Source organism: Pholcus phalangioides, unplaced genomic scaffold, assembly GCF_987345545.1.
Source record: "Pholcus phalangioides strain wild (caught in Gottingen) unplaced genomic scaffold, Ppha-v1.0 ptg000010l_1, whole genome shotgun sequence".
Classification (NCBI taxonomy): domain Eukaryota; kingdom Metazoa; phylum Arthropoda; class Arachnida; order Araneae; family Pholcidae; genus Pholcus; species Pholcus phalangioides.
In genome coordinates, this window is record NW_028301603.1 from 38,879,353 (window position 1) to 39,023,531 (window position 144,179).

General features: G+C 34.7%; 3 protein-coding genes and 1 non-coding gene across 6 annotated transcripts in view; all 4 read right to left on the reverse strand.

Moving 5' to 3' along the window:
• Positions 1–14,428: 14,428 nt before the first annotated feature.
• Positions 14,429–14,501, reverse strand: TRNAT-CGU (transfer RNA threonine (anticodon CGU)). Its single transcript has one exon. It is a non-coding gene; the product is annotated as a tRNA-Thr (tRNA).
• Positions 14,502–24,560: 10,059 nt separating this feature from the next.
• Positions 24,561–41,876, reverse strand: TrpRS (Tryptophanyl-tRNA synthetase). The gene is made up of 8 exons (XM_089238362.1): positions 41,410–41,876; positions 38,689–38,797; positions 35,359–35,478; positions 32,959–33,141; positions 31,135–31,348; positions 30,728–30,901; positions 28,977–29,117; positions 24,561–25,116 (listed from the first exon to the last, which is right to left on the reverse strand). Exons 1-8 carry the CDS (start codon positions 41,528–41,530, stop codon positions 24,958–24,960), a joined length of 1,221 nt encoding a protein of 406 aa, XP_089094488.1. The 5' UTR covers positions 41,531–41,876; the 3' UTR covers positions 24,561–24,957.
• An 8,726-nt stretch (positions 41,877–50,602) lies between these two features.
• On the reverse strand, positions 50,603–68,950 carry Vha26 (V-type proton ATPase subunit Vha26). Its single transcript, XM_089238363.1, has 8 exons — positions 68,575–68,950; positions 66,640–66,705; positions 64,956–65,065; positions 61,538–61,604; positions 56,237–56,326; positions 54,264–54,427; positions 53,394–53,481; positions 50,603–50,982 (listed from the first exon to the last, which is right to left on the reverse strand). Exons 1-8 carry the CDS (start codon positions 68,605–68,607, stop codon positions 50,920–50,922), a joined length of 681 nt encoding a protein of 226 aa, XP_089094489.1. The 5' UTR covers positions 68,608–68,950; the 3' UTR covers positions 50,603–50,919.
• Positions 68,951–74,644: 5,694 nt separating this feature from the next.
• Positions 74,645–144,179, reverse strand: part of hrg (poly(A) polymerase hiiragi) — a 71,699-nt gene continuing 2,164 nt past the window's right edge. For 2 of the 3 annotated variants that reach the window (XM_089238364.1, XM_089238365.1), the window contains exons 2-25: positions 136,775–136,997; positions 134,338–134,404; positions 130,788–130,869; positions 129,628–129,737; positions 129,210–129,263; positions 126,741–126,852; positions 126,562–126,651; positions 123,679–123,817; positions 121,264–121,336; positions 118,273–118,393; positions 118,017–118,101; positions 117,505–117,558; positions 110,541–110,654; positions 107,973–108,073; positions 107,787–107,856; positions 103,089–103,161; positions 97,407–97,511; positions 88,625–88,822; positions 85,329–85,475; positions 84,969–85,130; positions 83,228–83,401; positions 82,948–83,121; positions 81,841–81,974; positions 74,645–75,786 (exon numbers count right to left, since the gene is read on the reverse strand). In XM_089238364.1, coding sequence (XP_089094490.1) covers positions 81,885–81,974; positions 82,948–83,121; positions 83,228–83,401; positions 84,969–85,130; positions 85,329–85,475; positions 88,625–88,822; positions 97,407–97,511; positions 103,089–103,161; positions 107,787–107,856; positions 107,973–108,073; positions 110,541–110,654; positions 117,505–117,558; positions 118,017–118,101; positions 118,273–118,393; positions 121,264–121,336; positions 123,679–123,817; positions 126,562–126,651; positions 126,741–126,852; positions 129,210–129,263; positions 129,628–129,737; positions 130,788–130,869; positions 134,338–134,404; positions 136,775–136,962 — 2,583 coding nt within the window. In that variant the 5' untranslated portion in view covers positions 136,963–136,997 and the 3' untranslated portion in view covers positions 74,645–75,786; positions 81,841–81,884. The remainder of the gene's footprint in view (positions 75,787–81,840; positions 81,975–82,947; positions 83,122–83,227; positions 83,402–84,968; positions 85,131–85,328; positions 85,476–88,624; positions 88,823–97,406; positions 97,512–103,088; positions 103,162–107,786; positions 107,857–107,972; positions 108,074–110,540; positions 110,655–117,504; positions 117,559–118,016; positions 118,102–118,272; positions 118,394–121,263; positions 121,337–123,678; positions 123,818–126,561; positions 126,652–126,740; positions 126,853–129,209; positions 129,264–129,627; positions 129,738–130,787; positions 130,870–134,337; positions 134,405–136,774; positions 136,998–144,179) is intronic. The other variant, XM_089238366.1, reaches the window with a different exon arrangement.

Below are 144,179 nucleotides of genomic sequence, written 5' to 3' on the forward strand. Positions count from 1 at the left end.
CAAATGAAACTACTGTAGAATCTCTACACATGACGAACCAGTTTGAAACGTGTTTTACACAAAACAAAATTTCTATCCAAACGTTTAACTTCAATTTAGAACATCAAAGATTATTCCTATAACGCACGGGTTCTCAAACTGTGCGCCTCCAACCTTTGTCATGGTGTGAGGTTTTCGAAAATATTCTTTGTTAAACAGCTCTGGAGAGCCGGTGGAGCTCGCGGATAAGCGTTGAATAGGGGGAAAGGGCGAAGTGAATATAACAGTCTTTTTAAAAAATTATCCCCCCCCCCCATACATACAAAATGTTATAAAATTTTATGTGTTTAATTGCATTCCAGTTCTGTTATAAAAAAAATTTCATACTTGAGGGGAAATTAAATCACATTTCAAATCATTTAAAGAAATAAAATTTGGCACAACATTACCATTGGGACACGACATTGAGTACAAAATTGCAACAAAATCTTCTCGACTTGCAAAAATTTCCTCCTCTTGGACTTTTTTTTTTTGGCAGTAGATGATTTTCAATCAGGAGCTTGCTCTTTGGTTGTTTCTCTACTTTATAATCGTTTCAAAAAGTTGAAACGAAAATATTCAACTGGTTTGCAACTTTTTCCGGGGGGGGGCCCCAGAGCAGAATATGCCGAAGTCTGCGACGTACGTCGCAGAACAATCGGGAAGAATTTTAAGAAAAATGTAGAAAACACTATTATGGGAACTGCAGAACATTTCCAGTCAGTCGAGGGTTCATTGCAGAACAATGCAAAACATTCTGCTTTGGGGCAGGGGGGGGGGGCAAAATTCTTCCAGGGGGGAAAACACGTGTACTCAATGTATGTATATATATATTTGTATATATATACCATTTTTAGTGTATTTTCAAAAGCCAGGGGGGGGGGCCCTAAATGACGGACCTGTTTGCAAGATGAACTTTCGTTATCAATTTAAAATTCTTGTTGAATTCTTCCAAAATTTCCAGTTTTTTTAGAGAGAGCGTTTTTTGTTTTTCCGACATTACGAACGACGAATTTGACACAGTCAGCAAGCAGTGCCGTCTGAACGCATGGACCCACCCGAGCACGGCCCGGGCCTCAAGAGAAGAGGGGGGGGGGGCTAACAAAAATGGGAAGTAATTGAAATTTTCGAGAATTCTCTAGGTTGGGCCTCAGAAAAATCAATTGGCCCGGAGGCCCATGATGCTCTTAAGACGGCCCTGTCAGCAAGCAAAGTACCACATCGAAAGAAAGTTCTACAGGAAATGATCGAAAGAACTTGCTGCGCATGTGTACCTATTTTCGGCAGACCTGTACCCCCCAAATGCTTACAGTAGACTTTCTCACCCTCTCGGGATAACGTTGAAAACATAGGGAGAGAAAAAATTCTAAAAGGTCATATGGCCGTCAAAGCAATTGAAACCCATTTCTTCGGGTCTCTCCACATCTGCGTATTCTCAGAAAGAGGCAATAAACAAATCACCTAAGTCCACTCTAAATGGTCATCAGCCATCTCACTGGCAATTTTCGTATACGTCAGCAATCACCCTAAAATTTACGTCTTTTGCGGTGACAATATGCTAGAACTGTTGCAGGAACGCTTTTTCACTGCATACAAAAATTTTGTGCGCATTTGATGGATATAAATTACGTTTTTATTTTTTCAAAAGTTTCCGAGTTTTAGTCGAAGTGAAAACGTCGAATAATTGAGGTTTTTCGTTAAATAAATGAATGAAATATTTTGACATTAAAATGTATTTGTTGTATAAAATGTATTGTTACCACAATTGCTACCCAAGTTAAACGTCGTATAAACATGAAAGTTGTATAACTGAGTGACGTATGAACGAGGTTACTCTGTAATTTGTAGATATGCCCTATTAAAAATAATCGTTTTTAAACTTTATGAAACACAATTCAACAAACATCGCAACTGGCCTCGATGCAGCGCCAAACTCTTCGGACATAGATTCATTATAGTTAACTCTTAATGCTCAAAATAAAAATTTAACAAAAATTCAAATTTTTAGCTTTGCTTACCGTTCTTTTGGGCTAGAACCGTAGGATTCATCCACGTGGGAAAAAAAATTAATCCTTTATGTACGCAAACTCGTTCAACTATTTTACTAAAAGATTTCGAACAACTGTATTTTTGCAGACGCGAACCGTAAATATTTTTCTGTTCAACAATATGGTCTGTGAATAGAAGTTTTGAGGGGAGATGTGTCCTCACTCAAGACAGTACAGCGAATATAAAAGGCCGATGCGGAATGTAGCCTTTTTTTCAGAAGCAAGGAAAAAACCCCTTGATTTGTACGGACCGTGAGCGAAATCACGTGATTCAGTACACAGGTCATTACAGCCATTCCGTACAATACTTTTTGCGGGAAAACGCTTTAAACGAGAAATCTCGATGAGTATAAGTAATAAGAGTTGGCACCAGAGTCGCAGGACCCAAGGAGGAAAAAGTAATGCGGGATCCACTGTGTACAAAAGCTTGCAGCAAAGCTGTCTCAGTATCGTAACCCGCCCACGAGAGTGGGGCTGGGTGAGCTTCAGGCCTGGAGCCTGGACCATTCTTGTCATTTTTTGTCTTTTTTCCACACTATTAGTTCACTATAGAGGGGGTCCGCTGAAGAGCGCAGCCTACGGGCCCCTGTTCCAGGATGTTGGGGGAGGGGTTCGTGTGCTTTATCGGCACCCAGAGGCAATTTCACTGTGGAATACGACGTCTGTTTACTCCAATTTTCATTCTATCGAGGCATTATGGCCTTATACGAACTGAAACAGCAGGGGTCGCGCGGTAGTCCTGTAGGTCCCTACACACCAGTGATGGTAACTCGTGGGAAATTTCCCATATTCGTGGGGAAAATTGGCCAAAATTGGTCTATATGGGAAATTTCTTGGCGTTTGTGGGAAATTTTGAAATTTGGTCAAACAAAAGAATTTTTGTTGAAAAAAATATATAAATGCCAAACAATGCTTTTCCAGTGTAAAATAATTGACTACACATTTCCACCGATAGATGGCAGCAAAAATTTCGGAATGTGTGGGAAAAATTTTGTCAAAAGGGAAATTTTTGAGGGAAATTTTGCTTGACGAGGTTACCATCACTGCTACACACGCTCGACGACTGGATAAGGATTATTCTAGTGGCCTCCCTTATTCTAGTGGCTATAGCCCTGAGGACGCACAAAATGCTAGTGTTCTTGACGTCTCCGTAGCCATGACCATCACAATGTCTTTTCTTCCTTCCTAGGAGAACGACTGCCATGAGAGCCGGGGGGGTGGTTCGTTTACTTGTACATGTGTATAGTTAAAAAAAATTTCAATGAGATCTAAGGTACATAGTTCAAGATATCCGTCCATACGAATACAAATTGATATGATTGATATTAAAGAGTCCTGTCTATTTTCCTATGGGACATATCTGAAAGAAAAAAAAATCAAAAAGATCTTTCCACGGGCCCCCCCTGACTCCCGGGCCCCAGGGCTGGAGTCCTGTCAGCCGCCCCCCATGTGGGGGCCATGGATACTTGTATTCAATAAGGCGTAAGACGCACAGGGTTTTTATACGGTACATCAATAAATTGAAAAAAGTTTGAGCTAGTACTCTTTTAAGAAATCAAAGTAAAAGAGGAATATTTCTTCTATTTTAGTTTCATTTTGGGTGAAAAGCCACATGAAATCACTCACATCCTGGTCTTGGGATTAACCTTAATTCAGATTTTTGAATTGTTTTCGTTGAATCAAAGCGATAGGGAGTTGCTCCAGACCAACTTAAACAGGATTGCAGCATGGGCAAATGGAGCATGACGTTTAGCGTTGATAAGTGCATGGTCGCTCATTTTGGTTCGAACAACCCACGGTTCTCTTACGAGTTGAATGGTGTCACTATCCCGGATGCAACTAGGGTCACCGATTTGGGAATTCTCATTGACGAGCGTTTTCTGAACATTGTTCAGCGGTGGTCAAAAAAATCGAATAGAATGCTTGGTCTCATTTTCAAAAAGGTCTCTTCGCGTTCTCCTAAAGTCATTCTTCCGCTTTTTCGAGGCTTAGTTCGTCCGGGACTGGAGTATGCTGTAAGGTTTTGGAGACCATACCTACAGAGGGACATAGACTTGGTTGAAGGGGTGCAGAGAATACAAATACAACGCCACAACAGGCAAAATGCCCAACGAGGTAGCTGATAAAAAGATGCCCATAAAAATATGGATTTCATATATTTCAAAAATACAGCAACCCAATTAAAAATGTAATTAATAAAAATTATAAACAATATATACACATGATAAAATATTGTACAACGCCCATAAAGAATACTTATGGTTGTCTTATTCTAAGAATGGACAGCTTCTCGTGTCCTACGAAGAAGAGCTACGCGTGTCCTTATTGGCACACAGGGCTTGCATTATGAAGAGAGACTTCATTTTTTGAATATGTTTACATTGGATGAACGCAGGTGTCGAGGAGATATGATCGAAGTGTTCAAAATTTTCAATGGGATGGATAGGATGGACCATGAACTTTTAGTACACCGCCAATCGACTGCTTTTACAAGGGGACACCAGTATCGATTGGTGAGGGACAATGCAAGGTTATGGTGTCGCAGGGAATTTTTCTCTAATAGGGTTGTTAATAAATGGAACAGCTTACCCCCGGAGGTAGTAAATTGTAACACAATTGACACGTTTAAAAAGAAATAGGATAAACATGTTGGAGTAAATCGAGAAGCTATCCATACTTAGAATAAGACAACCATAAATACATTATGGGCATTGTATAGTACCATGTATATATATTGTTTATAATTTTAGTTTTTAATTAGATTGCTGTATTTTTGAAATATATGACATCCATATTTGTTATGGGCATCTTTTTCTCAGCCATCTCGTTGGGCATTTTGCCTGTTGTGGCGTTGTATTTGTCCTACGCAACCACTGAATCTTGGAATGGCCGATATCACATTAGAGTTTTGGTGAACCATAATTATTGGACACCTGTTGTTTTCAGCTGCATTTTCGAGTTGCAATCTGTTACCATTTCTTTTACCTCTACGGTAGATCGAACTAAAGCGTCTTCATCCCTATATTATAGGATTTCTAGATCGAACCACAAAAGGCTTTCTCTAGGCTGTGCAGAAGCAAAAAAAAAGTAATGTTTTTATGCAAAATTTCAAACTATGAGCGTACTGGACTGAATGATTCGCGGAGAAACCCGCGATTTTTTTTCTAACATGATCCCCATGCATTCCCAAGAGATCCGTAAGGTATGTCCAGGAAATTTGTTAACGTTAGTAGACATCGAAGAACAGGAATTCGAACACAGATTTGCACAATCAGAGGCAAGCTCCCTAACCACTGACTGCCAGGTGACACTTTCCGACGCATTTCATCTGTCTGGGAGCGAACAGCGAGTTTTCGGTGATTTTTACTAGTGCGACTTATACACCAGAGAGGAACTGAAACTGTCTCGCACGGGTAATAATAATTAACTAAAAGATAAAACCCCTGAAACCATGCAGTCGATTCACTAATGACTCGAAGATTTGAGCATTTTTAAGTTCACGTCCTTATTCTGTAGAGCTTGACTTACTCTTAAATTTGTCATTTTTGTATTGCTTTAGTATTTGCCACGTTGGTTGGGAATGACAATGATATGTTTTATTAATGCGTGGATCTCAGTCGGACACAACCCGAGTGCCACGTCACCCACTTTAATCTACTTTTCCCAAAAAAAAAAAAAAAACCCACAAAACTTGTCGCATTGTCACGGCGGAAGATGGACAACAAAAACAATTAATTTCTTCTCAGCTTATTTTCTGTCTTCTTCAACTTTTAAAATTACTATCGGAAGGTTGTGACGTATTTTATCTGCAATCGCGTTACCAGACCAGTCGTTAAAGTTAACTGACCCTACTCGGACATGACAAAATCTTCTCTTACACATGCACTCATTTACACCAACTCTTGCCTTTCCCTTCACACGTAGCTCCCGAGGCTACAACTGTAAGCCCGCAAATGGCCCGGGAAAATAAATTTCATTCTGGTCTGGTCTGGAACGTGATCTCTATAGTAATAGTAATGTTCTTTTTCCTGTGATACTTTTATATTGAAAGCTACATAATAAAAAATATAATAATAGTATAGATCAGCGGTTCTCTTCTCAACCTTTCTTGACCCACGGAGCCCTTCCCGGTACATAATTTCTATAGCTTAGCCCCGTAGGTCTATTTATCAAAGTTCCTGATTTATTTTTAGTATTCAAAAATATGAATATTTTTTTTTTTTTCAAATTTACCTGGGAGTTCACACGGAGCCCTCGGTGGAATTGATTATGTAAAAATTCTTTGAAGAGTTAATTTAGTATTTAAAAGGTTAGAATAATACATATTTTACAGATTTTCCCCTGTTATACCGAAATCGGTTTTTGCGAAAATTTTTCACATGATATTCGAAAATGAGCTACGTTTAAAATCACTGACCAAAAATGCATTACGAAACTTGGCATGTTCATCAGTTTTCAGACAATTTTCCAAAATTTCAATTCCACAGGTCTGAATAATCAAATTTATAAATAATGTTGAATTATAAGTATAAACTCTTCTATTTGAGTGCTGAATTCCTCACTAATTCGACCTCTTTTTCTATAACATCAAGGAAAAATATAATATCGGCGTTATAGTGTGTGGGACTGCTGAAAAACTTTCTTACAGGGGAGATAGGTTTCGAGGGCGAATCTCAAAATGACGTCAAGAATGTCGGGAGGATGCTTTCTGCTTTAGAAGGTGTTGGGTACAAACACCCCCCCCCCCCATAGACAGTCCTCCAAAGAAGATACTCCCCTTCTTTAGGAGATGTCAGCTAAACTCTTGTCTTTTTTCCACCTTATCGGTGTTGTAACCTAAAATGAGTGCTGCTGCTTTGCTTCACTGGACGCCTACTCATCCTCCCACCTCTACTTGCGACAATACTATTTGGGAAGGTGGCGTATAACACTGTAAATAGGAAGGTTAGACAATTATATTTTTTTTACTTGAACGACAGTCTGTGTGGTGAAAAAACAAAAAATGAACAATATGGTTTATTATTTACAATAGAAATGACACATAGCATTTCCACACGTTTATGAAACGTAAATTTTAAAAAACGTTATTCTCTCCTCTCTTTCTATGCTCCAAAATTCGCCGCCCCTCCGAATTTGCCGCCCTGGGCTATAGCCCGCTCAGCCCCCTGTAAATACACTACTGGTTGTTGTGTACATCTGTTGTGCTAAGCATCCATTGCCATTTGCTCGACCGTAAATCAGATGCATATCAGCGTATTCCTCTTTCGTGCAGTCAGCCATCACGATATTCATTGAAACAGGCAACTAACTGCTACACGTGATTACTACCGCAATAGTGCTAATTACGTCCGCTGCGCGCAATCCTACCCCAGCGCATGCGTTTCGCGACGCTGCTTAAGTCAGATATGGTGAGCGAACGCATTCAGCGATCAACTAACATCCACCTTTCGTCTCCTCTGCACTCAGAGCCTGCGTGCGTTTTTCGCTATTTTTATCCTCTCAACGTGGTTTGCAACACCATGTTCCATTGCAATATTTGTTCCTCTTGATGCCTACTGACAACCCTTTGAGTTTGTCGGTCCATTAACAGAACACCCTGTATAGTGTAATGAAAATACCAATAGCTTTATCTCAATATACACGAAAATAGACAGTGTCTTTCACATATACACAGTATTTTAATTGCAATGTTATATCATTCCCCCACCCCTTTTTTCATGGAGCAAGCATCGCGTTGCTTACGTTTTGAGAAACGTGATTTTAAAGACTGGTGATGGTACGCATGTTCATTTTCGTTTCAAAAAACACAATTTCTAAGATATTGGCCTACTGCATTACGTGATATTCAACTGTCAATTAACCGAGTAACATTTTTAAAATGGGCAATCATTTGACAATCATTACTGAGCATTTAGCAAGCATTGCCGAAATTAAAAATGAGCATTAAATAAATTTTATATCAGAAATATATGGCGGATGCGAACCTTATCTAAAGTTCATAAACAAAATGTCATATTTTGATGGTTCTTTTTTGTCCGATGCAGCGACGCATACGTTCATGTGGTGCTTATTCCAAGAAATACGGTACTGGGTTAAACTACATGCACCGCAATTAAAGAAAACATACGCAATAAAATATAGAAACAAAAGACCACAATGAAATATATATTAGTTATTGCTCATTTGGTTTTTAATTCTAATAAAAGAAATTAATTAACACTCAATAAATCCCATATTAATTCGTATTTAGAATCAATTTAATATAATAAATTTGATTATTCGTAGAATTGAAATTGTGGAAAATTTTCTCTGAGAACTGATGAGCGTATCAAGTTTTGGAAACCATGAAGTTTCGTGTAGCATTTTTGTCACTTATTTTAAACGTGGCTCATTTTTGACTATCATGTAAAGATTTTAGAAACGTGGAAATGTCTTTTTTGGCATCAGAAAAAAGACAGGACAACAATTTTCTAATTCGGTTTTTGGGCACGGAGTGTCCATATAAAAAGTTTTTTTTTATTTTAATAACTATACAATCCCTTGAAACACTAATGAAATTTCTGACTTCGCACATTTACATTCCTCAAGAATGACTTTAATATCTGTCACCGTTTTCTTGTTATTCCCATTTTAAAAGCCGTCAGACGATTATGGGACACTCTGTATATTCAAGTAATGCAAGCACATTCAAATCACACGAGTGCACAAACCACTGGCGGGCCCCGTCGAGAATTTTAATCGGTCCATAAAACAATTTTGAAAAAGTATTTCACACACACACACATTATTTCAAAATACACTTTAGAACGTGCGGTTAAAGATAATATTGTTACGCCGTATGAACAATATATACAGGGTGGTAACTATCGACCACCCAATAATTACGCACGTGATTCCTTGTGAAAAACTAGTATAGAAAAGTGTTTTCCGTTTTTCGATCGGACGAATATTAAGTGAGTTATAAACTTTTAAAATTTTGTGACGTGTCATTTTTCTAACGGTCAGTTAGTTATATGCCAAACACCGAACCAAAGTGCATTTCGCCGCCAGCAGCGGGTTGTCACTTCTTAAAAATGAACTGAAATATTCAATCCCATTAGAAGCCAAGTTCGGTTTTTTTCTTTCACGATTGGCTCTTTTACTCTCAATGCAGTGTGATAGTATAATCTTGTTGTTACGTGTAATTACGTATTAGTTTCATCCACTAAATTGGCAAATTTATTACCAGATTTTTAAAGTGTTAGCCAAATGAGATCTACTTGAAATTTTTTTAACCAAATCAATACTTTTTTGCCAAAATGTGGTAATTTGTTCTCTTTCACTATCAAGTCAACATTTTTTGGGGAAGGTGCATACAGTGCGTTCTGTTTACTACGCGATCGTTTTTATACGCTGTCGTTTTAATCAGATTACATATTGATCAATGAAACAGGACAATATTTTTTTAGTTATTTTAAAATCTCATCGAAACACAGTCATGTGTAACAAACTTCAAAGAAGATTGCAAAAATGGTAGCTTGACGAAGGTGACTTGTGTGAACACACTAAAATAATAACAACGCTTCGATCAGAAACTTTCAACCAAACTAGTCATTTTATGAATTGGCATATTCAAAATAATTAGTGGTTTCTCTCTCGGATATTTTCTATTGATTATTTATCGAGTCACATTTTTTCATACCGATTTCTGCATGTAGCAATGACGATTTTTCATTTCCTTTTGACTGCACTTGATTTTTTTTATCGCGATGAAATATTAATAAATTTTTACTTCATCTTTTCACAAGAAAGATTTGGACTACTTTGAAATTTTTATTCCAGCCTTCATGATTCGCGCCGAACTTGGTCATTTTTTTTTTAAATGAATGGTTATTCAAGGGGCGTATTTATCCGATTGGACTTTGATTATTGTAGCACAAGGACCAATTAGGTCAAACTACGCCAAAACAAATGACCAATTGAAAATAATTGTGCTTGTCATGTCAGGAAAGAAGGCAATTGCGCTGGGACCTCTCGTAACAGAGACGGACTTCAAGATTTTGCCACCCCGTTGCTCTTATATGTTAGATTTTTTCCGAAAAATCATGCTTACCCCCCCCCCTGGTTTTCAATTTTCGAAATTTGAGAATTTTTTATCACCATGCCTTTACTGTCAGTTGCTCCAAATATGGTTTTGAGTAGAGCCTACTGTTTCATACGTACATTCATATCATAAATGTGATGCCGTAAAAATTTTAAACTGTAATTGTTAAACTGTGATCGTGACAATTTGCAACTGTGATCGATTTCATGCATTGTGTTTGTTGTGTTACTCAGTTTTAATTGTGTTGCAGAATTTCGATCAAAAGCTGTGATATCCAACATGTAAATCTTCCAGAACTTCTGAATTGGAACTGGAAAAAAAAACTCATCTTAAAATTGTTGGAGATGATTTATTCATTTAAGGGGTGTCATGACCCGTGAAGTCGAATTTTCAAACATGACTTTAAAAAATATTTCATTAAATCGTGAAAATCAGATGCAAAAAATTTCTTGTCAATCGGGTTAATTTTTTTTTTCAAAATAAAATTAAAAATTAATGAACTATAGTGTAAAAATGTGAACAAGAAAAACACTTTTCACAAATTTCAGTTTTTGAGCTCATCCGTTTAAGATTTGAAAGAAACCTATATATAGTACACCAAAAATTTTGAAATTTTGCAGAAATATTTATATGGCATTTTTTAGTGAGATGAATCTCGAACATCGATGTTTGATCATCCGTTAGAATTTTACGATTTTTAAAGTTTGAAAAAAAAATGTATAAATTTTTAAAAATACGAGAAAATATTTAATATTTGTTTCAAAAAAATACTAGGGTTGACTTCGAAATCCGAGATTCATTTTACTAAACATGGCGAGTAACACATTTCAGCAAAATTTCAGAATTTTCGGGGTGGCAGTAGCTTTTTTTTTTAATGTTATGGATGAACTCAAAAACATCCGCAACCTTATAAAAAATTGTAATAATTAACACCCACTTAAAAATATGAAAAGTGTGCACACAACAGCAAATGATGGAAAAGAAACTGGTTTACTTTCTCGATTGCATAGGGTTATATCATTGTGCAGTTTAAAAAAACGCCAAGTTATACATTTGGGGAATTTGGCCGGATTTTTAAATGACGTCATCAATTTTTAAAGCGTTATAACTCATTAATTATGGGTCAGATCAAAAAATTGAAAACACTTTTCCATATTAGTTTTTCACAAGGAATCACGTGTGTAGTTATTGGGCGGTCGATAGTTACCATCCTGTAGATATGATTTATTTCTGATAGTTTTCTAACCAAGCGTAAGATTTAAAAAAAAAAACAAAAAAAAACAATAAGTGAACCATTATGTGCACGGGAAGATTCTTGAGAAAAAATAAAATAGTATACTGCAGGGGTCTTCAACTTTCATACACGGCGGAAAAAATTGAAACTTCCCGTGAAGCCCGTGGGCCACCAACTTATGTAATTTTGTGCCATCTTAATAGAAGGGGTCAATGGGGCCCCGAGTTAAACAGGGAGAAAAATAATTGAAGATTGTTTGATTTATTCATTTATTCTGAAATCATTATCTTTCAATTTTGATAAGTTATGAAATATTTTTTTCACTGATCCTGAAAAAGTTTTTGATTAATTACTGATTAAATTAATTAATTCTGAGATTAATTTGACTCAGAAATCACTTAAAACGATCTTGTCGTTATTTATTTCGGTAGTTCTGAAATTATTTTCCTTCTTACTGCATTATACGTATCTTGAAATAATTTCTTTCAATAATTATGCTATATTGTAAAATAATTTCTATTAGAAAATATTTTCTCATTGATTTGTAAGTTCTTTTTTTGCACTAATTCGGAAATTATTAACGTCAAAAATTCAAAAATTATTACTTTTAATAATTCTGAATTCTCATCAACTCTGGAATTATTCCTTAAATAAATTATAGAAATATTTCTTTTATTTTTATTTATTCTAGAATTATTTCATTCGTAAATTCTGAAATTACATGTAACTACTGAAATTACATGATATAATATGAATATGAATGATATGCATGATGTAATAATCTCCATGTAATTGAATTACATGTGGTTACATGTTATGAAAGAAATGCTGCAGTATTTATTTCTTCCTTCATAAATTCGGGAATTACTTTTTTCATTGAGAGAGAGAGATCATGAAATAATTTCTTTAATTTTCTGTAATAAAACATTTTTCAATATTTTCAACTATTTTCTGAAAATGATCGATGGGTTACGACAAAAATCAAATCTCCAAGGGCCAAATGTGGCCCACGTTGAAGATTCCTGGTATAACCGAAAAGCTAATACAAGGCCGTAACGAGGGGGGATAGACTTGGGGTCTGCCCCCCCCCCCGAAATTGGAGAAAATTTCTAAAAATTGGGGAAAAGATGACCAAATCTATTGTTCGACCGTTTACCCCCCCCCCCCACTCCCGAACGAAATTTCTGGTTACGGGCCTTAGCATGACCCCCCCCCCCCCCCTTGTCAGCAAAATTTCGTCATCAGCTCTGCCCATCTGAGTACTAACGCATATTGGTGGGATCAGAGACGTACGCAGTACGCAGTGGGGAGGAGGGCATGGGGGGATCGTGCCAACACCTTCTAGAGCAAGCTCTGCTTTAGAAGGTATTGATCGTGCCCCCCTCCCACGATCAAAAATTTATTTTTTCAATGCAAAAAAAATTTTTTTTTAAATTGAAATTTCGGAAGAAAATGCCTTCATATGTTATTGTAATAAATTTCTCTTAATTTCAATGTTATTTGAAGGCTATGAACTCAAAATTTATGTATAATAAATTCATTGCGACCCACCCTCTATAAGCCATATAATGATGAATCGCATAAAGGCCCATGGCTCGCAGACCAAATATGACCTTGGGGGTTATCTGATGCGGCCTGCCCTCTTCAAACCTAATTTTGTAAAGATGAACTAAGCGGCACATTTACAGATCGTTTAAGTGTCCCCGTGGTACAACTCCAGAACATTTAAGCGGCCCGTGGCACATTCAAAGATCACTTAAATGACTCGGGACACAGTTCCAGAACACTTAAGCGATCCGTTACACGTTTAGAGATCCCTTCAGTGACGTGTGACGTAGTTTTGGAGTACTTAAGTGGCCTCCAGTGCGGTTCGACATCACTCAAGTTACTCGCGGCACATTCTCAGATTATTCAAGTGATGCATGGAACAGTTCCAGAGCACTTAAGAAGGGGATTTTGCACATTTGCAGAGCACTTGGATCTGCGAAACATTTACAGATCCCTATAATGGCTCTGTAGGGCACTTATGAATGGGGGGGGGGGGGAATGTTACTTCAAGTGTCCACAAACTGTCGAAAGGTTTATTCGTTTTTGGCGCACCAAGTAAGATGCCATTAAAAAAATTTCATATTTTCATAAAGGGCGGTTGCTGACGTAAGCATTATCCAAAATTAATGAAAGAAAAATTCTAGAATTAATTAAAGAGATAATTCCAAGTTAATGAAGGAAAAAATTATAGAATTGATGGAAGAGATAATTCCCAAATCAGTGAAAGAGGTAATTTCAGCATCAATGAAGTGGCAATTCCAAAATAATTGAAAGCGGTAACTCCAGAATTAATGAAAGATCATTCGAGAACAAATGAATAATTCCAGAATTAAGGAAAAAGAGATAATTCCAAAATTGATGAAAGCTATTATTCCAGAAATAATGAAAAAAATAATAATAATTAATAAAGGAAATCCGAATTAATGAAAGAAAGTAAGAATCGATGAAAGAAAGTTCAAGAATTAATGAAGGAAAATTCAAGAATTGATGAAAGAAATTTTTCAGCATTAACGAAAAAAATTAGTCCAGTATTAATGAAATAAATAATTTAATCTTCTTTCATCTTTAGATGAGCTCTCTATCCTTTCTTTTAATCTTTAAAACGCAATATTTAGAGACGGAACTGTGCATTTCTATGAGCGAACTTTGTTTCCACCGAGTCACGTGGTTTCCTTGCATTTGATGTCACTGCCGTCGTGGCTCACAGTGGTGCGTTTTGCGAAAAACGTGGTCAAAACTCTTTACTCGCCTTGAAATTTGTTGCATACTCTTGAAAACTGTTTGGAACAATAAATATTATGCTTTTTTTAACGGCAGGGCGCAGATTATATGATTAAAGGGATTTTAAGGATATGAAATGGATAAAATATGATATGTTTGCATTATGGCTATTGATAGAATTGCGGTAAAAAACATAGTAATGAACAGTAAGAATATTAAGGAAACAGTTATTTTCCGGATATTATGCTGAGGTGAGCTCGGAAAGAAAAGTCATCACGTCTCCGCCGGGACTCGAACCCAGGCCTCTTGCATACGGGGCAAGCATGCTACCATCTACACCACTGGAGACACATGAATCCGCCTTCCTAATTTCACGCACTGTGTCGTGAGGCGCTGAAGTAGAGGCATTGGTAGCCTCTCTTAACTTCAGGAAATGGCCCACGGGTGGGACGGTTTAGAGAGATATAGATGGCTTCTTTCTCAGCCAGAGATATCAAGGAAACAGTTATTTTCCGGATATTATGCTGAGCGCTCAGATTACGCTGAGATGCATTAAAAAACATATAATAACATAAAAATGCTGCATAAAATAATTGATTAAGAATTCAAAAACAAGTAAAAACAGGGAATTAAAATAAGCATAAAACGTAATTTAAGCACAGAAATTTATGATAAAAGTTAAAGTTTGTAATGGATGGAAAAATGTTTCTGGTCGTGGTCTGGGTGTTAAATTTTATGGTCACTACTATATATTAATTATGTATCATAGTAATATTATAATCATAATTATGATTTATTAACTATCTATAATAGCCGGCGTTGCCTAGGTTTTGATCAACATACTGCGAGCATTGAAGAATTGACAAACCATTGTAAAGGAATAAACATGTCTGAAGCGCATTGTTAGGGAACCACGGTGAATAAAGTAAACATTCCGAAAGTCATTGTTGAGACCCAAGAACCATTTTTGCCTGACAATTTCGGCCATTTGACCTGTTTTGTCGAACTTTTACAGTGACCTATCGTTCAAGTCGGGTCCTGTATCGTTTACGAGTATACGTAAAATTTGGTAACGGTAGATCCAAAATTGTGGATTTGTAGAGAGAACATATATACACACACACAGACAGACATACAGAAAATCAATTTAACATACATAGATGTGCTCAAATAGTCAAAACTAGTTTTGGGTTATTGAAGACGTTTTGGGGCAATCTTAAATTTTTTTTTTCGTGGTTTCCCCCATGCTAGATATGAATGCATGAGAAAAAGTTATTAATTCGTGCATCACATCTTGAAAATTTTTGCAAGAAACTTTTTCGAATTTATTCAAGTTTTTGATGTATCTGCTGTTTCCTTAATGAATATCAGTTATTGTCCTTTTTGTTCTCTTATTAGTCTCAGCAAATTCTGATATGTGTTCACCACCGATTCTTTTTGTGAAAATGAGAACGTTTGTTAAGATCAGTCAAGATTTGTAATTCCTTTTTTTACGTTTTCTATACACCCTTCAAACTTTACTTAATTTAAGCATTTAAAACGTCATTCTGTGTTCATTTCTTTACGCGATTTTCTAAATCGGTGCATTGCTGCCTAAAATTTGAGCTATGATCCTTTATGATTATAAGTATTTCGTTAAAAATCTAAATTTTTTTCAGAGTGGAGCACCCTGAGTTTGAAACTAAAAAAGGGGGGGGGGGGAATCTGAGGCATGTTGCATGTTTTGCAGCTTTCAATGTTAAAGCTCAAATAATCTCTGCAGTTATCAGAGCAATAATCTGCCATTTTTAAAGAAATTTCTCAAATTCAAATCTATTCCGCCTTTGTATGGGCAAGCCTCAGCTATGGCATGGTGAAAAAAAGGCGATGGGACAAAAAAGGTTGGGAACCTATGGTTTAGATTGATGTGCGGTATGCTGCTACTTGAATCACCATATTGGAGCTCCTTCTGGGCGAAAACTAAGAGGTGATGAAAGAAAAAAAACGTACGTCGAGAAGCCGGGGGTTATTCACTCTTCATCTGTGAAAAATCAGGGTCGAACAGCAAAACTTTTTTTTGGGGTTTTGGCCACGATTTTCGCAATACGCACCACTGTGCGGCGGCTGGATGCTCCCTCCAGTAATATAAGCTCGATGGTTCACACCACAGTGATAAAAGTTCGTCTTCGACCGTTGAGTTCGGCATGCACCATCGACGCTGTCGCATTTGTCGTTCTTTGTAAATATGTTTAATAAATAGTAATATTCATTTCCGTACCGCTCTCGCCCCAACAGTCTTTCTCTGCATTTCCAAATCGGAAAAAAGTCGTTATGAAAGTTTTTTTTCAGCCACATCAAGGTCAACCCCATTCGTGTGAACTATCAGGGACTTCGAACCAATAACCGTAAGTAGGTCCCAACAGTAGACACTACTGCCAGGAATTTCCATATCCCTCACTTTAACGAATATTTTCAAGATGTGGCGTTCATTTGCGAGAGATGTGAGAGTCCACTTAGCGAATGTCTAGGAAACAACAGTCATGGAGCTTGGACGTAGTGCGTCAAACATTATAAGCAGATGACGTTGCTTACCAGCCTGGCTCATGCTATATCTCCCCGATTTCCTAATTCCCTCGATCCCCCCGACTAAAGTGGAAGATTATAGTCCTCACCCGTCGGCACGCTGGATTATCCTAGGAAAGTTTCCGGCTAGAAGGAGATCTGACTCACTATAACCGACCGGTACGAGTTTACCAACCAGTCAAATGAGGGTTGTCCCTCATTCGTCTCGCCGCCTTCAGTATATAGCGTATTTTTCATTGTTGAGAAAAAATATTTTGATTCGACATTGTTATCGCTTTGTTACTTTGTTGCTACGGATTCTATTGTTGCATTGTTATTAACATTCTACTGAGGAAAAAAAGCGATGTGCTTGTGTTAATTTTATTTATTTATTTTCATTTACAATCCAACAACAGAAATGCATTGAATTACAGTTGAAGAAAAATGAAGACAAAATACAAGAAACTCTTCAAGCAAGTGCGATTAAAAATGAATGTATGGACAGCATAGGCGGAGATAGACTTGGAAGTCTGTGGGGGGGGGGGGGGGCACGGTCATTATTGCTGGAGGGGGGCAAGATGATGATGATGACAATTCATATATATACATTAGATCAGTCGACTCCATCTTTGACGCCCCCCCCCCGTATCTCCGCCCATGATGGACAGTATATAGAAAAGGTCCCAAATTACAGATGCGTACTCCGGCTTCGATCGCACCAATGAATGAATATACAACACAATATGAATATTACACAATACAAGAAATATTAAAAAAAAACTAGGTTTTCTTTTGGGGGAAGAACCAAAAACAAAACACGGAACAAACAAAACAACCAGGAACAAAACACGGTACATATAATCTAATATTATGAGTGAAAGAACTGAAATGAGAGAGATGTATAAATTACTTCTAGGTCTGTTTTCTCGATAAAAGGGAATGGTTTTTGGCAACCGGAAATTTCGCCTCTGTCAATCTCTCGCACCTGATATAAAGGGGATGAGTGACCATGAGTGACCATGTGAGTGACCAAGTGATTCTGAAATCGACTTTAGGAGTGACCGTACAAATGACCAAGTCAGTGACAGAATGACTGATCACGTGAGCGATAGTATCGCGATAGTAGCGTGGAATTGGCTATGAGTGAGTGACCTTATGTGTGTTCAAGTAAGTGATTGACCGTATCAGTGACCGAGTAATTGACCCATGAATGATTGTATGAGTGACCAGGTGAGTGGCGGTATGATTGTCAGAGCGAGTGATTGAGTGGTTGACCGTATTAGTGTCCAAGCAAGTTACTGAGCGATTGACAGTATGAGTAACCAAGTGAGTGACCGACTTAATGCTTGTATGAGTTTCCAAGTGAGGGACTGATTGACTGATCGTATGAGTGACCAAGAGAGTGACTAAGTGTTTGATCGTATGAGTGACCAAGTGATTTACTGTATGAGTGACCAACTGAATGCTTGCATGAGTGACCGACTGAATGCTTGTATGAGTTTCCAAGTGAGTGACTGATTGATTGAGCGTATGAGTGACCAAGAGAGTGACTAAGTGTTTGATCGTATGAATGACCGAGTGATTCACTGTAGGAGCGACCAAGTGAGTAACCGAGCGATTGACCGTGTAAGTGTCCAAGTGACTGACCATATGAATGATTATATTACCGTCAGGCGAGTGACGGTATGAATGTTCAAGGGAGTTGCTGAGTGATTGACCACAAGGTTGACCGAATGTGTGACCGAGTGAGTGCTTATTTGAGTGTCCAAGTGAGTGACTGATTGTGGGTGACAGTATGTATTTAAGCCACCAAAAAGAAAAAAAGTATACTCAGCGCCTTCTTAAGGCATGGGCCCACCCGGGCACCGCCCGGGAAACCTCAAGAGAAAAGGGACCTCACAAAAATGAGATTTGGTTGAAATTTTCAAGAATTTGTCTGGTAGAGCCTCAGAAAAATCACTTGGCCCGGGAGCCCCATGATGCTCTTAAGACGGCCCTGAGTATACTGTGTATAAGTAGGCGTTACTGGCAGAAAATTCTTCCCGACTCCTGTAGTAACCAGGCAGAATTCGTAGTTCAAAGGTGTCGTTCATCTGAGCCAGCGGTTCCCAACCGGGGGTACGCGTAGCCGGTCAATTTGTCGCGGTACAAATTCGTCGCAGTGCGTATTCGTCACGGTACAAGTTTGCAGCCCTGTCAATTCGTCGTGACGTCAATTTACATATATTACAGCGCAGAATCAATTCGTCGAACCGTCGATTCTTCACTGTACATGTTCCACGCGAGCTTGTATGTGGGTTTTTGTCTTACACGTGAAATAAAAAACACGAACAAAAGTGTACACGCAGTTAACTGAAAATAATTATTTTTTGTCAATGTGGAAAGGTCATCGAAATTAAAATTACAATATCAATTACATTTAAAAATTTTATTATATTTGAAAATTCAGTTATAAAAATTTGAAATGTTAAATAATTGATTTTTGCTGTGATAAAATTTCAATATCATGTGGAAAAATTTCGGTTTGTGTGTATGATATTCCCCAAATTACAGTGAGCCTTAACGGTAAATTTCTATCTGCCCCATGGGCTCGAGAGTTCCCCCCCCCCCTCCGAGAGTCACCATCATTTACCATTACAGTATCTCCATAAGAACTTGAAATATTTCATTAATTAATAATTCAATTAAATTAATATTTAATTTTCACCGTATAAGCCGCACTTCACGCTTTTGTTGGGAATTTCTATTTCTCGCAGCGAAGGGAGTTGGGCCGCAGATCAAGGGTAGAAATGTACAGTGCTTATGAATGACGATTCGATGAAGTTTTCATAATGCCCACAGGATGAGCACCGACAAAGGCAATGTAATCACCAATAAGAAAGATGACTATGGGTCAGTCGCATAGATATAATATAACCATTAATCTTATGTTTATAATCAGTCGCATATCTTTGGCTGGCTTGTTTGAATATTTTCGCATAGTTTTCATTAGCGTCTAAGCTTTTGATACAAGGTTGGTGTGCTTGGTCTACATATTTCTGTTGGCAAAAACATGGAATATTGCAAAACCGAACGTGGAAATGATATGTTGGTTTGCGTGTGTGTTTAAGTCTTTCCCCCATAATTCATGTTCCGAAATTAGAAAAACTTTTAATGCAATTGAAAATGAATTAGCCTATTATTAATTTTCTTTATTTAATTTTTTGTTGTATCATAAAACAGAGATACAGATTATATGGATGACAAAATATAATATAGTGCTTTTTAAATTAAGTTGTTTCAATTCAATATAAATTGCAATAAATTGAAATCTTTTCCTACGTATCGTTAAAAAAAGAAAAAAAATTATGGTAGTTTAAAATAGCATCACCTATTATTCTATTAATCATCATCAGGCTTTTTATTGCGATATTCACGTTCGATAAGTGTTTAAATAAAATGTTACTCAAAGGCACTGAAAATAAATAAAGGTTTAGATATTGTGGAGTGTTTATACAGGGTGATCAGCGAATAAGCCCTTATTTCAAAATTAAATATCTCTACAACAAAGATCAATAGAATTATGCGGTAAACGGTACGTTTATTAGCAAAACTGTAAGAATGTTGTACAGAAATTTCGAAAATTTAGTTGTTTTTTCTTAATTTTTTAAAATTTGAAAGAAAAAACAACAAAACTGGAGATTTTGGGGTTCCGAAAATCCTCATTTGTGTGAAGAGAAACCACTGCATTCGCCTAAAGTTACTGTATGGGCTGCGGACAGAGGCATTATCGGCCCCCTTCTTCGTGCGAGAAACGATTACTACTGAACGTTACGTTTCAATTTTGGAACAATTTGTCAGCACACATGGCGCATACCGCAGTCCATGCAGTAACTTTAGGCGAATGCAGTGGTTTCTCTTCACACAAATGAGGATTTTCGGAACCCCAAAATCTCCAGTTTTGTTGTTTTTTTTTCAAATTTTAAAAAATTAAAAAAAAACAACTAAATTTTCGAAATTTCTGTACAACATTCTTACAGTTTTGCTAATAAACGTACCGTTTACCGCATAATTCTTTGTTGTAGAGATATTTAATTTTGAAATAAGGGCTTATTCGCTGATCACCCTGTATGTACAATACGAAAAGTGTTTTTAAAATTAAAATTATCCTGATAAATGTATGCTATAATCAGAGGCGGATTTATAGTTTTCCCACCTGTGGGCTATTCAAACCTTGCCTCCCTTCTTTCTCCCTTTCTAATCTTGATCACCAATTACTCAATTTCGGTTACTCCTTTTCACTTGAACTTGTCATCTAGGGATAAAGCCCGGATATACCCCCCTCCCCACCCAGGAAATATACATCTGAATATAATCTTATATTGTCTGTTAATGTTAATTCACTTGTGTTGTAAGAAGAAATTTGTACTAATCGTTGACTGGAGCCGTATGAGTGTCATGTACATGAAGTTACATACAATGGGCTATTTAAAAGTCTGATTTCATTCTTTTTACTTGAGAGTTGTTACTTTAGAGTTGAAAAAAAAATCAAAAATCGATTGACATTTGCAGTGGTGTCAAAGACAGCACTTCCGGCATCCTTGGCTAGTCAAAGGTGCCGACATGAAAGAAACATTGAGGAAGGAGGGGGGGGGGCTGAAAATCACCATTCATTCCGTATATAAGGAACTCAAATCCGTACTCAGGAGGCGAAATAGTACATTGCATTGTATATTCATGAGTTATTGGGGTGGGGGGGGGGGACTCAAATGGCACCAACCCCCAGTTTCTGGCGCTTATGGTCGGAGTGTTTGAATATTATTTCGGTGTGATAATACAAAGTAATTTGAAATGTGCATCGCATTGCAAAAAAATAATTTGGAAATAAGACTTTTCGCTGCTGTTACACATAAAACTTAGATACATTGTCGATAAAAAAAATCCTGAAAGATATATTCTATGCATGGATACATTTAACAGTGAATTACGGAAATCGTGCTGGGGGGGGGGGGGGTACATTGATCGCAATTTATTATCTCGATGTGCACCCCCAACGCCCCTCACTGCGGGAAACGTAAATCCCGACCTAAATGCGGCTTATATGGTGAAAATTAAATTGTAAAAATTTATTGGATCCCAATTTATTATCATGGTGTACGTTCCAATGTCCCTCGATGACTTCAATGAATACTTTCCTTCAATTGTTAAAAATTAAAACAGACATGGGAAGGGGGGAAACATTTCCAATAAATCAGAAAAAACAAATTAGTTCCATTTTTTACGCCTAAAGCAATTATATTTATAAGATCACAACAAACATTTGAATTTTAAAGCAATTCAAATTTGCCGCGACGAAATGAGTCTGCGAAAAATTTGTACCGCGACGAATTTGTAGCACGACGAATTGACGCTGCGACAAGTTGAGCGCGATGAATTGATCTACACACACACCCGTATTTTTACCACTACTACTGAACCACACAAGCACCTCGTCCATATTCCTCTGCGGAACTTTTAACGGATTTTGATACGTGTTGTGAACCTGATGTGATATTTGTTTCTGTGTAATGCTTGTTGTGCGTAGTGCTGCCATCTGCCACCGGTTTTTCTAACTATGAGTGAAGTTTAATGATTGAATAATTTATTGTTGTAGGTCTGTTGCTCTGTGGCGAGACTTGATAATGGGGAGATCGGCTCGCATTTGCGCCTCGAAGTTGGGAACCACAGGAAACCAACTTCAGCCAGCCGACCACCACTGCGGTGACGGCGGGGTTCGAAACCGGATCCTCGCGAAGCGAGTCCGTCATTTATTAACTCGACCACCACAGCGGCTGTTATGTGTAGTGCTGCCATCTGCCACCAATCTTTCTCACTATGGCTGAAGTCTAATGACTGAATAATTTTATCGTTGTAGGCCTGTTGCTCTCCGTGCGACAGGCCTACAACGATAAAATTATTCAGTCATTACACTTCAGTCATTTTTACCGCTGCGATGTCCGCCATGATTTCGATTTCGCGTGGGCGAGGATGTTCAACTGCACGTGTTGTTTCCGGTTTAATGAAATGCTTTGGAAAAACCTGTGTAAATTACATCAACTTGGATGCCAGCATTTATTGCATTTGTAATATGAGTGTTCAGAGTATACATTAATACTTGCAGAGCCACCCTTACAGGTATGCATAAAGTGTGATTGCATGGACTCCTCACTCATAGTGGGTGACTAAATACATTTTTTTTCCTGGTTGTGGGTCAGAGAAAGAGTGTGCGAGGAGTGCGATCTAAAGCCCCCCAAATCAAATAGAGGGTCTCAAATTATTAGGGGCTTTCACACACACACACTAACTCTTAAATTATTTTTCGTTAAATCTCAATTTTAATCAATTCTGAAATTATTTGTGTCATTAATTCTGAATTGACATGGGTGCTGAAATTATATATTAATTATACATTTATTCTTTTAGGTTAACTATAGTTAAAAGCGTCTTTGAAGGACATTCTAGTGGGTGAGGTATATTAAAGCTGGTCTCTGAGGTTAAATCTAGAAAGAGAAGAAAACAACCCCTTCCCAGTGTCGTCTTAACGCATGGGCCGCCCGGAAGCCTCAAGAGTAGAGGGCCTCACAAAAATGAGATCTAATTAAATTTTCTAGAATTTACTAGGTAGGGTCTCAGAAAAACCACTTGGCCCGGGGGGGGGGGGGGCATATAGCTCTTAAGACAAATGGGTTATTTTTTACTAAAACGCTACCTCTTAAAATTCCAGGGCAGCTAATGGCAATTAACCAGTTCTGTCAGGGCAATGATATAGCTATATATACACAACTCCGGTGCATCATGAGACAGCTCTTATATGGCCCTGGTTGCAACCCCAAATTGACAGATAAGATGACATAGATGGTTTTCATTTCATCTGGAAATTATAATTGCATAGGTGTCAATTCCCACTTTAAAAATGTGTAATTCATCACATGATGAAATATTTAGCACCAAAGAAAACATATCATGTACAAATATAAGAAAGAACTAGAGGGATTCTTTGGAGCTACCTAGGGTGTTAGGAACTACCTAGACCCATACTACACAGGAATGTCCCATTTTTTTGGGACATTCCTGTATTTTTGCCAATTTTTTACAAAAAAATGTCCGGTTTTTTTCAACGAGACCTACCTGAACTTTTTATCTTTCACTGAAATCGAGGATTAAAATTATTTTGCCAACTTATACAAAAATCGACTATAAATATGAATATTGTATCTCACATATTTGTCATATTAAACATTTTTCTTTGTATAATTCATTTTAATCCACTGTAATTCACAGTAGAGTTCCATTTCCCCCACCATTTGCAGTTTTTAGGTGGTTTTAGCATTAATTGGCAATTTTGCTTACTTTTGGCATTATATTTGTTTGGAAGCAATTGTTGATTTCTTGCACTTGAAATCGTAATTTCCCATATTTTTCCTGAGAAAACATGGTCAGCCTGGAATTGCAAGGACTGAAAAGTATTTCTCTTCAGAGATTCTTCATTCATGTAAAGCACAATTTGGGGATTTTTAGGAATTTTTCTACAAAAAAAATAGGAAAAGTCATAAGGCTTCACCCGAATTCTTCTTGCCTTATATGTAATTAATAAAAAAAATCATTCTTAGTGAGGATTGAGGATTCTTTAAACTGCAGAACTTGTGTAAACTTTATAGGACACCAAGTATATTTGAAAAATATTCAAAATTTTTTCGGTTGAACAGCTTCTTATAACAGATAAGGGCTCTGCAGAACACCCTCATAAACACCTAGGGTTCTGTGAGAGCTTTCATATTGAAAAAATGTTTGGCATAAATTAACAAGAAATGAGATGCCTTAATAAATATCAACAAAAAGAAACACTCCGCAGTTTTAATAGGTATTTTATTATTTTTGTATCTGAATAAAAAATATTGTTGAAATATGAATTCCAGTGAATAGACGGCAATAGATGTAGGATCTTGAGCACTTTTTTTCTTTATATTATAATAATGAACTTTTTTTTCCTTTCACATAAAATAAAAACCTAAGTTAATCTAAATTGACCAACAGGGAATTCGCAAATGCATTTTGGTGTATTACAGCTGTCTCCATTCAAATCTTCAAATCTATAGATTTTAACTATGATTCCTGTCAGAAACTGACTCATAGACAGAGAATTTTACAGAGCATTTCCAAGCACAAAACACTGTGGAATAAATATTAATAGGCATTAAAAAAAGAAATTCCTCCTATGGAAATGCATAGACTGATAGCAAAATGGGTTATAATTGAAGATTCAGTTTCCTAGGAGTCATAAACTGCTTTACGATATTGTCGGTGACAAGTTTCCTACGTTCCTGGTGATCTGCTACTATTTTCTGTAATATTCCTATGAGCTCTTTCTTTAGGTATCCTGTCAATAACTTTCCGGATGTATAATCCTGGAAGGAGAAAATGTTCACAAATCAACTGGAATTAATAACTGTGTTCAGAGTGTTTCACGAAGAGCGTTCAAGAAAAATAATTTTAGAATCCATAAAATTTGCAAAGTTATGTATACCACATATAATAAAGTGTCAGCAAAAAAGAAAACTCAGCTGCGGTAGCCTCACAATCATAAAATATATATAAAAATTTGAATATTTATATGGCCTATAAGTCGAAAAATATCATTTAGTAAAATTTGCATAATCATAACATTTATATGAAAAGGAGGCTGAAAATACTTTGAGAGAAAGTGTTACAGACATTTTCAGAGAAATGAATATAGAGTGGAACTTCGGTTAATAAGCATAATTCGTTCGGCCCTTTTGCACAGTTTCCTACATTCTATACATCTCTCTGATCTCATTTGAGGTGTGAGGGACTTTTCCTCAGACCAGATACCGTCCATAAACTCTTGCTGTTGTATGTAAAGGAGATCCATCAGTTTGTCTACGGTCAAGTTCTGGCCCATGTTCTACTACTAGTTCTTCAATGTTATCCTCATGTACCTCGAGGTGCATACATATTGGGGAAGACAGCGGGACTAGATCTAGTCCCATGGTCTTCCCCAATATACATGTGGGCTCTTCACAGAGAAAAAACATACAACATTTATTGTGTGCACAAAAAATACCAGACGATAACAGACATGAAAAAACCGTGGCGTTTCCTGCCAACCTCTCTCAACAACTCACTGTTGCCAATTTTAATCTCTTCATCTTCATAATCTTGTTTATTTTCCTGCATGCAGAAGCACCATCTACCGATTAGAAAAGAAAGCTACAACCAAAAATACCACATACATAATCTCCTCGACAAATGTTGGAAGACTCCTGTTCATGAGCTTTTTCATCCCCTCAAAGTCACATTCAATAATGCAATCAGCTTGCAGTTTTCTCCAAGCAGAATTTAAAACTTGGTATCTAGTTTTGTATCGTAAACAGTCATGCTCGCGCATGTGTTCATTTTTCGAGTGAAGCGAGCTGATCTGAGACTAAGCGTGAGAATATTACCCACAATTCAGTGTTTAAGGGAAAGCGAAAAAGCATAGACTCAGTTATGATTAATGAAACTGAATAAGCAAAACGCAAAATTTTTTGCTTGTAATATGTGAGAGAATCACTCATTAACTAAAGTTCCATTGTAAACTGTCTGACAAGCTGACAAAGAAACAAAAAGTATGGCAAAAAAAAAATTATCACTGATCATTCTGCACATCGTCCTCTAAAACCTTGTACATAGAAAATTCCCAACTTTATAGGAAGAAAAAAAAAAGTGGGATGTCCCACTGAATAACATCCAAAACGGAGTTCATTTTTTTTTCTATAGAGAGCAGATCATTGCTGATTTTCTTTTCTTTTATTTCAAAAGCTATAATATAGATATGGCGTTCTCAATCTAAAAGTGTCAAAAAGTCATTTATGCAAAAAAATTTATGGGTTTTCATTATAAGGTGACGATATGTCTTGAGCGTTTCAAGAACGAGCTAAAAATCCTCTGCTGGAATATATGCCTTATATATATAACTTGTACTGATGTTTTGGATTGTCTTGACATCATTAAATCACTTTTGTTTCAGCCTTGAAAACAATGTAATTCATTGACACTCAATCTGGTGAATAAAGAGGATAGTGTAACACAGCTCCTTTTTTTTTCATCCCCAAAAATTGACAAATAATAGCAGAAAATTGGGATGGTGCATTGTTGTATAGTGAGAGCTTATTTTTCTGGTTGCCCTCAATACGTTTCATTAGTCAAATCCATTATATCCATTTAGAATGCTGCATTCACACTATTTACCCTTCAAGAACAAATTCCAGGTGAATTAGTCCCCTGCAGTCAGTGCAGCTCACAAAGCTTCGATGTTCAATTCAGTTTGAGTAGTATGAGAAAATACAGATCTCCCAATACTTACATAACATACTTTATGTTCTGGAGGCCACGCACTCAGACCACATATTCTGTCAGGTACAGATTAGAAATTTTGAAGAGGAATTTATTCGAAGGAGCGTGTATGGTTAAGTAGAGGTAGTATGAGGACACCATACTATTTATATGTCATATGCTCTCTCTACTATCCTAAATGTTTTTAAACAACAAAAGCACATTTAGACTGACACAAATAGTCACCACCACATGCATTCTCCATTATTCAATAGGTTTTGCCACTTTTGAAACACAATCACACACCTCTGTTCCAGATACGACTCCATTACAATAGTAAACAACAGATGAGAGGCGAAATTCTGTATGTCAGTAAGGACGCATCATTAATCAGTAAGGACGACATCAACTGACATAATTTACATTGGACTCTATTATCTGTGCTGTTGAATCCCTCAAGGGCGAAAGATAATCTGTAAATTGACTTTAAGCAATAAAAACTCAATTTAAATGGGGAAAAATTCATTTATTCTTCAACTGCAATTTCCAAATAATGTTAATACGTTGATGTTGTTACGAGAATTTCGTTAATACAAGGTATCTATAATTTCATTTGACATGTGCTCAGAACTGACTACAGCTTTAAATGACGCCAGAGGACTACAATACTTTGGGAAAGTCTTAACGAAGGGATGGAAAAGAAAATTACAGCAAAATAGGCCTAAATAGATAATTAAAAATCAGTTCTGACATTCACCACTACAGGCTGTATTTTTTTTAAACAATATTGCAAGTGCTAATTTCTTGTAAACATGTGACCAAACTGCTCAAGGTTTGCAGCAGGATATCTAAGTAACTTCAGCACAACTATTTACATTCTCATTTTTTTTGCCAAATATAATGACAATGAATTTACAAGCTTTGCTGGTGAAACTATTCTACAAACACTATGATTCCAAATCAAAAGCTGCGCAACAATCTTTTATCCTATAATTGAGCATGAAAATACTCTCCATTTTTTAGTCTTGTTATTTTTTTTTAAATTCAGGAAAAGCAATTTAAGCATATTTAATGAGAAATCGCACTATCTCTCCGTGAGTTTCCATGAGTACTTTTTTTAAGAAATCACATCCTGTGTTTTATTGGAAATTTAATTCTAACACTATCGCATCAATCTTTCAAAGACAATTGAGCAGCTAAAGGGTTAAATCGGATTTGAAAATTATCCCCAACTCTTCATTAAGATATTTGTAACATGTGACATATTTTTTTTATGGTTAGTTGAGACTGTAGGCAACTCGAAACACATGCTGCAGGCATCAATTTAGACATCCTGTATATTAACCTATTGACGCTATTCGGTAAGAAAATTTGACATTCAAAATTTCAATTTTTTTCTTTCCCAATAAATGGTGGGAGTGGTTCCACACTCAGTGTTTTTCTTCTTCTTCCTAAACATCAAAGTGGTCTTTAATGGGTTAAGATTCTTTTAAAAAAAAGAAAATCTGTGAAAGCTACAAATAATCGAGAATCTACTGTATCAGGCCATTTTATAAGAAATTCAAGCTGTCGGACCACTTTGAAGAGAAAGGACATATAACAGTGTGGCAGAAGTCATAATCGTTGACAGAAAAAAAGATCATAACCCATGAGTGAACATGTTTTCTCTTTTACTGGTGGGTCGAAAATCCCACCAGTTAATATGTCAAAAAAAAGCTTGAATTGTATTAGCCAATCTGATTTTCCAAGCATTTTTTCCACCACTTCGATTATATCCAGTCTTTTGGAGCAGTTGAAGGAAATGATTTGGAAAAAAAACCAGCGAAGTATACATATTTTAAGCGAACATCGATTTTAGAAGAAATAGCGATGGTATATCCTCTCTGCTAAAGCACGAGAAATACAGTAATGCGATAACAACAATCCTATTTACCTTTTTAACTGTTTCTAGCCTGTCATCATCTTCCATGAAAAACCTAAGGTACTGGTATGATATATCAACATCACAGTTTCCCCCGTACTTCTGATGTTCCTCAATGGTTGCGCCGCCACCGGAAAATGCATATTTATTGATCTGAAATATTTGTTGAAATAAATTTTTTATTTACTTCATTAAAACATATGTGACAGAAAAAAAAAGTTTAAACATCATGAAAAAATAATCGAACTATAACGTAACGAGCGGGGGAACCATTTGACCGGGTAATACAAATGATAGAAAATTCAAACTGAGCTCCACACATGATGATGTATATGCTACAACCAAATTCTGAAGTCTAGTCACTTCAAAGTCACCAGAAACTGGTCAGTCACTTTGTAAAATGCCTAATTTCGGACACGAGCGCAATATATGTAAAAAAACAAATTTCTGGTCCAGTCATATCGCCATAGAGCAATTCACTACCAATGGAATTGGGTCGGAAATCTTCCTTTCCAGAGAAAGTTGTGATATATTTCTGTCCTTGTCTGGAGCACTGAGGGGACATTCAATAAGGGTGCATTGAGAAAGCACCATCTATTGATGGCTACTTCATGTCCAAAAAAGAAAAGAACTTTTCTTTGCAAACCTGCAAACTTGACAGTAGCCTCTTCATAGTGTTAGAGGAGCATCTTACCACTGCACCCTAATCCTGCTTTAACTGTAACAATACCTTCTCCCTTTAGATTTGCAACTGCTTTGAACATAGAGGACATGTGATGAGACTGCAAAAAGTGATCCAGCAATCATCCTAAGTGATCCAGCAATGTACTGCTTAATTCATTTTTACAAAATTATGTTTGAGGTTGCAGGCCACATCAGATAACTCCTGAGGGACACATTTGGCTCGCAGGCCATGTGTTGAGCATGTGTGCTTCAGATATAATTGTTGGTTGATTTGTTCAAATTTTTGTTTTTAGAAATTCTAATCAATTTTTTTTTTGTCATACACAAACATTCGAACCACCAGATTTTGTCTCTGGTAGCTCTTTCATGGTACATCGACTATTTTGTGACAAAGTGTATTCAATAACTAAAATAACCATTTACATGCATACATGTCTATGAGCTCCACAACTAACACGGTGTGTTGCCATGAGAAAACACCGGTATGATTTTCATGCATCTGCCCTGGATGGACATAATAGGGTCCCTGGGAGATCGGTTGTGTGTAGTTTATATGTTGCGTGTTTGTTTTTGTATTGTCTTTGTCAGGGACGGATCTAGAGCTCGCTGTTGTGAGAAGTGATTTCACAAATCACTAAAAAAATTAGGCTCACATTGGGTGACTACATGTCCCGCTTTCGTCATGTATTTTTCACGATAATCCTGTTTTTTGGTTGTTTTTCTTCCATCCTGACTTTTTTGAAAAATGTTCTGGTTTTAAAAGTTTTTTTGAGAAGTTTTCTTGAATTTGTTGTTGCAATGTTATCATATAGAAGTTCTGAGAATTTCAAGAATTATCACATTTCGCTTGGGGGAAGGGTGGTCACCTTCCCCATAGATCCGCACCTAGTCTTTGTATTGTACTTATATGTATGAAAATGATAAATTCAAAATTTTATAATTGTAACAAAAAATAACAAAGCACCGAAATTAATGTGCAACAGTAACACTCTGTTGACACTTGCGAGTTCAAGTATAGAAGCGGTTTTGCGTGCGTCATGCTTTGAATTGGAACAGATGCATGATAGGTCAAACATTACCTTGTTCTTAATTTGATTCGGTGTATCTGTCAGAAAGACTGAGCTGTTTGGATCACTGGCACTCATCTTTGTTTGTGCTCCTTGCAGGGCAGGGAAAAACTCTGAATGTATCAACGCTGGTTTGGGAAGGCCGAGCCTAGGCGCAACATCTCTCGTCATCCTGAAATAGGGATCCTGTAAATATTTCATTTATAAAAATCTAAATATATATTTTTAAGGGAGAAAAAATTGGTAAAATATTATTTATCTGAATTACGATGCAATAATCCCAAAGCTGAAAATGTTTGAATGTAATTTCATAGATTTAAGGAAACATCAGATACAAAATTTTATTGCAGATGTAACTATAATCAAGTCTGAGATTCGCTTAGGAGATTTCAAAAATTGAACATCATTGTCTGGATTACCTGATCGATGGCGCATGGGATAAGGCAAGGTATGTCAGCTTTGTTCCCGAATATTCCTGGGAACGAAGAACTGAACGAAGGTGCCGCCTGTACTGCTGGAAAAGCTATTTTACCAATAGAATCGCTGTCACCAAAGCCAAATATACCTTTCACTTGATTGAACGTGACACTCTTTTGAACTCTCACAATATTACGGTAGAAATTCTGACATTGCCTGAATAGAAAAAATAAAAAAAAACTTGTTGGGTCATACTGAAAAGTTTACATCTCATACACTTTGCGATAATGGACTCAGAAAAAAAACTGTAAAACCTCAAATAAGTAGCATCTACTAAACCACACATGCACCTCGTCCATATTCCTCTCCAGAACTTCTAACAAATTAATGTGCGTGCATGTGAGCATATTGCGACTCTAATGCAAAGTTTGTTTTTGTGTAATGCTTATTATGTGTAGTGCTTCCATCAATTTCTATCTTTGAATGAAATGTAATGATTGAATAGTAATAATTAATCATTCACGCTTCGAATTTGGGAACCACAGAAAATCAACTTCAGCTACCCACTCACCACTTGGCCACAGTGGGGTTCGAGAACCCGAATCCTTAATTAAGTAATGTCGTTGAATCAAAACTTCCAGGCAATCTAATATGCATTGATTTTGAGATCTAGGTCCGTGAAAACTAATTATACTCAAATAATGGACATTGGAAAATATTCAGCCAACTTAAGCTTAGGAGCTGAATGTGATAAGTATTTTTGCCACCAATATTGAATTGTTGAGTCCCAATATTGTTGCCACACAATTCCTTACAAGCAACACAAATCATTGTTGATAATTCGCACTTGCAAAGTCCCATTTTAATTCATTAACATTTTCATATGCAGCAGAGTTCTGATTTTTGGCAATAATCTCTCCACTGACAAGTGAAGAAAAATTGTCAAAAAGGAAAAATATATTGATTGACAAAGAGTTCTGGATGATCGAGATTCTACTGTATTCATAGATTATTCTTTCAGTGAGACTACAGTCCTCTTTACACTGGAAAACTCGAATCAATTTTGATTAGCCTAGAGACCAAAAGACAGAATAAATTTGCTTTTTCTCGCACACATGACGTTATTAAAAAACACATTGAAACCCAGCAGACTCATTAGACATAATTTTTGATACCACCTTTTTTACCAACTTCACACTACTACACAAATATTTACCAATACTATGGAACTGTAAGAAAGATGCTTTACATACAAGACAGAAATCTCTCTCAAATGGAGTTAAAAGATAGTCCCCGTCTATGATTAGTGATTTGACATGAGAGAATTTTTCAAAACAGAAAATTGTTTTAGTTCTTTGACATTCACATTCCGTTTCATGCAATTTTCACTGTACTATAGTGTGAGAAGATAGAGGAGCCATTTATTAGTGTATATGAAAGACACAAGTATACATGATTGCCCAAGAACGTTGAACAATCAACTAACTGCAAAAGAACACATATGTGAGAGGAGAATGTGCCCTTTGTATGTAAAAGGGTGCATTGCAAATATAAAGAAATATTTCTGACTGCAAGACTGGAGTAGTGAGGAGACTACCACAACAAGTTTCAAATCAACCGGTTGCGCAGGTATTCTAATTGTCAATGCTTCAGTATTCCAGTCTGAGTAGCGTCATAGAAATACATATGTTTTGTCACCTGATATCTAGGCAGCATCAGTATCATTATGTGAGAAGGGCCTAACGATAATTGCATTTTTCGAAATGATTGAACATGAATGTCATCAATTTTTTTTTTTCAAAATGGTGTAACGATATTCTACTCACCCCATATATTCAAAGTCTGAGAATATAAATGTCTTTTCGATGTCGAAACCACAAGCAATAATATCCTTTGCATTTTCAAAGGCCAATCGATTAGCTTCTTCAGCAGTGAGATCTTTCCACAGGAATTTTTCATCATCAGTCAGCTGAATCACAAGAGGAACGTCAAACGTTTCCTGTAACCATCTATGTCAAAGATAAAAAAAAATATCTATACATATGTGAGAATATAAATTTTTTTATACAGGGTGTTAAGAAATTCATGGTTCAAAAACATTAGGGAGAGATAGAACACAACCTGACAGGCACAAATCGCCCTGTAATGTACATTTGGAATTCAAGAAATAAAGCGTTAGAGGGCAAGTGAATGCAATAAAAATGTGTTTCACAGAAGCTATCTAGATTTGTACTTTCTGATTACTGGCAAGAAACAATGTAGGTATGAAAACGAATCTGAAAAAGTAAAATATGAATTACATGTGTAGGGTTGCAGACAAAAATGCATTATTTATAAAATGTAGCATGTGCGGCTCTAAAATTTGAGATGCACCTTAGTTTCACACTTCACTTCTTATGCTCCATGGGCAGGGAATAAACACAGTTTATATGGATCGACCACATTGATAAACACGGACAATTTGAATGGATCTAACCCTGGGGGTCCATCTTAAAATGTGCATATCCACTCATTAACCAAATTGATTATTGAAATGAGCTGTCTACATTAACCGGAGACTAAAAGTGGTAAACGATGTAAGTGGCAAAAAAAATTGAAACACTGTGCTTCACGTCAAAGTGTCAAATGAGCAAGGTTTTATAATGTAGTAAACGTGAAAAGCTTCTGGTAGTACTGTGAGATGTTCAAAAGAGCATGTAAAGAGGTCACTAGAGTGAACATCCCTGCGGGCTGCAAAATCAGTTTTTTTGCGATTTCTCAACATTTTAGATTTTGGCACTTACTACATTTACCATTCAACTGTTTTTCTAGCTTTTCAACTTCCTTCGAACCGATGAAAATAGTTGAACAATTTCCTGGACTTCCACTACTTGACTGTACACGCAACTCATATTGCATTGATACTTATGCATTATGTTGTTCAATCCCTTCAGTGAGTAAAAAAAATAAAGGTCAAACGTGCCATTCAGAATCGGAAATAAATTGTAGGTCCCGTCTAATTAGCCCTATGTGTAGAAAATACATTATGATCACATTATTTAAAAAAAATTACTGTGGAGCAACAAAAATGATCAAATAACCCCAAACAGTGTACTTCAAGCACCAATAAAAGATGGGAGTGTCACCACAACATATTTATACAATTTCTGCCTTGTTTTCTGGCAACCCTGATGAATTCTCTATAAACTATTTTTGTTTTTGGCGTGGTATCTGGGCAAACTCCAAAATGGTTGACCTGAGTACCTACACATTCCTTTAGGAGAATTTCTAATGAATCGGTACATGTAAGAATTTTTCTGTGTTTGTGTGCATATGCACAACCCTAATATATTTATGTTGTCAGAATCATGATAGTTTTGTGTTGTACTGGTGTTGCCATCTGTCTTCTATATTTTGAAGTGATCATTTTTGATTTTTCGGCACATGAGGGCTAATTAGACCGGGACCTACAATTTATTGCCGATTCCGAACGGCAGGTTTGTTTTTTATACTCATCGAGAGGTTGGTGCACTGACCCCTCGATAGGCGACTCTTTACAAATGCAATTTTTTGCTGCGGTCAAGTCACAGTTTTTTGTTGTATCCCTGTGTCAGGAAAGTTTTCTGACAAGGACAAACCGGGTATCAAACTTGCGACATCTCTAAACATCCTTTGGTACTTTAGGCGAGTATCTTATCAACAGGGATATCGCATCCTATATTTTGAAGTGAAAATAGCAAATGCCTGAATATTTTTGTGATGTAAGTGTCGTGTTAAAGTCCTGGCTGCCCTCTGCGGAGGAGAGACTTTCAAATGTAAGATCAAATTTTACACATGGGTCAAAATGGGATACATAGTTTGCTAAACTACTGACAGCCAAGATAAATGAAATAAGAAAATCAATACAAAGACAATATTTTAATAAATTTAAAATTCTGAAGCCGCTACAAATACAAATACAATGCCACAACAGGCAAAATGCCCAACAAGGTGGCTGAGAAATGGGTGAAATGAGAATTGGGTGAAATGTTTAACAAGGAATTCCCATGAGCACTGGTCTACACAGTGCACTTGTTGAATCAAACCTCCCACCCCAATCAATGAGGCTGAACAGTGTAGCCTTTGTTTCGAGATCAGTCTGATAAAACATGACAACTTTGAACATGCAGCAACCAGCATCATGTGTTCTACCATTTATGATAAGCAAAGGTAAATCTGCACCAACATATGATGAATGGACTTCTTACTTTGTGAAAATGAATGGGATCAGATGACCCAGATGCAGAGCTTCCGACGAAGGTCCTCGCCCGGTGTACAAGAAGAAGGGTTTCTTCTCACGATGCCTCTTCAAGATTTCAAACACATCCCTTCAAACGAATGAAAAGAAATAGATTAAATACAATTTTACAACATCATCCTCTTGTTAGCACAAAAGTTAGAATACAGTAGGACCTCGATTAATGGAACAATCAAGTTCAGGGAGTCACCTAAAATATTGAGTTATAATAATTTGTTCTGCATTCATGACCCAAAGTTGAAGGAGCAGGAGATGTGAGGTAAGAATATTCTCTGAGAACGAGAATATTCTGAGATAGTCAAATACATTATGAGATAGTCAAATACATTATGAGATAGTCAATATAAAATATTCTTTATGTAAAAATTGGAGAATAATCGAGAATATTACTTTTTCTTTTAAATAATTTAAAATTTTTCACTAAGTTTGTTTATATTATGAAATATAATTCAGTTTTTATTGAGAGAAACATTTAAAACAAAACAATTTTTAACATAATCTAAAAGTTGTCATTATGAGGTCATAATGAAAACTTTTAGATTGAGAATATTCTCAGAATTCGTGAGGATATTCTCGGTACTAGTGTGAGAGGTTTCAAAAGTTTTCATTAAGATTTTGAAAACTTTAACAGATTAAATTTTTTTTTTTTCATTAGATAAGTTTTCAGAAATAAGTTCAAAGCAGAAAATAAAGTCAAAATTGATTGATAGAGGGAGCTATTTCTTATAATCACCTTTATTCTAAGAAGATACAGAACTGTTGTTTTCTTCGATGTAGGTCTACATCTTTATGTAAATTTAAATATTAATACTTTTATCACTCATATTTCTTTGCAAGTTGTGCAACTCAGCCATGTTGGTTTCATTTTCTTGCTTTTAAAGTTTAATATTGTGGGATACAAACTTCGATTTTCCACGTCTTCTTGATGGGGAGGGAGAATATTCTCTAAAAAGGCTACCATTTTTTTTCATAAATTACTAGAGAATATTCTTATCGAAAATAATAATTGTTCTCAATAATTTACAACAATCATTTTGGAGAATATTCTCGATTATTAATCCTGAAGTGATTATTCTCAAGCACACAATTTATAGAAATTTATTATAATATTACATATACTAGCTATAATATCCGGCGTTGCCCGGGTTTTCTTCAATGAGGCTTTTTGGATCTCTTTCTTCGAGGGACATACAAACCGTGTCCAAGTTGAACCAATATGGCGACTAACTGCGCGACTCATGAAAGAAACAAATCTAGATTTCAAGAAACGTAGAATTGAATATATATTTTTTTGCTTTTTTAACGGCGCTAAGTATTTCGATTCTCCCCCCCCCCCCTTTTTAACTTCAAGTTATCCATCTGCCTATTTCAGCTTCCAAAAATGCTTAGTTAAAGCTGTGGAATTTCTTCGATGCACTTTATGGGCCCATAATTCATTTTATAACAACCTAAACTATATGAATTTATACAGTTGAATATTAAAAGACTCTTTTTCGAGGGGTGCCAAGTATTTCGATTCCCCCCCCCCCTCCCTGAAGTTCTAGTTATTCATCTGCCTGTTTCTGCTTCAAAAAATATCAATAAAGCTGTGGAATTTCTTCGATGTACTTTATGAGCCCATAATTAATTTGAAAACAATCTAAACTATATGTGTGAATTTATGCAGTTAGACAATAAGGAGACATTAATTTTCATACTTGAGAAGATATAAATAAGAAGTTGAAATCAATGTTACTGCATGGATCTCCACTCAAAAGTAGGTCTGGCTAATTACTTCATATTTAATCTCCTGGACTTCGTATATCTCTAAGCAAACTCAATATTTCAAAAATCTAGAATTCAATAGAATTTTTAAAATTTTGATGTGTGGCAGAAAACCCGCCAAATTTCTGCATTTCTACAGTAAAATCGGCAATTTTAACACTGATTTCTATGAGGATTACCCTTTTCCTGACCCTCAAAGTGATGCTGATGATGATTATGACGTATATTCAGAAAGCCTCATTACTGAGAGTTTTGAAAATGCGGCCAACCATTATAAAGGCAGGCATAAACTATTATACATATACATATGCTAACAGGATTAGAGAAGTGACAAACCATTGTAAAGGCATAAAACACGTCTGAAACGCATTGCTGGGGAACCACGGTAACCAAAGTAAATGTTTGGAAAATGATTGTTGAGGCCCAAAAACCATTGTTGCCCATTTGGGGCATTTGCCCTGCTCTGACAAAATTTTAAAGTAGCCTATTGTTCAAGTCGGGTCCCATTTGGTATATATGCAAAATTTGGTGACGATCGATCTAAAATTGTAGATTTGTATAGAGAACATATACACACACACACACACACACACAGAAAATCAATTTTATATATATAGATTACTATAAACATTCTTGAGAATATTTTCTGGAAGGACTATTACAAATAACTGGAGAGTATTCTCATCCAGAATATAATAAGAATATTCTCAAGTTATTTATAATAGTAGGCCTTCTCTCGAGAGAGAAAGAAAGAGCGAATATACTCCCCTAAAGATTATTCTCTGACATTTTGCATCTCTATCTGCTCTGACTTTAGTTTTTCATGTATGGTTTTTGAGGCAGAGATTTTTGAAAGTACGGTAAAAACCATGGTATTTACCATACTGCCCAAAAAACCTTGCCAACCTTGATATATATGAATATATTCTTTATGTCGAAGAAAACAACAGTTCTATATCTTCTTAGAATAAAGATGATTATAAGAATAGCTCCCTCTGTCAATCACTTTTGACTTTATTTTCTACTTTGAACTTATTTCTGAAAGTTTATCAAATTTTAAAGAGAATTTTTTTTAATCTTTAAAGGTTTCCAAGATCTTGTAAAATATACAATTTGAATACAGCATAGCATAAAAGCTGAAGGAAAAACTTCGGCATTGATACACTCAAAAGTTCACTATAAGTTAGAAGCATAATTCGTCTTTCCCTTTGCAAAATTGCAAATTACAATTAATATTTTGTTTTAATTATTATAATAAATTGGTGTTTAAAAACAAAACATTGTAATATGTAAAAAGTAAGTTTCTTATTATTTTGTAAACATATTCGATTCAAAATATCGTCCAAAAGCATTCATTTAGGTTTTCAACAGTTTAAATCAGTTTTTTGATAATTGTCACATCAAAAACCCAACATTGATTCTTTCCTGTACTACTCTGGGGAGCTACAGATAAATGATGACCAAGGCGAGAGGGCTGCGGATGGTGAAAGTTTGAGATGAAACGACAAATGCATACCTATGCGAGAAAAAAATTCCTCTTCTCAGAAAATGATGAACTGGTTTCCCTGTAACCTTCTCCATTTCTTCTATCAACTTCTCATCGATTTTCGAGCTTCCAAAGCGAACTGCAAAAATAAAGTCCAAGATATTCTTTATACAGAGTTTTTTTTTTAAAGTGACGCTTTGAATTTGATACAATTTTAAAAGAACTGAAACTATACAAAAATGAAACCGACATCAATAGAACACCTCTTGTTGGATTATTATTCACTCATGGGGGAAAAATTTTCGATGTATAGATGTATATTTAAGTAACGAGCATGAAACACAAGAGAACAAAGACGCTAACAACTACAGGAATTTAAAATGGCATGAAGATAAGTACAGCATGTTGACTCGAGAAACCTTCGGGTCTCAAAATTTTTGAGATCCAAAGTGCCAAGGTAAATTACTCGTGACAGAGGAAATTGCCGATTTGGCAGCAACCTTGCTCACCGAATCATAGCCTAACTAGATAACACTATATTATTGTTCCTGCTGGTAACAAACGGGAAACAATTATTGAAATTGACGACTAGGCAGAAAGTGACAAAATGGCTAATATCTTTTTATTGAAATCTTGTCTGCCTCAAAGGGAAACAGCTATAGTATTCCCCCTTCTTTCCATTATCAATTTTTCCCCATTTCCTATCTGGTTTGGCATTTTTTACTTTTGGCAATTTTTTTTCCTGTCAATTATTCTTCTCACAGTGAAACCCGTAAATGTTGTCCTTTAAAGCCCACCTCCAAACAATGGCAAAATTTTGTTGGAACAGAATACATCCCATAGCATTAACATTACAGATAACCTCTGAACAACAGCCACTTTCGGCAAGTAGTCGGGGGGGGGGGATATGTGTATTGTTATGAGAAAAATAAGTTTCAAGATGATTTTCAACAGATTTCTCTCTTTCTTTACCTATTTTTAGCACCATGCTCATTTCTTATTGCTATCATCACCGAAATTTTTGATGTCATTATTGTGTTCATCACAATTGAAATTGATTAAGCAATAGGATAAAGCCCTATTCCTTGTTGCGCATCCTTTGGTCATGAATTTTTTCATTTATCCATGGATCAGCTTTCTTCAGTCAGACAAAAAAATACTTCAGTTTTCGACCACACGCGGAGATAGGCTTCAAAGGCTGATGATGTCAATTCATAAACATTAAATCAATGGGCTCAGTCATTGACACTGCCTTCTCCCCATCTCTCCCATGTTTTTGACTGAAGTCGCCCCTGTAAAAGAACTTGTAGTTTTTCGCCTGAAATGAGCTACTAGCATCAGGGCCACAACTAGGAAGGAGCAGGTGAGTCTTACACTCTAGGCACTGGTTTAGAGGTGCAAACAGAAGCAGAACAAAGTCGATTGAAGCCCCAATAAAAAAAAATATTGGGCTCTATAAATTAGAAAAAAGTGTAAAGTTGGGAGATTTTATTTGAGACCCTCCAGAAGTTGAGGCAAATAGTACATGTCCAGTAACCATTAAATCTACCTAATTAAACATTTAACTACTACTTGAGCATCACAAGGGGGCGACAAAATGTGTACTTGCCGCAGCTGTCAAAGTATGTAGTTTGGGCCATAGCTATCATGGTTTCGAAACAAGATCGCACCAAGAAATTCAGTTGGCGTCAGGTTGCCAGAATAGGGACACAAAATCCCAATGTAATGGGTCTGTGAATTCCACAGCCAATGCTTTCTTTCTTCATTGGCTCCAGAATACCTCCTTGTGATGTTCTAGCTTGCCAAAAAAAAAATTGTGGAGGTGAATTTTTGTCGGCTGTCTTGATTTTTATGATGTGAAAGATGTGTGGCAAGCAAAAAGAAAAAATTCTGTGTCGCCAATGGTTCTACATGAAACTGAAAATCATCAAATTTTGGTGCAACCATCCCCTTCCCCCGCTTATGGAACCTTAGCCTGTGTTATTTTTTGGTTCTGATAACTATAGTATAATTCCTTTTTGGTGATGTGTTGATTTTTTTTCTTTGGCAGACATCTTTCTCGCCAAAGAAAAAATCTGCCACCACTGCCAAAAATCGATCACACTATAGCTGCTTCACTAAGGGCCGTATTCACGGACATGGTTTAAACCTGTAGTTACAATTTTTGGATAAGAGATCAACATAGATTGGTTAAAACCCAGAATTTAACCAATCCGTGTCTATCTCTTATCAAAAAATTGTGACTATAGCTTGAACCATGTTGGTGAATACCGCCCTAAAAGCTATCACATATTGTTACAAGACCATAATTGCACAAGAAAAAAATACAGGATCCTAAAAGCGGAACATAGCCAATCGCCACTAAAAGTCACAATGGCGTTAAACTACTAATAATTGACGAAATTGTAAAATGAAAGCCAATTGGCATAAATTCAAGCAGGCTTTGTTTAATGTGGAAAAAACCCGGACATATGTATATTATATAAAATAATTATAAAAAATAATTCTTGGCTGTCAAAATTATGGAAAAATACGGGTCATATGGTCACATAAATAATGTTACTAGATATATCTATGACATCACAATGAAAATTTTATCTTTTGTATTCCAAAAAAGATCTTCCCCATCCTTTTCTTCCATATTACAAGTCCACTTGATGGTATTAACAGTATATAAAAACAATTTCCCCACCGCAACCGAGTAAATATTAGTTTGCAGACAACACATGCATTGTACAGAAACTTGCGGACCTATCAACTTGTCGTAATCCACTCCAGTTGCGGATTTGCTGACAACTTCCCACGGATTAACGCAATCCTCTTCAACCCCATTTTCACAACAAGTTTCGGTCTCGTTCACAGAATCCGACATGTCACTAGTTCTTTGCTAAACGATCTTTTTTTTGATTACGTTGAAAATTGCATCAGCTCGACACTCATAAACAACCGGATCAGTTAAGGAGAACAAGGACAAGTGAGATTCATACAGACGATGGCTTTCAACTCGAGAATGTAAAAATTATTGAGAAGTGCACAAGTATCCGAACAAACAGTTCTGTACTCCTAAGACCACGATATGACACTCTGGTAGTTTTATGCCATCTAACTTTTATGTATGTAACTGAAAACATATTTCTTTACTTTTTAGTTTTAAATAAAACTCAAACTACATGGTAGACAAAAAGTCCGTGTAGAAACTATAAAAATTCATAAAAACCGGAAAAATAACTGATGGTCCACATACACGGTTTACAACGGTGTGGATTAGGAGCGCAAGTTCTTATAGCCAGAACGCATGGATCTACTCGGGCACGGCCCGGGGCCTCAGAAAAAGGAGCAGTTGAATTTTTAGAGCATTTGATAGGTAATGCCTAGGGTGACCATACGTCCCGTATTTCCCGGGACAGTCCCGGTATTTTCTGTATTTTTGGTCGTCCCGACTTTTTCGCAAAAGTGTCCCGGTTTTTCCCGTATTTTACACGACGCTTACTTGAATTTTTATTCTTTATTGAAGTCAAAGATTGAAATTATTTTTCAACTAATAAACTATATTATGATAATTACAACTATAAATGAGAATATTTATCTCCCACATTTGTCTCGGTGAACGTTTTTTTCGTGAAATTCATTTTAATCCACTGCAATTTGCAGTAACGTTTCATTTCCCGCCATTGTGATTTTACCGTAATTTTAACAATATTTGGCAACTTTGCTTGGTTTTGGCGTCATTTTTGGCGATAATTGGCGAGGTCCCGTATTTTCCCGTATTTGGAATCTCAATGTCCCGTATTTCTCTCGAGGAAATATGGTCAGCCTAGTAATGCCTCAGAAAACTCATGATGCTGTTAAGACGGCCCTGCTTATAACCGTCTCATTTGCATATTTCAACCGAAGTAGCTGGTACCAAAGTCACCTATCGGCTTTTTTTTTCGTCTTAAAAAGATTCCCGTGATTTAGCGATGCTACCGCTGCAAACAGTTTTTTATTTTGGTTATTTTCCCTGTTTTTATGAATTTTTAAAGTTTTTAGAGACTTTTTGCTACCCTATATATAACATTTTACATGGCGAAATACTGCTGCGCTTAGTGCCATCTATGCATTAAATTTATAAACCTCAAAAATGAATCACGAATAGAAAAAGGACTCGTGTTGCTGTTACCTATTATTTAGAAAGCAAACGAAAAACTGTCGATTCTCTAGCATTGATGGCAGCGAATTTTCTATTTACGCCCGCCGTTTTTATTTTCTTTGGTCAAGGACGTCTAAATTTCGATATAGCAACAAAAATGGTGGCCTGCAAATTGAATTCGCAACCGCACTATGATGGAATGTTCCTGATGATATTGCTGATAAAGGCTACCATCGATGTGACAAACTTTCCTTAAAAAGCGCCAGTTGGAAAAAATAAACGCGCCTACGTTTGTCCAGGTAACTGATAAGTACGAAATCGGTTCCGTTCATAACCCGACAGGGCTGAAATTCCGACAAATCAAAATTCCGACAGGGTCAAAATCCCGACAAATCAAAATCCCGACAGGGTAGAAATCCCGACACGGTCAAATTGAAAAATTTAATTTCACCCTATAAGCCGCACTTCGCTCTTTCTGTCGGTATTCGCATTTCTCACGGTGAGAGGGCTTAAGGCGCCGATAAGAATAATAAATGGCGATCGAATAGATTTTAAAATTTTAATTTCGCTGTATAAGACGCACTTCACGCTTTCTGTAGAGATTTTCATTCCTCGCTGTGAGGGGCGTTGGGGTGCCGATAAAAATAATAAATTGCAATGAAATAAATTTTGAAATTTTAAATTCGCCGTATAAGCCACTCTTCGCACGTTCTCTCTGACGGGATTCCTATTTCTCGCGGAGAGGGACGTTAGGGCGCAGACAAGGTAGTAAATTAAGATTTAAAAAAATTAAAAAATTCAACACGTAATCGTTGCTTTAGGCTTCTTTTCTCTACCCGATTTCCTGCACTAGAGAACTATAAAATATTGCGAGGTGGATTAGAATAACAAATCAAAAGTAAAAAAAAAATCGTACCACAAGGTTCTGTTCTAGGACCATAGTTGTTTCTAATTTATATCAATGGTTTTTGCAAATTTAACCTAAATAGATAAGTGTTATCTTCAATTGATGATATAGTACTATACGTTAAGAACACTGAAAGGGGATATCTCATAAAAAAAGTAGAACAGGACTAAAATCAATTTATGGCTAGTCAAAGATTAACTGAAATTAAACGGACAAAAAAATAAATACATGTTTTCAAAGACCAGTTACATAAATGCTAACACACATCTGCATTAAGATCCTGTCAAACAACTACTCAATGTAACTGACAAGAAATAGGGTCTGAATATTATTTTGGCATGATAATGCAAGATGATCTGAAATATACATGGGTATTGCGAGGAAATTTAAAAATAAGACTTTTTTACAGCTGTTAAAATTCAAATTTCTATACATTGTCGACAAGAAATTCCTCAAATATATATTCTCTGCATGATATATTTAATAGTGAATCACAGAATTTGTGCTTGGGTCAGGGTGTGACAATGATAGCAACATAAATCAACCCCAACTGAGCAACATAAGCAATATAGAACTTATAACGTATACAAATACTTCTAACTAAAATAAACATAATACCATAAATTACATACTAATGCAGGTAATTAGCATCAGAGTTTTCCGCATGCTAAGGTTATCCATTAACTTTGTTTTTCCTAATAATAAAATTTTTGGGCTTTTTGTGGTTCAGGTGAATATTTTGGGTATCCGAACTTTTTACTAGCTTTTAGCTACTGCTCTCTTCCCTGTCCCAGATTTCTTCATGACATTATGAATTAGCTTTCCACCGTGTCCATTCAAATATAATTTTTTCTATCTCTCTTTTTATTTCCTTTCGGATGTTATAAAGCATGCAATTTAATTGTAAACTCTAATTTGTATAGTTTTATCGTAATTGACTGGGGACAAATAAATTATGTTATGTTTCCTTTGTTTATATCTCTTTCATTTAATATAATGATTTTTGAATGATTTTTAAGCACAATCACCCCTATGTCAACCACTCACTGAGGCAAGTGGTACCCCTTCGCCATCTACAAATAAAATTAAATCTTGAAAAAGAAACACTAAAGAAAATCATTTTAAAACATTAGTCCTATGGAAGCACGATTAAAAAAACTTGCTGTCATATTTTCAAGAAATTTCGTTCACTTCTCCAAGGTAGTTGCTATGTTGAATTTGAGCTAATGAAAATAGTGGTTTCACTTACCTTAATGTATCTTAAATGTTAAAGACTAAAAAACATTTAAACGGAAACTCAAATTACGAAGTTAATTCAAGTTGGGAAACATTCAGAGCGACAAGTTGTGAGTTATACCTCTTAGATAGTCCATCAGAGGTCGATTATCATAATCGTTCACCATGGTTAAGATTCTTTTTTCTCTTTCGATATCAACTTTTCTGCCCAGTCGCGCTGGGCGAGAATCAGGGGCGCCGGGCCAGGGCGCCACCCGGAGAATATCCGGAAGGCGCCCCCCTTTGCGCCCCCAACCCTCTATCCAAGACTACAGTCGCCAACAAGCTCCATGCACGGCCCCCAGGGCATCTCAATAAGCAGCCCCCCTCCGGGCAGCCACCAGGAGGAGCCCACAAGCCCGAGCAACAGCCCGGAGCAACCCCATCCAGACCCCCGGGACCCAACCGCAAAAACCCCTGGATTTTAATGACAGAAAAAATATACAATATATACATATACACAATATGCATCACACAGTCATCTATTTACACGTGACAGATCCGCCCACGCGACAGCTGCCCCTGTAAGGCGCGGAGTCTTTATGTGTTCTGTTCGTTTTCAAAGTCCGAAGACTCCTCCTCTGTGGAAAGTGCCCTGCAGTTTCTTGCTCTTTGCGATCGAAGCGGCTTTCCGTCGGGGATGAATGTTCTCTCGTCTGTTGTTATCCTCTCCATCAATCTTCCAATTTTTTCTTTTCGGTCAGTTCTTTTTAACAACTCGGCTCTCCAAAGGGCCAAGTTTTCTTGTGTAGGCTTCCCGAAGTGAAATTTCTTGGTCAGTGGGCATTCAGTGGCATAGTGCAGTGGTGTTCCCACCATTCCACATCTGCAGGCGTCTGTACCCCGAAGGTGGAATCGCTTGAGGTATGCAGGGAATGGCCCATGTTCTGTGAAGAACAAGATCATTGCTCTTGACCACCCCTGATCCTGGAGCCTCACCCTCGGAAGTACCTGGTGGATCTTTCTCCCTGTTTTATTGTTGCTGTCCCACTGCACCTGCCACTGCCTTAGAAGATGTTGTTTTATCTTTGCCGAATATGTACAACTGGCACCGCATTTGTTTGGCTCTGGTTAGCATCCAATTGAAGCAGCCTCGAATGCTGCCGTTTGATCATTCACATCCCATATCTAATCAGTTTGTTAAAGGGTCGACGACCATCAAGAGGAGCTGTTTCCGAGTGTACGTGTGACATTCTTGGGTATAATCCGCCTGCATGAGTACCAACTTTGCTCTAGTCTTGACTCTAGGCAAGCGTTCTCGTACTTTCTTCACCCGTTCCTTTGTCCAGTCACAGCATATACACGACTTCTTATGAGTACTGTAGATAAACGGGTACCCTCCTAGACAAAGTACCTATTCAAAACACAGACACAAATAAATATCGCCAGCTCACCGCGACATACACCTTCAGAAACACTTTCCTAAGGGAATACTGTATACAATCGACATACAATGGGTGACAAGTGAGTGAATCAACCTATGGCTACTATCCCTTTTTCGAACTCACGCAAAAATATATTCTCTACATTTTTTCCTCTTCAAAAGGAGTGTCGTGAAACGAAGGGAAAAAATACTTCAAAGATTTTGGAAGTGCACGTTCCCCCGCCCTCTCGACTTCTATAATTAATAGTCTTTCGGTCATTCTCTGATCTGTCAGTTTCTTATTTGGCCCTTCCTTGGGATATCAACGTTATTTATCTCTCTCTCATTTGCCACTTCCTTTTTTCACCAATGTTTTTTTTTTTTTAAATTCTCAATCTTTTTTCCCTACAAAATGTCGCTTTCTGGAGAGATAAAGGGTAAGGCTGAACACACATAGTGGGACGGAGAGCAAAGCAACGATGAGAGAAGAGATCAGCAGCGAAATCAAACACACTGATTCCAATGCGCCTGCGTATAGCGGCGCACACCGCAGCAGAGCGAGAATTCCGCCACAAGCGATAATAGCAGCGCATTCAAGATATTTTGTTTTCACTGCTCTGCTCGCTTGTGTGTAGCTTCAAGATCTCCGTCGAAGAGCTTGTTTTCGCTGTTAAAACGCGGTAGTGAAGTCAAAAATGTCACCAGAATCGTTCATGTTAAGTTCTCGACGTACTTCAAAAAGGTGTGGACGATCAAATGAAAACAGCAATTACCGAATATAATTTTCATATATTTCCCGTCAAACGTTTTTCGTGTCACGTGCTTAACCAAACCGAAAATGATTTATATTTTGAGTTTATACTACACTGCTCAAAACAAATAGGGGAGCAAACAAAAAAGTGAAGAAAACCGTGCGAGACAGCCACGTATTGGCATACAATGGATAGTACACTCGTATCAATGCGCAATACAGCAAAAAGACGTAAAAAAATTTGGAATTAAGCTTTAATTCTTTGAAAATATGGAAAAAACATGAAAAGATGATTTAGGGCAACAATTTGGTTACATGTAAACGATAAAAAAAAAGTACTGTTTAGACATGATGCATGAGTTTTAATAGGGCGTGTGGTCTCCTCGAACAACTAAGACTGCTGCACACCTGTTTGCCATGGATGCGATGAGGTTATCGATCAGACTTTGGGGAATACTGTTCCACTCCTCAAGAAGTGCAATCTGCAAGTCTCGGACAGTAACAGGCGGCCACATGCTCGATTGGATTCAGGTCAGGAGAGCACGCTGTCCATTCCATACGCTGTATTGTTTCAGCTTCAAGCATTTTCTCCACCAGACGAGCTCTATGCGGTCGGGCATTATCATCCTGGAAAACAAAGGAATCTCCAATGGCTCCAGCGTAAGGGATGACATGAGGTCGCAGTATCTCGTCTGCATACCTTCGGGCCATCAAAGTGCCATTCCGAATGATATGCAGGTCCGTACGTCCGCCTATGCTGATTCCACCCCATACCATCCAACCAGCTCGTCTGTATTGTGACCTTTCACGAACGAATGCGGGGTTATTTCGAGTGCCCCTGTCCCTCCATACCAGAACGCGTCGGGTGTCACACTCCAGACTGAATCGGGACTCGTCTGTAAACAGCACTTGGCTCCAATCATGTTGCTCCCAATCTCGATGTTCAGCAGCCCATCTTCTTCGGGCCGCACGGTGGCGTGAGGTCAACGGAATGCAGACCATCGGCCTACGTGCATAGAGCCCTCCCTCATGAAGCCGATTACGTACTGTTTGGCTGGACACCCTTCGTCCTGTTGCCAAGAGCAACCGTCTTTGCAGCTGCGTAGCATTCTCTGTTCTGTTTCGACGGGCTGTTAAACGTATATACCGGTCATCAGTTGCTGTAGCGGCGCGTGGCCGACCTTGCCCTATTGACGTCTAACATTTCCTGTTTCTTGGAATCGATTCCACGGCCTTGCAACAACACTTCTGGCGACTCCAACAGCATCCGCGACACTACGTTGTGTTTGCCCGGATTCCAGTCTGCCTATAACACGCCATGCCATGGATTCCGGTAAATCACGTTGTTGAGACATCCTCAAGTCACCTTGTCTCAAAAAAAAAATACTGCGCAATCGAATTTCACAGTTACGGCAGTAAAACAGACGTTTCTGCAACATCCCGATTTCTGCCCTTATCTCCTTTTTCTGGTTTTTGACATCATGAACTTTGATTTGCATATGAAGTTTTCTTCTTCCGTTTCCTGCTAGGCTTTAAATTATGGATGATTCATTTTATGTTACTTATCGGTATACATCTTTGCGTAATTTTGTTAAAACCATGTGCTCCCCTAATTGTTTTGAGCAGTGTATTTATATTTTGAGTTTTAAGCTAATTTGTCATGCACCGTGTGTGGGTACGTGTATTTGAGTAGTGTGAATTAAAAATCACGCATGTTTCTGTGGAAAAATTGGCAAGTTTTATTTGTTTATTTTCTGTGTACCGTCAATATTTCCATACTGGAAGCGTACCGAATGTTTTTATGCTGGATTTTTGGGTGTCAATAATTACGTTTCTTGTGTAAAAAAAAAATGAAGCAAACAAATATTTGTACAAATAAAGCTATTCGAGGGGGAGGATTTTCCACTTCTACCCTCCCGCCTATGCTAATAATACAAATTTAAACGGTGGGGAGCTTTGATAAACTTGATATTTTTCTCAACTTTTTACTCCTAAATTTAGTATAAAATATTATTGATCTTTCGAGAAGTGATTGCACTCAAGTGCCGCGGAAAAGATGTGTAGGGAGGAAGCGACCAAAATATGAGGAATATTTCCGTAGTTTATATTTAAAAATAGTGATATTCACACATTATTTCTAAATTGTTGTCTGAACAATGATTTTTATAATTATGAAATTTTTAAGCATTCTTTATTTAAAAAAAACCAAGCTGATAGCGGGTTTCTATTTGATACACTCTGCTACATCAAACGCCCCCACTATGTGTACTATGTTCCTTGCTCGCAGCTATATTCACGTGTCGCTTCCATTATGTTCTTAAGCAGGGAACCAAAATAAGATATAATTACCTTGAAGTCGTTTCTTTTCTTAATATCTCTCATTTCACTTTAATCCAATTTTGAAATTTCTTTCAGTAAATATTCATAAAAATGAATTTTAAGCATGTTTTATAACGCAAAAAATATATTCACCATGTGCCACAGGGCAGTAGCAATATTTGCCTCCCCACTAACCCAAGAATTACGCATTTAGAACAGAACCAGTGCCCGGGACAGCAGATATGGCCTCATGACAATGACAAAAATTTCTGGTCCGGAATACTTAGATTTTTGCCGCGGTGTAAAATCTAATAAATTTAGGAATTTTCTGATAGCAGTTTATCATCTCTAAAAGATTTTCTTGATAAATTTTGCTCCTCGAAAACATGGGCGTAGATAGAGGGGGAAGACAAAAGATGTATGCGTGTGATCTAAAATTTTATGTAATTTCAGTTGCACACGCAGGCTTTTCTCGGGGGAGGGGTCTTTTTGTAGAAATACACCATCTCGGCTCATAGTGTTTACACCCATTATTGGCATTATCATTTCCCACCCCGGGTCTTTATGTCTATCTCCGCTTATGCCTAATACTTCTATAAGGGATGAGACATGCTACTTCCAAGCAATTGCAACTTCAAGCTTATTAGCATTCGAGTAAATGTTACCAGAATAAGCTTATTGGTTGCATTTACTTGAAAGTAGTGTCAGTCTTTGAGCAAAGAGCCAGTGTCATCTTAGCGCAAGATCCTGGAACCTCACAAAAATTAGATCTGGTTGAAATTTTCAAAAATAAGCATGTAAATTTATCTGAAAGGGCTTCAGAAAAATCACTTGGCTATGGGGCCCATGATGTTCTTAAGACAGCCCTGCAAAGAACAGGTTTTACCACTCCACATGTCTCCGAAATCATGAAAAAGTCTATACAGTGGAACCTGTGATGAACACCACGAAACCAACCTGCTAACGGGGAGTGTCCGTTGATGTATAGCAAAATATGCTGGGATTATCTCTCTTCACTACTGTCTGTTAACGGGAGATCTAGGGTATGGAGTTTCTATAACAGACTTGCTTTTGCTCAAAGATGGCACTAGAGTCAGCCAAGTATTTCAAAAAATAGAATCTCTATAAGTTCCCAATTGAGACACTACATAATATTTTTAAATATATAATTATATGCGAAACAGCTGAAAATCAAATGACTAACATTCACAAGTCTGTTTATTCTACAGCAGCTATAAAAAACTTGGCTCTCGGTTAATCATAACACATTTTATGGGAGAAAAAAAAATTGATATCAAGTTTCATAACACTTACATATCCATATGATTTCCTCAATAAAATATACATCGATTACATATATATATATGGAATGGTAACTCTAACATTCAAATTATCAATATCAACAAATTGTAATAGACACGTTCATATAACCGACACCGTACAATTTGATCCTGACTAGCACATAGATCTTTTTTTTTTTTTGCAGCTGCACGATAATGAAGAAGCCATCCCTCATTCTAATCACGGAATTTCCTGTTTGCATTACTTCCAAAGAGAGCTTCACGGATTTCAGGAAGCAGCTGGCATGAATAAATCAGAAAAAAGCATGAAAGAACGGTACCCACACACATTTACAACACTATATATAATTACTGCAGATAAAAAAAAAACTTGGACAAAAGAGAAACATGATGCAAGACGAATTGATTCCCAGAGGCAGATTTAAGGTTTTGCCGCATGTGGGTTACAGAAATTAAGCTGCCTTTCACCCATTGTAGTCTTATTTTCTTGAACACCATTCTTCAAATATGCCACCCTTGGGGGCTAGAGTCTGCTCAGCTTGTTTCTCGTAGATGTCCCATGGCAACCCCACAAAGCTGGGAGAGCTGACAGGGGTTCCAGCCTAAAGCCTGGGGCAATTCTTCCTATTTTTTATTTTTTCACACTGTAAATTCACCATGAAGGTGGCAGTCAAAGATCCCAACCTAGGGGTCCTGATGCAGGATGTGGGGGGGAGGGAAGCATGAAATATATCTTTGTCTTGAAGTCAATTTTTTGTTCACTTATTCACATGCCTCTACACCCCTCTAGATCAGTTTTTGTGCCTCCCTTATAGGGTCGCATTTTTGGTCACTCACTAACGAGGTTCCTTGCTATGTAGGCCACTCCCAGGGCCCTAACTAAGGAAGGGGGCAAGTAGAACTGGTGCCCCGGGCACTAGACCAGAGGGGGCACCAAATTCACTCTTTAATGGCTCCTTCTACATTACACAAAATGCATGCTTGCCCCCGGCCGACAAAGTATCTAGTTGCAGCCCCACTCATTCCCATGCGTACACATTCGTTTTGTCGCTTGCTGACTTGACCCCTCATTCTCCAGGTCAGCTAATATGCTTGCACACTCCCCAGATCACTTACATGCTTGCATACTCTTTGGGTCATTCGGGTCACTCTTTTTGTCATTCACATGCTTCCACACCCTCTTAGGGCACTCTTTATATGTCTCACTAGATAACTTTTTCGGTCACTCACCAACAAGAATCCATGATCCGTAGGTCACTCCCATACTCCCTAGATCACTAATCAGGACCCGTCACTATTTTGGTCTCTCACAGGCTTGGATGCTGTTTTGGTCACTCTTTTGGTCATACATTGACTTGGTTCTTTACTCTCTAGGTCAACGTTTCTCAATCTATGGTCCACGGACCAGAGGTGGACGATGGTGTAGGCAGTCCAACAGGCAAACAATAATTTAATTCTAACTGAAGGAAAAATTATTCAACCATTGTGATTGATAGGCCCCTTAGTACTAATGACACAAAAATTATGATTTCATGCGTTACATGTAATAACGTATAATATGTAACAAAATATCATGTAGTAACATATGTAGGTTCACCATACATCATCAAGGAAAATGCAATTTGAAATCCGGGATATCACTAAAGCTTGACAAAGAATGTCATTCATTACCTTAAATGCAATTTGCTAAAATTGCTGAAGTGTGGGGGGAATGAAGAGTTGCTAGAAATCACTGTTAAAGAATGTATTGCACACAAAAAAAATAAAAATAAAATGAACAGATAACCCTATTTCATTGAGAAAAATACGGTAACTGGGATCTCTTAAATGAAGTAAAATACGGGCCATTATGAATTGTCACAAAAAATGTTGCCAGAAGTTGGCACAATCATCAATTGTTATTAAAATTACTGAAAATTGAGGAAAAACTTTGACAAATATGCTAGATGCATATTTATATTTTTTGCCATAATTATCATAATATAATTTATATATTATGGAAACGATGTGCGTATTCCCAACTTTAGTAATTATTAAAAAGTGAAATAAATGGAGAAAAACGAAACAAACGTGTAAAAAAGCTGGTACAACCAAAATTATAAGAATGTCCTGTAATACGGGACACAAGTGGTTTGTCATTTCGTTTCAGACATTATACTGGTCCTTGGTTTCAAAAATATTGAGAAACGCTGCTATAGGTCATTCCTATGCTTACACCGGTTTCTCACTCTCCAGGTGACTCACACGATCGCACACAGTTTTGGTAGCTCACATGCTCTTGCAAACTGTTTAGATTGATCACATGCTTGCACACTCTATTCGCCACTTTTTCTAGGCAGAGGTGAATTTTTATGGTTTTGACCACCTGTAAGCTATAAAAATTTCGATGCTCTTCTCTCAATCTATTAATTTTCTTGACCACTCATTACTTCGAATTTGCCGTCCCTCCGACCTAGCCATGCTGGGCTATATATAGCCCACTGGGTCTCCCGGTGAATATGTAAATACACTTCTGGTATACCTTGTTTTTTCCCTACATGCCGGAAAACAAGGCAAATACAGTATTTTTATCTAGAGAATCTACAGCACATAATGTCAAAAATAATGCAAAGAATTAGGGGTATATTTTGGGACACTGATTTAAAAAAAAATTACAAAAATCAATTTGAAATCAAAAATTGATCAATTACCTGTTGACTGATCATTTCCAAGCGGCTCTCAAGGGTGTTGTTAATTTTTATTTTTCCTTTCTGTGCAGATAACTCAACACCACCGGCGCTAAATGAAAGAAGGGATGAAAAAAATATATGGTGGAATAGCTCTTTAACACGGAGTATTTCAATTTTACGTTACTGAATACATTTTTATTGCATATAAAAATTTTTATGTATAACTCAGAATAATGCAATACACTTAATGTGATCACATCAGGGCTTTTATTAACCTCATTTAAACCAGAGCCACCTTAAGAGCACCATAACCCCCCCCCCCCTCGCATTCCTCCGATAATTTTCTTCGGCAAAAGAACTTTGATATGCAGTTTTTGCTGCTTCCTGCAGTAAGAAATTAAATCTTTAAAACTCCAATCTACCATGACCATACTATAACCCTAAATACTGAAATCCAGTCTTAATGTGGCATGGTCACTTGGTCTTCATTAGCACAGTTGAGTATCAAATTATTGATACTCAACTGCACTGATGAAGACCAAGAGTGACCATACAATATTATGACTGGATTTCAGTACAGTTAAACCTCTCTTTTGCGGATACTGGTGGGACAAAAAAAATTCGTCCGTGAAAGAGGAGGAGGTGGTTAATCAAGAGTTTAAAATGCATACTTTTATTATACAAGGAGAAATTATCATAAAAGAGGGGATGACCGCATCTGAGAGGGTGTCTGTAAGGAGGAGTTTTACTGTATTTAGGCCATGGTACGGTCAGTCATGATAGATCAAAGTTTGAAGGATTTCATTTTGGCATTAAATAATCAGAAAAATGCTTTTGAACTCACATTAACATTTAAAAAAAAAGAACCACTCGTAAAATTTAGAAACTTGCCTATGGGATGGAATGAACGATTCCTTGTCTATGACTAGTTTTAAAGGCTTGTTGACCCTCTCTTGATACTGCTTCAAAACTTCTGGCATTAATCCCTCGATGAGTCTGACATCTTCTTTGCGACAGCGGATCAGAACATCCTGCTCTATCAGTTGAAATAAAGCCTAAAGTGCAAAATTGGAATATAATTTTACTTCATATAAATAAGAGCATTATATAAAACTAAAGAATATTACAGCAGTTATAGTCTGTCTCAAAAGTTTAAGAGCAAGAAAAATGTATGACAAATACAGAGAAATAATTATAAAAATAATTATTATAATCAGAAAAGTAATAGTTGTGGATACTGACCATCTCTGTGGGACTTTTAGTTTATCAAAAAAAAAAATCATATGAGAAGCGGCAGTTGCAATCATATGAGCCTTTCTTTCAAAGCGAGCACAACTCTGATCAATCCCCATAGATAATTTACTACAGACTGAGTTGTATCGAAAGTGTACATGTGTACCTAACAGTCCGAGTCTGTATCAAGTGTGAATTTTAACGCTGCCATTTCATCTTTCAAACTATGGGTGAAATGTAATAATAGAATATTTGTACCATTGTAGGTCCGTTGCTTTCTGTGACAAGACAGTAACAGGAAAATTGGCCCGCATTCACCCTTCAAAGTTAGAAACCACAGAAAGACTTCTGATCAGCAGGCAGCTTGCATGGACATCTCCGGCAGTTACGCAAAATACATAGAGCCTTCACTGTAATAGAAAATGGGGGCACGTCCCTTCTCTTCCCCCCCCCCCTCATCAAGGGGACTGAACCAGTAATTCCTCACTTATATGCTTCTCTGAGTAATAAGACAATTTTCTGCAATCAAAGATATGATGAATAATGCTATTCACTTATATGTCTCTCTCACTTATGTGCCTGTTTTTCGTCCCCCCTTACACAGATGCATAAGTGAGAAATTGCGGCAACGAACAAATATACTTATATTGTTGAATGTACTCTTTCCTGTGGACGTCCTTGAACTCAGTACATACTGGAAGTAGCTGACTATAATATCTTTCTGACGTTTGCCAACAATTGAGGTTTGAGAAGAGCTTCAAGCACGCTACTGGAAAGATCCAGTCCCCAGCTGTAGCATGCAATGTCGAAGATGTCAGGGTCATAGCTCTGTGTGTTTCTTTTCTAATTTGTGGAGTTACATATCAATACTTGTGACATTGACAGAAAAAAATTACACATGTAGGCACATTTAGAAAAATAATATATGAACCTAGCAACAGTATTAAAATTTGAGTTGAACGCTTCAGAACAAGGATGTGCAATCTTCCCATCCTGTGGGGCCAGGTATGGAAAATTGTTATGGTCAATGAGTAAGACAAATATGGTGAGTGGGTTGGTATTTTTCTTAGGAATACCTTTTGTGGGATCAGAGATTGTGCACACCTGCTTTAGAACAGTTTTCTTAAACTGGCACCATATGACCAGCCCCTTGCAGTCCTGGGATAGTCTAAAGAGACTTTGAGTGAGAATCAAATGGAAGGGGAGACATGACAGGTGGCTGGGGGGGGGGAACCACAGAGAGCCGTGAAAAAATTTCAGATGTGAAGAAATAGCTTTTGCGAGAGAGATGCAAGGAGAAATTGTGACTACTTTCACATTCGAGCAGCAATGCCTATAAAACCAAGGCCATCTCAACACGTCTCTATCTATCCAACCATTACCCTGGGGTCCTCATGTCCACAAGCATACATGATCTTATATACATAAGATCTAGTACAATTACTCAAAAAATCAATTTAATAAGTGGAAATGGTTTCGTTCCGAGATTAAGGGGGTAGGGATCACAAGAAAGAAAAACAGTCCAAAGGGAGCCATGAACAAACAATGGTCAAGAAACACTGCTTTAGAACATCAAAATATCAGTATGGAACATAATTCAGATTAAAAAAAAACATCCAGAAAATACGGACCTGAAGAATGAGATTTCTTATGACTTCCTTGTACTGATTAGCATCATGAGTTCTAGAATGCAAAGCTGTTTTAGCTTCTTCCAGCACGCCCTTTATGTGAAAAATTAGATATTTCAAGATATTTTTTTTATAATCAAAAGAAAAAAAAAAGGTAGATTTTTATGAAGCAGCATTAATGAAAGTTTCCTAACAAAACATATACAGCAATACCCTGAAGTTAAGGGATAGACGATGACCGCTTAGTCAGGGTACGATTTTACATACAAACACATAGTTATTGGTTAATTGGGACCAAAGTTTACCTAATGGTAATTAAACCTGTACTTAAAGAGAGATGAAACTATCATTCCAAGTTAGTTCACTGATATATCTGACTGGTTCTGGTTAAAATACTGAATTAATGAAATTAATTTTTCTTGGAAATAAATAAATATATATCTATATATATAAAATTGATTTTCTGTGTGTGTGTCTGTGTGTGTGTGTGTATGTTCTCTATACAAATCTACAATTTTAGATCGATCGTCGCCAAATTTTGCATATATACCAAATGGGACCCGACTTGAACGATAGGCTACTTTAAAATTTCGTCAGACCAGGGCAAATGCCCCAAATGGGCAAAAAACTGTCCGGCAAAAATGGGTTTTGGGCCTCAACAATCACTTTCCGAACGTTTACTTTGGTTACCGTGGTTCCCTAGCAATGCGTTTCAGACGTGTATATGCCTTTACAACGGTTTGTCACTTCTTTAATCCTGTTAGTATATGTATGATAGTTTATGCCTTTATAATGGTTTGCCACATTTTCAATATACTCTCAGTAATGAGGCTTTTTGAATAGACGTCATAATCATCATCAGCATCGCTTTGAAAGTCAGGAAAATGGTGATCCTCATAGAAATCAGTGCTAAAATTGTCGATTTTACTGTAGAAATGCGGAAATTAGTGGGATTTTCCGCCCCATCAATAATTTTAAAAATTGTATTGAATTCTCAATTTTTGAAATATTGAGGTCGCTTAGAGATATACGAAGCCCAGGAGATTAAAAATGAAGTGATTAGGCGGACCTACTTTTGAGTTGGATATTCATGCAATAATATTGATTTTAACTTTCCATTTATATCTTCTCAAGCATGAAAATAAATGTTTCAATATTCAACTGCATAAATTCATATAATTTAGGTTGTTTTAAAATTAATTATGGGCCCATAAAGTGCATCGAAGAAATTCCACAGCTTTAACTAAGCATTTTTGGAAGCTTAAACAGGCAGATGGATAACTTGAAGTTTAAAAAGAGAGGGGGGAGGGAAAATCGAACTAACTACCTAGCGCCCTTTAAAAAAGGAAAAAAATGTTCACTTCTACGTTTCTTTAAATCTAGATTTGTTTATTTCATGAGTCGCGCAGGAAGTTGTCATATTGGTTAACTTGGACACAGTTTGTATGTCCCTCAAAGAAAGAGGGAGATATCACGTGATCCAAAAAGCCTCATTGAAGAAAACCCGGGCAACGCCGGGTAATATAGCTAGTGAATAAATAAATTCCCAGCAGAAAGCTGTTGTCCCCCGTCTCTCCCGAATATTACACTTAGAAACATGGAATTTTTTCTGTTGCGTTGGAAGAGACAAGGCAACATCTTTATGATTAGGAGTTAGAGGACAAGGGGGAACGTGTAAAAATTTAGATTTTTCATTTTATGATATACTGTATTTTTCACTCTCGAAACTGGTTCAGAGTGATTTCTAAATGCATTTTGAACATTTTTCAAGTTGGAACTATGCTTCCACGACGGATGGTTGATGAAATAAAGGCCATATTAGCACTTACAGGACACCCTGTATATGAGACGGTAAATGAGACAAATCAGTTATATGTACAATCACAGACTACTTTGGTAAGTTTGATAAATTTATAATGTATAATGTATAAACATGCATAATGCCTGAGCGGTGTTGGTAAACATGACAAATCGTACTAAATTCGTAACATTCGAAGGTTATTATGCCATTTTGTGTTGGTAAATATGATAAGTTGATCCCGTTGTCATAAGATAAATGTGAATTGAGATTCTCTGTACTTGTGAACCCAGATAAACCCTCATTATGACCGGTTTAGTCAGACCAGTTATAATCAGGCTCGTAACTCAGTGCCGTCTTAACGCATGGGCCTGGGGGGCCTCAAGAGAAGAGGGGGCCTCACAAAAATGAGATCAGGTTGAAATTTTCTAGGATTTACCAGGTAGGGCCTTCGAAAAACCACTTGGCCCGGGGGCCCATGATACTCTTAAGTCGTCCCTGTCGTAACTAGGCTCCACAACCGGTGCACTGCCACCTGGCCCCCGAGACGAATGCCCCCTCCCCAAACAAAAATATAAACTTCTTTTGCGTAAAAAATAGCCTTTTCAAGGGGGGGCCTCAAGAAAAAAGTCTGCCCCGGAGCCACGAGAAAGCAAGCTACGGCCCTGGATACAATGAACTGTTATTTAATGAATTTTTCCGAAAGTCCCCAAAATAGTAACTCATATTTGACGAATTTTGAAATCGGACCTCGATATAATGAACTCCTGTTTAAAAATGTTTACGATCGCACCCGGGTACAATAATCTACCATTTAACAAATTTTACGATCTTACCTCGATATAATGAACCTCTAATTAAAAAATTTTGCTATCGTACCATGGTATAACGAATTTTCAGCAATCAAATTCTTTGATTTAACGTATGAAATTCATAATCACCATTAAAGTGGTAATTTTTTAGTATTTATCAAATTATCAACGACGCTTAATAATTTGGGTAATATGCATAATAGCTGATAAGTGTAAGGAAATTTATCAAACCGAGACGATTGGTGATATTATGCATAATTAGCCGATTTATCACATTTACCTTTACCGTAAACATACATGTTACGATAGATGGGATTAATAGGTTGTTGTGAACAATAACCAGTTATTATGCATAATCATCAATCGTCTCGGTAAGTTTGATGAATTTGTCACTTTTGCCGCCGTGGCGATTATGCATAACCCAAGCATCGTTCTTAAATTTGATAAATACTATAGAAATCACTTCTGCAGTCGATTATGTACAACTCCCAAGCGTCGATGGTAAATTTGATAAATATTAAAAAGTTATTACTTTTACCGGTGATCATGCATAATACTAGTGTAATCGGTGAATCTTATGAATATGAAGAAAATTTCCAAATGAGTCTAGTATGTTTGAAAAACATAATCGGATTCCGATATAACGAATTCCCATTAAATGAATATTTCATGATTTAACGATTTTTTTTTCGAATACTGTTCGCGTGCGAATATTTTCGTCTATCGGAACCCCGATGTATTATAATTTTTATCGATATAATAAATAAAAATATCGGATTAGCTCATTCGTTAAATCGGGGTTTTAATGAAAACGGACAATTTTTTAATTGTAATAACATTTAGATAGTAAAGACAAATGAAATCACTTTCCCCTGTTACAGTCGATCTCTTTATAACGTTTCATCTTATAGCAGTTCCCACTTAGTACGACTGACTTATTTTACGTCGAACTTCATTATATTGGGGTCCAATACTTAGAGTAGAAAAATCTATATATATAAAATTGATTTTCTGTGTGTGTGTCTGTGTGTGTATGTTCTCTATACAAATCTACAATTTTAGATCGATCGTCGCCAAATTTTGCATATATACCAAATGTGACCCGACTTGAACGATAGGCTACTTTAAAATTTCGTCAGACCAGGGCAAATGCCCCAAATGGGCAAAAAACTGTCCGGCAACAATGGGTTTTGGGCCTCAACAATCACTTTCCGAACGTTTACTTTGGTTACCGTGGTTCCCTAGCAATGCGTTTCAGACGTGTTTATGCCTTTACAATGGTTTATCACTTCTTTAATGCTGTCAGTTATGTATAATAGTTTATGCCTTTATAATGGTTTGCCACATTTTCAATACTCTCAGTAATGAGGCTTTTTGAATAGACGTCATAATCATCACCATCATCGCTTTGAGGGTCAGGAAAAGGGTGATCCTCATAGAAATCAGTATTAAAATTGCCGATTTAACTGCATAAATACGGAAATTTAGTGGGGGGGGGGGTTTCCTGCCACATCAATAATTTTAAAAATTAAATTGAATTCTCGATTTTTGAAATATTGAATTCACTTGGAGATACGAAGCCCAGAAAATTAAAAATATGAATAATTTGCCGGATCTACTACTTTTGAGTTGGATATCCATGTAATAACATTGATTTCAACCGTTTATTTATATCTTCTCAATCATGAAAATTAATGTCTCCGTATTGTCTTTTGATATTTATTTGCATAAATTCATATAGTTTAGGATGTTTTTAAAATTAGTTATGGGCCCCGTAAAGTGCATCGAAAAAATTCCACAGCTTTAATTATTCATTTTTGGAAGCTGAAACAGGCAGAAATTGATAACTTGAAGTTCAGGGGGAGGGAATCGAAATACCTAACACCCATTAAAAAAAGGGGGGGGGGACTATTCATTTCTACGTTTCTTTAAATTTAGATTTGTTTCTTTCATCAGTCGCGCAGGACGTCGCCATACTGGTTAACTTAGACACGGTTTGCATGTCCCTCAAAGAAAGAGGGAGATATCGCATGATCCAAAAAGCCTCATTGAAGAAAACCCGGGCAGCGCCGGGTATTGTAGCTAGTACTGTATATAATTCAGATGTTTTCAAACTTTTTTCATCCGCAGTGCCCTCTTTCCACTGATTAACGCTTATCTGCTGCTCCTCAAAGTAGTTTAACAAAGAGTTTCTCCGAAACACCTTTGTCAAGGACGCTGTTCCGTGGCATCTCTGACGAAGGTTGGTGGCACGCCAGGGTGTAACTACGCACAGTTTGAGAACCCCTGCCATCAGTCAATTTATTTTATTTATATATGTTTAACCTTATTCAAATTTAGTTGATTGCAGTTTCTAGAGATAAAAAATTATTCTGCATGTTTAATAAGTACCCAGTAGTGATCAACTGCATTTTTCTACTACGTTTTCTGGAAATTCCTGGTTGAATTTGAGATTCCGGGGAAAGAGAAACACTAATATGGTGTTCTGATAGAATAAAACAATTCTTTACTTGATAACCTCTATTATTTCAGTTATAAACCGATGATTGCACTTAAATTTCAGAAAAAAGCATTTTTCACAAAAATTCATGTAACACCGAAATCTGGGTACTACTAAACAGAACTGGGTATCGACCAGATATGTAAAAAATAATAATTTTTAATAGAGAAGCAAAATATAAAAATAATACCAACTCTTATATGGTCCTCTCTAGCTTTGAGTACTCGAAGTCTAGCTTGATTCAGCATATTTGAGCTTTGACTGAAATAGAAATACGCCTGAATTAAACAATGAGTTGCGAAATATATGCAATTTTATTGATAAGTATATCCTGGAAAAAAAGAATTTCAAAATCAAAAATGCAGAAACAGGAGTACTGTTTCAGAACAGCATGTTTAGCGAAGGGAAGCATTTCGACTGTCATGATTTGGTTTGGATTTTTTGGTATAGGTGAATGTTCTAAGAATAATGTTGAATTATTTGATAAAACTTCATGAGAACTGGAAGCTAGCTTGAAAAAATTGGTAAAGAATATCAGCGCATGTTGTCTAAACATGCCATTTCAGCCAAATAATGATTTTTTATACAATTACAAGATTCTCAGCTGAATTGGAATCTCCTGCAGTCTACGAAAGTGGTTCCCAAACTTTTGTCACCTATGGCTCCCTTGACTTAATCAAGATATATCCACAGCTCCCAGAACAGTCCGTTAAGGAACCACTTCAAGACAGCAAACACGCACATATCTATATCTGCAGATCACTCCAAGGTCCCTGACAAAGATGGTGACACCCGTAGGAACTACCATGTATTTTTTGAGAATCAAAAGTTTATGATCATTTACAAAAGGTTTCAATGAGTCATAATACATAGTATCTACGCAGTATGTAAAAAAAATCAAAACAACTTCATTAACCCCATTTATATCCACAGGTGGAATAATTTCAATAACTTTCATCATTAAATATGAAAATTCAACGACACAATATCAATCAACCTATTTATGCCCGAGAGTATATTTTTCTGAAAAAAAAAATCAGCAACACATACACTCTTTCTTGTTAAGCTGTACTCAAATGAGTACAGTGGGTAGAAATGGGTTAAAACAACCCTGGTAAGACCAATCATTCATAACTGCAAAAGACACAGATCATGAACACAGTCATTCCCAATAATACAGAAATTACTGATTACAATAACAGATGCTTTGACTCATTACAATAAAAGATATATTGACATTTAATATTGGGAAATTTTTGGCATTTAATACCACTACTACTTAATCCAGAGGTCTACAACCTTTCGCTAGTCACAAGCACTGCTTGTACATATCATTAGAAGAGCACCCTTACGGCAAGTTTGACATACATAATGCATGAAATCAGAATAGTTTCAATCTTTGAATGCAATTCTTGTATTGTCCTGCTCGAATTCATTAACATCGAGTCCCATTTCTGATTACATCCTCTAACATTATGCTTAATTAAATCATATCTTTAAATCACCTCCCATAATCCTGTACAAATTCATGTGTTGGCTCCATATTTATTATGTATATCGTTAACATGTTATTCATATTTTTTTTTTCTTTTGTGTATTTTGGGTAAATATTGAGTCTATATTAAGAACTCATGTTGATATTATTCATATGTAATTTTTATAGCACCTCCGCCGTTGCATGAGAATATTCTTTATTGTTTATATTGCAATTTTTAACATTTATTTTTTGTTAATTATACTACTTTTATCTGTAACTATATTTTTTATATTTTTTTCCCCATCATGTATCTGAAAATAATATCACTGTACTATATTTTTTAAACCTATTCATTGTAACAACCAGTATGGGACATTTGTCTCCTTGGTTGCCAATAATATCATATAACATGTATTCACACAAATTTTAAAATAAATTTGAAATTGAAAAAAATTCTTACAAGACAATAACTTACGAGACAATGATCAAGTGCTCACGAGCACAAAATCGAACACGACACTCTGGGTTCTTCAGGGAGCACCGTGGTGCTCACGAGCAAAGGGTTGAAGATGCCTGACTTAACCATACATACATCCCATGCACATTCTTCTGCAGAATTTCTAACAAACTTGTACATGCCGGAATGTGCATTTATGACCCCCCCCCCCGACGCATTCATGTTCTTAGTTTTGTGATTGTTTCATGTTTTTGCTGATTTAAAATTTCATTTTTAATTGGGGAGGGGAAGGGGGGGGGTTGCTTTATTTTAGAAATATATGACATCCATATTTGTTGTGGGCATCTTTTTCTCAGCCACCTCGTTGGGCATTTTGCCTGTTGTGGCCTTGTATTTATATTATACTGTATAGTTGAACCTTGGTTACTCGCTTAACTTGACCTTATTTTTTGACAACTGCACAGCTGATTTGCAAATTATGAATATTTTTAGCAATTAAAATATACATTTATTGCCCTGATTTCTGATTATTCTCAGCACAGGAACTTTTCACCGAAAATTGCTGATAAAATATTTTGTGAATTTATAAATGATAAACTTGACTTTTCAACTCTTTCTATATGCAGATACATATAAATGGTGGCATAAATGATTTTTAAAAATTCTTAAGGGTAAGATCAAATGAAACCTTGTTAACTTGACATCCCTGCTTGGGTCAACATTTTTTTTGGTTCCCCTTTGGGTGTTGAGTTTTTTCATGTGGCGAGCTTTAGGTGCGAAGGGCAAAGTTACAGAAATTGAATCGTCACACCAATCTTTATGATAGTCCATTCCGCAAACACTTTTTCAGCTACAGCCGGTCAAATTCACCTAAACTTTCCTATTCCAGCAGCTTTAAGAAACAGCCTACAGTAAACCATATCAGTGTTCTGGTTCAGGAGAAATTCATCCCTTTGTTCACAATACATCACTGAAATTTGTCAAAGTAGATATCTGAAGAAAATTCAGTATTGGCAGTTACAGATTTTGGGGACAATTTGATTTTGCAGAAAAAAAATCCTATAAGACGGCACCACCTCTATCAGGATATCTGTATTTCAGAGCAAGCTACAAGCGTCGACAGATTGGCGAAGTGGGAAATAAAATTGTTGCCGAAATCTAGTAAAATGTCCATTCTGACAAACGCTGCTTTCAGCCAATGTATTGCAAACAAAAAGCTAAATTTCTCCTGAACCTGTAGGCCTAGACTCTTTTGAAAGCTGGTGCAATGAACAAGTTTTGGTAAATTTGACCAATCGTAGCTAAAGAGGTGTTTGCAAAACTGATTATTAAGAAGATTGGAGACAATCCAATTTTGAACTTTGCAGATCATTTACCAGCTTGTGGCTCCCCAATAAATCCAGATATTTCGATGGAAATTGCCACCTTACAGGATTTTATCTGCTCATTCCAAATATGTGCTTAGTTTGCGTAACTCAGAAACTTCACAAATTTGTTTTTTTAGACTCTACACATTTTTCTTAAACAATTGATTATCCTCTAACTCAAAAACAGAGATAGGACAGGGTTGGTAGGGCTTCATGTTCCACTCCGGCTCATCTATAACTCCCTTTCATTTTACAGAATATATCACGTTCACCTTGTATATAAAAAACAAAATAAGAAAAATCATGCTCACATTTTCTTCTGCAGTTCTACTTGTTTTTCTTTTTTATCATAATACTCCATGATTTTCAACCGCTGCTCCTGAACCAACCTACCCTTTTCGATGTTGAATTCCTCTTCAGCCTGAGATGAAACACACAAGAAAAAATATATATACCATGTGTATAAAATGACACTAACCGTTCAGAAGTAACATCTGAATGAAAGAACAGAATGGTAAGAAAATCCATTAACAATGAAAGATTATGACAAAGATAAAGTCGAAGCTTATTATGACCCTCATCGTTCCACAGAAAACAACTATTATATACAAAATAAAATATATAGGATAGTCACTGTATCAAAACATTTGGGACTTGTTGCAACTGAATGAGTACTACAACAAGCATGGACTGTATTACCAGGGCGAATCGGGCCTGAAATCAGAAAAAACTCTCCCAGACACGTGTGTTCTTAAGAAACAGCTTCAAAGGAATTTGAATGGTAGAAAAGTGTAGTTATAGTTTTCCTTAACACTACTTTTAAACTGGTTGTATAAGGACCTATCTAAATACTGCTCAGCAAACTACAGTCGAATCCCGTTATAACGAACGTCAAGATACCGAAGGAATCCCTTCGTTCTAACGAAATTTCGTTATAAAGGAATTCCAGGTTACCTAGCATTGTCCCTATGTAAACTTATTTGGGGGATTAGAAAAGTGTTCATTAAAACGAGATTTTCGTTATAACGGTATTCGTTAAAACGGGATTCGACTGTATATTTAAATCAGGCATCATCATCATCCCTCGTAGGCAATCTTTACCCAATAAACCAAGAAAATAGCTAGATGAATGATGACAGTCGCTCTGAATGAAAAAGGTAAATCTTGCAATTACCTTGCTTTTTCCTCAACAAGGCCAAAAATACCGGAAGCAAGGTTGCTTCGGGTTTTTACAACAACTGTTGTTTTTTACCTGTTTTTGCTCACCAAACATCTTCAAAATCATAAAACATTCGAGATGGCCACTAAAGGTTATCTGCAATTTCACTATGAATGCAAAAACAATAACGAGTATCCACATACATGAAAATATTTATCCCCCCCCCCCACTCGTATTATTTGATCATTTTCTTTAGCAAAAACGTTTTGAGGCTTCAAAACTTTGATATTCATTTTTTGCTTCAGTGTTTATTTTTCATAATGTGCATTGGCAAGAGAATGGGAACAAATAAAATTCAGGGATTTGGTGTTCATTTTTCAATATCAAGAGGTTCTACATTTTTAGTTGCAAAAAGGGAGGGGGAAAAAGATATATGCAACATATTATTTAACACATTCTAATGGTTTTATTTCCTTCATTCATTGAGCCCGATTTTACAGAAGAGCTGGACAAGTGCCAGGTTGCCATGGCAACTAAAAAATTGGTATTGGCACCTTAAATTTTCTTTGTGCAGTTAATAAATTGCAGGCTCTGAGAAGGCAAAATATTTGGAATTTATAGCAGCATATCTGCTAACATATGAAAGAGGATCAACATGCCTTCAAAAAAAATCAAAAGCAGTATTTTTTTGGGATTTTATATAATTTTTTTTGGGTAACAATTTTTTGGCACCTGATTTTTTTTTTTTGCACCTAGATTATTTTACAGTTTATCCAACCCTGTGTTACAATGTAGTTAAAAGGAAACAAATATAATCATAAATTATTTGTCATCACCTTAGCTTCGATTTCTTCAACTTTTTCAGTGGCTTCTTGCTCGATGAAAGCCATCATATGAGCAATCTACAGTAAAAAACAGAAAATTATAATAAACATTAGACAAAATTACAATTTCAACGCAAACAAAGATAATGCATACATTTTTCACTCGCAGTGTTCCCTTTTCTAATCAACGCTTATCTGTGGCTCCCCAAAGCAGTTTAACAAAGAATTGCTTCCAAAACCTTTCCCAGGGATACAGCAGAAGCTACATTATGCTCCGTAGGTTAATGATAGAGTACTTGCCCAAACAGTGACAGGTTGGTGGTTTTATTCCGCACAGAGGAATGAATTTTCTATCCAAATTCATCTTCGCTTGGTATCCAGGGAACTGTACTTTGTAATGTTGTATAAGAATGTGAGAGGGTGGCATAGAGGCAACTTGGGTCCTTGTTATCTGGGAATTTCAGTGGCGATTGGTCAAAGCACATAAACATGTGTGACAAAAAAACACACACAACGAAAATTAAAATTATATCCCTTTCAAAATTTTATGAGGATGTCTGGTAATCCTATGAATAGCCGCATTTGTTACATAAAAAGTCTATATTAGCTGCGATTTCAAACAGAGGCGTGTTAAGGTGGGGAGTAGGTATACCTTCTCAATTCACAAAGCTACTCGGTGAGAAGTTTAATTACTGTTTGAGGTATCGAATAGCTACGGAGCTACTACAACAATAAGTTTTATGAACCCCTGCCCAATATAAAAAGTATGGGCCCAGACACCTTCCCCTCAGTGCCGTCTTAATGCATGGGCACAGCCCGGAGGCCTCGAGAAAAAGGGTCCCACAAAAATGAGATTTGGTTGAAATTTTCTAGAATTTACCTGGTAGAGCCTCAGAAAAACCACTTGGACCAGGGGGCCCATGATCCAGGGGCCTTACTGATCCCTTAAGACGGTCCTGCTTCCCCCCCCCCACCCCGTGGCAAACAAATTTTACCACCTTTCTCTTATTCTCGCCAATTTCTTTTACCACTCTTTCCTGGAATTTGGCATCGTGAGCCATAGCCCACTTGCCCCTGTAAATTCACTACTGTCTCCCGCTACTACAGTTTTTTGGCCACTCACTGACATGGTCCCTTACTCTCTAGGCAATTTGTTTGGCCATTCATGTGCCTGCATACAGTCTGGGTCACTGACCTAATCCCTTGCTCTCCTGGCTATTTTTTCAATTATTTTCTATGCGCACAAAATCTCTAGGCTGTTCATTTACATAGTTCATCACTCTTTTGGTCATTCTCATGTTTGCACATGCTATATTTTTATTTTTAGGTTGTTAATCTACCTGGTCCCTCGCTCTCTAGGTCAGTTTTGTTCACTCACAAGCGTGAACACAATCTTGGTCACTAACATGCTTGCAGGCTGTTTAAATCAAATACAAATACAGCACCACTCACTGATCTGGTCGCTTGCTCTCTAGAAATCTATTTTGTACATTCACATGCTTGTAAACTACTTAGGTCACTCGTTTAGTCATTCACTGCCCTAATGAGAGGCCAATTCATGTTTTATTTTACCACCCTTCCCCCCCCCCTAAATTTCTTAACCAATCATTCCTTAAATATGTCACAGTGGGCTATAGCCAGTTAAGCCCTCTTGTAAATGGACCTGTTTCCATAATGCCTATAGAAATATTGGATTCCAGCCTTTCCAATAACTTCACACCTATAAAGACCACTCCCCCTTATTGTGAAAGACCCTGTATATAAATGGACTTCTCTAAACTATTAGAAAAATCCTATCCATTTTCGAAGCCTTTGTTAAGGAACTTAAGTTCAGCGAAAATTTCAAAGGATATGTTCACAAATAAAATCAGCAAATATATATATTTTTTATCAGTGTTATGCAAAATGTAACCCAGCCCATCAAACAAAATTATCATTTATAATTACCTGCTTCTGGACATCATCATCGCTCAGTGCCATGGTTGATACAGTTTTGAATAGTTCAAAACTAAAAACTTTGTCTTAAATAAATAATTAATTATATAATTCCCCACTTCAAATTATAATATCAAATCTCAACAGGTCCCGTGAGTGCAACAAGGTCATACATCCAGTCCCTTTCTTTTGGGTAACATCGACAAAACGGACTAGTCACCAAAAAAAACTTTTCTACCTTTTTTTGAAAATTGAAAAACACAGCAAGGAAAGTTTTTCGTAAGAGAAATTTAAAATATAAAATTCAAAATTAATTTAACAATTAATATTTATTAGATGATCTGGAAAATTTGAAGGTTCATCTAAAAAATTTATGAAAGTCCTAAGCGGAGGGGGGTTCAATTTTTCATTCAGTTCCTTACGAACGAAGCACACAAACTGAACCGAATCGAAAGTTGAGTACTTTTTTTTATATATATAAGGCACTGAGCTATAAGTAAACTTTACTTATAGCTCAGTGATAGCTAAAGATGTAATGCATCAAAATAATTCGCTTCTTCCGCAAATTACTCCATCCAATACAATCATCCACATAAGTTTCATGTTTTTTAAAACCGAGGCCATTACAGAGGTTGCAAATGATAAATTTCCTATAGCAAATTGTAAAAAAATTTCTTCATCCGTAACTACTACCAGCAACAGCACTAGACTAAGGCCGGGATTACACTATAACAGTTTGATAAAAGTTCGTTTATAAAACTTCAAAAATGCAACCAATAGGCGGATCAGTTAAGTTCACTCGAATGCAACAAATGTGTTTATTGGTTACATTTTCAAGTTTTATGAAAGAATTTTTATCAAAGTTTTATAGTGTAATACCAGCCTAACGAAGACTGACAAACGGACGAAAACTTTTGCAAAAGCAATTTCATGTGGTCCATTTCCTTTATAAAATAAATTAAAAAAAAAATCGAATACAAAATTTATAAAAGATCTTTGCCAAGTTTTATAAAAGAAAATTTATCTAACTTTTATAGTGTAACGCCGGCCTTACGCTCTAACCACTGTACTAATTGCGGTTATAAAACACCTGTAAAATTACTGCGTTGCCAGATGAAGCCAGTGATCGCTCTATTAAAGGGACCAAGTAAGCCCAAACAAACCGTGGCTTCCCATGCTTTCCTATGAGAAACATCCCCGTTTTTAAAAATCATTTAAAAATTTACTATTCACTTTAGGAACTCGATTTTTTCCCCTCAAATTCTGTGGATATATTTATACAATTGAACGAGAGCTTTTACAATTTCAGTTGTTATTTGTTTTCGAATATTAACTTCAACAACATGGAACCTTTTACAAAAAGAACCAAAATTTACCCATATCTTGTGCCACAAAATTTCTTCTCGGCATTTTAATTTTAAAAAAATTATGCCAAAGTATGTAACACCTCAGTGCTGAGCGAAATACAATGTTTAAAGACACTTGAACAAGCGGTGTTTGAAAAAATCTGACTTTTTTGCGAAAAACATTATATATATGCAAAACATTAGCATATATAATGCCTTTCAGCTGTTTAGATTAAAATATTGTAGAAATATTTCTCCATTCCAGGCAAAAACTCGAACACAGACACAATTTTAGATTTCAATTTAGAATTCAATTCGAAACTTTTTTGTCAAATTTTCGTACACATACCTTTAAAAGCAAAGTAATTGGTACAAAATGAAGAAAAAAAAAACAGCCCAGATTATTTTTCTAAATACTATAGGCCAGAGAGATGACTTATCACGGTTCGTAAAAAAAGTTTTTTATTTTTTAATATTGTTTTCTCAATACATCTACATAGCGGAAAGTTCGGATGGGCGGCATATATTTCCAGTGATACGTATTCAAGAATATAAGAGTGGAACGGAAGAAGGGTGGCGAAATTTGTACAGCCTACAGGCAGCAAAACCATAAATACAAAGTGGCGGACGACTTTCGAGCACTTCCAGTACTTTGAGGCACGGGGGCGGCAAAATGCTGTTTGCCCCGGGTGGCAAAAATCCTAGCTACGGCCCTGTCAGAAGGTGCTCGAGCACTTCAGGAATGATTCAGAAATCAAAATTCCTCATGTAAAGCTTAAGACGAGCGCCCACGGGCCTGAAACACTTTCGAAATGTCCCGGATCTATCATAATGATGAACGAAACAAAAAGGCAAGATAAACAGTTAAAAGAAAAAAATTATGAAATTGCATTTTATTGCAGCTTCATATTATTTTAATCAATCATATTCCCATAGACATTAATGTGACACATCGAATTTTTAAAATAAATTGAAGGCACTGAACTAAATACTTATGAGTAGGGTGACCATACGTCCCGTATTTCCCGGGACAGTCCCGGTATTTTCTGTTTTTTTGGTCGTCCCGACTTTTTGGCAAAAGTGTCCCGGTTTTTCCCGTATTTTACACGAAGCCTACATAAATATTTACTCTTTATTGAAGTCAAAGATTGACATTATTTTTCAACTCATAAATTATTTTATGATAATTACAACTATAAATAAGAATATTAATCTCCCACATTCGTCTTGGTGAACGTTTTTCTTCGTGGAATTCATTTTAATCCACTTCAATTTGCAGTAATGGTTCATTTCCCACCATTTCGATTTTTCTGTAATTTCAACAATATTTGGCAACTTTGTTTGGTTTTGGCGTTCTTTTTGGCGATAGTTGGCAGTGTCCCGTATTTTCCCGTATTTGGAATCTTAATGTCCCGTATTTCTCTCGAGGAAATATGGTCAGTCTACTTATGAGTCGAGAGTGAAAAATGATCTTCCCCTTTTTCAAAAATAAATTAAAAATATATCAACCACTTATATAAGGATAAGATTTTATTTTTCCCCTTTATTAGATCATGTAGATTACCTGAAGACGCATTAAATGGTCATGGTGCTTAAATTTATTTAGTTATTAATATTTTAAAAGAATTCGATCCGACAAAACACATGTTAAGTATAGGGAAAAGAGCGGTTTGTTTGAGCTTACTCGCCTGCCCATAGGGTTGCCACAACGGCTTCAATTTTCGTTCCTGATGTCACCTCCTGTTATTCTTTCCTCCATGGATATAAGGAGACGTCTGAAACAAAGAAGCAGGTAGGGGATTATCATAGTAGCCAAAAGCCCTGTATAATTATTATCGTATTGTAAGAAGCAGCTGAGAAGTGAAGTGAAAAAAAAGTTTCTCTGATGTTCAATTGATAGTATTGGTGCTGCCATCTAACCTCGAATAGATAGATAACTCATATAGTAATTTTGAGCAAGAGAACTGGATTTTTTTTTGTTTAGTTTCGACGAGCAAATTTTGGAGTTTTAGCGGAAGTGTCCGTGATAGACCTGTGGTGCTCAACATTAGCTTCATATGCTGGAAATTCTGAATTATATACCGGGTTTTCCTAAGAGCGGGTATGCCGCGTGCAACGTGAATTGCCCAGCGCGACATGCCGTCTATTCACCAATAAGGAAGGCTGTACGACCGTTTTCCTACAGAACGCAACAAGCTCACGCCAGTGCTTTACGTCGAGCGATTGGCCGACTGCTTCTGGAGGAGTCAAATGCGTCGTACACGCCACGTGTTTTGTCGATCTTCTCTTCTTGTTGCGTTTTCTTTCTTTTCTCTTCAAACCGGAGCATGCAGACGACAGAATAGTTGATGTCAGAGCGCTATACTATAATGCTGCCCTTAGTTGATCGTCCAAGCTAGGAAAACATAAAGCGTGATTTGTTACACGTTTCTGCCGACGCGAAATGGTCCAATTTGGTTCACGTGGTGCAAAAAACCTACAAGCAAATCCTGGCTCAAAAGCCGGGTTTTCCTAGGGGCAGGTTATTCTGCGCAGAGTGAACCGAATAAAGCTATTCATATCAGCAGAAACGTGTAACCTTATGACTCTGCACGTTTGTTTTTCTAGCCTGTGCATCTGTTCTGTCACCTTTTTTTCAAACCCAGCACACCTCAGGTCTATCACCATCTATGGGCGATTTACTATCTAGTGAGTTGTGCCGGAAGTGCAACTGTATGTACCCAACAGTCTGAGTACATATGTAGTGTTGTGTTTGATTTTTCAGTGCTGCCATCTGTATTTCAGAAAGGAAGCGAGTGACGTGTTACGATTGAATTACATTTGTACTTTTTTTAGGTTGACCTGTACACAGGTCTATAGCTCTCTGGCGAGACTTTTTAAAGGGGAGATCGGCTCGCATTCGCGCCTTGAAGTTAAAAACCACAGAAATACACGGCGTATTTGACTCCTCCAGAAGTCGGCCAATCACACCCCGACATTTTTCCAATTGGTGACTGAATGGCGTGTCGCGCTGGGTGATTCGCTTAACACGCAGCACAGAAAATCTGCTACAGGAAAACCCGGTTTAAAGCTGGGTTTTCTTAGTGCGTGCAAACGCCGATTAGTTAAAAACCTGAAAACCAATCAGCATTTTCACGCTGTACAGAAATTCTACTCCTAGGAAAACCCCGGCTTAAGGATTGTTTTTGACGCTACTCAACTCCGTTCAACGTAACATTGGGATAGCTGGAACATCCAGTGAAAACTATTTAAATTCCCCAGAGAAATTTGCACGAGTTGCATGTATGGCTGAGTAATAGTAATGAAAATGTGTGATGCAATAGATTATTACAACGCAGACTTTCGAGAAAGTAGGTGCGATTCCCGCTGGTGCACCAGCGGTAGTCTGCTGAAGTTTGTTTTCCAACTTCAAGCCTGTTAACTATTTAAGAATTATTAAGACGACTTATTAAGAAGTCTTACGGGGAGCACACACACAGGCAGACTTTCAACGCAGTACCTATAACATAAACATAAAAATTTAGACCTTTAGCCCCTTTCACTTCCTAATAAGTGAAGACAAGTGATCACTTTTAAACATGAAATTCTGGCACAATAAATCGACAGCTACACAAAGTTCCTCAGAGGAACATTAACGACACACATGCACAAGCTAAAGCGCCTATGAGGGGAGTGAACCCGTCCTCCATCTTTGGGCATAGAAAAAATTTGCCATTCCAAATCACTCGGAGATCATGGGGCAAGCAAGGCAGGGAATCGTCAGCGATTGGCTATAGCGATAATACTATGTTAACAATAACACCCGTTTTCGATATTTATCTCCGGTATTTGATCGTCCGAATTTGTCACCTAAAGCCTGCACATAAAGCAGCTAAACCTGAAACTAAATCCCTGGTGAATAGCTCGAATGTCAGTGTTAAATCTGGTGTTATTCTATGTCTTTTGTGATTTTTTCATAAGTTATAATGATGAGTGATTATAATGCTACCTTTCAATGCAGTTTCCACAGATGAAGCTGAGGACCCTGGTGAATAAACCCTGAACAAAAGTCCAACATACAGGGCCACAACTAGTGAAGAAAAATACTAGATGCTTAGGGTCAAGCATAGTTTGAAGTTCTGATACCTTAGGCGAAGATTCAGGGATTGACGTCAGCCATGCAACTTGTAGGGCATATGAAGTAAACATGTATTTGCCTCTCTTTTCTCACCTTAGAACTTGAATTACGATTCAAGTCTGAATTCTAGCGTCTTCGTCAAGTAACTACATGCTAACCACTTTCGACTTTGACTAAGATATATAACAATGACAAACAGATTCAATTCTGTCAAAAATGAGAATAATCTAAAATCCTTCAACAGATTAATTACAGTGGACGAATCCTTCACCAGATGTTGCTATCTTGAAAAAAAAACCCGGTCCAGTGTATAGAAACACAAGTCATTGCCTCGTAAAAAAAATAATGTCTGGTTTCTAGTTCCCGCAGGAAATAAGTTGCTAGCGGACAAACTTGTTGAAATTTATCCAAAAAAAAGGTGGCTACTTCACAACTACAAAATTAACAATCATTTTTACATTTTAAACATTCACGTGTAAGTCCGCATCTCGAAAAATACAAAATATATACCAAACTTCCTGGTGACAGTGATTAGTTGGCGATTCACAGTTCCGCAACAGCACTAATGTTAAAGGAACGTTGAACGAAAAAGACATTTATCGGACAAAAACTTTTTTTTGTAAAAAAGAACTTTATTACTAGACAGTATACATTGTTTTTGTTTGTAAGCCATGTAAAAGCTTACTACAGAACAAAAGCAATGCTTCATAAATCCCATCGCCTTTCCAGGATGCAAAATTAAAAAATACAATGTCTACCTGAGAAAGAAAAAAAAGAGAAAGGGAAGGGAGGAAAAACCCGTTCAACAGTTCAAATCTACAATAAAAAAGAAAAAAAATGTCTTGATCATCAAAAAATTGATAAATAATCGAGAAGGAAAAAAATAATTCGTGATAAATTCCCCTTCGAAAACTGGATTAATTAACGCATCGCCTTACATATATATAACACTTGTATATAAAAAAGGAAAGGAATAGATTATTTCTCCCTTCCAACACGAATCCATTAAAACAAGATGATTACAATTTGGGAAAATGAAGCTGCACTGCAACAACTGCAGCAGTTCTAGGTAAAAGGGAAGTGCAGCGGCCTCTTCCTTTTGACACAGTTTGCCTAAACCATAATTATTATTGTTACTTTAAAAACTCCCAACCTGCAAAAATTAAAAAAAAAAATGAAGGCAAGTAAACAGAAAGAATAAAGGCATTAATTTACAAGTGCAAACAGTTTCAAAAAATATGAATTTCAGAAAAATCTCAAGTTAAATCGAATTCCCCCCCCCCCTCAACAATCTTGACCTAAATAAAAGTCAGTTATGAAACTAGAGAGCGAGAGGAAGAAGGCCTGCGAATCGACGTAATCTTGAAGCATGATACAGACATAAATAATGAAGCTGCTACTGCTTACTAAGAAGCACGAAGAAAGATCAAATGTGGAATACCGGCAAGTTGGAAAATAAATACATGTAACAATAGAAAAAAAAAAAGCTTGATTCTTTCGTGATCGAAGATATTTTCTCTTAAAGAATTACTTCACTACCTCACGTGCAAAACTCTCTCTCTCTCTGCGCACATCTATGATGAACTTCCATGTAACACATTAAGATTATACAAAAAACGACAGACCAGACACCTTTGCTTTTCTTCTTTCAAGGAAAAAAAAAAATCTACAGTTTTACCAAATTGTAAAGAGTGACTGAAACGGGAATCCAATTTAATTTTTTTTAACGTCTTTTCTGTTGTTCGGATGATTCTTGGAGTCCTGAAAAGAGACAAAGGCAGACAACAACGGCCCCACATGTACATTACAATTTATGCAAAATAACTGTCGCAAATTACAGTGGATTAAAAAAAAAGAGCCATGAAAAAATAGTAGAGAAATTGAAAACTATGCTAGTGTCCATGAAAAACCAAACACCTGGAATGAAGTTGACACCTCCATTATTTCCCCCCTCCCCCCGAGATACGTGAGAAAGAGAAAGTATAGTCGAGCCCAGATATAAGGAAGTCACACAAGAAAGTGAAAAACATTTGCCAATATCGGATATTTGTTATAGCCGATAAATACTTTGGTTTAATGAGAGGAATCAACTGGAAGCAGCATTTCCCAACCCATGCTCCGCAAAGATGTGACAAGTGGAATATTAAGACTTACAATGAAAATTATTCACGTATGTCACAAAATAATATTTACATGGGTTTAATAAAATATTAGACCCATATACTGACAGAACACACCCAAAGCATTTCTCGGAATTGTACAGTGGTACTTCACATTCAGACTTTGTTTCTGAAAGAGAATTTTTGGTTTTATGGAACTGAATTCTATGAGTAAAATTCCATTCTTGCCAAAAACTTTGTTATATAATATATTCATAAATACAACAATTCGTTATAAGCAATATTTTCAACATTTTGGTATTGCAGGTTCACTTGGATGGGAAAAAAATTTGTTATAACCAATGCTTCGTAATATTCAATTTCATTATAAGTGGGCTCAACTATTAGCATTTTATTACAATTACAATCACGGCTCATTTATACAAACTTCAACAGACTTGAAAACTAGCTCGTAAATGATAAAGATGTTTATTATCAACAGCATATTGATTGGGACCAGAGGACTAGTTTCTAAAAATGTGTTGGTTGTGGCTTGTACTCACAGTGCCCCCAAGGTTTTTCCACTGAATGTGTTAGAATTTCCACTAACACCGGAAAACTATGAATTGTGTCAGATATGAAAAGAAAAACCACCTGGCACAGTTTTGGCCAACAAATGACATAAAACATGCCACCGTACAGCTCTAATCTGACTTTTATTGGTTTCAAACATAAAAGCCACAACTTTTATTGCGAGAGCATTTTAATATAAAGACTCTTAATTTCTTTTAATCAATCATAGAAATAAACATGCCTGGTTAACTTCTTATCTTTGGTAAAAACCTTTTGAAGAGCATGCATCAAACTGTTGTTTCATTCAATGATTGCTGTCAAATAGCAAAAGTTTTCTCCTGTCAGGTTTGCATATTTGGACAATATTCCAGAAGTCTAACAACCAATTTTGGACAAATTAAAGCGTAGAACACAAGACGGAGTGCTCAAAATCTAGGTGACACACTTCTTGGCGGGAACGTTTAGGGTTGAGAGGTCTGGTTCTCTACAGCTGGATCGACCCAAATTTCTTTGTAATTAAGTTTGAAACAAAACAATGTATTGCATGAGTTTTCTTGCCATGGGATGCTCCCAAGGGCAGAAGATGAGTGTAGTTATTTGTATTATTAACTAGTGGTTTTCTGGTTAGGTTATCTTTTGTTAACTTTCATTATAATTTCTATTTTCACCAGCCCATAGGTTTAATTTCTTGTAATGTGAACTATGCTTTTTTAATTGATATTATTCTTTCTTGGCAGTGTGGTGTGGTATGGATATGGATCAATGATTTTTAAATATGTCTGAATGATGAATAATTGCGATTAAATTTTACAGTTCACAATGTTCAATGTCTCAGGAGTAATTTTAATGAGTAATGTTTATTTAATTTTTAATATGCTCTTGATCCAGCCTAACCACAGCTGTAATGAAATAAATGGAGGTAATTCTGAAGGCCCACCGAAAATTGACTCCAGTGTATGTTTGAAGATTGGAAAAAGCGAGCTTAAAGAAGTCAATTGCGATGAAAGTCTAAAATAAAAACTATTACTGAAAAGAAAAAAGTCTCGTTCTGAATTGAACAGCCAAAACATTTTCTGTCCATATGCCTTGTCAAAATTTCAAATGTGGTAACATGGTCAATGTATGCAATATACAACCCATTTCCACACTCTTAAGCAAAAAGGATGATATTCATCTTTCACTACAAGTAGCTTCCAACAAAATTGTAGGTGGCTTATCAAACAGTATGTGTTGCACCATTAAATCTGGATTTCTTTGAGATTCATAGAGAGATAACATTTCAATACCTCCATATCCAACCCCCCACAAAATATAGCCGGCATGCCGGGTATATCAGTATTTTGTCAGGAAATTCAAGTTACGAATTCCAGATATATACATATTCTTAAATATCTGCACTATAGCAGTCGGTTGAATTGGCTGATTTAAACCACCATTTTACAATCCTTTCGGTTTTATGAACAATGTTCAGATAGTTACTATGCTTTGTGTGTTTGCTTTTGATACCACAAATCTTGATCTATCAAAAAGGCCAGATACTAAGCATATCTATTGCATAGATTAGATGAGTTAAATGGAGATAGAAATAGACAGTAAATTTTTTTAACCCTTTAAGCGGTTTCTAAAATTTTCCCAATCTGCATTATAACTGCCACATTGGAAATAAATGCATGTTAAGAATCCGAGATATTTTGGGTGACCAAAATAAAGCCCATGAAGTTTCACGAGATGTCTCGGGATTGCCACTGAAAGGATTAAAATCTTTGATCAATTTTAAAATCTGTGTAAAATTGTGACAAGCAGAGAAAAAAAGAATTACATTACAAAACATGATGTAATACAAAAGTCACAGCATATTTCTCCACTGTACATGCAAAAAATAAGGGGGGGGGGAACTTGTGAAATATCCATATTTTTGGATAAGGTTTGCAATAATTAAATCTAAGCAAGTAAAAAAGTGTTGAATTTTCATTATTTTTTATCTAATTTCTGGGCAACATACATTTGCTACAGTGGAAAACTATTATTTTGATTTGCTTATTTATTTAGTACTTGATATATATATATATACACACACACACACACACACACATATATATATACAGATCCTAATTAAACCTTATTTATCCCAGCACCCCAGGAATGGACCAGACTAGTATTGGAAATCGGTGTTCCCCCAACTTTTCCAGCATTCTCCGAGAGAATATTACAATTTGTTCTAGATTGTCTAAATCACTCAACATATCTCAAAAAATGTGAAAACTTTAGTCACACTCCCTCCAAGTGTTCAACTTTTCATGAACAGCAGTGTATTTCCATCATCAATGATAGCACAAATTTTCTTCAGAACTTATTATTTGTGTTATCACCTTGACAACAATTTAATATATTTTTAACATTCAACATTTAGGAAATCGACTGCTTTCAAAAAATAATCTTACCAGACCTGTCAGGAAAGAAAATTTTCCAAAAAATTCTCTGTACCAAAAAGTAACAAGATTAGAGACAAGTTAGGATGCCAAAAAACAAACATATTCAGGTACTACATGTAAGTACAGTCGAGTGCACTTGTAACATATCTTGGATATAACATATGGGGGTTTGGCGATCCCAGAATTTAGGCCCATTTACTTCTATGTATTTTTACTTCTATTATTACATACCCTGCTTAAAACATACACTGCGGATAAAACATACCACATACATATTAGCCTAGAAAATAATTTGGTTACAACTTACTGAGAACAAAAACCAAACCTATAAACACTTATTTGTGCAACATGTATTGTTGCAGGTGATATCTTGTTGTATCTTTCACAGAAAGTAGTGGTAATTTTTATAATAATGAAAAATTTATTCGAAATAATTACATCAGCACTGTAATGGTCTACAGCTAAAAAGCACTACCTGTTAGCAACAAATATTACTGTACAAACAAGTAAAATTATGAGTTATTTAAAAAGTTCTGTCTTTCTATGGCATTTCTGTGAAACTGCATGGAATACTCTCTTCAAATTATTGAATGTTTAACTTTCTCCGTTACTTTTGAAATCCATTAGCATAAACTCAAATAATATCAGTTAAAATCAAATTTTAAAAAAAACTAACAAAATGTATGCATGGTCTATATATTATTTACTTAAAATATATCTACATAATGCATATTATTCATCTATACAACTGTAATACTAGCTAATTTGAAGACCTTGCTGTGTAATAACCATTTGTATGTTAGATACAAATTAATATATGTTTATAACAACCACTTCTCGAATCTTCAGGGGGGTGGGGGGGAAGGTATGTTATAAGTGAACTCGACTGTATTAACCACATTTAGGCACTAAATACGCTGTTGACCGAAGATACGATCTGCATCAAAACCACTGTTTCAATGTAATATTGAAATATGGCATAGCTGTCAACCCTGGCAAATGAAAATAAGGGAGATTTGGGCACCAATACAAACTTTGTGCAAAAACCCCATAGAATCTAATAAAAAAACCTGGATTTTTGTAAACTAATTCTGGATTTTTCTTTTAATAAATGAAAGTCAAATCATAGGGAATTTTTCCCTATACTATCTCAAGTGAAATAATGATAAAAAAATTCAAATGGTGATCTAAAAACTGCATCAAAAGACATATTGGAAAACCAGATGCAAAGAATTAGTGCTGGGGAGCACTAACATAAGCTAAATCGACCAAAACTGCTATTCAGCAAAAAAATTTGAGATTATGATTCATACATGAGGGAGGGGGGACGCGGTAGCCCAGGTCGATAAGATACTTGCCTAAAGTACCAAAGGATGTTTAGAGGTGTCGCGAGTTCGATATCCGGTTCGTCCTTGTCAGAAAACTTTACTGACACAGGGGTACAACAAAAACGGCAAAATAACAGCAGAAAAAATTGTTACCGCAGGGAGTCCCCCATCGAGGGGTTAGTGCACCAACCTCTCGATGAGTATAAAAAACAAGCCTGCCATTCGGAATCGGCAATAAATTGTAGGTCCCGGTCTAATTAGTTCTTGTGTGCAGAAAATGACCATGGTGCAACAAAAATGATCAAATGATCATACAGAGTCTAGTTATTGCCCAACAAGAGGTTAAATTACTCATCATTACTACACAAAAGAGAAAGGCTTATTAAAATGGGATGCACCATCTAGTCGATTGAATGATTAATAGATTGAATTAAAGCCATCCTCTTAGCAAATTTCATCTTTCCTCGCTAGAATGAAACATTTTGAAATGATTTGGTGCAATGGTGAAAACTAACATATCACATATGCGACATCCTTTTGGAAGTAGGAAAATAAGGGTAAGACTTTTTCCTAGCAAACTCTTTAAAAACAGTTTTTCTCTCACAAATAGTAAGAAATTTTTGTGGTTACAGTAAAAATTTGGGGGGAGATAGTGTAAAAAATTCTGGAGACTCGCCAGCAAAGACATGGTTCCTTTCATCAGTGATTCTCAAAGACAGTTGCTGCATATTTTAGGGGTGAAATATCAAACCTAATAATAATGCTGTGATTCAAGTGTCACAACACTGGTTCAAGATCGGGCAGGGGTGCCAGGAGTTATTTGAAAATTCCTATCAGCACAAAAATTTGGAAAACACTTCATCCAATATATATGACTCCCAAGGTTGTACAAGCACACCAAAATTAAGTGAAAACTAAAGATTGTTTTGTTATATGATCGAAAATGTGTTAAAAATTATTGATATCCAAGCACAAAACTCATTGGCACCCATCTTTTCATGATGTTTGTGTATTTTGGTGATGTTTCTTCATCACCAAGCACATAGTAATCCACTGGAATAGTGGGTAAAACCTGTTTATCAATGCACAGTGATACATGTCAGAAAGCAAATTAAGAGGAGAAAATGCAAATGAGTCAATAATTTAAATCACTGAAGGGTTCAATACGAAACCATCCAAAAGAGAAATAGTAAACAACCAACATTATTTATCCATGCACTAGACTATTATAAATATTTTGTATAAAAAATAAATAATAACATAAATATGCCAAGTTCATCGAAGCTCAGGAAAAAAGTCACTCAAGAATTATGCTAATGATAAAAATCAAGGGTGAAAATATAGCGACCCGCTCGAGACTATAATCGAACATTACATACACACCTTCAAAAAAGCGATAAATTCATTCTTGATTTATGTGAAACAGATCATGATGGAGAAACAACATCACTATCTGTAGATTTTGTGTTATTTGTGCAACATTTATCTCCGACATTACTTAAATCCATATCCACGCTCTGAAAGAAAGAATAACATGAGATTTTGTGACTCAGTCGGAAAAAAAAGCTACCAATGCAGAATGAAAAAAATAACCTTTGAAATACAGAACTGGGTATACGTAGGTCATGCTACATCTGATTTGTATGAACTTGCTTTTATTAGCCAACTCAAATAAGATTCCTGATCAGCATGATAATGTTAGGAAATACAAGGCAATAAAATTTTTACTTCTGACTTTCCTCAATCGGATAGTGAGTGCGGGTCTTTTCTATCCTGAACAGTCTAATATGATAAGTTGATAACTTTTCTTAATGAAAGCCGAGATTCAGCTGAAAAGCAGCATTCTTTGTCTCTTAAAAAAAACTTAGGTAGCAAAGCCAATAGAATTCTGAATATCTCTTGCGCATAAGAAAATTTTAATGCCATCATTTTCTTTGATTTAAAAATATAATGACATTGTAAATGTGTTACCAAAAAATGTCTATTACTAAGTTCTGGTGATTTGGATTTCGAACATTTCCTTTTTAGATTGTCATTTTTATTACGATATAACCATATATCTTTAATTTTAATATTAAAATTGAGCTCACAAATTAAACAGCCAAATTTCTCAGGTTATGGTTTCTTAAAATGAGAGTCTTGACATCTCATGAAAGCAAAGGATACCTGTAGTTACATATTCATTTACAATACAGTGCATGAAAATAAACATATTAGTCTGACAAAAAAAATTTAAGTGTGGGTATCGCATGCGATGCCATGCCAGCCTTGAGAAACAACATAAGATGACATTCAATTTGTAGCCTATCAATAGTGCTATGAGAATGAAATATGCTAGAATATTGATCTGATGCGAATTAACAAGGTTGCAATATTCATATTCCTTATAAATAATAATCATATTATGCTTGAAAGTGCTGACCACAGGTTCAACATGTAAACGAAATAATATTTTTTTACTGCTCATGATCCATTACAGAGAATAAGTACCTGCAAATGATTGGGCGAAGCAGAAACATGAGCGTTTAAACAATCCTCTTTGCTCAGTGAAAGTTTTTTTCTAGGAATATCCGATGTCTCCACTTCATTTTTTCCATCGTCGTTTATGGATCTCTTGCATGGCTGTGCCGAATTGCTATTACCACAGGGTTCATGGTCTCCACCCTATTAGTGAAGGAATTAAATAAAATAACATTCAATACGAGGGGTTCAGCATGTATATGAAATAATATTTTTTTACTGCTCATGATCCATTAAAGAGAATAAGTACCTGCAAATGATTGGGCAAAGCAGAAACATGAGCGTTTAAACAATCCTCTTTGCTCAGTGAAACTTTTTTCCTAGGAATATCCGATGTCTCCACTTCATTGTTTCCATCGTCGCTTATGGATCTCTTGCGTGGCTTTGCAGAATTGTCATTACCACAGGGTTCATGGTCTCCACCCTATTAGTGAAGGAATTAAATAAAATAACATTCAACATGTAGAAGAGCATAAGGATACAAAATACATTATTCAAAAAGAATTTTTGAAGGATATACGGGGTGATTACAAAAAAACTATCCCGACATATGGGCCCTTAACTATCATACCATTCACAGAAACTGAATGAAATTTTGGCATAAGGAATTTTGAGGTATGCGCTCAAGAATGATATGGAAAACAACAGTGTCACTCTAACAGTTACGGTTACAGTGAGAAAATTTCGAAAATATCAAATGGCAACACCAAGTTTTTTGTATTGGAATGCGATCTCCATACTGAAAAACACTAAATAGCGTTGGAATGGCACCTGTAGCATGAAAATCCCCGGAGCTAGGCAAGGAAAAAGTAAAAAGGATTTTGCCGTGCACCAGAGCATTAATGTTCGTTTCATTCGTCACACCGTTTCTTCGGCTGAGATCCCAGCCTGATTAGTCCTCCACAAGGTCATGTGGAAAATTTGTGAAACACAATAAAATGCTTTATTTTATGCTGCTTCTCTGTCCTTATTGGTTGTCCTCACCTTTAGCCTATCTACCTCCGGTGATTTTCATGCTGCAGTTGCCGTTTGAACACTATTTAGGGTTTTTCACGATGGAGATCACATTCCAATACTTGGTGTTGCCATTTAATATTTTCGAAATTTTCTCACTGTAACCGTAACTGTTAGAGCGACACTGTTGTTTTCCATATCATTCTTGAGCGCATACATCAAAATACCTTATGCCAAAATTTCATTTTCTGTGAATGGTATGATAGTTAGGGGCCCATATGTTGGGATAGTTTTTTTATAATCACCCTGTATATATATTTAAAAATAATAATTTCCTGCTGCTATTCAAAACTGATGTGAATGGAGAAAAATAGTGGGGGGAAGAGAAGCAAAACAACATCTCTATAACACTGGTTCTGAAATGCAGAAATTTTTAGGGGTAATATAAATGATTGCAATAGTGTAAAAGAATTTTAAAAAAAAATGCACTTGCCAGTGCGATCCAGTAAAAAAGAACCACTACGCTATTTGTAGGAAACAAGTTTCTTAACTTTGTAGGAAAGTGAAACATATTCAGCACACCTACCCCATACAACATCTTTAGTTTTTTGCCGACTTTTGCTTGCACATGAAAGCATGCTTAGAAGCGATAATACTGTGGTATTGTCATTGAGATTTCGGCTTGATAGCATCATTTTTTTCTTGTTTCTGTTTCAATGTGAACATTGCTACTTCTTTAGCAATGAGAAACAAATAGCAATGACCTCTAGCATGTCAAATTTTTACCATCCTTCCAAGTTTGTTTCAAAAACACAGTGACTGTACCGTCTTCACAATTGTCTCGCTTCTTCGTACAAGTCTATATACTCCTGTATATAGACTCCTGAGGTATGATAGATATGCAATTAACCACTAGTATGAATGGACATTGAAATTGCCCTGTTACATTACATGGTATCCCTATAGCAGTGTTGCGACCACTAAAAACAAACCCTTGTGCATGAATTGAAGAGAAAAAAAAAGAAAGAAAATATTACCTCCAACTGATTGGATGATAAAGAAACATCAGTGGAATCCTGTTTGGTTGAAGAAGAAACCTCTTTATATGAATCGCCTGAATTCTCTCCATTGTTTCTATTTTTATGGCTCAGACAGGGTTGAGTTGAACTATTTGTATCACATGAAATTTGCACCATGGCCTGTAATATCAGCAACAGAGAATGAAATCAGCTGTGACATAAAACATGCATCTTATTAGATTTAAGACATCAAAAAGCGATGTTCACCCAACCATCATTATGACATCATTTGAATACAGATTTTGCAATGCCTGCCTGTATTTCAAAATTATATTAGAAAAACTAAACCATACAATATATGGCACAATAACACCAAACCTGTGAATCATCAGAGAAGACATCTATTGAGTTTTGAGAAAGTGATCCAATTCCTTCATCAGAGACCTCAGCGGAGTTAGATTCTTCTTGCGAATTTTTTGCAGTCATATTTGATGAAGATGTATCACATGTAATATTCACAGAAATCTAAATTTAAAGAAAAATGTAAAATATGCAATTAAAGATTGTTCAATACAACCATCATTGCAAAATCCACAATATCATAGAACATGCATGAAGAACTGTTATTATTCACTGGGTACTAATACTCACCCTGCCCCCTTAAAAACAAAATCTGTTTATATAGTTGTGTGTTAGAATCAGTGTCACAATTTGATTTTTTTTCAATCTCTGAAAAGCAGTATATACCGCTTATTAAAATCACAGATCAATATCAAAACACGTGGGAAAAAACATTTTTATAGTTGTTGGGACTTTAGCTTTTTTTTGTACATTTTGAAGTTAAGATTCAACCAAACTTATTTTTTCCTCCTATAAGTAATCATTATCAACTTGCAAGACAATGAGGGAAGTCAGGTGTACCCTACTCCCTTGTTTACAACCATTCGCATACTTTTTTCACAATGCCCTAAATGGATAGTAGTAGCCGCTATAATATCTATGAGCATGTGGAGGTGCTTTTGCAATGGCTTTCCTGTATTGTAAACTAGTGGTGTGCAGCAAAACTGCAGTCCACTTAGAGGTTCTTTCCGATCTGCTGCAGATTCTAAAATAGTAGTATAAATTTTCCAATTTCAGTGTTTTCAAAAAAATTCATTTAATGGGAGGGGTGTTTGTTTTTTCAGCACATGGAAAGTATAGTTGTAAGAATTTAACTCTTTATAGGTCTCTGGGATAATAATTTCCTACCATTGAGTAAAGTAATTATTGAAATTTTTTTTTGTGAAGTTGGGAATGTTGTTCACAGATGGACGAATTTTATTGATACTCGTTACGATACTTAGCTGGATATCATTGCTTGCATTCAAATTTTCCTTATTAAAAAAGTAGTGACTTATTTGAAAGGCATGTAGCCAATTCATTGTAATTCAATGCATAATTCAGTATTAAAAATTTCTCAATGACGTTAAAAATCTTGCTCAAAAGAGAGCTTTAAAATAATGTTTTAATTATATATTCTTAATTTTTCTTATGTTTTTTTTTATCATCAATATGTCATAATTTATGATTTTTGTTTTCGAATTATTGAATGTGTAACCCTTTTATAAATAGCATTTTTTTTTGGTCAAATGTTATGGCAAAGATGTTATAGGCAGTAATTCCTTTATCATTGCATGCATAGATTCTAGCTCCTCGAAAGGCATGAGCATGCAAGTAATAGAGAAATTAAGCTCGATAAAGAGAAGATCAAACATAAAAAACAAATACATTCATGACTCATAACCCAGAAACCCATTAGTCATTGACAGTTCCGTGCAATTTTAGCTAATCAATTGATAAGCACATTTTTCAGCAAAAAACACCCTGGTTACGTATCCTTACATGGAGTTTGTAAAAATAGAAATAATCTTTATGGTGGCCTAAGATCAAAAATAAATTGCATCTTTCAGATGTAGGATCACATATATCAATTTGTATTTATAAATACAGGGGTTATGTATTCTGCAGCACAAAAGCCAAACAAAAAAGGAGCAATATGATTAGTAAGAAATGTGAATGGCTTTATGTAAAGTTTGTTTTGGTCCTTTTCACAGCTCCTAAGTCTGATATTCATTAATTCTTTTTCATTTTATGTATTAGGTTCTTAGTTTTTAATGTTTTATAACAAGAATAAGGCTGGTATTATACTATAAAAGTTTGGTAAAAGTCCTTTTATAAAACTTGAAAAATGCAGCCAATTAAGTCACCGATTGCATTTTCTAGAATGTAACCAATAACCTTATTGGTTAGATTTTTCAAGTTTTATAAAAGGGATTTTATCAAACTTTTACAGTGTAATACCGGCCTAAGACAATTTCATACATCACTTTAATTTTGTTTCATTCCCTCAATGTTTTATATGGATACAAAGTGAGAAATTATCATATTGCTCACGTGATCCAGCACGTTGCGCTAAATGGGCAGTGGGATAATAATTTCCTACCCCATAATTTGCATAATATCAATGATATCCATAAACTTTTTACAGTGAAATGAGCTTATATACCTTCCGACATATAACAAAGCACAAAAATAATTAAAATCTGTGCCTTAGTCTTGCCCTATAAAGGGTTAGATAGAAATTGATTTAAAAACTCTTGCATGTGTAAAAAGAAAATAAAATAAAAAATATGCAATAAATATGCACAAAGTTAAAATATACTTACTGTATTCTTTCACGGTTGTAAAATATAACACATTGTCTCATTTGCAAAGAAACTGTGGCTGTCTTCAAAGTATACAACACATTCTGCCAATTAATTTCTTAGCATATAAATTCCAATTAATGTATATATTCCCCTTCTTTAGCCGGCATGCTGGGAATACCCGGCATGATGAGAAATTAGAGTCACTGATTTTATAAAATTATTAAGTACTATAACTATATTTAAAAAATTTATTGGTTAAATGCACATTATGATCCTTATTAAACCTAGCTTTTCCCAGCATGCTGGAAACAGACCACACCCCCCAACATCCAAAAGTCTGATGTCCCTCAAGTTTTCCAGTACATCAGCTAATGCAGGGGAATATAGTATGAATTAATGTACAGCCAAAATTATTCCCATTTGTTTTTTGGCCCACTTCTAAAGTTTGCCTATCACTGGTGTAGACAAATGATATGACAAACAAGTAAGGGTGAAAAAAAAACCATTTCCTTCAGTTCTTGGCCTATTTCTTTCAGTTGACCAGATTCAGTTACTTGGCCAAAATCAAGGAATATATTGAATATACCATTTACATTCCAAAAATTATCAGTCATAAAACTGTTCTATTCTAACTCCTCGCATTGGCTGAATAATAATAAACACCAGATTTTAGCTTGAAGGAAAAAGATCTAATTTTAGTACAATATGAAAAATAAAATGACACGATTAACATTCTTCAACCAATTAGGAGGTAAAGAAAAAATTGGTTGTCCCAACCAAATGAAAAAGATGATCATTGCTTTTGCTTCTGAATTTCTTTTGAATATAGTTATCGATAATTATTGTTTTTGGAAACCTCAAGTCCTGATGTGATCACACTAAGCAGCGTGCATTGTATTAGGATTTTACTCTGGTATCAGTTGATATTAAAACCCTTTCTTTACTAACAATCGCAAAAATCTAAAAAAAGAGGGAGGAGCCACAAACCTGAGAATCTTCATTTGTGGAATCATCAAGACTTCTTTCGAGAAAAGGCAACTGAACATCATTCTTGGATAAAACTAGATAAGAAGCGTCTGGAACGCCTTCAACAGATTTAGAACGTTTCCTCTCAGAAGACCTTTCTTCTTCAGATTTCCTCTTTAAAGTGAGATCATGGTGTTTCGGTTCACATGGAATGTCACTCTGAAAAATTTAGTTTCATTTTATGAGTATCAAGATTATTCTTAGTGCTTGTAAACACTTTTCCAAAAGCCAAAATTAGAGGCAGGACGAATATTTGGCTGCTATTTGGTATTCAGCCCTTCTGCCAAATATTTGGTTCCGCCAAATATCTGTAAATATAAACACAAACACATAACAAACTAAGTATAAACAAATACAACAAATTTAATATAATTTTTAAAAAAACTTAATTGAAATTTTTCCTATAAATTAAAAATTCACCAATAAAATTTTATTGTGCGGTAAATATTCCTTTCTGTGGAGATGTTATGTCAGGGTGAATTTCTAGGATAAGCAAAACATGAAACTGAAAATGTAATCCTACTGCAATAAGGTGGAAGTGAGCGTGAATTACACAAGTTCACTAACTGAAGGATGTACCTAGACAAGATATATATTGAGCTACTGAAAGAGACAAAAGGGGGCAAAGAACACCAAATGGGAAAAATAAAAAAATAAGTCAAATTTTATGATGCATTACTAGTTGAGAGTAAATAATGGGTGACATTCTTTTTGATTAGATGTAAAATAGTAACAAGTGATGATAAAAAAATTGTTTCTGTAAGTAATATTCAAACACAACATATTATAGTTAAATTTGATTGCCAGTTTCATGGCAATAACAATCTTTCAATTACCAGTTTAAAATTTATTCATAATTAAAATTCAATATCAATCATTTAAAATTAATAATAATTATATTTTCAATTAGAAATGCCAATTTTAATAAAATCTCAATAATTGTGATGAATTTTAAGAAAATTTGGCCAATTCAATTTTCTAAAAACCGATATTCTTCCGATGAATATTATGTATTTGGCCAAATCACTATTCCTCTCATCCCCTACTGAAAATTATATACATTAAAATCCCTCTTAATGGCCACCTATATTTTACAGTCAAATAATTTCTTGGTAAAACCCAATTGGAATTATGAATTTTGAACCCCTGAATATTGGTCATCCTTAGATATGGTCATGAACACTATTTTCATTTTCATCATTTATTCTATTTAACTAGAAACGCTGTACAGATACAAACATTCTGTATTGTTCGCAAATCCCTCTCACAAATTTCCTTTAATAAAGCTGTGGCTTATACAACTTAGAAAGTAGTTTTAGATTTTGAAGCTCGTTTGAACCTACTGAATAGGTAACCAATTTTTTCTGACTGATGAATTTTAATGAATTTTTATAAATAACTTTGCATGTTTCATTATGGTTAAAAATATTTTTTTACACCAGGAAAATGTATTTAATGTTCAATCAGTATTATTCATACAACTCTTGAAGGAAAACTTGAGCAGTAAGTGAAATATACAAAATTGAGTTTTATTTAATTGCTAGTGTTTTACAAAAATACCATACCGGCATATTATACTTGGCTTATATAAAGCGTCAGGGTTTCCTTGATAACTTTTTTTTCCAAGGGATTTTTTTTGGATGTGCCTTATTTACAGGAAACCAATGTAATTTTTTTAGGGATGGGACAAATAGTGATTTAGCCGAATACAGAATACATCAAATTTCTTAAAATCCATCACAATTATAAAATTTTCATTTTTAATTGAAAATAAAATTAATTATAAATTGAAATTATCAATTTTAATTACACAATTTTATTATTTAAATAAAAATTAAAAAACTAGTAGCAGAAATATTTTTATCTCCATGATACTAACAATCAAATTTAACAATGATATATTGTATTTTAATATTAGTTATACCTTGGCTAACGATGATTCGTTCTGGAACAACGTTCATTAGCAAAAACATGATTTCCCATAGTTTTCTATGAAAAATTGTTTGATTCGTTCCAGCTTCTGCCTAAAATTTAAAGATAAGTGTTGTAAAACACCAAGGAATGCTATAAAAAGATAAAAAAAAGATTGGAGGCTAAAATTAACAGCTTCAAAATTGTGTATATGTGAATATACAGGAAGATGAGAGATGTTGAAGCTCTTTTTATTTTCCAGTATATACACAACCAATACCAGCTTTGGTCTACAATAAAGCTTGTGTTGACACAACTCAATCGAGTTCATAGGTTTCCCCATCCATTTGTGACCTCGTCAGCTCATTTCTGTCTGATACATGCAGATGGAAAAGGTTATCTCCCAGACTGTTCAGCTTGCTGCTAAGTCTTGAAAGAACACAGCTCTGAAAACACTGGCTATGTTTTTTTATGGTGCATTTTGTACTGTGGCTGAATCTTTCATTTTATATGAAATGGTTCAAAGAATTTCAGATAGAAAAGAGTAGGTGCACCTGAAGAAAGATTCCGAGGTGGACATTAGTTAATCAGGCTGTAGCGATAGTAATTCTGATGATGAATGGTGCGAAAATTTAGCTCATGACATGCCTATTTTATGTTGGGTGCGTGCATTCATATCATCGAAAATGTCTGTTAGCTGAATCTGTATTTGCTAACCAAGCAGAAAAATCATGAAAAATCTTCATTAGATAGAAAATTTTTAACCCAAGGTATCACTGTACTTACAGAATTAAATTCTTTTTTTCAACACTTGTTACAATTTTACATCTAATTAAGAAAATGCCAACCATCACTCTCAATGCATCATAAAATTTAAGATTTTTCTTCTCTAGATGTTCTTTGACCCTTTCAGTAGCTGAATACATTTCTTGTCTAGGTATATCCTTCAGTTAGTGAATTTGTGTAATTCATTGTCACTTCAACCTTATTGCACTAGGGTTATATTTCAAGTTTCGTGTTTTACTTATCCTAGAAATTCACCCTGACATAATCTCTTGCACAGAAAGGGATACATACCACACAAAATATATAATCAGAAAATTAATTTATAAGAAAAAAATTCCAATATAATTTTTTTTTAATTAGTTTGTTGTGCTTAGTGATTATATTTACACAGATATTCTGTCAAATAACTAAGCATTATTTGGCTGAACCAAACATTCGGCGAAAGGGCAAAACAAGCTGAATATTCATCCCATCTTTAAATTTTTTTCCATTCCATTGCAGAGTGAATTGGTATTTGTACAAAAGTATGTACAATATTAGTTTCACACACAATGTTAAAAATTGTTATTAAAACTGCATTTATTTCTCAAAACGAATTATTTTAAAGGCTTCAATAAGACCCCCTCCCCCACCATAGCCCAATTTTTTCTGTCCCACTGTTGTCCATAAAATAGTATATATTCTACTACTGTATTTTATCAATCAGCATGCTTCACAAACCAAGGTTCCTAGCAAAATCTGCTTTATCTTTTTTCTGACCAAAACCTAAAAATTTCTATTTTAAAAACACCAGGAAAAAAAAAATACAATTCAAAATCCAAATTCTGAAGTTTTGGTTTCTTAGTTTTTTTGCCCTTTACAGAACTGTTCCCTTTTTATCACATATGAATTTTTCTGAGACTGGTTTACGAGTTTCGATATACAAGAGGGAAGTTTGAACTAATTGTCTCTATAGTCGAGCAACGATTTGCATTACAAGCACAAAAATTTATGCTTTGTTTATGTGATCACAACTGAATCAATGCTTTTGCCCATACACGTGTTGTGGGAGTATGCATAGTCTTCAACAAACAGAACAGCCTTCCCCTTCAGAGTTTTGGAAAAACCATTTCAAGATCATTAACAAAGTTTGGGATGGGATTTTCAAGAAAACCACCAATTCTGCTTGGAGAAAACTGGGCAGATTGCATTGTTAAATGTAACTTTGAGAAGTTAGCAGATGAATAGAAGCCATCATTTGTCAGAGAGATTGTGTCCCCAGAGAAGACCATTGGGGCTAGAGGCGAATGTGACATTGAAGAACTAGAGGAAGAACATGGTTAGAAGTTGAGTGCAGACAAACTGATGCATCTCCATTACATGTAGCAGCAAGAGCTGAAGGACGAAATCTCGTTTTCAGAGAAAAAAGAAATTCCTCAATTTAAATGAAATTAGAGATATTTAAAATGCGAGTAGAGGAGCAAAATTTTGTAGAAAAGAAAAATCACTGAAATAAAGCTGTAGCAGAGTACGAGCAATGAATCAATCTAACAATGACAATTCAATTTCTCATTTCCACAAAATCCTCAAAAGCAAGTGTCATCAGTCACCATTGCATTGGTTCTTTTTTTTAAAATTGTACGAAAAGAAAAAGGTTGTGGTGAGCCAGCATACAACGAGTCCTACACAATAAGTCCTCACAACTCTCATTGTTTAGAGTAGGTTAGGTTAATTTGTAAAATTATTGTATGATACGTTTAATTGATTGTGTTATTGTATTATTTCTTACATTACTGTATTACATTAATGATTAAATATTTTTATGTGAATGAATAACCATAGAGCAAATCATCTGAGAGTTTACATTATCTCCTATGGGGAAGATTCATTCAATATACCAGTGATTCAGATTACGAGCTGGTTCACAGAAACAAATTATGCTTGTAAACCAAGGTCCCACTGCACTTTGATGTAATAGTGCCATATTGAGTAATACTATTCCAGACATAAATAATCCAAAAAACACAACTATAATTTAGAGATTAAAGAAGCTTAAGAACGTGAAGCATAAAAAAACTCATTTGACGAAAACTCTCTGAACAAATCTAAATCCGCAGTATCATCTGTTTACTGTGTCATAAGGGCACTCACAATTTCACAGATTATTGAACTTGTGGATGCAAATAGACAAACACTAATTAAAACAAAAGCACAATATTTTCTCAAACAAAATTCCTTATTAGTTACATATCTTTTAAGACCGAACAAGTATGGACAGCCTTCAGCACCCATGAAAGGTAATCTTAAAAAAGTATCAATCTAATATCAATACAATAAATACAATAGGTTGTGGCCTGGGAAGCAATAGCCATCATGCATATCTGGCCTCTAGATTTTTAATCATTTTATTTAAGTCAGGTTATTTTTTTTAAGTCAGGATACTTAGCTGATAAAGATGAAGATAATTTAACCTTCCTACATCGATAAAAAATAAATACACACACACACACACACATATATATATATATATATATATATATATATAGTGAAGCTCTATAAACCTTTATGGGTAGATTTCAAGAGCCACCAATTAAAGTATGAAACACAATACAATCAATTCATGATAAGTGAAATTCTGATGAGTCGAATATCGTTCAAGTGAAATTTTTTACATGGTCATCCTAAAACCTTAAATATTATAGTGTAGTTCGATCAATCAAACTAATGATAAGTCAAAGTCATGGTTCCGAGTAATTGAGATTTAACTATGTCACATTGACTGTTTTATCATTTACAAAGAATACTTTTGTTTACCTCAACATTTTTTGAAATTGGCTCTCCATATACACACAGAATTTTTAAACTTTGTCACTTCAACAAGTAAAAGCTTTAGAAAGATAATGAAACATATCAAACTTTCACAGCCATCATTCAGAGGATGCAGGGTAAAAAAAAATCATGATTAAAAAAAAAAAAAAATTAAGAATGCATATTTTCATATCACTTAACTGCTTTTTTCTCCTCTTGTTTAAATTTAATTAAGCATTAATGAATAAACAAACGAACTAAACATACAAAAAAAAGAAAAAACGAACACCAAAAATCTGTTAATGTAACACGAAAGGTCATTGAGCACAAATTAACTTCATGGATTAACATTGTTTTTTGTAGAGAAAGGTGTTTTTTACTCATGAATCCCCCACCCGCATTAAAGTGAATAAGTGGTGGCATCTCAGTATCACACACCTGGCACAGACATGTCAATTCACTCGATATACAACCAAAGGGATATTCAGCATCAACTAAATAAAACAAATTCTACTGGCAAGATTGTTTCTTGCACAATGAATGGATGTGTTTCTGACTTGCATGATGTTGCTTAATAGTTGACACATTTTCATTCTTTCATAGATTTAATGAGTTTTGGTAAAAAAACAAGCAAACACAAAATTTTAATACAAAAAATAAAGTTGAATACCCAGTGATATGTTGGTACAACATCTATTACTATTTTGAATCGGCCATCAGGGTATAGAATTAAAAGCTTTACATAAAAAATAATTGTTTTTTAATCATTGGAACCCTAGTGCCACATGGCAATGCATTGAATATAATGCAATTTTTAGCCAAGTCTATCTCCTTATATTTTTCTTTAATATTTTCCATGAACAAAATCTAGAAATAGAGCAGGTTTCTATCTGCACTGAATCTAGGGATTAAGTTCGAGTCTATATTTATCCCAAAAGAGATCTTCTATATTTCTTTTAATCACAAACTTATCACACATCAGTAACATGCAAACCACATACCAGGTTACATATACTTTAATATCATTGAATTTATGTAAAGAAAAAACAAAACTTAAATTTTATGTGATTTAAATCAATTATTTTTTTTAAAAAATCAAGTGATTTAAATCGGCGTACCCTTGGAAAATGATGAAAGGCTGTTTAGATGCAAATGCAAATAATTCAAGTAGAACTGCATAGGGTTTTAACCTTTGACCTTTGTTTCGTGGGAGTCCTACACTCTACCCACTACACAACAGCAGATAAAACAAATGAGCATTATTTGTTTACCTGCTGTTGTGTAGTATATGTTGAAAATAAGCATTAAAACTCAAAATTGGGCTACCTTGAGTGAAAGAAAGTGATGTGAAACGTTTAACAAATCCCGTATTTGGTTAGTTGTCTAGTTGGATTTGCACTCCTATGAAACAACTCATAGTTCGGTAATTTTTGCCAAACCATGGTAATGTTTTTACAAAGGAGAGCTAATTCGACCAAGATCTTCAGTTTGTTGTATTCCAAACAGAAGCATTTGAATCTTTTCTTCCCAAGAGGTTGGCATATTAAGATTTCGGTGGGGAAACTTTCCACAGTAGTCTTATTGCAACTTCTGTTGTACCTCTGTATCAGGAAAGATACTGATGAGGACTAGTCGAGTATAAAACTCGTAATATATCTGAACAATTTTTGGTTAAGCAGATGAATAACTCATTGATCTGATCCATTCTGTCTAGTGATGCAAATACTTTGAGTATTTATTGAGAAATCAACTTTACACAATATCTGGGCTTGCCAATGCTAAAACAAGAAATTTTTAAGATGAGATATCTCGTTAATGATGCTGAAAGGGTTAATATATAACCAAGAGTTAATTTTGAACCAAGTCTTAACTGTTAAATCTGAGAGACAGAAAATAAATTATAAAAATTCTGACATACATTTCAGCTCAAAGAGGTGCAAGAAAGAAATACAATTTAAAATCTTAACCTTTCAAATGTTTTTTGAGTTTTTTCCCTTAACAGAAATTGACTTATTTTACATTTTCCCAGACCATTTTTTATTTTCCTGACTTTCTCAATTGCTGAGAACCCTGTCATATGACCTGGGATCTCTGCTACAACTTATGTATTACTTCTCGACAAGTTAATCAAAGGACAAAATGAAAGCATGTCTGTTCAGGCTGGATACTTCAAGTAGAAAAAAAAAAGTTACCCATCATATGATGAAATCCCGGTTCGGGCATGGATGTTTACTAACGCTAACAAATTCCCTGGACAGATCATGCTGATCCCTTGGTAATGTAAAAAAAAAAAAACGTGTTCCACATGTGCCAATTCCCAGATTCAAAAAAATCTGTAGTTTGTCACATAAACATTTCGCTACTGAAGAAAACGTGCCATGAAAATAAAATGGAAAATTGAGGGTTTTTTCGGATAATCATACTACTCGTTTTTAGGGCATTCCCATATTTTCCTGAAATTTTATTTTTTTTCAAATACAAATTGTCCAGTTTCTTTCTGTATTTTCAATGAAGCCTACTTTTTATTCTTTACTGAAATCAAGCTGATTATGAACATTCATTTCACATATTTGTCATGTTAAAGCTTTTTTTTCCTCCATGGAATTAATTTTAATCCACTGATTTGCAGTAGGTAGCACTTCATTTACTCCCATTGGCAATATTTCTGGAGATTTTTAGCAATAATTGAAAACATTGCTCAGTTTTGATAAGATATTTGGCAACAAGATATTGGCAACTTCCCATATCATTCCTCAAGAAAATATGCTCACATTGAGATTGCAAGGAGTGAAGGACTTTCTTTAAAGTTTTAATTTCTGCAGAGCACAATTTTAGGACCTTTCGAGATTTCTCTAATAAAGATATAGAAAATCTGAGAAATCTGGTCCCAGACTGGAAGATTTTAATAAGGCTAAACAATTGGAAGCATTAGCACCTATGGTACCATAAAATAAACTTTTATTTGCTTTTTCTGTTGGATTTATTGTTTTAACAATTTGATTCAGGTAAAGCCTAGTACTGGTTGCATTTTTTTTTAAATATAAGTTTGCTTGCTTAAAAATTTAGATCCCCCCCCCCTCAAGATGTATTTAATTAAAAAATCCAACCAAACAAGTAATTTCTACATTAATTTAATAGAAAGCTGAACTATAATTTGAATTACACATGTCAACGTAGTCCAGCACAAACAAATGGCGTTATTATTTAAGATTGAATATTCAAGATTGAACAAAAACAGTATATTTGTGAGAACATATACCTTTCTCGATTTTGTTGCTGTGGAAGAGTTATTTACAATCTCTGTAGATTTTGAGCCAGTCTTTACATCAGATGCCAAAACGTTAGTAGAGCTGTTTGCACCTGACTGCAATACAATGATTGGATAAGGGAAACAATAAAAAAAAAACCATTTAAGGAAAAACATTAGTATAATGCAATTCACAACATATATACAAGCACAAAAAACAAAACAGTTGTGTCATTCATTTTTACTTTCCCCTCTGCATGAAATCAAGTGAAAGTCTAAATATTTAATGGAAAGTCTTTTTAACAAATGGAGTCATAGAACTGATATGTTAATTTTGTTAGTTAATTTTGATTCACAATTAGAATTTTCCTAAAATACAATTTGGAAGCAATAAAATTCTGGTCTGATATGGGATAAGCATGAAAATGTATTCACCAATGAATAAATGAAAAAGTGTAGAAAAATAAAGTAGATCAACTAGCAGGGATTGAAAAATCAAAAATATATATTAGGTGCTAACCCAATTTCTGAGGAGCCATGCATGGTATTTTACTCAAGAAAAACGCTCCTAAATAATTTTTTTTACTTTTCCCATGGTAGAAAACGTATCATAATGAAATCACAAAATTTTCATCCTTAGACTCAAATTCAGCAACCACATTTAGAAAATTTTAGGTGCCAATACTGGTTTTCTAGTCACCATGGCACCTGAGGCTTTTCCAGCCATGTGCAATTAGCATGACCAAATTGAAACCAAAATTTATTTTAGTTTCATAATATATTGCCCATGTACGATACTCAAGTATTTACCCGTGTACAAAACTTAAGTTTTTAACAATCATGAAAAAATTGTGCATTTCAATATGGTTCAAATCTGGCCTATACCTATGCTTAACTTGCTGGAACATTTTTTACTTACTTATTATACTATTATGTATGTGAAAAATTATTATAAATATCAGATTTAAGACAATACCTAACTTGGTAAATAATGGGGGTAAAAATCATGCTGAAAGTAAAACAATTGGAAATTTTACAAAAACATAATACAGGAATGAAAGATCAAGCTCTTTAATATGATTTCGAAACAGACAAAACAATGTCACAATACAAAAAATACAGAATCAACATGTAATGTACAACTTGTAAAGTATGGCAACCTTGATAAAAATGTGTCATTTTCATTCAAAATGAAATCATTTTCAAAAATGCAATTAATTTTCAAAAACTCAAATTTTTTTTTTTCGAGTCATCCATAATACAATCATTAAGTTTTGTGACAGAAAAAAATTATTGAATGCATCACATCATAGAATTATACCTAACTGGTTTTGAACTCTCCTAATTTCACTGAAACACTTGAATTTTGTTATTAAAAAAAAACACACACATTGTTTTATGCAAAATATTAAGTACTCAAGATACAGAAACTTTAAAGGATAAATGAGGGAATAAAAAACAATCTGACAAAATATTAACATTCACCGGAATAACAAAATTACAAACTATATTTTTCAAACGAGTTAAGGAAATAAATTCGAAGTTTTTTCAACACATTACAAAGAGCATCAAAGAATTTGTTTCTGAGAGTTCTGTGAATCATTCAATACATGTTAAAATTTTGATTAGATCTAAAAACAGAATTTACCAAGTGTGATAGAGCTATTCCTGTGATTTATAATCCATATTTTAACAAGACCCTCAAGTTCTGTTTGGTTGTGATCTTCTATTAATTTCTGATGTTTTACCCAAAGCTGTGACATGTGAAATGCTAGAAATTAATAGAAGACCATAGCCAAGCCATCTGGCAGGTTCTTTTTCACTGGAAGCCAGCGGTAAAATCCTACATGTCAATCCCCATATTACCTTAGCAAAGATAACCTTCAGAAATTGGTAGTAATTTCCTGCATTGTTTGTTTTAAAGGGGAAAATGTAACATTGACTAGATGAAATATATAAGCTACATCTATGCAAAAAAATTTTCAGCTCAAATAATGAGCAAAAAAAAAAAAACTGAATCTTTATATTAAGGTACAATGAACTTTCTTACAAAAAACCATCTAAAAGAAAAATTATGAAATTGATAGATGGTCTGAACTTTAAGTCTAGGCATCGAGTTACAAATATTATTTGCACATTGATAATTATGTAACAATTGTAACAAATATTAAACGCTAGGTACAAAATAACAGGTTCCAGTAAAAAGTTTGTTACAAAATACAAAAAAATGAAATATATGAATGAAAAAGAAATAAGCAGAATCAAATTTTGAAATTTTTTTTATTAAATACTCAATATCAAAAGTATTCAAGGATGTTCAGAGGAACTGAACTTGAATTTTTTTTAAATTCTTTTTTAGCATTTTTTAAATGCAATTTTATAAGAATAACACAAACAAGTTTAAACACAGTACAATCCTTTGGTGTTTTTTTTTTCTTTTTCAAACCCCAAACACTTTAATTGTTTACAATTCTATAAAGTATAAAAAACAATGAAGTTTATGCATATTGTTATGCACTTGATCAATCAGTCCTGGAGTGTTGTGGCCAAGTTCTCATGAGAGATTTAAAGGAAACGTCCAAACGCTGTTATTGAGCACATTTCAAAACGTTGCCGTAGATTGGAAATTGTGAAAATATTCATTCAGGGAAAAAGTTCTCACTTATATCTCGACTGATAAACCTAAGGTGCAAGAGATAGAGCACAGCAGTCAATTCGATTTAATAAGATACAAAACGTTACACACATCTTTCATCCATAATGAAATCTATAAAGCGTTTTTCTTTTTTTAAGTACATTAACACCAGAGTGCTTACTAAATTGAGTTATTTTCCACTAATAATCCATGAGAAGTTTTTAATCACTTGATTTTTTATTCTATTATTATTAAAATTATTTTCTCTTTATTTATTAAAAAAAATTTACATAAACAGTCAGCATGTGTTCACAAATTATTCTAACAAATGAAGATAAATGAATAAAATCAAAGCCAATGATTTGAATATAGACATTTCTGTGACCAAGCAACATGCAGTATGCCACATTTTGTCAAAGGTTAATGGGGAAAAACAAAATAGTGACAGCAACCTAGGCACTTGGATGTAATGTCCCCGACAATTATAATAAAAATAAATGATAAATTTGTATTTGAAAGATTATCTTGAACATCTAACAAAATAAATAAAAATTAATCAGCAATAGTGAAATATTTAGCAGTAGGTAAAACTTATATTTTATACAAACACAAGGCTACAACAGGCAAAATGCCCAAAGAGATGGCTGAAATGTACAAACTTTAAAACTTCTTCCCCCCCCCCCCCCCCCCAATTTCAAGGAGGTTTTTATCACATTAAATTTTTGTGATGAGAAAGTAAGTGTTATAAGTGAATATATCAAAATTATTATAATTTTGCTCCATATAAGTAACATTTTCGATGGCTTTAAGTAAGATATATATTTGCAATATTAATAAAAGAACCTTTTCACAGTGAGAAGCAGAATGAGTATGCAATTTAATGTTAAAAGGAAAAAACAAAAACAATCCAGTATTTTCATTGAAGTTAATACTTCGGAATGCATAATTTTAATGTTATAATACAACAAAAAACTCCCAATGTCTTACACCAGTGATCCTGTAATTCTTAAATCAGACATTCAATATTTTTTCTCTCAAACAATAAGAGAAATAGACTACATAATGATACAAATTTAAGTTCACTGACATATAACTGATTTTTCCATAGAAACCAGACCAACATTCACAACTGCTAATTCAAGAACACATTTTCTGATAATTGGATACATATTTTTTGATTGTTACATAGAAGTTAGAAAAACTATACAAATGACACAAAACTAATTATAAGAAGTCATAGGTAGTTGTAGGACATGATTGCTTGATCTTAATTCTATAGTTCTGAGATTTCATCTCATTATGTTAGATTATATTAAAAAAATTCAAGTTGTAGATGAAACATCTACTCGTAATTTGCATACATTTATATTTGTCTCCTAAATAATATGCATAACATTTCTAAAGGTTGCTACGTATATATATAGGTTTGGTATTTATTTGAATTATCTGATAAAACACGTAAAAAAGTATAATTTTTTATACAGTACATACATATATAATACATGACTAGACATTTTTCTCCTTGACGTAGCAAAATTAAAGCTCTCAAAAAAAATATTTATTGTTACATAACAGACTTTAGTCAAAACTCTCAAATGTGAGAAAATGGCAGATTCTTGAGCAAAAAGCAGAGAAACTTTCAGGCACGTGTTAATAAGGCAACACTATATATGATATGTATAACAACTGCTCATCATACAAATTCAAGACAGTCAATGCAACAGTGTTTCATAATTTACAATATTGAAATATATAGCAGCATAACAGTTTTCATTTACCAATATATTACACCATTTTAAGCACAAAAATTCTTTTCGTAGAATAAAAAGTATGGAAAAGAAAAACTAATAGAAAAAATTATATTCAATATCATGGCTACCATAGAAGTGAATGATAAATTACATAACACAAAAACGATAAAATACTAATAAAATCCCTCAACCACTTCGAGAAAAAATACAAACACATACCTATATCAACATATTTCAATTTTTTTTGGTACAGACACATATATTATAGACCTGAATGCAAAAAAATTAAATTCACTCATCTCATTATAATTTCACGAAACAAATCATGGGTACAATTCATACACACGAGCAGCTGATGTTACCAAGATTCCTGTTTAAAATCCATATACACTGAAGAAACTCATGTTTTAACAAGCCAATAGTAATTTCATATAAAAGTGTTTAGAAAAATAAATATATGTAAGATACTTCAAATCGGAATAGTAAATGATATTTTTAATACATGGTCACATGATCATAGAATAGTTTTCATTTTTACCTAACTAAAGCAGATGAAACTTGATAGGAAAAGTATACAAAAAGCACTGAGATTTTAATAAATCATTTTGCATCAACCAAGTTTCATGTTGTCCAATGATAAGTTTTTTGAATTAACTTTGACAAGACAAATGCTCTACATAAAGCAGTGTTTTGTATTACCAAGGAAGTTATAGCACCAAAACGTTATTAATATATTAGTAAGGTTACTTTAAAATTGCAAAAAAGTGAGAGGTTATTTGTATTTATCTTTTGTTGAAGTAAAAAAGGTTTATTTCTTAAAATGAATTCAATTAAATTTCCAATTCATCACATAAATGATGTATCAAATCAACACACTTTATTTTTTATGCTTGAATTTCTCTTTTTTCACCCTTAACACAAAAAGTTTGGGGTAATTTAGTTACATTAGAACTTACAATAGTGAACATACATTCAGATCCATAATCAAGGTTTTTTTCCAATATCGAAGCCATATTAAATCAAATGTGAATTTTTTAGAAATAATGTAAAAAAAAACCAGGAGAACACCATTGATCATGATGCTTAGAAAACCCGATATAACAAATATTCTTACTGAAATATATATATACACCCAGAATTCCTCATAAATATAAAAACATTCAAGAACCTACATAGAAAAAAAAGAATGTTATTCTTGTCTCATGTTAATATCAAGTCGAATGACAAGAGAGAGAAACATTCCAAATCATTCAAGGAAATACTTTGGCAGTAAGTAACAGTTCCTTTGGTTTTTTTCTCATGACTTACATTTCGGTCTTTCTTCTTGCTCTTGTTTGAACTGAGGTAAACATTAGGTGGAAGGTATTTTGACAGCTCTTTCCTATAATTAAAAAAGTTTGATTCATTTTGAGATATCTAATGACACTATTTAATTAAAAACAGTACAGTATAATTTGCTATTTTCTAAACTTTTATACCCAGTGGTGAAATTTCTTCTGATTGAATTTGAGGAGGTGGGGGAAAGGGGATGGTACACCTGTGATTTTCAGCATATTACACAGCATTACAAAAAAAACATTTTTTTTTGTGCCTAAAACTTATGTTGACTATATTTGGTGAGCTGATTTCAAACATGAAAACAATTTTTCTCTATCAGCTCTGCTTTTTGAGATTCAGCATAGTTCAATTATTCAATATTTTAAAGTTTTTTATGTGGAATAATTTTCCTCTGCTTTTTTTCTTCTTGCTCCATGTGTCCAAGTTAAATGTATGTTGTCCTGCTTTCGTAATGCATGGGCGTGAAACAATCCGGATCTAAATAAAGTTTTGGTTTTTAATCAGGATTTTATTCCACAAATCACAAACTATATAAATTATAAAGTCCTTTGTTTTGAGAGCTGAATAAAAGAAAAAATGACATCCAGTTGAAGTTGTAATGACATCATGTATTTTGCGAGTACACCCCTAAAAGAGAAGGGTAAAGCCATTTTTTCTGATTTTGTTAAAAGAGCTTACCTTGTGTATTTTGACGTTAGGCTTGGTGACCAAGATAAAGTTTGGACTCCACATAGTGTGTAAAATTTGTACATAACATCTATGACAGTGGACTAATGGGAAGAGAAGGGGTCTAAATGGGGTCAATACCCATTGCTTAAACAAAATGAAAGAGGAATACAATACTATCACTTTGGTCATAGACAAGATAGTTTCACGAACATCAATTAGTAATTTGTGTGGACTTGAAAATGATTAAGTTTCTTCTTGGTCAGCAAGGGGGCTACACGAAATATCATTGCTTCGTGTGCTTATGGGATAGCAGAGCCTAACAATACCACTGGATAGGAAAAGAGTGGCCCATGAGAGAAAACATGGTTGTTGAAGAAAGAAATGTCATTCTGGACCCCTTAGCCAGACGAGAAAGAATCATCTCGCTTCTGTTGAGTATAAATCTAGGGGAAAAAACCTGGCACCAAAATCAGTGTTACGCAGTGTAATCTGCAGATTATTCACATTTAAAAGTTCCAAAATTGCCAAGTGCTGATTTTCTAAAAAAATCTAGCAATTCATGAAACCTAGCAATTTACAATGATATTTTTTAATCTCGCTTGAAAATGTCTATACTGTAATGTTAAACTGCTGCCTTTTGATTATAATGTGTTGATATAATCCCTCTGCAACAATATTTTTCTTGGTCCGTAGAGTATCTTTATATTGCTATTTATCTGTATCAATACATTAAAAGTAATGTATGAAATCACAGATTTTGATGCGGGGGATACAGAAGGAAAAATTTTTCAACATGAAACATCACTATGGGCAAAAACTACATGGGATAAGATCTGAAACACACAAGCACAATGATAATTTCTGAAAATACTAAAAATATGTGACAATTATTTATTCAAGATGGTGATACAGATCTTGAGGAAAACTAAAATAGTGCAAGTGATTCGATTCAAAAAAAGCTACACCCCCCCCCCTTCTTCCTGGACAAAAAAAATAAAAATTCATAGTGATAAAAACTTTAGTTCATATTATATTGTCAACATTCGCAACCTAATCTGCATAAGCACTAAATTAAACATTAGAAAAAATTAGTTTTCAGCTATAACATGGAAGAGGATTAAAATTGCCACACATACTCATGCATAAGCAGACCCCCTGCTCCCATATTATATATACAGGGTGATATATAATATGGGGGGTCAACGTACTTACTTTTAGGGGAGGTAGAAAAAACAAAACAAACACATAGGAATGTATGACCGGAAACCCAAACATGATCAACTGGAGGTTAAACAAACATGCAGAAATGACAAGCCAATAATGGGTGGAAAAACTTTTTTTATTTAGCGATACTTTACACATGTACAGTATGTGTACACATTAAGTTTCACCAGTGCTAAAAGTTCTTACCATCCATAGTTATTGAAAAAAAAAAATTGTGATTGTTTTGTTTTTTGTTTTCTACCTGCCCTAAAAGTTTGTACATTAGAGTTTTAAAAATCACCCTATAAATATATATAAAGCTGCAATTTTTTGAAACAAAAAAACTCAGTTCATACATTAGTATATATGGTAGATATCAGAATGATAAGCATCAAACTGAAATGTAACTCAACTCAAGTAACATCTTTTAAACCTATCTTAATGCAATTCAGAATACAAGAGTAGAACTCACTCTCCACACACATACTTAACAATGAAATTTCAGTCAACATTTGATACTGTTATGTAAAATTCTAAACAGAGGAAACTCATTTAATCAATTATATCAGAAAGTGTCTTCAAGAAAAAATGTTGTGTATCTACCTACAAAATTTTTTCTTGAAAAGCAGTGTTAATAATAAAATTATTCAAAATGAAACTGAAAAAGTTGAGTGTGAAGAATATCTTTTTTTTATGCCTTTACATCATGCCTTATTAACATGGAAAAACTTTATTTAAAAAATGTACTCTTAGTTACTCTTCTTCAATGCGCAAGGGTGAATGCAAACACACACAAACATGAGATAATGATAACAAAATTTGATGCAATAGTTTAAAACCGATGGCTTAAAAAATCCACAAAATAGAATTACAAAAAATAGTTTCTTTTCATAAGAAACTTTCATTTTATTTTAATTACTAATCTTAAAATGACCACCATTGAAGTTAACTTACAATTCAAAGACACAAGAATTCCCTAGAATATTAGAAAAGAACCTCATCGTCATTTGGTGTTCACACAGCATAATGATATGATAACATTATTACCACGTATTCTCAAGAGATCTTTACAATCTGTCCAGGGAGTTTATTAGTGTGTTAGTAGACATCCATGCCCGAACCGAGATTTGAACCCAGACCTGCACAATCAGAAGCTAGCTCCCTAACCATTATTTATCAAAGGAATTTCTATGTTATGGTAAATGTGATAAATTCGGTTATTATTGTATGCATAATCACCAACCATTTTGGTAAGTTTGATACATTTTCACAAATTTATCACTTTTACCAGCGATTCCATAGAATTTATGTCTCAAGCACAATCTTTTCCATTTTGTTAACATAGTGATTTGCGAAGAGGAAAGTAAACAAACAACAGTTGGCCAAAGACGACTTTGATCCAGCTTTAACAACAAGCTAATGCAACCTTTGACTCGCATATCCATTTTCAGTCTATAATTTCTATAGGAAAGTCCAGTAGGCCACTTTTCAAAATTTATCTATCTAATTTACTGATTTATTTTATTTTCCTGAGCATCCATGGAGCCCCCAAAAAAAAGCACACATGGAGCCCTAAGAGTTTCACGAAGTAAAGGTTAAGAACCCCTGAGCAAATGTATCGTGCTGTTTCCTCCAACCACTAGATCGATCAATCATAATGCACAAAGAGTGAATTATGCTGTCAACACATCTTCACTTCATAATCACCCCCACCAACAATAGAACTCTCTTCCTAGCATGTGTGCATGCTGCTCATAACAAATTGGCTCAACTCTCCAACCATTCCCTAGCCCCCCCCCCCCCCACTCTAATTTCTCTTAAGACGCCTAGAAAGTCATAATTGAAATTTACTTTTAATACAAAGAATTCAGAGTTGGCTGGAAAAATAAAATAGCAGAAGAAAAACAAATTTGGTAAAATATAGAGTTAACAGAAACAAAAGTTCGTTAAATAGATCTGATTTTAACATTAGCTCTATGGTATGCTGTATGGGACAGAAAAACAGTTCATAAAAAAAAAGAACGTGCTCGTAAAATCAAGAATCGACCGTTAATCATATTAACCCATTAACGCTGATTGGTAAGAAAATTTGCCATTCTAAATTTTAAGTTTTTTCTTTGCCAATAAATGGTGGAAATGGTTCTACTCATTTTTTGTTTTTAAAAAATCAAAGTCATTGTTAATGGATTAAATTCATCACATTTACTGGTAATTATTATCACTTCGTACTGGTAAATATGATAAATCAGTCCCACATTTCCATGATACATAAGATTTGTTATTTATTATATTATATTATAATAATTTAGATAAATCAACTTAGAGATGATTGGCAATTGTACATAATATATAACCAATTTATCACATTTACTGTAACATCTATATTTAATCGAAGTCAATATATAAGCCGATATATGAACAATTGAGTAAATTTAATTATGTCTCATTGGATTTCAATCTAGAATTTAATTTCACTATGAAATAGAATTTTACGCAGAAAATTTTAAGTATTAAAACAAATATTTTAATACTTCTTACAATTATAATATACATGTATTTCAAAATAAAAAAATTTTTAATTTGAATAAAAATAAATTTGTTTGTTGATTACATCTATTAATGCAAAAATATATCTTAATTCAGAAATGATTTAGGTCTTTAACAACTTCTTAATAGATCAAACCAGTTTTTGTTTGCTCATCAAAAATATAAAAAAAAAACCAACTCTAAGAATGTACAGCAATGTTCTACTCGATATAATTTATGACACTTTGGTTAAAAAATTATCAAATTCACCTTCTAACGTGCTTGGTCTCGATTTTCATATCGGTCTTGAATAAATTACTCGACATGGCCTGCATCGTAACTTGAAGTAAAATAAAAACATCACTGTATATTTGTTAAGTTTCAAATGGAAAAAAGTAAGCATATTATAAGTTGAAAATGGTGCAAATTTATAACAGAGATATGAACAAAACCAACCTGTATTCGTGAAAGACTGAATATCATATGTAAGATCAACATTCACATTTTCAGATTTTGAAAATTGAAGACCCATAAACCACATCGATTGGAAGGTATTCCTACACATTCAAAAACAGATATTGAAATACATAGCATCACAGTATGCGTCGAGAATGTGAGAATGTTTAGTTATTTAGAATTTATATAAATTGAATGTCATAATTTTTTAAAAATAAACAATTAAATTTATAAAAAATGAATATTTTCTGTATTAATAACTTCTAAATCTATGATTGTACGTGGTCTTAAAATGTAAACAGACGTGCCAACTTTTGGAATCTAGAAATCTGGAGATTCTCCCGCAGGAGGGAAGGGGGGTCCCCCCCCCCCCCCCCCGCTCATAGACCCGATCAAAATTTTTCACAAAATATTTTTTGAAAATTTTTTTTTTTTTTTTTCATCTATTAAGAACAATTTCCAACCCCCCCCCCCCCAGGCAGGTTCTGCATTGTCCCTGAGCAGAATATAATTCAATGTCAGTCTTTCCATGCCGAATAGGGAAATCATATCTACATACTTTACATTAATGTTTTCTTTTGTGAATGTTATCAGTGATTGATAATCTTGGGTATATGAACTCTTGAAAGCAGTTTTATATTTTCTTTCAGACGGCATATTTAATCAGAGGGAACAATTAAAATCCTCAAAATACAAAGCTGCTGATGAAAAAACTTAGTGTTAAATTAACATGGCTGTTAATGGAATACAATAATGATTATACAGGAATTTTGGCAACCAAGGTCATACCCCTGATAAATGGCGATAAACACGATGTAAACAAAGTCGCATCTTTGCCAGTTGCTTAAATGCGATCACCAATACCTTTTTTTATGGCTGCTCTACAGAAATAACCACGGCTGCCCTCTATGGGTGTTTTCTCTAACGATGATGGTAGTCATTGATGGCACGACAACGTGCAAGCTCGAAGAAAATCTAATTTTCTGCCAAAATCCGGAAAAATTTTAACAAATCTGGAGAGCAGGAGAAAGGGTTAAAAATCTGGAGTCGCCCGCCTAAATCCGGAGAGTTGGCAGGTCTGTGTAAAATATTGGATTTCTTAGATGGCACAAATAGAATTGCATATATTAACATATAATCGATTGCATTATTTGGGAATTTTATGCCTTCTTTACAGAGAAGTTACATTGTTTCCACCAATAAAAAAACTTAATGGCTGTTAATGGAATGATTGCAAACACAGGCAAATCATATGAAAATCCCAACTAAATTGGGCATGTAACATGGAAATGATTCACCAATGAATGTCTATAGCAACGTCAATCCGCCAGTATATAATTACCTTAAGACTCCTTGGTTGAACACATAAGGAATCAAGGACACGCCTGCTCGATGTCATAGCTTCAAGGTTATTCTACTGTCTTTTTTCTAAATCGGATCCCACAGACCCTTGAGCATCCTCTTGTGCTACTGGGGATTGGGGGAGGGGGAATCATTTGATAGTAGTATACAGTATCAAATGTTGTAATAATTGTTTTTAATATATAAACAATCTCCCTGAAACCCTCAACTGCACCACCAGATTTTTTGCTGATGACTGTGCGATCTACTGTGCAATTAATCACAAGTCCAATCAAGAAGCTCTCCAATGTAATCATGTTTCCATCTCAGACTGGTGCTCATTTTAGGCATAGGCCTATCGACCTATCTAAACAGTTTTCATGAGAGCTACTTGTAACACTCTTCCCCTCGAATTCTCGTACTTGATCAATAACACAACCATATCCAAAGTTTCTCAATTTAAATATCTGGGTGTCATAACCTCAGCTGAAATATATATCCATTGGAATAATCATATCAATTATGTCTACCAGAAATGTCTGAACAAATTTTTCCTTCGCCACACCCTCAAACATCCGACTTCTCTGTTACAAAACATATTTCTCCCATTCTTTCTTACACAGCCGAGGTCTGGGACCCCCTCACCTCTAGTAACATTGACAAACTTGAATCTATTCAAAATAAATCCACCTGCTTTATTTACGACAGCTGGTCATCTCCACCCACTCGCTACTCAGACTTATCTCCCACTTGGCCATGCTTTACAAGATTATTCATGGTCATTTAAAAATTTTCAGTTTTTTTCCTAATACCATAGTTGAATGGAGCAAGCTCCCCTCTACTATTGTTAACTTCCCCATGATCTCCCATTTCTTGTCAAATGTTACAAAACATCTGTGTGTAAATCTACTGCGTCCTCTTGTATAGGCCTTGAAAGGCCAACAATATTGCATAAATAAATCAAATCGTCGCTGGTGAATTACAGGGTTTTAAGGTTTAGAAGTAATGGTTGCCTAGCTACTGACACAAGAACACAAAAACATTTTAAAGCAGCTTTTTGCATCTTTTTATTGTTTGAGAAGTTCAAAAGTGGCCCCAGAATCTGAACAGAAAACACCACTCGAACCATACTATAGAGCATATAAGCTCTATAAACCATATTATAGAGTATAAATTATAATTGTTGAAGAGAAACTAGCTGTCACAATTGTGAAAGAAGAAACTTACGGTTCCACATCTACCGGAGTATAAACCTCAGGATTAATGTGTACCAATTCTAAGCTAGGGTGCCTCTCTAAATTTGTGATGAGCAGACGAATTTTTGATTCCACTAAACCATACCTGAAAAAATAAAAATTTAAAAATAAAGAGTTTTCATTAAACATAATAGTCAGCTGCTGAATTGCAGGCTGCATTAGGAATGTGACTGATGTAAAAGCAGAATCAGTAAAATGACCCAGAAAACTTGCAGATTTCTTAACGCCACAAGTAATATGATGAAACATAGCCAATTTAATTAACGTAAAAAAGGTAAAACTTTTATCCTGGAAATTGTGTTCTTCCACTTCTTTATAAACTAGAACATATTCGTTATTTATCTGGTTGCGTTCCTAGCCAGATGTGATGTATCTAAAAATTAAAGTTTCCTCTGCAATTTATTCCATCCAATCATTCATAGTTTTACAGATGAAAAATTTCAAAATTCTTCTGCAATTATTATTTCAGTAACATAGGAAATTTGCCAACCAAAATGGCGGAAAAAATAGGGTAAAAAAATCCCATGACAAGCTTCATGAGCAGTTTGTTTGAAAAGGCAATATGGTGAGAACATGGTAAATTACTTTCATCGTTAATAATGCAAACAGTTTTTTCGTCAACCACGTCTGCTGTTGAAACTAATAACTCAAATACCTTGAAAATTGTTTATTTAAATTTAATATATTTTTACCTTGTCGCAAGCTGCAAAAAAATTGCCTTGTGGGCTGCATGCAGCCTGTGGGCCAGCTGTTGCCCACCCCTGTGATGTATGATAGAGTTAAGCTGAGATAATAGCTTGGTGTAACCCAATTTGAGAAAAATGTTATTAATAAATCTGGTTCGAATAAAACACAAATACACAAGTTCTTTTTTGTCTACTGAAAATGGAGTCTGAACATAAAAAATGAATGTCTTGAAGTTTTTGTTTCGGTTTTGGTTCAATACACAAATTTAATCAAGAACATTATCAATATTTTTTGACTACACACAATGGTTTTTTGATTGAAATTATTTGAATCATTTCTTCTTTTCATAGAATTCTATTTCTCAAGAACTTTGAATCTTGAATTTTGTTTTCTCGCTCTTCTGTTATGTAACCATAATAATTCTTTCAATTACCTTAACCACCACCTACTACTTACAAATCACCATATAGTATCAGTAGTTTTGAGATGAAAAGATTGTACTTTGTGAGAACTAAATTTACTATTGGTAGTAATTTTGATAAAAATTTAGCACTATATTTTTAATCTTTGATTCACAGATAAATTCAGCTTGATATAACTACCGTATTTTCCTCCGCATAATCTGCGGATTATCTGTTAAAAAAGGTGTGAAACATTAAAAAATGTGGATCATCTACTGCTGAAGACAATCTGAAGAAAATGTTATCAGCCGCTAATAGATGGCACAACCACTAGTTAAGTGACAAAGTTTTTTTTGCAGCTGCTTTATATCCCACTAATCAAAAAAAACTTTGCTGGTCAGTGGGCAATTCAGATTAGCAGGAAAGGACAAAAAAGAAAAAAAAAACCTCATTTGCAGTGACGTTGTCCTATTCAGCTATAGGAGAAAAATTTACCATTTATGGTTACATTCAAACAAAAGACAATAATGAAAGAAAATCTTCCGAAAAGATTAAAAATTCCGTTGCAATTCAAGAGGGTGGATGAATGCGAAAACCATGATTTTATGGCTAAAGAGTATATGATGTAAAAGAAAAGGCAGCACTTTTAAGCCACATGCTCTCCTAGTTATGGATTCAGTGGAAAGCTAATATTAAAGAAAACATAAAAGACGCCTGCAAAAATTGTGGTTCTTGTCTTTGTCATACCTGGCAGTTTGAGAAAGAAGTTGCAGCCTTAAGATTCAGGAATAAACAGGTCATTTAACAGCAAATCTAGAGCCTATTGGGAAAAGTGAATGACTGAAGGAATTTATTCCTATGTAAAACGCAGAAATTTACCCCAAGTTTCTTATGCTAAAGTATGTCGGCGGGTTATCAATGCCGAAAAGAGGTGACTGCAAAAACCATAAGAGTTCATTCACAAAATTTGGACTCCAGTGATTCTGACTCTGAAAATCCTCTTGACTACATTGACCCTTTCGAATTAGGTGATGAAATGGTGCGATTATTTAGTTCTAATTCAGATGAGTCTGAATTTGAAGGTTTGTGGTTGAATTGTAAATTTTTGTTTTGTGTGTAAATAATGTTGTCGTTTCATAAATAAATTTCATTAATCATCTTACCAATAATTGATTATTAAAACACAAAGTATGTTTTTATTTATTTACTTTTTAATCCTGCACATAATATGCCACCTCAGATTATACACAGGAAAATGTAGTATAAATATTCTTATAAATTTCTACAACCACAAACTTGACTCTAACTGCAATATAAAAACTTGAATTTTAAATTTTTTATTATAACAGGATAAATACTTTATATAATAAACTTACAAATACAGCGGAACTTCAGTTAACGAGCAATTTGCATAACAAGCAAAAATTTTGAAGAAATTTAGATTCGTTAATGAGCGATGATTCACATTAGGAACAAAAATTTATGTTTTTTTAATTTATTTTCACGTTACCACACTCAGCTGATGGTTTTTTGTTTTTGCCCTTGCACGCCTTATGGAATTTCAGATAATATTCGCCCCTAAAGTCTCCAGTAAATGTGCCTCACTCAAAAAATAAACACATGTGCGAGTCAGAATGTTTACGATATGAAACTAGATGTAGCATTGTGGCCATACGTATATGAGCATTAAGTTTTCTTCAAGTTCTGCTTGTAGAAAACAGTAGGCTGATTTGCATTACAGGGTTCCCAGCAAAATCTGCTTGATCATTTCCCTGACTTTCCCCAACTCTCCTTGACCAAAAGTGAGCACACTGATGCTCATATATAATTCTAAACCATTTAATATCACTCTAAATTATAGTGTCCCCTTGTATTCGTGGGGGTTTTATTCTTATATTCTGGGGATGGGGAAAATAGAAATCTGCGAACCGAAATTTATTTGTTTATTCTCACTTATTGAACATCATGAGAAGAGCAGGGTGACGCAAAAGTATAAGGAAATGTAAAAGAGGGTGCAGCGATTGATTGTTGATGTTTTCTGGAAGAACATTGTGATTTCTGTTTGCCGTTTCTTCTTCATATCATCAAGTATGTTGACAAGACTTCCTCTACCAATTTTTCTACATGTGAAGAACGTACCATAGAGGGATCTATATCATGAAAATAATCTATTGCTGATTTGAACTTGCGAAGCCCTCTCCTTATGCTACTCATGGTGAAATTGTCCTTTACTTCTTTATTTTGATCTTCGTCTGGTACCGCTTGTTTCATGAGCAATCAGCTGCATTAATTCCTCCTTGGTAAATGCCTCTAAATTGCTATTAATTAGCTGTCCGACTTCTCTTCTATATCCATATCATTGAACCCTTCTCCACCCACCTGTTTTACTAATGTGACGATGTCTTTTGTAATCTCTTCAGTTGGCTCTGCAAAAATCATTGTGTCCTGGAATGCACATTGTGGCCAAAGATCAATCCAACCCGAGTTGACTGTATCTCTCTTAAGAGCTGCCATGGTTCTAGTGATGACAGTAATGGCATAAGTGATACCTTCAAGATATTTTCTTCATTTGCATCTTCTTCTATTGCATGCACAATCATTTTCATTGAGTGACATGTATAGTGAGCCTTGAATGCTCGCATTACCCCTCTGATGAAGGGGGCTGAATGATAGATGCTGTATTAGGAGACACAACAGACTTCCACACCATCAGCTTTGAACTCATTGACATCTGGGTATCCAAGAGTTTTATTCAGTATCAAAAGAACTTTGAATGGCATGTCTTCACTCTCAAGGTACTTCTCAAGGACTTTTTGGAACGAAACATTGTTTAAACCAATCCAGGGAAAGTTTTCATAGTTCAAGCTTTTCTATTGTTCATCCGAAATACTGTGCGAGAGCTTTTGACTTATCCTTTCCCTTCAATGCTCACGGATTCATAGATTTGAAAATGACGGTGAGCTTTACTATGTACCTATACACATTTGCACAAACAACATAGTTAACATTAACTTGCCTTAAAACTAGGGGCTCACTTTTCTTCTTGGATGATAAATGTTCTCTGCAGTATTTTCTTCCAAAATAGTGGTTTCAACAGCATTAAACACCTGCTGAGGTGAATATCCCTTCTCTTCAATAATTTTCTGCAGTCTTTGGAAATTTTTTAACTGCCTCCTGGTTGGCAGCGGCTTGTTTGCCAGTGATTTTTACATTGCATAATCAAAATAGTTTCTTAAACCTATGAAATCAACTTTTACTTGTATAAAATTCTGATGAAACAGACATTTCACTAGCCTTTCCCTTTATAGAAGAGTAAATTAATCTTTTTGCCTTTTTCCATTATAATATTACAATCAATTGGACTACCTTCTTTGTAGCAATCTTGTACCCACAAAAAAAAACCCCAGCATTTTCGGTATGAGAAACACATGGATTCCATAGGCTATGCAGAGTTTTCGCTGCCACAGGTGCAGCTACAGCCATGGCTGATCAAATTTCAGATTCCTTCGTCTTGATATACAGTCGAATCCTGTTTCAACAAATGCCGTTATAGCAAAAATCTTGTTTTAACAAACACTTTTCTAATCCCTCAAATAAGCATACATAGGAACAATGAAAAAACCTGAAATTCCTTTATAACGAAGTGATTTCTTCTGTCTCTTGGAGTTCGTAATAATGGGATTCAACTGTATATCAGCGTAGATTCGTTGATTCCATAATGGTGAGCCACCGCAGTAATTGACTTACTTTTACGAATCATAGCCAATATGCCTAATTTTTTTGTAGTTTTCACTTTTTTTCCTCTTTTCAGAGCAATATCAGTAGCACTAGACAAATGAGCCATCCTAAACACACAACTCAAATTTTGTAAAAAAAAAATCCAATGAAGGAAAAACCGCAAATACGGGAACTGCGAATATATATGGGGGAGGGGCTGTATATCATTGACGGTAATATATCATTGAAAAGCACAAAAAGCACATAATAGACAGAATGCTAATATTTTGCTGCCACCACCCCTTACAAAATCAAAGTGTATATGATCTTGAACACAATACTAGTTTCCTAGGAAATCTCATACACAGATAATTGAATTCAAATCATTCTTCAACATATAAAGGTTCTCTACCCACAGGCAGGAAAAAAAAAAGCAAGAGGATAAAATGTTTTTTCAGAAGCGATAGAAAAGAAGTTAAGAGCTGGGATTGCCTTTGTTTCCAACAATGATATATATATATATATATATATATATATATAAAAGGAAGGTGGTCTCTCCACTTTAGATCCCTTCATCTATTTACTCAAAGGGCAGATTGTTCCTTGGCCAACATTGTTTTCCGGTATGTAAAATCCCACCTTTCAACTGATAAGACATTTCTCTCACTGGAGGAAAATTCTAATAATTTTTTTTTTCTCTCGCTGGGGTTTTGAAAATTAATCTTACATGGGAAAAAGTGAAGGTTAACCACTGGAATGTAGATTTATCTTGATTTTTTCCCACTTCAGATTTTCCCTGACCTTTCTCAAGTATTTAGAATTCTCACTGACTTTTGACAGATATTTCATATTTTCCCTGATCGTTTTCCAATTCCCCGACTTTCCTGGTCGCTGGGAAACCAGCATTACTGAATGTGACCTTGAGGAGGGCTAGCTCATGAATAGGAGCCACTACTTGTCAAAGAGACTGTGTGCTTGGGGAAGACCATAGACTTGAGGTGCATGAGGATGACATTCGGGAACTAGTGGTGAAAAATGTCTATGAGTTGACGGTAGATGAAGTCATGCATTTCCTTTGCACGCACCAGCAAGAGTTTATGGATGGCATCTCCTGAGGAAGAAAGTAAGGAGATGTCCCTCACATAAAATGAGATAAGAGAGCTGTGTAGAATGTGGAAATCTGTGCAAAACTCTGTAGAAAAGAACCACCGAAATAAAGCTGTATCAGTGTGCGAGCAATGAATCGGTCCAATGTGCACTGCAATTTCCCATTCCCCAGAAATCATAAAAAGGAAGCAAAAGCAATAGTGTCATTGGATAAGACTGTTTTTGGAAGTAACGCAAAAAGGATAAATTTGCAAACCGTCCAGTCTTTAAATCAGTCCTCCTCCTTCTCGTCGTTTAAAATAAGTTAATAGTCAATAATGATTGTAAACATTATCGTATTGTATTATATTTTATTATTGTGTTGTATTATTGATTGAATACCATTTCTAAGTCATTTTTGTGTGAATGAATGATTGAGGAATGAATTATGCGAGTTTCCATTATTTCCTATGGAGAAGTTTGATTCGAATAATGAGCTATTTGGATAATGAGTACGTTGGCAGAACAAATTAAGGTTGTTAACTGAAGTTCCACTGTACAGCCCCCCACACTGAAGTACACTAATTTTAGAGTGACAAAGGCAACAGCAATTACTGTATGATAGAGTGATGGGATAGATTTTTATACCAAAATAATGTGCAAAACAAAAAAAACGAAATCTCAATGTTCCATGAACATTAAAATAAACAATTTCTGCATTTTTCAGCTTAATCACTGCAGTGTTGAAGGGAAAAACTGTTGGCTAAAAACAATTTTTCCAGTGTTTGTACCACAGCATAACAGCAGCATCGTTCCAGAGAAAAATTATACTTTCACTGTAATTATAATTTCCATGTATTCCACAAGCAGATAGAGAAAAGTACTTGATAATTGCTTGAAGTAGTTCTTGAAAGTAAATTTGCATAGTATATTTGAAACAAAAATTAATGTAGACGACAATGAATGAGTAATCACAGTAATGCAATAAAAAATCAATCACAAGATAGAAAATTAACAAAATGATTATGATGAAAAAAAACTAACCATTCTAAATGATGATCTTTAGATGATGCTGTTGCAACAAGGACAATAAAATGCCTTCAAAGAAAACTTTAGAATCAGATATGCATTTGCATCACTATTTTTTACTATAAACAAAAATTCCACAAAGATTAACATGAATGGACTATATATATTCCAAATGTTTTTCAGAAATGTACTGCTTGTGTACACAATATATTAGGCTCCCCCAACCAAGCATTCCAATAAAATTGCCCCCTTTCAAGATGAAGTTTTAAAAGCTAGTTAGCAAAAATTATACTTTTGAAAAGGCCTTGCTTGCTAAACTTTTCAGCACAAATATTGCTGAAAAACTGTGGTAAAGCTGTAGAATGAAAGATAACCAAGTTGTCTATCTCCTATTAAGTACAATTTTGGCTCTTGTTATTTTATCTATTTTTTAAAATAAGCCTTAAATAGCCAAAATATTAATAAAATACTATTAAAAGTGATATTTTTATGAAAATGTGTAAAAAAAAAATCTATAAACAACATACTTGTACTTTCCAAAAAAGTTTAATGGCTCAAACAACTTAGTCCATGAACCCTTGCCTCGAAAAATTTCATCTGTTATTGATAACCCTAGAAAATAAATATAAAATTAACTTGGCATACATGTTTAGGGGAAAAACACCCCATAGAAAGACTTTTCTTTGAAAGCAATCATTATTCAAATGAAAAAATCATATGACTTATCAAAAATAGTAAAAATGAGCACAGCAAACTGATACACAAAATGTTTAAAAATTTCACCTTCACGAAACTTTTCTTCCATGATTGTTCTTGTGGACAATGATACATTGAATGTGGAATTCTGATGTGGATATGCAGGAGTAATAATGGGCATTAAATGAAACCTATCTGGAATATTTACCTGAAAATATAGAATAATATTCATGTGCATGCAGGGTTGGTAAAAAAAACAGTTTTTTTGAAAAAAACCAAAAAACCGGGTTTTTTCTGGTTTAAACCAGGTTTTTTTGGTTTAAACCGTTTCTTTTGTTTTAAATAGTATTAACATTAAAAACAATAAAATTTGTGAAAAATCATTTAAACCTCTAATAATTAATTGAAATAAAATGTTTATTAATGTAATTAACACTATTCCCATACTAATTAATACAAATATTTCTTGCATTTTAACAAAAACCAACTTTTGCCATTTAATTATTTTTTGCTTAACTCAATGGATTACTGTGTGTATGAAAATTCTTTTAATGTAATATAATGTAATGTATTTAATGTAATATTTTTTTAATCATATAATATATAAAGGTTTTTCTCCAGTTACTTTTAATATACTTAATTAGGAAGATATTTTGCAAAAAAGTAATAAAAATTAGGTGAATATAATGAGGCATAAATAATGCAGATTAATTAGCAATGATTTACAATATACAGGGTGATTATAACTAAGGTTCTGATTTCAAAACACTGTAAAAAAAGAACGATTGTCAGAATGACTTGAAAATTGACATGAATATTCCTGAAAAAATTCAATTTTATTTGGTAAAGGGGAAAAAATACTTAAAAATGTAAAATTAATGACATCATCCAACATGTGGGAAATTTGTTCGCAGAATGGAAACAATAGCCAGTCATGGCAAAATGATAACTTTCATAATTCACGGAACTATTTCATAATTCATGGAAACATCACAAAAAAAGAAGTAATTGAAAAATAACTACAACTTACTTAAGAAATGTTAAATATGTTGTCCACCGTGTTCTGGCTATGAGGTTGAAAGCACAAAAATTCTTGTTCAACAACAGATCGGAGTATGCCATAGTCATGATGTGGATGTGCTTGCAATTCAGCTTTATTAAATCAAACGCGAGCAGTATATACATGATCATAATCTGGGCCCCAGGGCCCAGATATGATTATGTAATAGAGGGCTCCAGATATGAAAATGATCATATTTATGCTCTCGCTTCATTAATTATCATATCTGGACCTTCATTTGTTCATTATTATCTCTTTTAAAAATATACCTTTTAAGTATATACTACTAACGCGCCCCCACATTAATATTCCTGAGGAACTTTTAACATATAGGGGATGTGCTGGAGATGGCAATTCACCAAAGTTTGCAATCTGACCACTGTTTATAACATTTCGAGGTACCCCACAGCCAGAAGTTTCAAGGATTAAGGTGATCCTGTCAAAAAAGGGTCTTCAGCAGCTGCTTTACTGGTATTGCAATGTGCATCTTGATAGAAGTTCTATCCCCACACTGATGCTGTGGACGCACGGAAATGTGGTTGCACAAAATAGATTATACTGCTCGCCAAGTACAGCATCATCTACCTGCACATTTTGCATTACTTGCATTTTTTTCCCTTTTGCAAAAGAAACTTCCATTGCTTCAGGAGTATTCATGCAAATTTTCAAGTCATTCTGATCAGTACTTATTGCATAGTTTTTGAATCAAAACTTTAATTATAACCACCCTGTATATAGCTGATTATTTTTCATAAATCTGTTACTACTATACAGTAGAACCTTGATTAACTGGGCTTAACAGTGAAAGTATAAAAAAAAATTACTATTGAATATTAAGACTGGGAGAGGAGATGTGCTACTTCTTATGGGGGGAAAAAAATGAAAATGTATGGGAGGTAATGCAACTATTAGTCTTTGTCCTTCAAAGACAGCTGGTGTCTATTGGATTATAGGACCACCTGCCCCTAGCATGATGGTGTCACTACTGTTGCTGCTTCTTTGTGAAGGGAAAAAGAAACGTTGTCAGATAATACACTACTACATCTAGATGTGTGATGCAATCCTTATTCATGAATTTGCTAAAGATAGATCATCAGAATGTAGCCAAAGGTTAGAAAATGTTGCAAGAATGAGACATTTTGGCTTTTGTATGAAACTTTAAATGACTAAGATACTTCATATGAAAAATATATATATTATATATTCTGGCCACTTTTATGAGACTTTTTGAAAAAAACCACTTATAAAATCTTATGTCATTTAAAGATATACCATCAGAATGTACCCCAAGGATATAAAATGTGGTCAAAATGAAATATTTTGGCTAATAATGAACCAATATGATATTTTTCAAAGAAAAAAACGATATTTAGGCCACTTTTATTTGATTTTTTGAAAAAAACCACTTGGTTAAAATCAAGGTTTAAACCAAACAACCCTGTATGCATTGATACACAATAAGTAACATGTACTGAGTGTAGCAAGAAAGAATAATTACGTCTTTGATGAGCTTATTTGCAGACCTTGCTACAAATTTCTTTAATTATTTGTTTCTCTTTATTTCCTCTCATACGATTCATTTATACATAAGGATCTACTAAATAAAATGGTTTTATTTAAAAAAATAAGTTTTTTTTAAATGATTTCTTCCATATTGGATCAATTAGTTTGGATATCAATTAACCACTAACAAAACCTTTACATCAAACTAAAATAGCTTGGGAAAATTATTCAAAACTTGTAAAATACCCGAGAGATTAGATTTGAAAAAAAGACATCATATTTAGAAGTTTGATATCACCAACCCCTTCCACTTTCAAACAATTTTACTCATAATACACAATCATCACAGGCATATGCCAAGTTCGTGCATTAATGACAAATATAAGAACAGTAGCCTATATGACATACATGGGTAATGGTCTACGATAAAATCATGATCAATGCAACGTACAGGCATAGAGATGAAATGGTTACTAGATCTCATACAAAAAAAAAGAGCTTAGTGATTTTCTTACTCTGGGATCCCACACGGTATACCCAAGCTTGTTCTCCTCTGGTTGTTTCAATAGAACTGGCTTTGGCCAAGGCCTGAAGAAAAAATTCAATAAAAAATAAAGTTCACATACAAACAACTATAGTTTTAATATAGCAGCTGTTGTAGAAGCTACTAGAAACGAAACATTCTAAAGAATTCAATATTGATGAAATAACATGGGAAACTTTATACCCTCCACCATAAAGAAGCCCATTTTTCCAAATCCAATCAGAATTTAAAAAAAAAAAGTCAATATGACAGGTTAGCCATATTAAGAGGAATTGAAAACCATTCATACATTGAGGAATTAAAAGCCATTCATGCATTCAGAGAAATTTTTATAAGAGGGGGATCTCAACCAATAAAAGAAAATTTGTTAGCATTTAACAGAAAAACACAGCGAAATATATAAAAATACTTATAAGAAAATAACAAAAGCGCCATAGTGTTTTCTGAATATCTATGGCTAGCCTTGGCTTTTAAGGACAGAAGATCTCACCACTATACTTCTCCCCTGTTATTAGATTTCTTTCATGAGAAGAAAAAGAAACCTTGTGTAAAACACATTCTTGATGGATTCCAAGAGGAATAAGTTTTACTATTTTTGAGTTAAGAAATAGAAAATTTAATTGAATGTGTGGAGGAAGAAAGTGGCGAGCACTGGATCTGGTAGTGCAAGTTAGGCAGATGGTGATTTTTTACAGGATTGTGATAGTGAAGGCAAAAGTTACGTTGAGATACCAGAAAAGGACTATGATCTCTATTTCTCTTGGGTTTGGATCAATTTTGATGAGCATAAAATTCCAAAAAAAAAAAAAATTCTATTTACTGGGAAATGAGCCCAACAATATTCTTGAGTCTTTAACAAATATCCTTAATGGAGACCTAATAGAAACAATTGTTTTGGAAACTAACTGATATGAACATAATATATGCTACTTACAAAATCATGCTCTATCTTTGCCTTCATGACTGAACCAATGGAAAACGGTAGATGGAGAGATTTATGTTTATTTAAAATTGATAATGTTGATGGGCGTTGTGCAGACACCTAGCATCCGTTCGTATTTTTTAAGAATTCACTTCTGCAAACAATTTTTTTTCAAACTATGTCTCAGGATAGGTTTGAAAGTATTAAATTTCCATATTATTACATTTTGCTGATAAGGCTGAAATTCATATTTATAGTGGAAAAACTGTTCAAAATTCATCCCATTCTTGATTACTTGAATAAATTTTAAAGCATTTATTTTCTGAAGGAAAATATTGCTGTTGATGAGTCCCTTACACTGTGGAAGAGGCGCCTGTCATCACAGGCAGTACATCCCTCTCAAATTATCTAAATTTCACATAAAAACCTTTGAACTTTGTGAATCAGACACTGGCTACTTATGGAGTTTTATGAATCGCAGCACAAATGTTGCTGGAACTTTATGGTCATCTAAAAAAAAATGTTCTGAAAGAGGTAAAAACCGCAAAGTTGATGAGTGGAGAGCATATTTCATAAATTGACAAAATTATGGTCATAAAGTGGAAGGATAAAAAACCAGTGTAGCATTTATCTCAACCTTCTATTGCAATAACTTACGAGAGAAGAATGGAAAATTTAAACCAGAATGCATTTTAGAATATAATACAGCGATGAGTGGAGTTGATTTGGAAGATCAAAAGCTTTAGCCATACTTATTAGAATACAAAAAAAAAAACAAAAAAAAACAAGAAATGGAACATGAATTTAGGCAACTATTGAATGTCTGTGTTCATAACGCACTAGTAATGTTCAATAGCAGTCAAAATAAGGTATATCATCTAAAAAGTTTGCCTTGGGCTAAATCGACAGTTCTTTGAAAAATACAGAACTATCACAAACCCCTCAAGTGAGAGGAGACCCCCCCACCCCATAAACCTGTCACCACGCTATTTGGTCACGAGACACTCGGTTGAAAAGATCGCCAACCTTGCAGAAATCTAGGCTTCAAAGAAGATGCAACTCTACTTCTAGAACACAAGTTAAATACTTGGAAGCTAATGAAGCAAAATTATAAAATACAATGCGAAATTTTTATTGTGTAGAGTAGGCGTATTACTATAACACAATTTGTTTTTTAATTTTAGAATTATAATTGAAAAAGATATGAATTATTTTCAACAGGGCTGCAGAAAAGTTGATTTTTTTTGAAAATTTAAATATCATGAAAAAGGCCCCTGCATTTAAATTTCTGTACCAGCTTGAAGGGTTAAAGAAAATCTACACACTAAATGAGAATTTTATGAAATCAAGCTCACATGAATGGAAGTATTAATAAATCTGTTATGTTATTAAAATTGTATTAAAACTAAAATCGTTTCAAATCAGAACTTATTCTCAGAAGAATTTTGAATGTGCATAAATTACCATTTTGAGAACACCAGAAAGAATTTGATAACTAATGTCGCTGCACACGCATTTGGATAAAGCTGACAAGTCCTAGCTACAAGCATTGCCCATGAAACACCTCCCAAGTAACCCAGAACATTGGAGTACACGCCCTGTTCTGGTGGGGAGAAAAAAAAACAAATATATGTATTTACATTTTTAAAAAAAACATGAAAAACTCAAAAATTACAAAATACACACGTATCTGATTCCTGAAACTAATTCCACCGGGAGTAAATCCACAGGATCCAATTAGAGCAAAACTATATAAATGGTTACCGTTGAAATGATTAAGTGATATAGTCTGAATATGTACAAAAGGTAGTTCCAGTGATTTTATGACAATTTCCAGTGAACTTCTTCTATACATACATTTCTTTCTCTTTAAGCAACAGATATCATTTCCTTTCTAACATTAGCACAGAAATTATTATCTAATTTTTAGCATACATACATAACAGTTACAGCAGTTTAACTGTACTTAATGAGTAATGAACAACATTTATGTCTTAATATCCCCCCCATCTGTCTATGTGAGTCAATCATTTTCATTCCTGACTAAAATTTGTATATACGCACATCAAAGTATACAACTTATTATACAACTATTATAGTATATGTGGGGGATATAACATACTTATCTATATATAATACCCAAGTAAATACATATTCTGGTTATAAGAGGATATTTTTATATATCTACATTAAAAACTCACAAAACTCAAAAGTTACATAACACACATGTATCTGATTCTCGAACTTAATTCCACTGAGAGCACATACACTTTTCAAAAACAAAAATTTTTCTCAACAACTAGACATTCTTTTGTCTTTTTTTTATCTTTGGAGATGTTTTGATTTGTCTCTAGCTACAGCAACGGGTTCAGCTGCTATACACTAAGCAAGCTTCAGTTAATTTATCCATGACATTGTAGTAATAAATGTATGATCACATTAAATGATCATATGATGTCTTTGCATGTCAGAAAGAGGTTACATTAAAAGGGTTATAGAAGGTTAGGCTAGGCCCAGTGACCTCATAGTGCTGATGACCTGAAAATGGTTTTCTGCAACCCTTAACAGCTCAAGATGTGAATGTGAACCAGCTTCCTGCTAAGAAAGCCTTGGCATAGTCTCCTGCTACGATAATTGGTAAGGTAACACTGACGTATCCGAGGAGGAGGTCACTCTTTGCTATCCATACAAAGGTTTTTAACAGCTGGCTCATGTGAAGATATATTTTTGGAAAGAGAAAATCAAATTGCCCTGCAGGCTATTGAATTCACGTCCTTTCACTTTCCGGGTGAACGCCCTAGACCACTAGCATAGCTGCCAACTTTTGAAAATGAAAATTAGGGAGATTTTTGCGCGGACCTTGGGAATAAAATCCCTACACAAAAAACAAGTGAAATTGGAGGCCAAAACTTCAATGGTGATGTAAAAAAATATATATATTGTGTTCAATCAGAAACGATATGAACAAACATTCTGCCGAATGACCACAAAATCATTGGAAGATGAAGGAAAAAAGTGTCAATTTTTGAAGAACACTGACTTTTTGTGACACTTGCCTGATGCTTTTTTGATTTCGCATGGGTGATGATGTCAGTCTTTCCACCATGTTTATGTCCGTAACACAACTTGTACGAAAAGAAAAAGTCTGCCCTTTTTCTGGAACGTTTGATGAAAGAAAATTCCCCGAGAATAAGTATATTTAAAATTGATTTTTTTCTTATCGGTATTCATGTTTTGTTATCGCACTTATGTAACTTCAACAAAAGAGTAAGTTTTGACCACATGCGTGGCATCACCATGATCTTCAATTATTATCCAGGACTATTGGCTGCGAAAAAAAAGCTATTTCCCTGCACAATAAGGCAAACAGCTTTTCTTGTTACCATCAGAGGGTTTGTAAAACTTCCTTAAAAAAGAATTTCCCACTGTTCCCCCCATTTACGATGCGCGACGCCATTTCGAAAGAGGAAAAAAAGAGGCAAAAGACTTCCCCCCCCCACGAGAAATTCCTTAGGGATTGTTTTCAGAAGTGGGGATTCTTTTTAAATGAAGTAGGGAATTTTTAGGGATGATTAGAGATTTTTTGTGATTTTCGTAAAAATTCGGGAGATTTAAGAACTTTTTGGGAGATCGAGAGATGAAGCTAAAATTCGGGAGACTTGGCAGCTATGCACTAGACTACAGCGGCAACGAATATCTCAATCTTTCCTTGGTGCTCGTGTGCACTGAATGGGACCGTACAGGGACGGTCGGACACAATTAAGGCCAAAGCTCACAATTGCAGACGATGCCACCACATGGTGACTTATCCGAGGATGATGTCACTCTCTGCTATCCATACAAACTGAAATGTTGACCAATAACATTTCATCGACTAACTCATAGATAATTACACAACACATTGTCACACCTATTAACACATCCCTTGGTCAGGGCTTGACTAATCTCAGGTGCCAGGTCACAATGACAGCTAAAAAACTTAGCATTGGTGACAAAAAAAAAAATTTGTGCATGTGATAACACGATAACTAACAAATTGAAGTGTCAAGACAACATAAAATTTTTGGATATAATGTTAGTGTGTTGATCAAGACAGAAAAAGATCACAAATCCCATAAAAAAATTTTGGCCATTTTACTTTAAAAAAATACGCTTGGCACTTAAGAAACTTATTGCTTTTAACTTTTTTTTAAACCCTGCTCATCAGTACCTATTTTAAATTGCATGGTCTTGCTGAAATCTGAAGATAGAAAATCACAATATGTAAGTAACTAAACATTTAAAAAGCCAATCATTCAGTATATTTCAGTTACTTTATTACGCATATCTATAGACAATAAAGCTTACTTTTTGCCCAAAGCTTTATGGATCGCAAAGCCAAACGGAAATTTTCACGATTTGGAACTAAATGCAAAATTTCATCTGTTACACGGCACCCTATGGGGAAAAAAATAAAATTACTAAAGAAACTGATTCTAACATAAGCAATAACATTTATCTTTGGTGAAACATAAAGCAGAACATACCATTTAAGCTACGCACACACTTTGGGTCAAGATTTTTCAACAAAGAAACATCTCTAAGATCTTGATCCTCAGGTATATCTTTGAGAGCAAGTCGAGCAAACAGCATATCAAGCTGCAATATAAATTCAGAATGAAAGAATTAAAAAGTGCACATTAATAAATCTGCATATAATATAATATTTAATACATATATATAATATAATATTTAATACATATATATAATATAATATTTAATACATATATATAATATAATATTTAATATATATATATAATATAATATTTAATATATATATAATATAATATATAAATCATGCTTTAAACATGTATAAAACTTTTTATCTTAACAGTCACACAAGTGAAACAGAAATTAATTCCGTGTTCTCGACCTTGTTTGTGTAAATGCAAAAACAGCTTCACCTCACCAGAGACAAAAGAGCTGCTCTGTAACATTGTTAGCACCAGCGAAAAACGCCACCAGAAAGTATTGCTGATAGAGTACCAGGAGAGAGAAAAACGAAAAGGGAATGAACCAAAATAATAATGAGAACCAGAAAATTATGGATGACCGAGCAAAAGGTTGGTCCAAGAAAGGCCACAAAAAAAAATATATAAAATAAAGAATAGTATGGTATTGAACATTTAGAAGTTTAAGAACTGAAGCTGCCGAACTCTGAGAGTTCAATGACAAATATTCAGAAAGCATCATTATGCATTTGTTACAAGTCAACTAGAGATAAGACGAATATTCGGCCCTTTTGCTACTACTACTACTAAACCACACATGCACCTCATTCATATTCCTCTTCGGAACGTCTAACGAATTGGTACATGTTGGAATATGCGTGTACGTGTAGTGCTACCATCTGCCACCAGTTTTTTTAACTATGAGTGAAGTGCAATGATTGAATAATTTATTGTTGTAGGCCTGTTGATCTATGTGGCGTGACTTTTTAATGGGGAGATCGGCTCGAAGTTGGGACCCACAGCAAACGAACTTCAGACAACCACCACTATGGGGATGGTGATGTTCGAACCCGGATTTTCGCGATGCAAGTCCGTCACTATGACCACTCGACCCCCACAGGGGCTCGACCCTTTTGCTAAATAATGCTGAGGTATTTGACCAAATATCTGTGTAAATTTAAGTACACCAAACTAATTATATTAACTATCAAAACTAACTATATTAATTAGAGTATTTCCCATAAATTAAAAATTTACTGATATTTTATTATGTGATGTATATCAAACAAAATATTTTCTGTGTAAAAAGGCTGTCAGGGTGAATTTCTAGGATAAGGAAAACATGAAACTGAAAATAGAATCCTACTGCAATAAAGTGGAAGTGAGTATGAATTGCAGAAGTTCACTACCTGAAAGATGTACCTAGAGAAGATAAGTATTGAGCTACTGAGAGAAGCAAAAGGGGCAAAGAACATCAAGAGGATAAATTACAAATAATTTGTGAATTTTATGATGCATTACTAGTTGAGAGAGTAAATAGTGATTTTGATATTTTCTTAATTAGATGTAAAATTGATAAAAATGGTTAGAAAAAAACTAATTCTGTAATATTAAAATACAATTTATCATTGTTGAATTTGATTGTCAGTATCATGGCAACGAGTCTTCAAATTGCCATTTTTTTAAATAAATTGCATTAATTAAATTCAATTTCAATCATTTAAAATTACCACACACACAATAAATGTTTTTAATTAAAAACATCAATTTTATTTATAATTGCGATGAATTTTAACAAAATTGATATTCGGCCGCCTAATATCCAGTATTCGCCAAATCACTATTTATTCCATCCCTAAAGCCAACAAAGTGAAAAATGAGAAAATTTGTGTCAACATAAATAAAAGATTTTTTCAAAATTTTCTGTGGAGATACTAGCACTCATGCGTGGTGAACCTGATTTCCTCTTAAGGATCAAGCTTTTCAGATGAGGCAACATTTCACGTCCTCAACACGGTTAATAACCACAATTGCCGAATTTGAAGCTCAAAACATCCCTATGTAATTTCTTAAGCACAGAGAAACGATCTTCAAATCAATGTGAGTGCTCTCAAGTGATATGGTCATTAGGCCTTTTTCCATCCAGGCAAAAAAAGGAGTACATGTGGAGAAGTGCACTGATTTAAAAAAAAAAAACCTTTTGAGCGTTGCTTTCACAATTTATATACTTTCTTATCCTTTCAAACTTGTCGTAAAACATAAGAACTAATTCAAAATTGAGACATCTGATCAAGGCAACCTGTATATATTTCAAGGATGCTCATGAAATTTTGGATGTTTTCAAATTAATGCTTGGTTGGAATTGACTACACAATATATAGCATAATTTATTTGACCTTGATTATTAAATAAAAATGCAGATTTATAAGTTCAAGTTTAAAATATGTGCAAATATTCCATGAAATCAAATAATGTACTTGAATAACTACAATTAGAGAAAGTTACCTCGATTCCATCAAATTTCATTTTTATTACAGGGACAAAAGCTTCTTCAACAGTCTAGGTAAGAAAAATAAAAGTGAAAATGAGGAATATATCATATGAAAATGTTAGAAAATAAAACTATTTGAAAGACATAGATATATGGCATGGTACTTTAGCTCAGTGATACTCAAAGTTAAAACAGCGAAGCCTAAAGGCATTGCCAACCTTTCTAAGGGACATCGCTGTGAGAAAGATATTAATGCTAACAGCTATAAAACCAATATTGATGTTTGCTATTCTAAAGCGGCTCATTGTTAGACTGTTAGACTAATATGGGGAGCCACTGATAGGCATTGACTGACACAAGAGAGCTGCAAGTAACTTAAATTTGAGAATATCTCTGCTTCAGCTGATGAAAATTACATTTCACTATACTTACTCGAAGATCTTTAACTTCTATCTGTTCCTTCAACAACTCAACAAAAGATGTGAAAAAATCGTTTCTTTCAACATGTCTTGGAGCAACGCACAAGGTATCTATATCAGCCCCTGTTGACAATTCACAGTAATAAAGTAAATAGCAATGAAGAATATTTTCCCACTTCACATATATAATATTGTGTTCTATGTCTATTTTTCAAACATAATATGGTTCAAGCTCAATAGACAAAAAAAAAAAAAAAAAAAATCAATGACTGTTTTATAATTTTTCTAAAAATTCTATGATTTATATTTTATAAATTTGTGGTGCGATTTTTCAGTGGAGGGATGGGGAAGGAGGTTGAGAGAGCAGAATTTTGATTTTTTTTTCCCAGAATCCTTACAATGCAGGAGCAATCGAAACAGTGCCTCCATGATCCCTGCAGCCAACTGCACAGCCCTGTTTTCTGCTAGTCAGATCAGAATTATGCCAGTTTTGGGTTCTACTCGGGTATCTGTCTTCCATATTTCAAAGTGAAAATGACAAATACCTGAATTTTCATGTTATGCAAGTGTTGTGTGAAAGGCCTGCCTGCTCTCTGCCATGTTCATTACATGGTTTTTAACAAAATAAACCTTCTTGAAAAACATCAAAACACTCTCTGGACATGTGCATCGCAAACATTAATGAAATCCTTCATTACCAACAGACAAAATTTATGCTTACATAATTTTTTTACTTCATAAACTGATATTGATCAGTTTTGTCATACCACTGCCATTTTCTGCACACGAGAGCTTTTTAGACCGGGACCTACAATTTATTGTATATTCCAAATGAGTTTTTTTATACTCACAGAGAGGTTGGTGGTCTCACACCGAAGGGTTAACGCACCAACCTCTCTGTGAGTATAAGAAAGCTGCCATTTGGAATATACAATACCTGTGGTAGCAATTTTTTTTCTGTGGTCATGTCGCCATTTCTGTTGTACCCATACATCAAGAAAGTTTCCAACAAGGATGGACTGGGTATCAAACTGGCAACAACTCTAAACATCCTTTATAGTTTAGTATCTTATCGACCTGCTACAGCACACATAAACTTACATGCTTGAACATGAGGAAAAAGCATTCATTAATCATACCACTTTCTCATAAATAAAGTATGAAAAAAACTACCTTTCGTATGAACTCCCAGACGATATGAGCCAAATGTATAAATTTTGCCTCCAACATTGTCTGCTACATTAGGTGGCATATTCTAAAAATATAATAAAGATCAGAAAAAGTACATGTCATTCTTCTTCATTCATTATGAAACTTACATTAAAATATTATACAGTCTGACGTGCTTATAACGAACACGGATATTATAAATTTTCACATATAACCAAGTTTTTCCATGTCTCATGAATTTCACATTGCTTATCTATATTATTTTGATTGCTCACGACAAACTCAGATCTTAACAAGGTACACCTATAATGAATTTTCAAACATCAATTTTCAGGAATTTCTTCATAATTGGTATATAAATCTTACCTGCAAATTTACCTTTCTCCAATGTGGAAAGAACTCATAATGAACCCTTTCTTTCCCTGGAAGATATTCCAGAATTGACATTTTTGGGTATAGTAAAATTCTCCTTGCATATTTTTTTTTTCTTTTCCTGTTTAAATCTTATTTTGCTTGTGGAAAACCTCATTAGAAAGGCAAGAAGGGGTAATTATCCCCAAGAATCTAATCTCCAGAGTACACCTTTAATGCACATTTATCAATCTTTAGGTAGATTAAGGCATTGGTTGTTGTAGTACTATCATGAGTAGGTACCTTTTGCATAACCTTTTTTGCATTTGACATTCTCCAAAGCAGGGTTGTTTGGTTTAAACCTTGGTTTTAACCAACTGGTTTTTTTAAAAAAACCACTTTGGTTTTTTTCAAAAAATCCGATAAAAGTGGCCTAAATATCATTTTTTTTCCCTGAAAAATATCATATTTGTTCATTATTAGCCAAAATGTTTCATTTTTACCTTATTTTATATCCTTGGGGTACATTCTGACGGTATATCTTTAAATGACATAAGATTTTATAAGTGGTTTTTTTCAAAAAGTCTCATAAAAGTGGCCAGAATATATATATATATTTTTCATATGAAGTATCTTAGTCATTTAAAGTTATATATAAAAGCCAAAATTTCTCATTCTTACAACATTTTCTAACCTTTGGCTACATTCTGATGCTCTATCTTTATCAAATTCATGAATAAAGATTGCATCACACATCTAAATGTAGTGGTGTATTATCTCACAGGGTTTCTTTTTCCGTTCACAAAGAAGCAGCTACAGTAGTGACACCATCATGCTAGGGGCAAGTGGTCCTATAATCCAATAAAGACACCAGCTGTCCTTGAAGGACAAAGACTAGTGTACTAGTTGTTACATTACCTCACATACATTTTCATTCCCATAAGAAGTAGCACATCTCCTACTGTATATCTCCCAGTCTTAATATATTCAATAGTTGTTTTTTTTATAATTTCACACACACACTGTTAAGCCCAGTTAATCAAGGTTCTACTGTATAGTAGTAACAGATTTATAAAAAATAATCAGCTATATACAGGGTGATTATAGTTATAATTTAAGTTTTGATTCCAAAACTATACAATAAGTACTGATCGGAATGACCTGAAAATTTGCATGGATACTCCTGAAGCAATGGACGTTTCTTTCGCAAAAGAAAAAAGTGCAAAATGTGCAAGTAGACGATGCTGTACTTGGCCAGCAGTATAATCTATTTTGTGCAACCACATCATTTCGGCACTTCCACAGCATCAGTGTGTGGATAGAACTTCTATCAAGATGCACATTGCAATACCAGCAAAGCAGCTGCTGAAGACCCATTTTGACAGAATGCACCTTAACCCTTGCAACTTCTGGCTGTGGGGGTACCTCAAAATGTTATAAACAGTGGTCAGATTGCAAACTTTGGTGAATTGTAATCTCCAGCACATTCCCTATATGTTAGAAGTTCCTCATTCCTCAGGAATATGAACGGGGGAAAGGGGGCGCGTTTGGTTTAATAAAGCTGAATTGCAAGCACATCCACATTATGACCATGGCATACTCCGATTCTGCTGTTGAACAAGAATATTTGTGCTTTCAGCCTCATAGCCAGAACACGCGGTGGACAACATATTTAAAATAGTTTGAGTAAGTTGTAGTTATTTGTTCAATTACTTCATTTTTTTTGTGATGTTTCCGTGAATTATGGACTCGTGCAATGCTATAATTAAGTTATAATTTTCCCATGACTGGCTATCGTTTCCATTCTGCAAGCAAATTTCCCACGTGTTGGATGATGCCATTAATTTTACATTTTAAAGTATTTTTTCCCCTTTATCAAATAAAATTGAATTTTTTCAGGAATATTCATGTCAATTTTCAAGTCATTCTGACAATCACTCTTTTTTTACAGTATTTTGAAATCAGAACCTTAGTTATAATCACCCTGTATATCGTAAATCATTGCTAATTAATTTGCATTATTTATGCTTCATTAAATGCATTATATTCACCTAATTTATATTACTTTTTGCAAAATAGCTTTGTAATTAAGTATACTGAAAGTAACTGGAGAAAAACCTTTATATATTATATGATTAATAATAACATTAAAAGAATTTTCAAACACACAGTAATCCATTGAGTTAAGCAAAAAATAATTAAATGGCAAAATGGTTTTTGTTAAAATGTAATAAATATTTATTGATTAATTAGCATGGGAATAGTGTTTATTGCATTAATAAACATTTTATTTTAGTTAATTATTACAAGTTTGAATGATTTTTCAGAAATTTCATTGTTTTTAATGTTAATACTATTTAAAACAAAAAAACCGGTTTAAACCAAAAAAACCTGGTTTAAACCAAAAACCCGGTTTTTTTGTTTTTTTCAAAAAAACCGGTTTTTTTACCAACCCTGCTCCAAAGTTCACCTACTTAAAGAATTTAAGCAACTTTTGAAAGCGATGGTGAACTGAAATCTGCAAGAACAAATTCAGAGAAGCTCATACTAATGTGTTCTTTTTAAAATGGTTCGAAAAAAGAAAAAAATTTTTCCAGTAATGGGGAGCTTGGAAAAAGAAAATTCATAAAGACAAGAATGATTTTAACACAAAATGTTCAATGTCCACAGTGATATCAAAGAAAAAACAATTTGTATGTGTGACAAATATTTTCATTGATGTATTAAATTACACAAACATAAGATTTTAATTATTTTTTAATTTTTTCAAAAACAAATCAATTTAATTCTATTTATTTGAAGAATGCTCTCAGATTGTTAAGTGTGTATCATGTACTTGAATTAAGTTTAATTTTGCTTACACACATCATTATTCAAGCCATATCTATATAACAGAGTTTGCATATAACAAATAACTTCGCCTTTTCCCCCTTCGTTATATTTTACAAAATAGTCGAACACTCTTATAACTCAAAAACTAACAAGTCTAACTTTATATAAATGCACATCAGAATTTAACAATGAAATTTTCTTAGCCCACCATAGCAACCTGGAACTAAGGATTTATCAGGCCCTGCCATACACAATGATAGCAGGAGTATTTTTGCCATGTGCAACTACACAGCTTAAGCAGAACTCAAATTAGATAGCTACAGCTGGTGTTGAAAGTACACCTAATATAAAATAATTTAAACATTTTTACCTTTCTGATGCTGATGTCACGGATCCATTGCTTTACCAATTCATTGATCTTACATAGAACTTCCATTCTATATTAAAAATAAAAGTGATTATATTGATTTCATGAAATTCTTAATAGATATTGAATAAGATTCAATTCATCACAGATTCATGAATCAAAATAAAAAATGTATTACATTATTCTGATTTAATATGTTCAGAACAGGTTTGGAAAGGACAATTCAGAAAAATCCCATGGTGCTTAATGTGATCACATCTGGACTCTGGGTTTCTGATAACAATAACCAAATGATGACCATATCTGAAAAAAAGTCCAGTTTGCAAAACCAGTGACCATACATCCCATTTGGTCGAAGGGGGCGTATAGTAAATAGGTAATCTGTAAAACAGAACTGTTTTTTTTTTCTAAAAAGTTCGATTTTTTTCTATTAAACTTTGAGAGCAAAAACTTTGCTTATGGACATTCTCCCCCCTAAAAATAAAGAACACAACACACAGTAAAGGGAAAAAAATTCCACTGATGATCCTCACACTCAAAAATGAGTATTAGAGTTGAACAAAAGATGAATTGGTATTATTTTTTTAAAGAATCTGATTATTATGTTTCTTATCTATATTTCCTATGCTCATGTCTTCTTTTTAGACAAAGTGATGCTATTCCCAAGCATTGTCTACAGACCTGGGGGGGGGGGGATAAACCTTTTGTCTGCCCATTTGATTGATAATCGTACTTCATCAAAGCGCATTATCTTCATATTATAAGAGAGATAAAAGAAACTCAAGTAGTTTTGTGGTCAAAAAGTGGATCTATTGGTGGGGATCACCTCGATTAACACCTCCCTTCTAAGTGAAATGCGATAATTCATGAACTTTTCTGAACTTCCCTATGATTATCTTCAACCAATCCATTTAGAAACACATGACATTCCATGCTATAATTTAAAAAAAAACGTGAAAAGTAGAATTTTTCTTTAATAATTTCTATCAATGTGTAACCCCCAATAGCAAGCTCTAGATCCGATCACGTTTTTGGTACCTCTTGCATTTACGATTCATTTTTTCCAGGTTTCTTTTTTCGACCCCTTGTTAAATCTAAGATACTGTAAGAAAACCTGCTTGTTGAAAGCAACAAAATAGCAAAACAATTTACATTGTGCCAAACAAAATGTATTAATTTGCTCGTAAATCGATTTTCTAACTGAAAGCTAGCTCCTTTTATGTCGGTGCAATGGTTTTCTATATTTGCATAACCAAACAAGAAACATCAAGCTATGTTAACAAGTAACTAGTTAAGTTGTTAATAAGTTGTAGGTAAACAGTGTGGTATCTTTCATATAGTTCACATTCTGAGTATTTCCACTTGCAAAAAATTGTAACTAGAAAATATAAGTTACGAATGCTTTTCAACCAGAAAACAACGGATCGATATGCAATTATGAAATTCGAAGGAAAAATCTCTCACTACATACAAAAGTTCTTGAACAAATAAAAGCAGTCCAAACTATTTTCTACTGTACTGTGGATCATTTTAGGCTTGTAATAAAAAAAAAAAATTCCTGAATAGAATACACTATACTGTATCATGCAATTAATATTAATAGGGTTGATGAGAAGTCCTGGATACATTTTAAAAATTAATAACAAATCAACCAATTGACATAAAAAGATGTGGCTTGCACTAAAATACTTATGGCTCAGAGCAGGGATTCTGAAACTATGCGCTGCCAACCTTTGTCAGGGGTGGCGGTCTGACAAACTGCTCGGAGGAGCCACAGATAAGCATTGATTAGGGTAAGGGGCACGTGAAAAAGGTTTGAGAGTCTTTGGCCTAAAGTTTTTTTTGATAAATAAAAAAAGTTTAAATTTCACCCATAGGTGGCACCATAAAACTAAAAACTCAATATAGCACATAAAATGCAACACTAACAGTGCATAATGTTTATGAAAATTTGAATTACATAAAACTATCACATTTCAATACAATTGTTTTTTTAAAGCTCTGGCTACATCTAAACGGGTGTCCGATTTGAAATATGGTAGTTATAGGTAATGGAAAAGGTCATAAACATTAATTATGCACCATTTGTGTTATATTTTATATATCGAGGATTTTCATTTCCTTCATTAACCCTTTAATACTGAAAGACAGCCCAGATAGAGAGTATGGACATGCTTTGGGGACTTTTGTGAACGGCCGGAAGCAAGATGAAAGCTCTTGTTAGAGGTAGGAACGGGTAAGATAGGTCGAAGTCCCACAAGAGTGCAAGGTGAAAAAAAATTAGTCAAAACTTGGTTGACTTAGAAAAAAATATATATGTGCGATAAAGAGTGAATGGCAGAAATTCTAAAAGATAAGTAACATTTTATTTAGACTGTGGCTAAATGAATGAACCCAAATATTTCTTCCATATTTAAAAGAAATAATCATTCAAGTAAACCTGTGTGCCAGTTCTTCTTCTGTTTCAAACAAGCCATACTGTTTTAGGACTTCTTCAAGCTCTTTTGTTTTCTGCAAATCATCAGGTTTTGGCATAGCTGTGCTGATAGGCGACGTGACGCCATACACTTTCGGGGCTGATGAAGCCGGCTCACTGGTTGTGTTAGCTGCAGTCAGGCTACGCCCCATCTTTGACTGAGAATTGTGGAGCTCAATTTTTAAAACTAGGGTAGAATAAGAAAAGAAATATGATTTTAAGAATGATAGACTATACAAAAAGTTGTGTTAAAAAAAGACTGATGTATGCAAAAGCAATATACAGATGCAATTTTAATTTTTCTGCTTTACAAAGTTCTGCAACACTTGCAGCACTACACAGTAAATTTTCCCTCTCATATAAACGAGAAATATCAGCAGTCTGTATCAGGGCTTGACAAATTGCAAAAAAGATTAGGTGTCAGAATAATTTTTTACGAAACAAACATTTTTTTTACACACACAAAAAAAAAAAAAAAAAAAAATAGTATTTCTTTTTACTTTTCCAGGAAATAGTTATCGTCTTTGTTATAGATAGATACACTGATATATATTCCAAAAATTTTGTATTACCCTCAGATTCAAACTAAGTATAACCACATGTAAAAAATTTTAGGTGCCAATCCTAATCATTTCTTAGGGTCAAGGTTGCCAGGTCGACCTAGGATTTGTCCAGCCCTGCTCTATATCATCAGAAATGAAAATATGAAACAAACGACCAAAAAAACAATTGGAAAAATAATGATTTTGAAAACTACTATAATTTCCTGCCTAAATGTAATCCCAGATGACGTTTGACACACACACATACAAATTTCCCTAGTTTGAGGGAAGGTGAGAAGTAATTTTATAATTCACACATATAAATTTCTGGTAGTTTTTTATAACAACCCTACTGAAATTTAAAGAAATCAGAAGGGTTATTCAAAAAGTTTTTTTTTTTAAGTTAATCCTTTCACTCATACATATACTAGCACTTTGGCTTCAAAAATTTAAAAAAAAAAAAAAAAATTGAAACCAGAAAAATTCTGCAGGAACTAAGAATTCACCACCTGGCCCTCTACTCTCCAAAACAGGATACGTGGAAAACTGACCTTAAGGTCTAAATTACTTATCTTTGCAACCATTGACTTTAGAAGTATACTTTACAAATACTTACAAATGTAAAGTTTACAAATGACACACAGTATCTTGAAATGTTTTTATTTTTTGAGGGGGGATCGTATACATATAAAAAAATTAACTCGTATACAGTCCCAGGGTGCCAAAATTTCCAATTGGTGAAATGAAGATCGTGCTCTGAAAAATCATTTGCAAAAAATTTCATGTTTTCAAAAGTAATATTTATGGCAATATTTGACTTTTTCAGCATTTATCACCTGTGATTGAGTGTGATTCACAAATTGCAAAACGTAACTTAAATTCAAAGTGTAAAAATTCTGTAAGCGTAATGTAACTAACTGTGACTAAAAAATGTTCACTCTTATGATTTTAATGATAAAGCCTTTCCAGTCAAGTTGTTTCACAATAAAACCAACCATCTTTTAATTTGCTTTTCTTATGCGACCAGTGGTCAGGCGCAAACACAAGACTGTGTCAGAGGGGGGGGGGGGGATTTTACCCGTAGGTTCTTAGTATTGCCCTGCATTTTATGGGACACAGTTATTCCCCATATTAGCTGACCCATGGGAGATATGATAATCTCCATCGTCCCTTCTTCTGGATCCACTTTCAAATAGCTTATATCCCTTGCAGGACAGAGCATGGGTCTCGTCTGGTTCTGAATCCTTTTGCCCATGGCTGGAAATTTGAACCAGGAACATTTTATGCAATTTGATTCTGTCCGGAAGAGACATTCATAAATTGTGTTATTTTTTTCCCTTCTTGGTCTTCAAAGTTAAATTATTATAATTTTGTCTAAGAAGAATGAAAAGTATCAAGCAATAAACAATGAAAAGCATTTATCTTTTGAATGCACTATAAAATAACATTAATAGTTAAAAAATATGTAATCTTTTTGCAAATGCCTTCTTAAAGTCAGTTCTACATTTCATTAGTTGAAAGTTTTGGAACACACAGGTTACACAACAATCTGGAAAATTTTCTGGAAAAGTTAAAAACAGAACATTTTCCCTTTGCAAAGAAAAATGTTTTTCCTCATGTTTCATCTAATAGTTCAATTCTCATTAACAGTTTTTTCTGTACTAAAGTTTCAATTAGCATGTTCTGATATCATTCAAGATAACTATGATAGTCAGTATTTATAATTGCTAGCCCTACTTTGTCATACCAGATTATAATACACGCATAAATGCTGTTGATATAAAATTTATGTTGCAATGAATTGAAACTAATTCAAATCTATTCACACACGATGGTTATGCAAAGGGGAAAAAAACGATGGTCTTTCACATTTACTGACCACTCATGTTGATGATACCAAACATTGAATGCAACAAAATATAGAAAACTGATAGGCTATCAATACGGCTAAATCTCAAGTCACATGCACCTTAAACTGTGAGTAAATCTAATTTTCAAGCAAAAAAATAAATTGCAAGCAAACTTACAAGCCAAAGCTCACTTGACAAGCAAAGGCTCAGATACTGTGAAGATGCTAAAATAGAAATTGATTGTCACTGTAAAATGTTTTACATTGTTCTGCAATGAGCCCTTAGGTGAACAGAAACATTTTGTAGTAAAAATCCCCGCTGCTGTGCGACCGCGTGGGGCATCATGCTGGACTTTCGTCCCAAGGATCCAGGTTCGAACCCTTGTTGATGGCACAGTGGTGGTCGGCTGAAGTTGGTTTGAGGTTTTTCAGCTTCGAGGCATGAATATGAGCCCCCCCCCCCGGTCCCCCATTTGAAAGTCTCTCCACAGAGAGCAGGCCGGCCTACAACATGATACTGACAAAACATGAAAATTCAAGCATTTCCATCTTTACTTCAGAAAATAGAAGCCAGATGGCAGCATGAACTCAAAACAAGCACAAATTGACAATATAAATATGTTAGGGCCAAGCATAATCATTAAGGGTCAGGTGGGGTAAAATGGTCATACTTCAGAATTTAAATTGATATTGTTACCAAATTTCTGTTTGAACTTTCACCTACAAGTAGCAGGTTTTCACTTAAAATTTTATGCAAGCAGTATTTTAGTGGCAATAAACAGGCTTTTTTGTTGTTCAAACTTGGGTTCCATTTTTTAAGTGCCTGAATAACTTCTCTTTATTTTAGTTGCTGAAACTTTTTATAGATTGGCTGTGCAGGTCACTCCAGAAGTGTCTCAAGAACATTTCATTCAAATTGTAATCATTATAATTCATATTTTATAGTAATTTAAACAATGTGGGGTAAAGTGGTCATAGCATTAAGCTTAACGAACACCTAGTTACTAGGAGCTATTTTGCCTAACATATAATTGAGCTCGTAAGAATTTCTTTTACTTAATACAGTTCAACTTTTTCTTTTCCAAAGCCAAGCTTGGAAAGTAGTTGTTTGAACCTTATATGTGAAAGAATATACAACAGTACTCTGACACACTTCCATTAGTATTGCTAGCTGTTGAAAAGAGCATTCGAGTATCATGTGAGCTACAAGAACACAAGTTCAAGATTCCGCATCACTTAAGAAAGATGGATCATTAACAAGTCAAGACAAAAGGATCCTAGAAGAAAATCATGGTTAAAATGCACAGGAGAATTTAAGTATTGAAGGGTTTAAATCTCTTGCTCAATGTGAACAACCCCCACCCTTTTGTAGATGTTGAACTTTCACAATTCATGACCACGGAAAATAAAGATACAGAATCAACTTCATGAATGAATTTGAACTTTTAGAAGGTGACGAAGTGTCAAGATTAGCTAATATTAGTGTTGCGTCTGATGACAGACTTGAAACAAGCCATGACTACCTTATCCTTCTTACACAGAACTCAAAGGCAAAACAAAAACATGTTCAAGATAGCACAGGAGAAACCTTAATTAAGGAAACAGTTGCTGAACTTTGACCACCATGAAATAGAAATATGCGAAAATTACATTAAACTCTAACAGCCAAAGAAACATTTTCCTGAAGGAGATCTGAGGCAAATCTATAACTATTCAATCTTTATGAAAGTTGTCAGAAGGCTGTGTGTGTGGGGTGCTGGTTTATGATAAAGAGAACAAAAACCAATGATGCAAATTATCAGGCAAGTGATTAATAAGTATTCATTACCTTGAAAAAACCAAATAATGAATTTTTATACGTTTCTAGAAAATAAGGACATACAGTGAAACTTCAGTCAACGAGTGGTTCTGTTAACGAGCAAATTTTGAACAAATTTTAACTCAGTTAACGATGATTTGCATTACGAGCAAATATTTTGCACTTTATTTATTTTCATGTCATTACAACTGAGCTGATGGTTTTTCGCTTTCACTCTCACACGTTATGGAATTGTGGGTAATATAGGTCCTGCAGTCTCAGATAAGCGTGTCTCCCTCTGAAAATTAACACATGTGAAGCGTGAATATTTATGATGCGAAACTAGAAGTAGCATTGTAGCCATGCATACGTGCACTTGAAGGTTTTTCAAAATTTGAATTCAAGAAAACTGTGGGCTGATTACATTATTGAACATGACTTAGAAGGGCTAGCTCATGAACAGGAACCACTACTTGTCGAAGAGATTGTGTGCTCAGGGAAGACCATGGATTGGAGGGGCACGAGGGTGACATTGAAGAACTGGTGGTGGAAAATATCAAGAAGTTGACGGTAGATGAAGTGATGGATCTCTCATGCACGCACCAGCAAAACTGTAGCAGTGTGTGAGCAACAAATCTGTCGAATGAACGCTGCACTTTCCCATTTCCCAGAAATCCTAAAAAAGGAGGCAAAAGCAAATGTCATTGGATAAGGTTCCTTTTGAAATTCACACAAAAAGAATTAGTTTGCAAACAGCAAGTCTGTAAATCATCCTAAATAATAGTCCTCCTCTCTCATTTTATTAATTAATTTTATTAAGTTAATTTGTAAGCATTATCATATTGTATGTTTATTTATGACGTTATTTATATTATGTATTAATATTATTGTGCGAAATTATTGATTGAATGCAGTGTTTATTAGTCATTTTTCTATGCGAGTGAATAATTGTGGAACGGATTATCTGAGTTTCCATTATTTCCTATGGGGAAATTGGATTCGAATAACAAGCATGTTCGGGAAACGAATTAAACTCATTAACCAAAGTTCCACTATAGATGAAATAAGGGGTCAGTTGTATTTCAAGATCCTAATGAAACAAAGTTTTAACCGTAGAGTACATTAACAGTTTGAAATGTAAAGGTAGAAAATTACTGTTTGATAAATGTGTTAAATAAAATTTCAATGCCGACTGATATTTGCTTAAAATTTTATTTGTACGACCACTTTACCCCACGCTCATAAAAATGATGTCTAAAAAGTTGCTGAAAAAAAAACTTACATTCAAAAAAATGTGCAAATGAATGTACATTCATTTGCACATTTTTTTGAAATTTGCACATTTTTCAAAAAATAGGATATCTTTTGAAAAATTACCATATGGCCATACCTCTTCAAAGATGAAAACACCTCTTTTTATGACCATTTTACACCATCTGACGAATGCATGTTCGGTTAAGCAGTAGTAAAAATCCCTCATCAAATAATGTGTTTTCTATACACTTTTCCTTAAAATTCTTTCAGATTGTTCTGTGACATATGTCGACCCACATATTCTGCTTTGGGGACTACAACAGAGCACCTCATATAGAGCATCAATTAACATTAGGTTATTCTATCACTTAGTACAAGGCTATAGCGGAGGGGGCGGCGGAAGGAGCAGGGAATCTAGTCTATTAGAAAATGAATTTTATGGAATAACATTGTTGTCTATTGTGTTTTACCACTCTGGTTCCCGCCACGAAATACTAGTTCCTATGAAAAAAAATTCTGGTTATAAGCCTGGCTTAGTAACCAACTTTTTTGTAAGGATAACAGCTAAATACAGAAATCTAGGGACACATTACAAAGTGAAGTACAATTTTCACGTACTAAAATTCAAAGACTTGCATAATCATCCCGCACAAGATGTACGACTCAATTATTTTAAGAATTCAGCACATCACTTCTCTGTGAAGTTTCTTACCCGATTACAGTGTATCTATAGATCTATAATTACAAGACATTATGACATTATATTTAATGACTCTGACATTAGAATAAAACTAAACCATCTTTACAATTAACTTTTAACGGCCAAATGAAAATTTGATGTTCATAGAAACATTAAGATTTTTAAAAAAAATATAAATTTTATTTTTCCTAAAAAAATTTAATAGCACCAGTGCTGAAATGAAATTTTTCTTTTCTAAATATAGATATATCTCTAGTATGGTCTTGGCTATATATAAAGGTAGTACACGTAATAAGAGTAAACGTGTCGCAATTCTAGTTCCGTGTAATTTTATGGAGGTACAAGAACACAAGGTCAGAGATGCCACTGACGCGCTATAACGTGTGAAATACCAAGAATTTCGGAACAGGACGCATAGAAATTTTGTTCACGCGTCCTCAGGGATGCGTTCTTTCCTAGTTCTAAGAAGAAAAAGCACACACACTTCCCCAACTTTTTTCCTTTCTTTTTGTTTACCATGTGTTATGATCGCGCAATCTTGAAGTGGTTTTATTACTTTGTACATTGTACTATATTGATACTCGCGGGTTGTTGATGAATAAGATAAGAGTTATCTAGTTGCTCCCCTGAATGAGGGGGTGTGTAGTCAAATTTTGGAGTTTTTATTCCCCTGTGGATTTTCTCCCTTCCGGTTACATACCAGAAATTATGGTAATTTTGCAGCTATCTACCGGCATTCAAAGACAGTGTTTATACGGCATAAATTTGCCTTGTTCCTACAATATTTTTTTTAAATAAATCTTTAAAGGATTGGAACGGCAGTGCAAATTGTAAAACTTTCCTGAGATCATGGAAAAAACTAATCTGTAAAAACTCCACCGTGGATATCCAGTTTTGTCATCTAGCTGCTATGTATTAGTCACCATTCCGCATCGCGAAAATCTTGGGTGTGTACTCAAAATCTACATTTGGAGGGGCACAAGGATCTAATTCTTCACAGAAAGTCACTAACACTCGAAAACAATTTTAAGTTAACAGGGAGTATAAAATAAATTACTTTTTTATTTCAATATTTCAATTCTCTACAAAAATTTTTAATTTTCAAGGGGGAAAGGGCTCTTTATAACCCCACCCCCCCCCCAAAAAAAAAAATTTTGTTTTGGTGAAAATCCAAGTTTGGAACCTGCGATTGTGCAATGGTAATAGACTAAAAATTTGACTTTCTA

What these genes read in the sequence shown, in the direction of transcription:
- TrpRS (XM_089238362.1), bottom strand. Translation starts at nt 41,530, where the DNA reads ATGTCGGATTCTGTGAACGAGACCGAAACTTGTTGTGAAAATGGGGTT. An exon ending in TCCCATGCGCCATCGATCAG is followed by an intron (nt 30,902 to 31,134) that starts GTAATCCAGACA and finishes AAATATTTACAG; the next exon opens with GATCCCTATTTCAGGATGAC. An exon ending in CGAATCAAATTAAGAACAAG is followed by an intron (nt 29,118 to 30,727) that starts GTAATGTTTGAC and finishes CAAATATTTCAG; the next exon opens with ATCAATAAATATGCATTTTC.
- Vha26 (XM_089238363.1), bottom strand. Translation starts at nt 68,607, where the DNA reads ATGGCACTGAGCGATGATGATGTCCAGAAGCAG. An exon ending in TTGAAGAAATCGAAGCTAAG is followed by an intron (nt 65,066 to 66,639) that starts GTGATGACAAAT and finishes GTTTCATCTCAG; the next exon opens with GCTGAAGAGGAATTCAACAT. An exon ending in CTAGAGAGGACCATATAAGA is followed by an intron (nt 56,327 to 61,537) that starts GTTGGTATTATT and finishes TTTCACATAAAG; the next exon opens with GGCGTGCTGGAAGAAGCTAA.